At 30.5% G+C, this 139,886-nt stretch overlaps 12 protein-coding genes and 6 long non-coding RNA genes across 23 annotated transcripts in view; 9 read left to right on the top strand and 9 right to left on the bottom strand.

Moving 5' to 3' along the window:
* LOC135144525 (uncharacterized) overlaps positions 1-596 on the bottom strand; it is a 2,674-nt gene extending 2,078 nt beyond the window's left edge. The window contains exons 1-4 of the mRNA XM_064076554.1: positions 529-596; positions 403-471; positions 231-348; positions 1-90 (exon numbers count right to left, since the gene is read on the bottom strand). The exon at positions 1-90 is cut by the window's left edge and continues 50 nt beyond it. Coding sequence (XP_063932624.1) covers positions 1-90; positions 231-348; positions 403-469 — 275 coding nt within the window. The 5' untranslated portion in view covers positions 470-471; positions 529-596. The remainder of the gene's footprint in view (positions 91-230; positions 349-402; positions 472-528) is intronic.
* Positions 597-26,458: 25,862 nt separating this feature from the next.
* Positions 26,459-27,172, top strand: LOC135144510 (uncharacterized). Its single transcript, XR_010283176.1, has 4 exons — positions 26,459-26,499; positions 26,666-26,797; positions 26,900-26,975; positions 27,027-27,172. It is a non-coding gene; the product is annotated as an uncharacterized LOC135144510 (long non-coding RNA).
* Positions 27,173-27,485: 313 nt separating this feature from the next.
* LOC135144524 (RNA polymerase II subunit A C-terminal domain phosphatase-like) lies at positions 27,486-40,725 on the top strand. The gene is made up of 14 exons (XM_064076553.1): positions 27,486-27,554; positions 28,561-28,632; positions 29,854-30,020; positions 31,531-31,610; positions 32,178-32,317; positions 33,022-33,080; positions 33,140-33,259; positions 34,337-34,439; positions 35,243-35,422; positions 35,494-35,559; positions 38,714-38,824; positions 39,913-39,956; positions 40,256-40,311; positions 40,583-40,725. Exons 1-14 carry the CDS (start codon positions 27,510-27,512, stop codon positions 40,723-40,725), a joined length of 1,386 nt encoding a protein of 461 aa, XP_063932623.1. The 5' UTR covers positions 27,486-27,509.
* Positions 40,726-43,624: 2,899 nt separating this feature from the next.
* LOC135144537 (uncharacterized) lies at positions 43,625-44,197 on the bottom strand. Its single transcript, XR_010283191.1, has 3 exons — positions 44,120-44,197; positions 43,967-44,066; positions 43,625-43,908 (listed from the first exon to the last, which is right to left on the bottom strand). It is a non-coding gene; the product is annotated as an uncharacterized LOC135144537 (long non-coding RNA).
* A 7,133-nt stretch (positions 44,198-51,330) lies between these two features.
* On the top strand, positions 51,331-52,548 carry LOC135144520 (dynein heavy chain-like protein 2). 2 transcript variants are annotated; one of them, XM_064076547.1, is made up of 4 exons: positions 51,331-51,370; positions 51,427-52,006; positions 52,072-52,224; positions 52,327-52,548. In XM_064076547.1, the coding sequence occupies exons 2-4, from the start codon at positions 51,433-51,435 to the stop codon at positions 52,461-52,463; spliced, it is 864 nt and encodes a 287-aa protein (XP_063932617.1). In that variant the 5' UTR covers positions 51,331-51,370; positions 51,427-51,432; the 3' UTR covers positions 52,464-52,548. The 2 variants fall into 2 exon arrangements, with proteins under 2 accessions (XP_063932617.1, XP_063932618.1); XM_064076548.1 differs by having other exon boundaries at positions 51,332-51,374.
* Positions 52,549-53,698: 1,150 nt separating this feature from the next.
* On the top strand, positions 53,699-59,452 carry LOC135144529 (uncharacterized). The gene is made up of 14 exons (XM_064076558.1): positions 53,699-53,780; positions 53,884-53,929; positions 53,983-54,032; positions 54,088-54,141; positions 54,969-55,013; positions 55,068-55,118; positions 55,167-55,433; positions 55,855-55,926; positions 56,559-56,599; positions 57,051-57,084; positions 57,425-57,481; positions 57,856-58,008; positions 59,122-59,220; positions 59,400-59,452. The coding sequence occupies exons 1-14, from the start codon at positions 53,747-53,749 to the stop codon at positions 59,417-59,419; spliced, it is 1,023 nt and encodes a 340-aa protein (XP_063932628.1). The 5' UTR covers positions 53,699-53,746; the 3' UTR covers positions 59,420-59,452.
* Positions 59,453-61,014: 1,562 nt separating this feature from the next.
* On the bottom strand, positions 61,015-69,147 carry LOC135144523 (uncharacterized). Its single transcript, XM_064076552.1, has 25 exons — positions 69,077-69,147; positions 68,968-69,008; positions 68,743-68,809; positions 68,590-68,686; positions 68,474-68,529; positions 68,198-68,331; positions 67,101-67,200; positions 66,722-66,768; positions 65,514-65,631; positions 64,937-65,077; positions 64,577-64,654; positions 64,422-64,521; positions 64,037-64,110; positions 63,670-63,790; positions 63,104-63,206; positions 62,893-62,992; positions 62,672-62,813; positions 62,283-62,379; positions 62,129-62,221; positions 62,019-62,064; positions 61,866-61,951; positions 61,706-61,816; positions 61,546-61,653; positions 61,297-61,390; positions 61,015-61,127 (listed from the first exon to the last, which is right to left on the bottom strand). The coding sequence occupies exons 1-25, from the start codon at positions 69,102-69,104 to the stop codon at positions 61,015-61,017; spliced, it is 2,295 nt and encodes a 764-aa protein (XP_063932622.1). The 5' UTR covers positions 69,105-69,147.
* Positions 69,148-69,918: 771 nt separating this feature from the next.
* Positions 69,919-73,560, top strand: LOC135144522 (uncharacterized). Its single transcript, XM_064076550.1, has 7 exons — positions 69,919-69,946; positions 70,187-70,651; positions 70,702-70,769; positions 71,584-71,732; positions 72,923-72,965; positions 73,041-73,199; positions 73,370-73,560. Exons 1-7 carry the CDS (start codon positions 69,930-69,932, stop codon positions 73,558-73,560), a joined length of 1,092 nt encoding a protein of 363 aa, XP_063932620.1. The 5' UTR covers positions 69,919-69,929.
* Positions 73,561-74,571: 1,011 nt separating this feature from the next.
* Positions 74,572-75,266, top strand: LOC135144512 (uncharacterized). Its single transcript, XR_010283178.1, has 3 exons — positions 74,572-74,611; positions 75,040-75,162; positions 75,219-75,266. It is a non-coding gene; the product is annotated as an uncharacterized LOC135144512 (long non-coding RNA).
* A 916-nt stretch (positions 75,267-76,182) lies between these two features.
* On the bottom strand, positions 76,183-78,103 carry LOC135144533 (uncharacterized). The gene is made up of 4 exons (XR_010283188.1): positions 78,032-78,103; positions 77,497-77,685; positions 77,241-77,384; positions 76,183-76,280 (listed from the first exon to the last, which is right to left on the bottom strand). It is a non-coding gene; the product is annotated as an uncharacterized LOC135144533 (long non-coding RNA).
* Positions 78,104-78,105: 2 nt separating this feature from the next.
* LOC135144521 (UPF0652 protein-like) lies at positions 78,106-82,015 on the bottom strand. The gene is made up of 17 exons (XM_064076549.1): positions 81,948-82,015; positions 81,781-81,836; positions 81,659-81,718; positions 81,545-81,605; positions 81,441-81,492; positions 81,278-81,335; positions 80,962-81,022; positions 80,828-80,903; positions 80,345-80,460; positions 80,121-80,257; positions 79,711-79,790; positions 79,485-79,602; positions 79,258-79,372; positions 78,838-78,962; positions 78,696-78,777; positions 78,280-78,387; positions 78,106-78,215 (listed from the first exon to the last, which is right to left on the bottom strand). Exons 1-17 carry the CDS (start codon positions 81,988-81,990, stop codon positions 78,106-78,108), a joined length of 1,458 nt encoding a protein of 485 aa, XP_063932619.1. The 5' UTR covers positions 81,991-82,015.
* A 2,626-nt stretch (positions 82,016-84,641) lies between these two features.
* On the top strand, positions 84,642-94,226 carry LOC135144517 (uncharacterized). The gene is made up of 35 exons (XM_064076545.1): positions 84,642-84,837; positions 84,887-84,948; positions 85,034-85,090; positions 85,135-85,195; positions 85,303-85,361; positions 85,432-85,479; positions 85,535-85,573; positions 85,627-85,715; positions 86,495-86,578; positions 86,639-86,665; positions 86,994-87,107; positions 87,344-87,463; positions 87,537-87,620; positions 87,747-87,882; positions 88,007-88,070; positions 88,797-89,004; positions 89,070-89,146; positions 89,204-89,285; positions 89,385-89,472; positions 89,531-89,638; positions 89,998-90,039; positions 90,458-90,522; positions 90,572-90,842; positions 91,416-91,503; positions 91,693-91,987; positions 92,093-92,353; positions 92,462-92,542; positions 92,602-92,708; positions 92,781-92,863; positions 92,930-93,001; positions 93,122-93,192; positions 93,244-93,312; positions 93,371-93,440; positions 94,003-94,081; positions 94,140-94,226. Exons 1-35 carry the CDS (start codon positions 84,704-84,706, stop codon positions 94,219-94,221), a joined length of 3,477 nt encoding a protein of 1,158 aa, XP_063932615.1. The 5' UTR covers positions 84,642-84,703; the 3' UTR covers positions 94,222-94,226.
* Positions 94,227-107,750: 13,524 nt separating this feature from the next.
* LOC135144539 (uncharacterized) lies at positions 107,751-109,200 on the bottom strand. The gene is made up of 5 exons (XR_010283193.1): positions 109,063-109,200; positions 108,718-108,815; positions 108,591-108,635; positions 108,026-108,103; positions 107,751-107,862 (listed from the first exon to the last, which is right to left on the bottom strand). It is a non-coding gene; the product is annotated as an uncharacterized LOC135144539 (long non-coding RNA).
* A 1,239-nt stretch (positions 109,201-110,439) lies between these two features.
* LOC135144531 (uncharacterized) lies at positions 110,440-113,169 on the bottom strand. Its single transcript, XM_064076559.1, has 16 exons — positions 113,118-113,169; positions 112,960-113,057; positions 112,789-112,878; positions 112,661-112,718; positions 112,497-112,609; positions 112,289-112,392; positions 112,117-112,223; positions 111,739-111,850; positions 111,633-111,686; positions 111,427-111,569; positions 111,286-111,376; positions 111,184-111,235; positions 110,975-111,119; positions 110,786-110,920; positions 110,634-110,727; positions 110,440-110,579 (listed from the first exon to the last, which is right to left on the bottom strand). The coding sequence occupies exons 8-16, from the start codon at positions 111,812-111,814 to the stop codon at positions 110,458-110,460; spliced, it is 912 nt and encodes a 303-aa protein (XP_063932629.1). The 5' UTR covers positions 111,815-111,850; positions 112,117-112,223; positions 112,289-112,392; positions 112,497-112,609; positions 112,661-112,718; positions 112,789-112,878; positions 112,960-113,057; positions 113,118-113,169; the 3' UTR covers positions 110,440-110,457.
* Positions 113,170-116,392: 3,223 nt separating this feature from the next.
* LOC135144516 (solute carrier family 25 member 36-like) lies at positions 116,393-118,185 on the top strand. 3 transcript variants are annotated; one of them, XM_064076543.1, is made up of 11 exons: positions 116,393-116,473; positions 116,564-116,690; positions 116,759-116,875; positions 116,938-117,015; positions 117,107-117,217; positions 117,275-117,349; positions 117,398-117,460; positions 117,508-117,639; positions 117,698-117,762; positions 117,898-118,018; positions 118,073-118,185. In XM_064076543.1, the coding sequence occupies exons 7-11, from the start codon at positions 117,409-117,411 to the stop codon at positions 118,159-118,161; spliced, it is 459 nt and encodes a 152-aa protein (XP_063932613.1). In that variant the 5' UTR covers positions 116,393-116,473; positions 116,564-116,690; positions 116,759-116,875; positions 116,938-117,015; positions 117,107-117,217; positions 117,275-117,349; positions 117,398-117,408; the 3' UTR covers positions 118,162-118,185. The 3 variants fall into 3 exon arrangements, with proteins under 3 accessions (XP_063932613.1, XP_063932612.1, XP_063932611.1); XM_064076542.1 differs by having other exon boundaries at positions 116,429-116,690; positions 117,107-117,214; XM_064076541.1 differs by having other exon boundaries at positions 116,429-116,690.
* A 1-nt stretch (position 118,186) lies between these two features.
* LOC135144514 (uncharacterized) lies at positions 118,187-121,109 on the bottom strand. Of its 3 annotated transcripts, XM_064076539.1 has the most exons (18): positions 120,963-121,109; positions 120,627-120,710; positions 120,451-120,548; positions 120,308-120,398; positions 120,111-120,246; positions 119,954-120,064; positions 119,833-119,905; positions 119,697-119,780; positions 119,574-119,641; positions 119,445-119,518; positions 119,292-119,388; positions 119,100-119,237; positions 118,934-119,040; positions 118,786-118,875; positions 118,692-118,731; positions 118,563-118,636; positions 118,449-118,506; positions 118,272-118,396 (listed from the first exon to the last, which is right to left on the bottom strand). In XM_064076539.1, the coding sequence occupies exons 1-18, from the start codon at positions 121,014-121,016 to the stop codon at positions 118,314-118,316; spliced, it is 1,560 nt and encodes a 519-aa protein (XP_063932609.1). In that variant the 5' UTR covers positions 121,017-121,109; the 3' UTR covers positions 118,272-118,313. The 3 variants fall into 3 exon arrangements, with proteins under 3 accessions (XP_063932610.1, XP_063932609.1, XP_063932608.1); XM_064076538.1 differs by having other exon boundaries at positions 119,833-120,064; XM_064076540.1 differs by lacking the exons at positions 120,627-120,710; positions 120,963-121,109 and having other exon boundaries at positions 118,187-118,396; positions 120,456-120,530.
* Positions 121,110-122,022: 913 nt separating this feature from the next.
* On the top strand, positions 122,023-128,589 carry LOC135144519 (uncharacterized HTH-type transcriptional regulator YisV-like). Its single transcript, XM_064076546.1, has 20 exons — positions 122,023-122,091; positions 122,181-122,250; positions 122,374-122,447; positions 122,528-122,661; positions 122,711-122,768; positions 122,894-123,094; positions 123,141-123,236; positions 123,308-123,399; positions 123,474-123,623; positions 125,560-125,653; positions 125,700-125,859; positions 126,213-126,303; positions 126,418-126,524; positions 127,178-127,295; positions 127,661-127,733; positions 127,853-127,938; positions 128,158-128,191; positions 128,260-128,353; positions 128,436-128,483; positions 128,532-128,589. The coding sequence occupies exons 10-19, from the start codon at positions 125,613-125,615 to the stop codon at positions 128,442-128,444; spliced, it is 813 nt and encodes a 270-aa protein (XP_063932616.1). The 5' UTR covers positions 122,023-122,091; positions 122,181-122,250; positions 122,374-122,447; positions 122,528-122,661; positions 122,711-122,768; positions 122,894-123,094; positions 123,141-123,236; positions 123,308-123,399; positions 123,474-123,623; positions 125,560-125,612; the 3' UTR covers positions 128,445-128,483; positions 128,532-128,589.
* An 8,233-nt stretch (positions 128,590-136,822) lies between these two features.
* LOC135144504 (uncharacterized) lies at positions 136,823-137,407 on the bottom strand. Its single transcript, XR_010283169.1, has 4 exons — positions 137,284-137,407; positions 137,138-137,177; positions 136,997-137,054; positions 136,823-136,923 (listed from the first exon to the last, which is right to left on the bottom strand). It is a non-coding gene; the product is annotated as an uncharacterized LOC135144504 (long non-coding RNA).
* Between the last annotated feature and the right edge of the window lie 2,479 nt (positions 137,408-139,886).

The raw sequence follows: 139,886 nt of genomic DNA, 5'->3' as shown, positions 1-139,886 counted from the left end.
TCAAGTTGCTCCTCAGTTAAAATTTTTTCGTTAGAAGCGGGTAGAGAATGAGTTTCAGTATTTTCAATAGTTTGAAGGTTATGCTTATCACTTATATTTTATGAATATTAAAAATTAACTGTCATCTATGAGATAAAAATAGGGCAAATCATTAAAAAGCTCTTCAAAAATAAGTAAGTAAATTTAGAGTATAACACCAATATTATAATAACTCTAAAAAACAGTGTTACTTATTTAATGCTAACTGTTCCTTATATTTCTCAAGTTCTTCAAACTTTTTCATTATAGAGGAAACACTCTCTCCGTCCTCTACGTAACCGACATAATGCGAACAACTAGGCTGAGATTCTAAAAAACAAAATGAGACACATACTATAAACAACAGAGAATTAAAATAGAAACTTGAAAACTTTATTGCGCGTCTTTTCCTCAAAGAACGGGTAGCCTCAAAATCTTCAGGTGTTTCCATTGCTAAAAAAAATTTTTTTTCTTGGTTAAGGTTGGTTTAAGAGCAGATAAAAAACGAACTTAAAATTAAAAACTTTTTAAGAACGCAAGCTATTTCTTTATTGAGTTTAGCTTGCAAAAAAGGTAAGCATCATCCTCTCCACCGAAAAGGATATAGTTCAGAGATTAAGCCAAGTTAGTATAAGTAAAATAAAATCATGTGGTGGGGCAACATTTTTACCTTAACTATAGTTTTATTTTCTGATTTCTTTATCGCAATAGCAATATGTAGCCAAACTACCTATAGCTTTTTGCTACTTCCTCACCTTATGTATGTACATATGTATAGATTTGGTTTAAACAAGTGTTCCTTAAAGAGGGCTTCATGAGGCTCAGCTCGGTAGTAGATTTCGAGGACGAAGGTTCTTCTAAGTTAGAGTCGAAATTTGTAGCCCTTTCTATTAGAGTTCTGGTATTCACTCTTTTGGCAAAAGTTTCTTAAGTTATTGGTTTATTGTATTTCTTCTCGTAGGAAGCTTTAGATCACAACGTAGCTATATATTTGATATAATTCATGGAGCCTGTTACTATGCGAAGGATCGGAATTTGATAAACCTGCTATCTTGAAAGTAACAGTAACCCCGAAAGAATGGAACAAGTTCTACTTTAGAAGGATCAAACTAACTAACACTATATAATTGTTAATTATCTTGTTCTATTAGATTAGAACAAAAAGAACCTCCCAAGTGGGAGAAAAAAAAGAGACAGTTAACTAATAACCTCACAACTTTGCTTTTTTAATAATATAGTTAAGATGCTTACTATATTCTAGTTTAGTATCTATTACTACTCCAAAGTACCTAATCTCAGAATATCAGGAAATTTCGATATTGCGGATAGGCAACCTTTTGTCCTGTGATTTACGCTTGTTTATAAAGGTGAATGATTTTTAATCCTAGAAACGTTAACCTTAACTTTCTAGGTATTGTACCATTTTTCTATATTTAGACGACAACTCTGTGATAGAAAGTCAACCAATTTAAGTTCTAAGGATGAAAATATTGCTACATCATTTGCATAAGCACGAGTTCAATGGTCTGATGTCAAAAAATCGGACATGTAAGTTGAAAAGAACATAGGGTTTAAACCCTGTGGAACAGTTGAGCACATGCCAACTAAGAATGATAAGGGAATTTCACATTAAAAACCAATATTCCATTTGTTCAAAATATAATATTAAGTTAAGAGTATTTACCTTCTACAATAACTTAAAATGCTTCATTATGTCAAATCTTTCTTAACTTCCACTAGGACTCGAACCTGTTGCGGTAGATGTGCGAGTTTTACCATATTCGTGTTATTCTTGTTGAGCTATATGGCGAGTAGATAATTAATTAATGTAACACTAACTCGCTTTCAAAACGTTTCCTATTAAATATAGGAAACCAGTAGTTCAATAGTTGACTACACATTGTAAAGGTCATGATGTTTTAGGACAAGTTTACCAATAGTAAATTTTCAAAGATTGCGAAATAGTTAATTTCAGAGTAGAAATAACTAAGTTTTTTAAAAAAATGGCTACAGTGCCAAGGTAAACAAGAATATTATTCGAATCTGAAGCCTTTTTAATGTCAAGCTTTATAATTATCATCTCGTTTACAGCATCTACCGTTACCGAGGGAAGACAGGAGGATGGATTCCTTTTCAAATAACTTGTAATCTAAGTGGCCATTCTTATCACAGTTGATTCACTTGGACACATTTCCATTTTAAAATTATAAATTTTTAAAAGATGGTTTTTGTAAAGGTTTCAGATTTTTAAGGATTATGATATAATTAGACTATCTTAGTTTTAAGAGGGCGAGTCCTGTGCGAATGCCCATGCTCTTGCCTTTGATTGGCATGATTTGCTCTAGTTACTTCCCCTAAGGTTGTTATAACACAAGTAAATAAAGACTTGTGAAGAAGACTTTTGTTATGTAGTCTCCTTAGTTAAAAAAAAATTATTTCCGAAGTAATCTTCGTGATAGAGAGTGTTTTGACAATTAATAATTCTCATTCGCAGCATTTACATCTACATTAAAAATATTATATAATCGTGACTTATTTATTTCTGTTAAGATTAATTAAGGTAATTAACCAGGGCAATGAGAAATTTTAGAATTACGGATTATGAGTGGATACCAGAGCGTGCACGTAATAATAGAGTATTCTGAAGATATATTTTAAAAATAAATACATCGAGAACATTAGGAAAACCTTTCAGTAACAGATGGATAGTTTACGAAAATCAATAATGGTATAGCTCTCGAGCAACAGCTGGTCATCAATGCTGGTAGACTTACTAGAAAAATATTTCGCAAAATGATCTTTGGCAGCAAAAAAATTTCGACGTACGAAAAATGGTGTCTTGATCAGCGGTATTTAATTTCATGTTGGGAAGTTTTTAAAATTATCTGTATATCCATTAGAAACCGGATGAATATAGCAACACCAATAATTTAAAGGTTCTTCGTTAAGGAATCAAGCGGGCTTTTCTCAGAGAGCCAGTAATCTACAATAATAACATCGTAATTAATGTTTTTCCTAATACACTTTCTACGATAATAATTGTAATTCCTTGTATTAATCTTGTGATATAACTTGAGGTGAATTTCGCCGGTTAAAGCATTCACGTGTGCAATAGTAGAGGCCACCAGTACGTTAACAAAACAATAAATTTAAAGAGTAGTGATTGTCTTCATTTCAGTTTGTATGGCTTATATATAAATTTAGATAAGATATTTCTAAAAAATATTAGAAATGTTCGGAAATATTCTCTGTTGGTTTTGCATGCTGTACGCCTTCGAGAACTTATATATTATAACCAGAAAAGTAATATTATATTAAGTAATATAAGGTGTAGTGTAGACAGTAAAATGATTTAAAAGTAAGTTGAAGTACTTGAAAAGGCTAAAAATTTATTTGATTATTATAGATCCTCCTGGGGCCCCAAACCCGATTGTACAACAAACAGAGAAAAATAAAACTGCAACCGCAACTGGTGCGCGAGTCAAACTTATGAATTACATATGAACTGCTTTAAACACTTCCCTTACACTATAAACAAATTTATATCTAGGTTATTGGTGGCGTTTAACCTCTATACAATTAAGTCTTTAACAAAGTTGATTTCGAGGTTATGTTTATAACTCGAGAGTAATTTTGTAGGCCTTCCCCGAAAGCTCATCTTTTATGTATAAAGTGATGCGCAATGTCAATATGCCTTACCTTCTTATATGAAGAGACACATATCACCATACCTTTTACTTTTCCGTTATCCCTATAAAACTTCTTGTTAAATTCAAAATATGGTAAAATTTCTAAATACAATTTTCAGAGCTGGTGTATTCGAGACGTCATCCGTTTTCAAAAGAAAACATTAATTTTCTTGTCTTGTCTATAGGTCCAGTGCCCATTGCACTGGAGGGTTGTTAATGTAACACAAGGTAGTTCTACAGTTGTCTAAAAGAATTAGAGCTGCACTCGACTAGCAAACTACTGTCAGGGAGACATTACATTTTATATAGAGTAGAAGTTTTTTTGTTTGATATAGGTAGTTTAGTGTCTAATAGCAACTTTCATATGTTCTTCATTATTGCAGTGGAGAATTTGATTTAGCACAGATGATGCATTTAAGATCCCAAGTCTAGGGCTATCAGAACTTTTCCGTTGAGAGCCAATTATATTATAATACGAATGTTAGTGTCTCCATCAGTGGAAGGTTTAAATTTAGTACAGGCGGGCAAAGATAGTCTTTGGGTGTTATCCATTAAGAGTCTTCCTTGTATACTATGTGTTGCATACTCTCATACTATATACCTTCTTATAAAGCGGAAAGTAATCTTTCCTGAACTCCAACTTTTATGTAGTCATTAATATAATTACCTATGATAGTTTCATGAAAGAGAATATGCGTTATTAATTTAATTTTATTATAGCCTGTTAAATAAGTCTTTGAAAAAAAGGACTAGCTGATTCTATTAAGCTGCACAATAGCAACATAAACTTTAAAAAAACGGTTTCTTTTTTTATTGTTATATCGGAAGGTTTTTTTATAGGCAGTTGTTTATGCTTACAATCAAATTTCTTGTGCTAAATGCATGTAAACTATTTTTTGCAACCTAGTAAGTAAAATCCTAGTTATACTAACGTATAGATTATTTTCTTAATTTTTGACCTTGGTAAGGAGTAGTATGAGAAATGATATAAAAAGGGCAATGTCTTATATGTTTTAAAATTTCTTGCAGTCTCGCTTTAAATTGAGTGTTTAATTTAAATGAAATCCCAGGTAGTTGTGATAGTTTTTTCATTATCTAAGTTATTTGCGTCAACTATTTCAAAGTGCATTTAAGGCTTCAGTTCTTTAATAGCTACACCTTAGTAATGTCTTTGTTCTACGATTGCATAACACATGACAAGTAAAAATTTTTGTGCAATGAGCTTAGTAATCGTTTTTGGTTTTTTATCTTGTATTGAAAATCTTAAAAACCCCTTTATTTATCACGTGTTCTGTTTTTTCTTTAGGAAAAAGGTAAATTGCCAGCTTTATGAGTAATCTGATTTTCATGACAGCCAATATCTTTAGTTTGGTTTCGTCGAAAATAATTCTAATTTTAAAGGAGCGGTTTAATTTTAGGGGTTTCCTCATACTACGAGAAATTTTTTTTTGGTTTTATTGAAGTGCATTAGGTTTAATGTTGTCAGAGTATACTCTATGTTGTGTAATCCCCTGGTTACTTACCATGTTTTAACAATTTTTGGGTTTTAAATTATATCCACAGTTTTTTCTTATTATCATAAAAAAATTTGGGTTATTTTTCTCGTCAGTGTTATGAGCTTAAATATTGTCTTTTTTTGATCTATAAAAATGTGTCATTTTCGATGTGGTATTTTGAAACTGTTTCTGAGGTATGAAGGAGTGTGTACCTATCCGGGTGGTAACGCTCCAGGGTAAACAGCAGTTCCCGCCTAGATTTCTTTGTAACCATCTCATTCAAAGAAAAATAGTGTATCTTTCATAGCAATATAATAGAACGAAACAAAGAAAAAAAGAATAAAAGTTTACTTAATTTTTTTTTTTTTTGGGCGTTGGCATACCACGGCTGGTATCCGGAAAGGGCCTTAAGCTGCTTAATCTAAATTCCCTCTTTTTCAGGAGTTGGCGCACTAGTGCCCGCAAGTTCTTCATAGAGCTATCATGACTGCCCTGAGAGGCTGAAAAAATGGAAATATCGGATACGACCCCCACCATATAAGGTCTAGTGTAGTGGAAATCCGCTAAAAATTACCACCGGGGGCAGCTTTAAACACAAGACTGAGGTTACCTAAAGACACTAAGCCAGCACCACTGCCAGCCAGGTCTCACTGATTGTGCCCTCCTCACCTAGGAAGGAGGAGCTCTTTAGGGGTTGACTTTATTTTAGGTTTGTATCGCTTTTATACATAAACTTTACGAATTTTCATAAAAATTAAAAATGTTCGGGAGTATTCAATTCCATATTAGTCTGAAACTTTGTAGCTTTTAGTCTATTAAAGTTCCATATAATATATTACTTTCCGACAAGCAGTTATCCAAAAATCATGTTTTTGAAATGAGTGGCTTTGGAAATATGTCTGCCAGATTTAGTCTAGAGGGTATATATCCAATGTAAGTACTTTCTTTATGTAGTTCATCCTTATTGTAGTGATAAGCTATGTCAATATGTCTTACCCTTTTTTTCGATGCATCACCTTTAACTATCTCTTTTTACTGTTTCGTTATCAGTATAAAATTTTACTTTTAATCCATAGACTGAAAAAATTTCTAAGTGTATATTGTTTAGGAGCAATATTTTGATATAGTCTTGCTTAAAGCTATGTACTCGGCCTCAAGAAAATTTATTTATTTTTGTTTATCTATATTAGAAGACCACTGCACTAGAGATCCGTTAACTAAAATAATATAATCCCTGGCGGTTTTATAGTCGTAGAAGTCAGCCCAAGAGGATTCACAATAACACTCCATTAAGATATTGTTATCAGAATAGCTATTCCACTTATGAAGAGAAAGATTTCTTGTTTGATATAATTAAGTTTTAAGTGCTAATTTCATATGTTCTTCAATGTTCCAATGGAGGAATTGGCTCAGGATGAATGCCGTGTATGTGGTATCAGGCCTAGTGCTAGCGGCAAATATTACGTAAAGATCCGATTTTAGACTAAAATTTTCAGTATTATTGCTCCCAATAGTGGGGGATTTAATTTTAGTACAGGTGGGTAAAGGTGGTCTACATTTAGATTTATCACCAACAGAGAATTTTGAGATAGGTTTCTCAGCTAAGTCTTTGTGAAAAGACAGTTGACTTTTTTAAACCATACAACGTTCATTCCTAAAGCGCATTTTCTTTTTTTATTATAGTGTTCTCTAAGAAGGTTCATTTCTGACAATTTATTTTGTTTAATATCATGTGTTGGCCACGAAGTATGCCTACAAAGACTGCTTTTTTGTAATTTGGTATGCAAAGGGCTGTAGTTATATTAACTGTGTGAATAGGTTTTGGAAAAATATTAGCTATATTAATAAGTAATCGAAATGATGATTTGGAAAGGAGAGGGGAAAAAACCTCTTTATAGTCGATACAGGCGCTTGTTGATATGCCCTCGCAATCAATCCCGCTTTGCTTAACATGGATCTCACGTAGTTGTAATGGTATTATCATAATTTAAGCTATTTATATCAAAGACATCAAATCCATCATGAGTAAGCATGGTTTAACTCCTATATTAGCTGATTCTCTGTAATTATCTCTCTTTTCCGATTGCAAGGCTTCATTGTACGTTAAATAAAAGTTTTGTGTCAAAAGGTTATCACTGGATTTTTGTTTTTAAGTTCAAGTGTCAAAAAAATTTCTCGGAAGTTCTTTTATTTAATGTACCCTTTATTTCTTTTGTTAAAATGAGCTGATCTTCATCATTGCAATATTTTATTTTGTCAATTTGATTTTTTTTTTGCAGGGTTTATTTGTTTGTAAGTTAAACTTAGTATTTTAATATTAACGGTATCCTTTTTATAAGGGCTATATTTTAAATTCTTATGCTTTAGATAACCTTTGGATTTATTATTTCAAGAGTACATACCTGGTGGGGAAACCTTCTGGTCACTATTTTCCAGAGCTTTTCTTTTCCTTTGATAATATTCCCAGTTGTCTATGTTTAATTGGGGTGAGTATAAAATTGTCTATCGTTTATATTGAAATTCTCACAATTACTGTTAATTATTTCTATTAATATGTTGGTTATCATTATTATTACTATTACTGTTATTATTATTAATACTATGTTATGATTAGCAGTATTATTGTTACTATCACTATTATTATTACTATTATAATTTTATTAAAATCGTTATTATTGTATTTGTTTAATTTGTCGCTCCTAGAGTCGATATTATGAATTGTCTGTTCATTAATGTCTTCTAAAATATTTTTATGGCAAGTTGCTTGTACATGAGCGTTATATCTTCGCTAGCTGAACTGTTTGCTTTATATTGCGTTGTAGTATCAATACTAGCACTGGAAAGTTGTTGTCTTTTATATAAAAAACTTCATCATATGTTAAGAGAGATTGAAGGTGGAATTTAGCAATCACAAAGGGGAAGATGTCTTCAAAACATACTATATAGTAGAATTTATTGGTTTGGAAAGAAGAACGCCACCGAGCCGGACTTGAAATTTTTATTTAATTCCGGGAATCATAAGAAAGGATTAACTACCTAGAGATTCATAGTAACTTGCTCCGATGGATCTTAATCCAAAAATTTCAGTAGGCTACTTCCTTTGGTTCTTTTTTGAAACGTTGTTTAGTATGTGTACCGCGTCACGTAAGCTTCGCTCCAGAAAAGTTTCTGGTAATTCGGATTGTTTTAGTATGCAACGAATCAAGACACAATGTCTGAATGATTCTTTCACTCAGCATGTTTTGAGATGTTTTTTTAGTTACCATTGAAAATTTAACACCTGCATTTTGTTTGTAGTTCTTGCACAAGTTTAATATTAATGAATTTACTACCCTTATCGGTTCTTATTTCTTCAATTACAGCAGCTGTGGTAGTTCCATTTATGTATAAATTTTCTATGTAATTATTGTGTCCTACAATCCAGTAAATAATTAGATTTTTTATTTCGTGTTTAGACTTCGCATAGATTATGGTGACTCGTTTAGACCTAGCGTCCCGTTGCGGCTCCTAACTCTGGGCCCCTAACCTAACCTTAACCCTCATATGACGGTATGTCCATATATAAGGTGTCAATATCCATTAAACGTTTTAAAATACGTTGATTATTAGTTACGCTTATTTTGTTAACTTTTTTATTCTATATCTAACATATTTGGCTTATTTCACATTCTTGAGTTTTAAAAGATGATATACCAGGAGATATTCTTTTTTAGTAAGGATAGCTAATATGCCCATATTTGAAGTGTTCTCTGGAATGATGGACTTAGGTTTCATGGTATGAAATGTCGTAGTCATTGCTGTATTATCGTAGTCATGACGTTTATAAGAAATAAACCATTCTCTTTTTTACCTTGAGCAACAACCTTGTCTTTCTTATTGACAAAAACACTAATAATTTTGATACAGATATCAAATCCTTTGTCATTTAATTTACCTACGTAGCCCAGGTTATGTTTGAAATTTCGTCTAAAATAGCTTTTTCATTATCTATAAAAAAAAATTTTATATAACCGGCTTGTTAAGCCTCAGTACTATCATTTTTTATATCAATAATAACGTCTCTATCGTATCGGATATCAGTCATCCTTGATAAAATGAGGATAGACCCCATTGTCAACAACCCCCTGTAACCCAGGATTCCTATTTATCGGAGAGTTAAGATTTAAGTTGTGCCATGATTTCTAAGAGTCACGCCTCTTCAATGTAGCCAATTTTTTTTACAAAATTGCTTGTTTGCTTAGTGTATATAGATATTGAGGTCTTAAATGTTAGCCTTGGCAGTTATTGCTGGAATGACTATCGACCTTCAAAAAATTTGGAAATCTGTTTTCCCATGTGACTTTGTTGGTTTCATGATGTATTTAGGGATAGAGCATTCGAGTTGTTTTCAATATTATGCCTGTTATCTTCTTGAATTAAGGAATTCAGTTCATAATGGTGATACAAGTTTATTACTGTAATACTGTTCTAGTGATATAACATCATAGTTAAATTCTTCTCCAACTCTGTGGGTGAGGGCTATGATTTTATGTAAGTTCTCAATTTCACCATGAGTTAATAGTTTTGATTGAGCACTGTTCTTCTATTTGACTCGAAATGTGGTCCACGGTTGTATGGACTCATTATCCCTCTTTCTTTTTCACATAGTTCATGTATTTTGCTTCCGAATGTTACGAGTGACTTTTTTACAACCGCATTTTAGACGTTTTGAATCACTTGTTCTGAAGCGGGCATCGTAATTCTTCAATTCTTTCTCAGGATGTTGACTGATCATTAAGATTTGATACCAAAAAAAATCCGCTTTTTAAGTTCTCCAATTTTTTCGTTAAAAATAAATTTGTTCATAGATCCCTTGAACAGTTAATACCAACGCTATGTCTATTAGCCACCGTCTTAATTGTAAAGCATCTCGAAGAATTTGTACACTACGTTGCAGGTGGAAATGAATTGAGTTGGTACATAACTATAAATATATAGTATAGCGTCAGCGAGTAATAAAAAGTTAATTTAGCTGTAAAAATAAAAAAAATAAAAAAAATATTAGAAAATTAATTTAGGAAAAATTATCTATATAAGAAAAAAAGAAAAATTAAAAAGATTTATATGCAAATATAATGTATATATCTATATTCAAAAATTGAAAGAAAAGATTAAAAAAAGATCCTTATGAACGTAACTGAAGACCCTTAACCTTGTGGTGGCTAGGCGCTGATAACGCATTAGAATGAAAGAAAGGAACAAAGACTAGGGGTTGACTGTATTTATTAATTTTTTTATTTATCGATTTGACATACTACAGTCGTTATCTCTGCTATAATTTAAACTGATTAATTTCTAAATTTCCTCATAGCAGAGAGGGATTAAGGCCTCTCGGGTCACCCCTCAACATAAAGACTGCGATATCTGCGCTTTAAGCGTTTAACGCACCCCCCCCCTCCCCCCAAGGAAAGAAAATTTAGAATATTATAATGTAATAAATGTTCTAAAGCCTTTTCAATACTCGGGTTTCTAGATATATCCATATATATTTAGGCCGTTTATATCATAAAAAAATGCGCAAGAGTATAGTTCATGGCGTTATTTATCAAATTGTTGGGGTGTTCTTCATATTGTGTAAGACATTTTATAGTCGTCCGTTTAAGGTGAAGAAAAAGAAGTTCAATATCATATTCATGATGTATTGGGAATTTCGCACGAAGCAGGATTCTTTTAAAGGATCTGAAGTCTGAATTTATATGCAAAGTCGAGCAGTAAGAACATGAGACAGATGCGTAATTAATAATAGGACTGACAATAGTTATATATGAGTTTATTTTTAAGATTCAAATGACTTTTTTTTGCTTCTAAGAGGGTATAAAGTAGAATTTATATTCTTATTTCCTTTAACAAGATAATTAATGTCAAGCTTCCACTTAAGTCTAGAGTCAATAATAACGCCAAGGTATTTTACTTGATTGCACCAAGGGAGAGATGTTTGTGATCCCTTTCTCCTTTTTCTTTAGATGATCATCGCATGGTATTTGTTAGGGTTTGTCGTAATTTTCTACTTTGAAAACCATTTTTCAAGTGTATAAAGAAAAATCTGCTCCTCTTTAATAGCTAATGCAATTGGTCTCGAACTACCATATATGGCAGTGTCGTCAGTGTATAGTGCTGGGGAAAATTTGTTGGTAGGAGAGAGAACATCGAGCTCTTAGGAACACCCAGCTTTAAGGACCTTGGGGGCGGACAAGTCTTCTCCTGTTTTTACAATAAATGACCTGTTGCAAAGAAATGATTACAGCAGTGCACAAGGTTTTCTGGAAACTTGTCTACAATTACTTTTTTAATAGGTTCTTCATGCCAGACTCTATCAAAAGCTTTTTCAATATTTAAGAATACCATAATCGTTGATTTCTTGTAATTATAGGTTTTTTTATTGTTCTCTACGATCCTTACAATTTGCTGTAGTTTGAAATGTTCTCGAAAGCCAAATTGGTTAAGGGAAATAAGTTTTGTAGAATTTGCGAAATTTTTTAATTTGAAGAGTACTATGAATTCAGCAATTTTGCCATCACAGGATAGTAAACTAACTGGCTTATAATCTTTAGCAAAGTTGCTAGTATGGTTACTTTTTGGTATAACATCTGACTGTTTCCATCTTGTAGGAAAATAGCCTGATAAAAAATAGGGTTGATTAGTTTTGAAAGGTACACAACAGCCAATGGAGGAAGATTTTTTAGCATTCGATTTGATATACTTTCAGGGACCCTGCTTTTATTAATTTTATCTTAATTTCAGGTTAAACCTCCCTTTCATTCGTAAACATCTGAGAATCTAAAGGCGATGAGGCTTTGCGGACGTAGATAGTATTCGGTTATCACCAAATATTCATTTGTTATTGAAGATAATGAAAAGCTTGCGCTGAGAGGATAAACATTCTGCGAATATGTCGGCCTTTTCCATATTGGAATGAGCAATCTCTCCTCTATCATTTAAAAGTTGTATATCAATTATTCTTATTTGAGTTTTAAAAGATTTTGTCATTTTTCATATAGAATTATAGAACGAATTTAAAGATCGTAGGGTTGACTTTATTTATTTATTTAGGATATACTACATCCAAGCCATATTAGAAGAGGTCTAAGATACTGCTTAATCTGATTTACAAATTAAAAATGAAGTCCTTTATACCAGGGAGGTCGTTGGGGTGGCTAGAAGGTGTCCTGGCCTCCTATAACGAGAGTAAGCACCCCGTCATAGGTTATGTCTCGAACAAATAAATCTTTGGGATGAGCTAAATATTTATCATAGCTCTCCACAGTAATGCGATGAAGGTATTAAGAAGCGTTTCTAATTTCATGTGCACTGTGCAAGTGAGCACCCCGAATGAACCATGGGGCATTTATAAATATTCGCAACATCGATTTGGAACCGCTTGAAGTCGCTTTAAGTTTAGTTGACTACTATATAACCATGGCTATTTGACCATGCCACGGCTGCATAAGTCAAAGTCGGCCAAACAATTTTCAAATAAAGCTTAAGTTTGTTGCTTATTGAGTAAGAACTATTTTTACACAAGAGGGGATTAAGTTCTTTAATTGTTAACACCGCTTGATCGATGAGGTAGCCAACGTGAGAGCACCAAGAGAATTGCTTGCCGATCCAAACACACAAGCACTTGACTTCCTTGTGCCAGGACAGGACTGGTCGCAAAGCGTTATAATAGATGCCATCGTTTTATGTCTCCTATTTGCTCTTAAGGGGTTAATTGTAATTCGCTACTCATCAAACTATACCTCAAGTGCGGAAACATATCTTTACACGTGTTTTAAAGCTAGAGAGAGAGATGTGATGTGGGCTTAGACAGACGTATCGTCCTCAAATTGTGACAGAAGCGGAGTATTCTCTGGTCTGGATATGCCCGACACATATAAAGCAATAAGATGGGGTTTAGCGGCGAGGCTTGGGGGGCCCCCATAGCCAGTTCGTTTAAAGATGAGCTAGCCTTTCCCACTCTGACATACATGTCCTTTGGTCAGAAAAGACTGGAGAAGCGAAAGAAGATAATCTGTTGCCTTCAGGATAGACAGTTTCATTAAAAGTCCATAGTGCCATACCCTGTCGAATGCTTTTTCGACATCTAGAAGTAAGGCGCATGTCGACTTATTGTTATTAAAACCTTTTGTAACCTCTTCGGAAAAACGCAAAAGCTGCTGCGTAGTAGAATGACCCCTTTGGAAATCCAAACTGAAACTTTGGTATACAACCAGTACTCTCCACAAACTTTTGCAGTCGTCCACGTGTTACAGCTTCATCTATTTTGCCAATACAAGACAAGACTTACAGGATGATAGTCTTTAGGAAATGCAGATGTTCACTTTAATTTAGGGATGCACATGACTGCTGCCATTTTCCATAGTTCAGGAAAGGTACATGACTCAAAAGAATAAGTGAAACTAAAGCCTTATTGCTGTCTCGAGCAAGTGTTTAAGCATGTCGTTGGTTACGCCGGCAGGGCCTGGAGGCACGCAGAAGGTTTATAATTGATCTCACTTCTTTCCTCTCGGTGTATTCGTTAAGTTATTTTGCGAAAATTGTTACAGCAAGTAGCGCTATTTTCGGTCTTAGGAGCTATTTTTTTGTGTGAATAGACAGTGTCTAAAATTATCTTGGCCAGAACACATCCGCCTTAACTTTGTTATCAAAAGTATAATCGCTCTCTGTTTTAAGGGCCGTAGGATGAGGTTTCTTGCGATGTCCTATGGATTTGGCAAAACGCCAGGTAGGATGTAGAGTTTCTCGAATTTTTAAGCTAGGCAAGTTTCGATTCCCCCAAGTTTCATTGAGCAAATTAATGAGTGATTTTTTGACCTTTTTGTCAAGTATGTTAAGAATTCGTTTATCTTCGGGACCTCTGAGTGTTACGTAATTACTTTTTTTCCGCTTTCTTAAGTGGAGAAGATATTAATATTGTCAGGTAAGCGTGCTTTACGCGGAGAGGTCGTTACTATAAGAGAAACTGTTTTATGTGCTTGAATAACTGGTCTCATAGCGGGTTACCAAATCATTGAGGGCAACTGATGTCAACGTAGTTGGATTGGCTTCGTTGTCTTGGGTAATCAACTTTAAATTTATTCCAGTCCGTATACCTTCGTATGTAATTCCAAAGAGCTAAATTCTAGAGGACAATTTCGAAAATCCTGGGGAAGTGATCCGAGGAGAGTCCACTAGCGTGGCTAAGTTTGAGTCAATTCATGTGATTTTTGTATACAGTTTCGCTATGGTAAAAAAATACTGATCAGTCTTTAGGTGACAAGGGCACACCCGGGGACTTACCTAAGAGACGATAACAACGTCCCCTTGCCCGGAAAGATTAAAGATTAATCTTGATAGTCACTGCTTCAATTAATGTTCAGTTGGCAAGCGGTATAAACGAGTGGGCTCCTGCTATCAAGGCAATATCAATTTTCTGACGATTAAGAAAGTATTGAAATTCCTTCTTTTGCAAAAAAGGCCGTCCACGTTCCAAAAAAAAATGTGAACTTATTAAAGCTGACGAAGAGAGGTTATTATAAAGACTAAAGAAGATCGTTTAACATATTGCCACTGCTGAAATGGTCGTTCGTATGTTATTTAAATTATGTTCATGGTCTTTTTATTTTGGCTCCATGTTAGCTGCGGATGCGTAGCTCTTCTTGTTCACTGGCTGAATTACTTTCCTAGAAAGTTCTTCTTTAATTCGAGAGTTCTAGGAGGAGGTGCAATTAATTATCTGTACGTATGGCTCTGTGCGATTTGTTGAAGCCAAATGTTTGCGCTTGTGAAAATATTTCTTAGGTGATAAGGGCAACCTCGTTAGTTAGCGTGTGCTCCCCTTGACAGTTAGCGCATTTCAGCGGGACATCTGGTGTCTTCGTGCATCTGGCAGTTCATAATTGCATCCACATTTGACGCACTTAAAGGCGGAGGTACAGAAGGTAGAATTGTGACCAAAAAGTTGACAGCAGCGAAACTGGCCACGTTTGAATACTTGAGTCCTTCAACCGAAATTGAAAGATGATGAAGTGAAGTTATTTGTATATAGAGACCTCAGGTTTCGGCAAATGTACGAGCACTAAAGGAAGAGCTTTTCATTCTTTTCGATAACTTTTCAACGAACGGCCTTTAGTGGGTTAAAAACCTCGATTGCATAAGTGTTTCCTCCACTGCGCTACAGTCAAGTTCGGGAAATTTCTCTGAGCAGTGGTAGTTCTAATTTTTTAAATTTTTTGTGTATAGATATATATTTTTTTTTCAGCGAATAATTAGACTTCTGATTTCTTGTTTAGACTTCGCGTAAATAAAGGTGACACCGTTTTAATCTTGTGTTAGTAACGGCAATAACATATCTTTATCCCTTGGTATATATCTCTAAAAGATGCCAAGAAATATTCTAAAATTTGTTAATAGTAGTTTCAATTATTGTGTAAACTTCTTTGTCTTTTATATTAAGTATTAAACAATTTTACAATTCTGAATTTTAGTATGAAACCCTTGGAACCTTTTTTCTTTAAGGTTATAGCTACAATGTATTTAAGAAATGAATGCTTATTAAAATAGATGTCGTATAATTATCATTATCATTAATAGTAAACAAGCCATTTTTTATTTAATAACAAAGTTTGTTATATTTATAAAGCGGATGAAAAACTTTTTCTCATTCAAACTACCCACAAAAATTAGGTTAGGCTTAAATTTTTTTACAATAAAATGACTATATCATGGACAAAAAATTTCAAATTGCCAAAATGAATATAACTTATTGCTGCCACTTACTGTGTTCATAACTTTAATCATATGGAACTTAGGTCAATAATTCTTCTCCATTAAAATGAATATAGGTATAAGTTTCAACAACTATATCAATTATAAGGTTTGTAGTTTTTTTAAAGTATGAATTTGGTAGTGTCAGGGTTTTTTGTTAAAAATTCTTACACAGTGTGCCCAATATTGCCCCAAAGTTTCCATGTCCTTCGTGTACGACACTAAGGTCTTAAATGATAACCTGATAGCCTTTACTTGAAAGGAGCCGACCTTTGAGAACTTAGAAGTTTGCTTCCTCCCATTAAACTATTAATTACTAGAAAAATTTTAAAGGATAAAACATTAAGTGCTTACCAGTCGTCATGGCCTGTCGGGGTGTTACTATAATATTGTTCTTATAACAACGTTATTTAAACGGGCTAAAGACTATAATCCCATGTAGCTTGGTAATTTCTAAAGGAGCTTTTTAACCTTGCATTGCCCTTATGGCCCAAACGGTTAGTAAAATGTCAGATTGACTTGCTATCTTCCTTATTGCTATAAATTTCGTGTATTTTACACATATATAATATATGTCATTTTCTTTCTAATGGATTTTTACTATTTTATTTTAATCTCCGTAGTAGTCACTCTTAATTCTACGATTATCTATTTTATTTCAGGGTGGAGACTCTTTATTATGTTATCTTCTAACAAACATTTAATCAATTATTTGGTAGCTTTTCCATATAACAAGGACAAGAATAAACACAACCTCTTGTGTTTTGACAACAAAGGAATCCAAAATTTACTAGTTTGTTAAATTTCGGGCAACCTTATTTGACTGAAATTTTCAGAATGATTGGCTCAGGTTTCTAGGAATTACCCGAAAGAATACTATAAATATAGAGCGAGGAATCCCTGTTAAAAACCTAGAGTTGTTTCAGTTTGCTACAGTGTAATAAAGTTTAGCTCGGTTTTCTGTTCAGATATTATTATATTCCGATTACATTCGCTTATCAGAAAGAGGGGCAATGTTTACTACTGCACTAGCCCCTGTACTGATCCCTGCACATGTTATATATAAAAATGTGCGTTAGAGAAGCAATTGTTAGAAGAGTGGAATTTGTATTACTAGATGGTGGGCTCATCCTCAGATACTTTAAATAATCCGGAATTTCAAAAAAAAAGTCGGAATTTTATAGAAGAGCCTGATGATTTTGTAAAAGATGACGTTGAAATGAGTTCGGAAACCTTTAACTCTTTCTCCTTATGCTTTCAAAATAATTCGGAGGATGGTTCTGCCTCACCTATTGAACTTTCTAATATGGTACAAAAGGATTTACTTTTGCATGAAAGGAGAACTTATTTACAAAATGAAGAAAATAATTTATATAACTTAAGAAGAAGTAAAAAAAAAAGGCATGAAAGACAGGATAACTTGAATTTTCGAAATAAAATGCTACCATTAGATGATAAAATTATAACTGCTTTGGAGAAAGAACCTCTTTTAAATATTTGCCTTGTTGAAAAGTCTACTAATATTTCAAGTACGATCTAAAAAAATTTAGGTTTATGCTACGTTCTTTATTTAAATATTTTCATTTTTATTACTACAGAGAAAAAAGTTAATAAGTCGAAAAAGTATAACTCTAAAGGTCTTTTTGAAGTTATTACCAACGACGAGAGAGATGAAAGCCAGAGAGAGTTAGCTTTGCGCACAAGGGCCTCAATTGTTAACTTTAAGACTCGAATGTTGAATGGTAAAAGCAATTTAAGAGGGCTTCGTGATGAAGGAGCTATTAAAAAAAGAATCCCATCTCGTCCGTTTACCATCTTTAAAACTTAAGCCACAGTTTGCAATAACTTACAGAAGCTTTATAAATTAAAAACTATAAATTATGTATGCAACATATCTTCGCTGTAGTATAGACCTACTCTTAATTATTCGTCACCTCCGGTAGAAAGGCGGCTGCTTCAAAGTTTAGTACTGCTATAAATCGTTTTTAACCTTGTTAACTTTGAAAACATTATTTTTTTTTAAATAATTAATTTTTGATTTGACTAAGAATACGTTACGTTGAATTTTTCTTGCTTATTTAGCCATTATAACGCTTACTTTATTATCGCTTTGCTTTTGAAAAATTAACGTTTTTTACCAATTGCAGTACCTTTATAAGAACAATTCAAAGTTCGGGACTCACCTTTCCAAGTTACTTTTTAAACAACTCACAGCTTTAAAAATAGAATTTCTTCTTTCTATTCAACTTAAATTTTCAACTTTATGTTAACAGAATTATATTGCAGAACCGCCTTTAAGATAAAGTGTTATTTTTACTTATCGTTTTGAGGAATGTTTATCTAGCTTTGTGAAGAGAAAGACTGGTTGCTATTATTTTTTTAAAATTTTTTTATAAAGCTTTCTTTATAAACGCTCGGATTTAAAGCGTATCCGGATTAGTAGTATACAATTTGAAGCTTATACATCTATTGTGTATGCTTAAAAGCGTCTTCAAGCCTTAATAAATATTTTATGTACCCTGCAGTGGTGAAATCAATGAGTTAGCCTACGTGTTATTTATTAGTGTTAACACTGGTTAGCAAGCAACTGAATAAAGTTATAAAAAATATAATATTTTTATTTTCATTATTAGTGCAGATTCTCGGTAAAATCGATCGCGGATAGCTTAGTTTTCTATTAAGATCATGTGAGGAAGTCTTCACTGGCTTTATAAATACGAAAAAAAAATTTCTTAGTAAACCTACGTCACTATTAGCTTGTCATAATTACTTTCACATGACCATAATATATTATATAGCATTTATTATTAGATTAATATTATATCAGATGTTACCACTAATATATTACTATTACTACTATGTAATACTATTATCAGAATTATTGTATCATATTTCAGTAAAAATCTTGCATTTAAAGTTATTAGCGAATAGAGTAAGATGTTTCGGCCGCCTATATTTTTGAGAAAGTAAGGGGATTATTTAGGGAATTCAATAAAAAAAACGTGATTTTTCAAGAAATGCCCCCGAGCAATTTTTTAATTTTTTTTTTTCTCTTTCCGTTAGATTACATATAAACTTTATTTTTTTGCAAGCTACTTCCGCCCTCCGATTTGGCCGCCATCCTTGGGAGTGCCTCTTCTGCTGTTTTGTGGGGGGATCTTAACTGCAAGCGCCCTCCGTGGAACAGCCGAGTGGATGACACGAATAGTTACATCCTGGCAGGCCTATGATGATGAGCACGGTGTGCGCGTGCTAGGCCCCAGCAACCAACACACTTGGCGACTATAGTCACAATGGACGTACCGGATATTGCCATACCTAAAGATATCTCTCTACGGCAACTGCAGCGCTCCACGAGTTGTCCTCCGATCCCCTCCCAGTTATTTTCGATTTAGGGGATGAGAAGGACGCACCAAAGACCATTACCCATATTTTAACCAACTGGGACAACTATGCTGATGTATTAGAAACCACGCTGCCGCCGTGTCCGTCATTACCCTCCATGCTCGTCCTGCTGGATGCTGTTGTTGCCCGTTTCGAAACCTCACCTGAGCATGGAATTTGAAGTAACGTGACCCTCCCCCCTCCCCCGATCGCCTGCCTGACGCGCTAAAGGCGCTTATCTGCCAATGTCGACGTCTTATTCGAATAGCCATCTTGTCGCGTAACGCTGAAGACAAACTTGCGCTTAATCGAATTCACAGGTGCATTAGAGAAAGCTAATGGGTTATTTTAACAATAAATAAGAGTGCAAACTGCATCCTATATCAGGATCAGGTAGTAGAAGCCGCTCCTCCTTTTGTAAATTTGTTAAAAAGATCAAAAATTGGGGACTGGCACCACTACCGCCCCTCCGTGAAGGAAATATAGTGACTGGGAGTAATGGAGATAAAGCTACGCTTTTCGCCAATGTTTTTGCTATCCAAAACACGCCAGCTGCTCACCAAACTGCTAATGCTGATGCGTCCCCTCAGCTGACCCTTCTTCGTTATTACGAACCACTTAATCTAATTAATGTTGGCCCCTCCCTCCCCTGCAAGAACCTCTCCAAAACAAAATATTTTTGGTTATCATGCAAAAAGTTAGTATGTTTGTCTCATTGCGTAAAGGTCCCCAGCATGTTTCGGTGCGGATAAAAACCCATAAAACTGTTAATCCGATATTTGGTCAACATACACATGCAAAACAAAAAAAAAAAAATCTGATTATGTTCTCAAAGCAATACAGTCCTTGCGAAAGTATTTATAATTAAAAAAATTTCATAGCCGTTACTATAATCATTAAGAAGTTTGGTATGCTTATTATAATAAATCTTTATTTTTGAACATTTTTTCATTGCAGTTAAAAATATAAAAATGTCTTTATAACATAATCAAGACCAGCGCTTTGCCTGGAGGATTAACACTGAGTTATACTATCATAATAAGAATTTTTTGCTACCATATTAATTTATAGCATAAATACATTTATTTACGCTTTCAAACCTTTGGAGGAACAGTTTATTTGAAAAAGTATCATAAATATGCACAGAGTAGACTAATAACTAACTCTTTCTTTTTGCTTTTCACATTTTGCCTCTCGTGGTTTGTTTTAATGCACATTAGTTTTGTATTGTACGCACATAATTCAACAGCCACCAATTATCATCAATTACATAGCCTCGACAACTTCTCAGTAGACTCTTTGAATTCTTATTTAATTATATAATAATTAATTCTTGAAGTGTTCTCCCTCAAGTTCAACAGTATATATTGATTTATTTTTGAAGTTAACGAGCTTTAGTCATATTCGCCTCTTTACTGCTTATTTCTTGTTTTATATGTCTTAAGGGTTGGAAAGTAAACCTAAAAAGTAGAAAATTAACGTTTACACTAGTATAGAACACCCATTGGTTACGTTTTATTTAAGTTCTTATTAAAATTATCGTTGATTATAATTACATTTTACTGTTATAAAAGTTATTACTATTATTATCAATATTAAAATTATTATTACCGTTATTATTATAAGTATTCAGTTTGTTATCTAATTAGTTAAGACCAACAGGTGCTAAGGTTTCCTAGTATACCCACGAGGCTGTAGGTTATTATTAGTTGATAGAATTTGCTAGAGAGAATGCTGGCCTGCTCAAAGCATTTTCTGTGTTGTTTTTAATTACTTCTGTAAAATATTCAATCTTACACCCTCGGTGCAGATGTAAGTTTCTTATAAATGAAGGGGCGTTGTTATACGGTCGAAAAAAATGAAGAAGTTCTTAACATGCATTTACAAAAAAGCAGCTATTTCTAAGGTTTAACTTGCTCTTTTTGCACATTAGAGGATATAAGACATTACTACTAGTTTTAAATTTGTTAGTTAAGTAGTCAAATTAAGCGACTCACTCAAACTTGTGATTAAAAACTACACCAAGATAACTTAAGTTGTATACGTAACTTAGCGACCGAGAATATGTGTTGTTACCGTAGCTCAGTGGTTTAGAGTATTGTCGCAGCGACTCAAGGTAACGGGTTCGATTCTCTTCGGTGCCAACTCGCATTTTTCTGGTTTGTTGGCTACGTGTACAATTCTCCTATAAACAAAGTACTAATAAAAGATACTTGAACTGCGAGCGTCAGAGGAGACCATCGCCAAATAGTAGTAAGTTGCTCACCGGACAAGGTGTTTCCTTCTACGTGAGATCGGTAAGGCCTTGCATTTTGTTAGATTAAGTTTAAGATTATAGATGTGAACCAGCTTTCCAGGGTCTACGTAAAATTGCTTATTATCAAAAAGCATATGTTTGAGAGTGTAGAATAGTGTTTTAATCAGCAGAGATTTCCAACAACGTTGTCGCAGAAGTTGAAGGATGAATTGAATGTTCTTTAGCAGGGCAGTATCGAGCACAACGGTTGTATTACTTGCGGCATAATGACTCGGGTCACTGGGTCGACCCCAAGAATTTCTTTTTCTTCTGCAAGTTTTTATAGAACGACCCCGTTCGAGTTTGTGCAAGTGCTATTGTAAAGTGGATGTTTGCAGTTGAAGTTCTCCGCCAGCAAATGCTGAGTTCGAGCCAGAGAATATTGTATCGATATCTCTCCCTTCTAATCTTTATTCGAAACGTTTAGACGCTGAGAAAATTTTCATCCATACCAATTTAATAACTTTTCAATTTAACACCTACAGCCTCAAAATCGTAAAGTTTTTGTTATTTACGATGAAAGTGCAGGATGTGTTTTTTTATAAATAAAGCCACTCGGCTATGTCCAGTACTGTCTTTCTTTTTCTATACATATGTGTCACCCGCTTAAACTGCATTTCCGTGACTTTAAAATTATGCCAATATCTGACCTCACAGTCAGTTCTTGGAGTTGGCGCACCCCAGTGCGAAGACTGCTGGCATTTCAGTCTAAGACTCTTTTGTGTACCCCTAGGTAAATTCATAAAGTATAGTTCGAATTTTTTCATAGTTTATCAATGGATTTTGCGCTGAGCACTAATCCTGTTGGTAATGAGAACACAGAGTTACTCATCATATCACTGACTGGGTTGAAGACTTTTATATTTGCCATAAGGCCCGGTCCTCCTGTATGTAACTAGAACTGCCGACTTTGTGATATTAAATATTTGGTTGGACTTTGTCTTCGTCCCTTTTTTTTGCTTCTTTATGAAGCGGCGCATTATTAGGGTAGAATAGGCGTCCCTTTGTAGTTGACTGTGTGCCCCCCTTAGCAATTTGGGCAGCGTAGTTTAACAGATCTGCCTTTTCCGCAAAGTTTAGAGTCGTAATTATCATATCATTATACACATTAAAAAAAAAATTTAATGTGAAATACTGGGGCCTTTGCTCATATATTTGGCAGCGGAAAACAGGGGCCCATTCAACCACATATTTTCTAAGGGTTCTACTGAAACTGAAATGTATTCTGTTTTTCAGGTTATGGATATTAGTCTCTGTTTTAGGCAATCTTATGGGAACTAAAGATAAGAATTTTTATTTTGGTAAATTTGCATGCAAAATCTCTGCTCATTTCAGTAAAAACACCCCGGAACACACCTTTAAGTTTCTTTTCCTCAAAGAGTTGATAAGTGTAGTATTCAAATCCGTCTCGATCCAAAACAGCAATGAACCCGCGAAAGTCATTTAAAGATGAGAATTGTATACGTATGCCATATCTAACATCTTCAGAATTTAAACTGTGATAAAAAGATTAGTTTCTTTTTATTATTGCAATCATTTTTGTTGTTAAAATTATATTAATTTTTAACACAGATAGCACTGAATTGTTCGTATTATTTTTACTATTGTTAGCGTCGTTAGTCTCGGGGTTTAGAATTTAATCTCCTTACAGAACAAATTAATTATTTGAATTATAAAGGGTAACCATTTATTGTTTGTAAGGTACCTCTTAAATCAATTTCTTCAGTATGTATAGTATATATATAAATATAACAGATAGGAGGTTTTTTCTTCCGCCTGCGTAAGTTCATAATCGGGGAGGTTTGACTAGCGGTGGCGCTGGCCGGTGTCCCCAGGCGACCTCTCCCGGTGGTGGTTTTTAGCGATATTCAACAAGAAAGCAAGTGGAGGGAGCCCCGCCTTATATCTCCTGCTTTTCCCATCCTTCGAGATAGTCATTATAGCTTTATAAATAGCGTACACTGGTGGGTACCCCTGTACCAACCTCTTCAGAAGAAGGTAATTTAATTTAAGCGGCTTAAGGTCTTAAGTAGGCTGACCGGTAGTATGGCCAGTGCTTAAAAAAAAAAGGTGGCCGTGGCCTACCATTTTTTTTCTTTCTGTTCTTTTTTCGGTTTTTACCGCGTCTTCAGTTTAACGTTGGTCTAGAGGACCAGTGACATTATAAAGGTAATAAATTTAGTCTAGCGAGCGAGAACAAAGACTAAACGTCTAAAAGGAGTTTTAGTTGAAGTTAATAAATAGCTTAGTTAGTCTAGAGGACAACTAAGTAAAGACTCAGTTAACTAGTTTTACTAAATATTTTAAACGGATTAAGGAAGCTTTATTTAGACACTCGTATTGATAATATTATTATTGTTATTATAGTTACCAAACTGTGGTCAACGCTTGTATTTCTCTTATCATTAGTGCTATATTTTAGTTACTATGACACCGTTATCATTCATGTCGTTACCGATAGGAATGTAGCCGATATTTACGCCGTCTTGAAGTATTTTATAAAGCTTTTTCGTGAACAGTAAATAACGCAATATAGGTAATGGAGATTTAATAGTTTCTTTTAACCTAAAAGTATCATCAATAGCTAAAAGTTTTTCATAGGAGTCTATCTTCTGATAAACTTAATCTAGTTTTATTTGTGAATTTTGAAGTTGTGCTTTTGGTTCCACGACGTAGGCAATTAGTTTTCAGTAAACTTGGAAGTTTTTATCCTTGTTTAAGTATGTTTTAATTAAGACTGTTATAGAGATGTTATTCTGTTGGTCTAATTTTAGTATTTAAAGCAAATTCGTAGTAAAAAGTAGAGGTGTAATAATACGTAAATAAGTAAAATATTTATGGTCCCCATCCGTCGGTGTCTTTCAGTAATATACTCCATCAAATCGTGAGTTCTCAAATAAAGAGCACGTTAATAACACCGTTGTTTTAATTATAAAAAAAAATAATTATTAGCCAATAGCTATTAAAAATTTAAAATATAAACGAACTTTTGTTATACTTGTTTTAGTAATATTAAAGTTTAAAAGAAAAAAATGTTTTTATTTAATATAGAATAAGTGTTAATGAAACAACCTTAAAAAACATAGGAGAAACAAAAAGCTTTATTGTTGTTTTTAAAGATTTATATATATATTCTTATGTTAATTCTAGTTACCTCCGCTCGCGTAGTCTTAAAGCTAAACTGTAGCGCTTATAACTAGGGCGTTATATAAGAGAGAGAAAAACTGGTTTATTGAATTTCTTTACACCTCACCCGAGAACAGTTTAGAAAGAGTGGAGTTATTTACAAATATATAAACTAACTAAAAACGGTGTCTTGCAATATATAGATAATATTATTGAGTACTTATAAGCTTAAATAGACCCCTTGATTGGCCACTTGACTCATAATTTTAGAAGTGTTTTAACTAACCACTAAACAGGAGAGAACATTAATGGTGACAGAAAGGACATAAATGGTTAACCAGCGTCCAGTAAATACGTTTTCTTTAAAGTAGGGTTTCAGTAAACACTTAATAACAGAAAGTAGAACTGCTTTAAGAAAGGACTGTGATATCTTTTTAGTTACAATATGGGGTCTCAGTACATTTTATAGCTTATATAACTTTACCTTGCTTATTACTCTTTTTTGATCTTATCGTTTTATATAAATCTTTGAAGCCTATATTTTAGCAACCTTTTTCGCTTTCGAATAACAAAGCATAAGAAAAAACACAACTAATTGTGTTTTCACAATTAAACCTTAAGAATTTATTTATTATTGACTAAGAACTGCTTAAAGCTTAAATGCAATTAGACCTGATTTAAAATGTTGATAGACTAAAATCGCTTGATTTATAATATATATATTTAATTAATTCATTAGAAAAAAATTCTAAGCTGATAAGGACCAAATCTTGCAATATGATCTGTAAAAATACTGTATATCTTTAACAGAAAAAATATCTTATTTTATCGCCCAACGTTTCCAGTATCTATTTATTGGCAAAAAGCACTTCAACTCGTCCTATCTGAAACGAAATGTTTTGATATCTTAGAAATGATGTACGACACCTACTTGGGCCCAAATCAAGGCCAAGCGGTCCACAAAATTATTAATAAGAGAAAAATTGTTATTTTTTTATAGTAGTAGCTAAGAAAAAGAAGTTTAAGATTAGCAATTTAAAAATTATTTTTTTTTGGTTTTTTTTTGGTTTTTTATTTTTTAATGTTATACAGGCATTAATAATTATTATGTAATAAAATATAAAAAAATATAAAAAAACATAAAATGTGATTAGCCGTTAGCGTTTTGAACTAATTTATCGCCTAGTGTCAGTGCATTTTCCAATTTTAAAAAAAATTATTACTAAAGAGTAATATAAAAAATATTTTCAGGCCTTAAAATAGCGCGACTGGTTCGAATTAGAAATACAGAATTAATTTGGCAGTTTAAGTAAACTTTGCTTTATACATTTCATTAAGAAAGTTAATATTTTATTAAAATAATTGAGTGGTAGCAAAAAAGCAATTGCACTGGAAAGAAGGTGCATAATAGATGCATAAGGAAAAAGCAAAAAATCTTGGAATATTTAAATTTAAAAGCCGATCCTTAAAGTTATGTATAAAGAAAATGGCATAATAATTTTTCCTTTCTGCTAATTATAAGGCTTACAATCTTTAAAATTATAACATTCTCAATAATATTATAAGCACTGAATAATTTATTAAACAACTAAAACCCGTTGAAAAGCGCAGCATTCTCTCAACTAATAATGCCCATCTCAGAGCGAAAGCTCACTAAGGAGCGCTGTGCCCTTTGGGTTCCACACAATGTGTAATAAGGAAAATGGTATGCGGAAATGCTGTTTAGCTTTTAAAGTAAACTCAAATGCTATTTAAGTTAAAGAACTAAACTTAGATTGCACTGATAACTACTAATTCAATTTAGTTTAAATAAACTTCTATCGCTTTGTTATATAGTTTTACATATGTAAATTTACTAATTTTCTATTAAGTAATTATTTTCATAACTTTCAACTTTGCGGGGAGATCAAGTTGTTATTTTGTTTAAATATGGATCCGGATTGCCACCATCCTACAGTTTTTGGAGGCTTGTGTGCCGAATGTGGCCTTGATATATCGACATGGTACGGAACTTCTTTTTCATGAACTATAAGGATTGTTATTTGAATTATTACATAGTTCTATATATAAACTGCAACACAATTTTCTAATAATTTAGTTACCAGGATTTTAAAAACTGCTGCCGACAAAAAATTAGATTTTATAAGGTTACCAGGGACCGAGCTTCACATAGCAGCCACCGTAAATATTTTTTTTAATTAATGTTTCTAAAATAATATTTTAAATAATAAGGATGCCATAGAAAAAGGGAAGCTAGAAATGGAAAGATTAAAAAATTTAAGGAAATTAGCTTTGATAGTTGATTTAGATCAAACACTAATTCATGCTACTACAGTAGAAGAAGCGCCATATATTAGTCATTGGCTGCGAGATCCAAACTTTACGTTAAAAGAAAGCATTTATTACTTTCTAAACTTTTTCTTTTTTATATTTACTGTATAACTTTACTTACTAATTTCTTACTTTTTCATTTGTTGTAATAATTTTTTATTTACTTCAGTATTTTTTCAGCTAATAATTTTGTGTAGTTTCTGTTAATTACTTATTTTTTTTGGAAATTTTTACATTACCATTTTTTACTTAATAATAACAAGTATGTTTTATATAAAGGAGGAGGTTATGGAGTTTACTCTTGATAATTTACCTCGAATTTATTATGTGAAATTTCGACCTCACTGCTTTCAACTTTTACAAAAGCTTGAAGACAAATATGAAATGACAGTCTATACTATGGGATCTCGTTCTTATGCCAAAAAAATTGTAACTTATTTTTGTGCTAATAAAAATATATATAACATTAGTTTTTAATTACGTAATAACTACAGGTTTAAAGTTTCCTTTCAGTTGTTACTTGAAATCTTAGTTTACTTAGCAGTTTATTTACTTTATTTAGTGACCATACTGATTTTTATCGCCGTCGCTGAAAGTCTTGAAACTAAAATTTGAGCTTAAGAGTTTCTGTTGTGTTATTTTTACAACTGACCAAAAAAAAGAATTAAATTTTTGAAACACATTTTTTAAAGATATTTTATATATAAGAACAGTTGAAGTTTTCTCTTTTCCTTATTTCTATTTAAATTTCTTAAATGCTTTTTGCAATTAAATTATTTCTGGTCTTTTCTTTTTCCGTCGGTGAGTAGAGTTCGTTGATTTGCAAGTTGAAAAAAAATTTAATTTTAACGTAATATGTGGATATTTAAAAAAGGTTAACTGTACACTGAACATATAACATTTTACCATATATGTAAAGCAGAAACAGTTCATGCCAAAATAATTAATTGTACCGCTTAGTATGTCTACATTTATTTCTATATTTGGTATTTTCCTACGAACCACTTTTTTTTGTGTTTTGTGGGAATTTTATGTTTCATATTTTATATTTTTATTTTTACTATATTAACTACTACCTCTAGCTTTTTGTTAAGTTTTATAAATTTAAAAGGATCAATAATTTTTTGTTTACTTTTATTATAGTTACAAACTCATGTTTTTTTTAAGTATAAACTTATGCACAATTTACATCGCTTGAGACTTTATAGTTTGTTATATTAATTATTATAAATAATACTTTTCTATTATTAAATATTTTTTATAACTTTTTGGTTAATGTTTTTTGTTAATAATTATTATTTAACTTTTTTTTATATCCGATATACATGAACGCTTTATAAAAAATTTATAAGATAAAGCTATTGAAAAGTATCGCATTTATTTTTGTTATATTTTTTTTTTTATATGCAAAGTTAATAGTAACTATTTGGTACAGACTGAATTTCTTGATCCCGATAAAAAGTTTTTTGCTAACCGAATATTATCACGCGAGGACGGCTTTGATCAGGTTATAACGTCGCAACTCTAATATGTAGTTAAAAAAATTATGCTCCACTTAAGAAAATAATAAATATTTTTATTGAATTTGCTTAAAGAAAGAAAGTAGAATTATTTTATGAAGTATTGAATTTTATAAAAAGAAGTTTATATAAAATTTGTACGGAATTTTAGGTTTTTACAAATATTATTAATATAAAGTAATTTTTTTATTATTAAGTCAAAAAAGTATTATTTACATAAAAAATTGTAATTTAAAAAAATAATGAAACTGTATCATAGGATTTTTATGTTATTGAAGGTTCTTATATAAATGGTTATAAAAGAACTTTATAAAATTTGTGTATTATAGCTCTAATAAAATTATTAATATAAAAAAATTACTGTATTAAAATAAAATTAAAAAAGAAATGTTATTAATAAAACTGTTAAGTATTAGAACATTATAAACTTTTATTAGAAGTTTTTAATAAATATCATTATTAATATAATACTTAAGAAGGTTGAACATAATATAATATTAAGAATTTGTAAAAAAATAAATAAAAAAGAACTAATAAGTAACAAAATAGAAATTACTAATAAAATATAGAAAACTATAAGGAAACATAAATAAAACTATTATTAATATCGTTTTAAAGTTTGAAAAAATATAAATTTTTTTTATTACACTGCTAACTTTATAAAGCATTTACTAAATGTTAGTATTAATAATAAACTTTGAAGATTTTAAAAATATTGTTTATATAAAAATTTTTATATATTTACAAAGGAAACTATAATATAATTAATATAAGTTTCTAGTTTAAAAAATATTAATTTTATGAAAAAATTATATAATTTTTTTCAAAATATTATAAATCGCCGAATCGAAATTTGTTTAATTAACAAAGTTGCAATAATTTATAAATTTTTATTATTTTTTCTATTATATTTACTATCTAGGAATTTTCATATAACTAGAGGTTATTTCTTTACTATTCCTTTATAGTTTTGCTTATAATAATAAGTATGAAATAAAACTATTTATTTTAGCTTTAATAATACTTTTTTTTCGCAACGTTTTTATTCAATACATTTTTATACAACCAAACATATATTTAAATTATATTACTAATAAATATAAAAAGAATACGCGTTTTTTATTTTTGTAAATAAATTTTTTTTAAATATATTTTGACGAGCAATTATAATTAAACCTTATTGTTTAAAATATATTCATTATTATTAGAATTTCAAGACGCCCGCGCTAAAGTCATTGTTTCCCCATAAAACATCGCAACTTGTTATTATTGATGATCGTGAAGATATTTGGAATAACATTGCAAATTTGATTCCCGTTTCTCGTTATGTTTTTTTTCACGGCGTTACTGATTTGAATGCCACGCAGAGAGATAGGCAAACTTTTTATATTATTATAAAACTTATTTTTGTTTATTATTCAAATAAAGGAATTTTTATTAAATTTTGCTTATTTTATTTCTTATGTTAACAATTACTGTTAGTATATTACTATTACTTATGCTCATATCGTTTATTATATTAATAATTACTGTTGATATAGTATTAACATTACGTATGATAATTTTATTATTAAATTTCGTTTTATGCTAATTATAGTGATATTATATATAATAATTTATTATTATTAATTTTCATTACACTTTTTATTATTTTGGGAACAATTACCATTAATATATACTATTATCTATGCTTGTTTTCTTTATTATGTTTAAAGTTACTGTTGATGTATCATAATTATTTATTATGCTAATCTTGTTTATCATGTAAATAATTATCGTTTCATACCTATAATTATCATCATTAATTGTTTATTTTGTTTTTTACGCTAATAAATATTGCTGGTATTCTTATTTTGTGCTAATAATTGCTATGAAAACATACAATAGTATTAAATTTTTTATTAATAATACATTTTCGTCTACTGTAGTAATATAAACATTAAATTATTATTATGTTTTTCTTTTAAGTTATTCAACTTTTTAAATATTTAGTATAAATTAGTCGTTTTATATAGTATATATAATGTGTTATTACTTTTTTTTTGTTTTTAGTTGTAATATATATCTCCTTTTTCACTTAATTTTTCGTATTTTAGATTATTATTAAGAAATATGATTATTAATTTTATTTACTATTTTTGCTCTAATACTTATTCTTACAAGTTAATATCTATACTTATTAATTTTTATTATAAGTAGTTATTAATTTACTATTACTAATAATTTAAGTTATTATATTCAATATTATAAAAGTAGTTTTAATTTTCTTCCTATTTTTACTTTGAATTATATATTTTTTCGGTTATTACTTTTTATTTTTTTAAATAATTATTTATATATTTTAGATATTTTTTATATTAAATATAATTTCTCATAATTTATATAGTTATTTAGAGTGTTTTATATTAAACATATTACTATTTATTACACATTTTCTTATAATTATGGAAAATTTTTTATATACAATTATTATTATACTTTTAAAACTAATAGTTATATTTTATTATGATTTATTACATCTTATTAATACATTATTAATAATTTATTATATAATATTAAAATAAAATGAGAAATATATTAATAAGTTTTTTTTTCATAATTATATAATGAATTTTTATTTTAATATAAAATTTTATAGGCCTTATTAAAAATAGTTTTATCGTTTTTATGAATATTTCTATAATATTATTTTCAAAAACTTTTTACTGTATAGTTATTTGTAATACATTATAATTATAAGAATGAAGCAAGTTTAATATATTCATTAAGCAAATTATTTTATAAATTTATTAATAAAAATTATTATTTCCGGTAAAAGTTTATTATTATCGTCTTCTATATATCATTATATCTCTCTAATAAATATATTAATAATTTATTATTAGAAAGCACCAAGAAGAAGAAGAAATTCTATTTGAAGATAATAAAAACTATAAAGTCCCAAGTTTATCAGAACTTGATGATCGTAAATACTATTAACAATAATAATAATAATACTCTTTTTCTTACAAGTATATAATGATAATATTTAAATCCTTTTGTTAAAGTATTATTATTCATTGGAAATTTATATATTTTTTTGGTATAAAATAAAGTAAAATTAACATTTTTTTGTTTTGGTTTTATAATATTATTTATATGTTATACTAAACTATTATTATATATATAATAAATAACTTTAAACTATTATTATTTATAAAGAAGTTATATTTGAACAGTTTTAAGTGTAATAATAATACTTAAATCTATATAAAACTATATATATAAATATATAACAAATAAACTTTAACCTTATTAATATTATATCAAAAAAAAAAATTCAATGTTAATATTTATAAAATATGCAGTTTTTAATATTATTATTATTATAATATTAAAATTGCTACACAAAATTGTTTTTATTAATATTATAAATAAACTTAATATTACTGCTATTTTTACAAAACTTATCGTTGCAGTTCAGATATATTAATAACTATAAGTTATAATAATAAAGTAAATATAATTTTTAATATAAAAATACTTTTTACAGCGCCTGAAGAAATAAGCAAAAGCACTGAAGATGCTGCACTGTACACTTTTAGTCAAAAGCAACGTGAAGTGTATCCTCAATTTCCTCAATTGTTTATCGCAAACACGCCCAAGTCTGTATTAAAAAAAGAGTTAACAAAAGTATATTTTATTACTTTTTAATAAGAAAACTTTTTTTATTATATATTATTTTTATAATAAAAAAGTTAAGGTTTAGCGTATTTATTACTTTAAAATTTTTAATAATGGTAAAACTTTTATTGTTTATACTTTATAACATCTAAAAAAAAAAAGTTATTTTTTTCTAGCGCATTTATTATTTTTATACATTTTTTTTAAAAGTTTATTATTATTATATATGTATTATTATATTAAGAAAGATATTATGTTATAATTACTATCGGCATTAGCGATTTTCATTATTTTTATATTTTTTAATTATTATAAAACTCTTATTATATATTTTTTTATTGTGTTAGGAAAGATTTTCTATAATTATTAGTATATTCTTATAATTTTTAATAATAAGAAAACTTCTATTATTAATTTTTTTGGTTATATTAAAGAAGCTTTTTTTGTTATTAACTTATTTTTTTAAAATAAATATTGTTGTTAGCCTAATTTTTACTCTTACTCTTCAATATTTTATATAATAATAAGAAAATTTATTTTTTTTATACTAAAATGTTTACCATTTAACCTTTTTAAGGTTTGTTAAAGTATTCTACACATTTATTAGCTGAATTGTGCGCTTCTTTAGCGTTTAATAGAAAAGTTTGCTTATTTTTTTTCCTTTAAAGTCCCGCGGAGTGCAACTACACTTCATGAATTTTTATTCTCAATAGGCAATAGCCAGTTGCACATTTATGGCGGCCTCCCTCACCGATGAATATAGACTGGCTTGGTTTATTTTTCTAATTGTTATTATTATTATAATCATAATTTTTTTATAACATTTTGAAGGAGAAAAAAGGGAATGAAGCGTATATTATCTGATCTTTCTAAAATCCTCTTCTACAATTTTGATCATGCGGTTGTCCAGTTGAGGGCGTGCCGACTTTCTTTCGGGCCGGACGAGTACAAGTAACTCTTTCATATTTTATTTTAATACTATTTATTTATTAATTACAATAATATTTTTATTACCAATACTATTAATATATTTAATTATTAGGTTTATATATATCATCTTTACTTTTGTTTTATATTTTATTATCTTTTATAACTAAAATGGTATTTTCTATTTTTATTATATTTATCTATTAAGTTTATTAAGTTTATTATAATTATAAACGTTACTATTTTTAAATTTTTATTGTATCTATTATTTTATTCTACAACTATAACGATATTATAGTATTTTTTTGTTATGTATGCTTTTATTATATATTATTTTTTTAATATTATTTATTTATTTACTTCTCGATATTACTATATAAATATTTTTAATTTTTGACTAAATAATACTATTATTATACTTTTTTTTATTAGTTATATATAAATATATAGATACTTTTACTATTTTTATTATTATTTTCTTGTTTACGTAGTGCTATTATTATTTTTAAACAATTATTATATTAACTTATCAACAGTACTAATGCAATATTTTAACTACTGATTATTATTATATTTAAACTTTACTTCTTAATATTATTTACATTAAACTTTTGATATAATTATTGTTTTCCAACATTTTCTATACTGAATTTTTTTTTATATTTACATTATTACTGTTACTTTCTTTACTTTACTTATTAATTCTTTATATTATTATCGTATTTAATAATTATTTAACTTTTTTAATATTATTATTTTATCATATCATTCTTGTTACTTTTTTTCTTTTCTTTATATTTTTAACTTTGTAAATACTATTATTTTTCTATACTATATCAATATCTTTTACATTTAAATTATTATTTTTACTTTTTATATCCTATTGAACAATGATATTTTTACTTTTGAATTCTGTTATTTTTATTATATTATTATATTTAGTTTTGTCATTGTTACCCTCTTCATTCTATTGATTACTGACCTGTTATTTATTTACATTATCATATTTATATTTTTAGATAATTTTTTATTTTAATTTTTTAAAAAACTTGTAATACTATTTTTTTATAGTCTTTAATTGTTTCATATATAATTTTTAAGGACTTTTGGAAGTTCTGAGAAAGATGATTTTCCTATCTTGTGGAATTTATTATTTCCGTCTGCTCCACTTCATGATCCTGATGATGTCTTGTTCAGCTTATATGTAACTTTTTTACATATTATTGAAAAAAGTTATAATTTTTATAGCTACTACCAAAAATTTTTTAACAAGAAAGGTTTCTTTTAAGTTAAAGCTTGTTAATATATTATTTTTGGTATTATTCCTTTAAAACTATTTTTTTCTATGGGAATCAAAAAAGTATATATACATTTTTATAATTTTTTTTTATATTTAGGAATTATAATTATTTATTAACAAAATAAATTATTTTTATAAAAGTCGGAAAAAAGTTAAATATATTTTTATTTTCCTTTTCTCTTAAATTTATTACTTACCAAACTTTCTTATTTTTTTAAGAGAAATGATAAAGTTAAAGTATCTTTATCATACTTTTTATAAGTTGTTTTCCTTATTATTACTTTAAAGTTAACGATTTATTTTTTTTGATATACTTTCTCTGTTATTTATGAATTGTTTATTATTATATATTTATTAAAAACTTTTTTTTATTTTATGCAAGAATTAAAAAAAAAGTTGATATATTTTTATTATACTGTTTTTATTTTTTTGGGTTTTCTTTTTGTTTGCTAGAAAGAAAATTATATTATACAATTTCGTTTCAATTTCTTTGATTTATTTTTATTATTTGCTGAATAATATTTTATATTACACTCTCTTTTTCTTATTATTATATACTTAAAAAATAATTTTTATTATACTTTTTGGTCTTTTTATTTGCTCAAAAGGAAATTATGTTATTACATTTTCGTTTCAATTTTTATATTATTTTTAAAAAAAATTTATTATTATTCTTAAAATATATTCATAATAACTTATATAACCAGACTGTCCTTGAGAATGTTCACTTTCTTTATTATGAAACTTTTTCTCATACTGAAGAGGCTGACTGTGGAAAAATAATACCACAGCTGAAAGGCGATATTTTAGCAGGAATAACCATTTTGTTTTCTGGTGTTTTTCCTAAAGATTCAAGAAATATTACTACTAACGAACTTATGCAGAACGTAAAAATTCTTCTTCTTCTTCTTACTATTATTACTATTATAATTATTTTTAACACAATTGGCACTTTTAGGCAATAAAGTTTGGGGCCAAAATTACTGACGTATTGGATGAAACTGTGACTCACGTTCTTGGGATGGTATGTTTTATCATATTTGCGATAAACTTTTTTTTTATTAAGTTTCTTTATGTTATTATTATATATATATATTCTTTGCAAAATGTTTGTACTCTTATGAATTGTATTATGAACTTTTTTTTGTTAAATTTATTGTTTAATTATAATTTCCAATAAGAAATTTTTTGGGGGGGGGGGGGGGGGGGGGGGGGAAGATAATTTTTTTATTACAAATTGTAGCATTTTCTATACTTTACTTATAAATTATTATAAATATTTATTAATAATTCTTCAAGTAATCATTATATACTATAAAAAATTATTTTCTATAAGCTTACTAATAACATGAAACTTTTGACTTCTATTAATCCTTTATTCCTTTATATTTTATATTATTTTACTTATGAATATAATTTTTTAGTACTTAAAAATATTTATAAAGTTATTTAAAATATTTCTTTAGTAAGGAAATTAACGAATAGAAAAATTTTTTGCCCTTTTTACTATTAATTCAATTAGTCTGAATTGTTCAAAAGATGTAGCTCCGCTTTGTTTTAAGACTTAGACACTGCTTTAAAAATAATGACCAGCTTTGTGAATCCACCAATAAGCATAATTTATGAATTTTATTTACCAACAATTTTTTTTTATTTTTTATTTTATAAACTTTTTTTTACTTTTATTTGTTTCTAATTTTTTGTATTTCGGTTGACTCCACCAATAAGAATAATTATAAATCACATATTATTATTGTTTTTATGTTCTTATATTTATTTAATAAATTTATTATCTTATAAACTTTTATTTAACTTTTATTGTGTTTTTCAAAAATTATTATATAAAATATACAATTTTCATAACAATCGCAATATAATAAATTTTTGTATAAATTTATAATTAATTAAAAACTTTTACTTTTATATTTATATTTATTGTTTTTTTTTGGTATTGTTATATAAAATGAGGAAATAGTTTACCTTTTTTTAAATTATAAAATATACTGAAAGTTATCACAACATAACAGAACCACACATTTTATTTTTTAGTTTAACAAATATAAGCAATATTATTAATAATAACAATTAGACAATATTTTATAATATATATTTTCCTTTATAAATATTATTTAAGTTATGCTTTATTTTTTTTTATAAATTTTAGTTTAAAACTTATCATATGTTTCTTTATTAGTTATGGAATAAAAATTATAATTTATTTTTTTCTTTTTAATTAATAAATTAATAAAGTTTTTCTTATATTGATTCTTCTTTTAAAATTTTATTGTAATAGTTATAATATTTTTTGTATATAATAATATATTTCGTTTCTTTTTACTTGTGAAAATTATCAAAGTTATGCTTATATTTTTTTTTTAAAAAAATTTTGTTAATAATTTTAATATATTTCGTGATATTTTTTTTAATTTTTTGTAATAATTTTAATATTTTTTGTTTATAATAATACTTTCCTTTTCTTTTTAATTATTAAAATAAATAAAGTTATGCTAATTATAATATTTTGTAGTTAATAACATTCTTTTTTCTCTTTTTTTAATTATAAATACTAGTAAATTTATTTTTTTCTGATAATTTTAGTTAAAGAATTATGTTTAAAAATTTTTTAAGGCTCGTTTTTTATTCTTTCAATTATTAAAATAAGATAAAAAATTTTCTTTTTTTATACGCTTTTTATACATTATTAGCAGTTTTATTATATAAATATTAATATTTGTTATTATAATGTATATACTTCTCTTTTTAATTATAAAAGTTATGCTTATATTTTTTTATTTAAAAAATAATTGCAATAATATTATTTTTATATAACAATATCTTTATCTCTTTTTAATATTATTAAAGTTATTCGTTTATATATATATTTTTTTTACTTAACATATATTTTTATTATAATTTTATTTGCAACTTATTTATGACTAAAAATAATTTTTTTTATAGTAAGTGTATCGTAATTTTTACTTCTATTTATTATTATGAAAAGCGATTTATTATAATTATACTATTAATAAAAAAGATGAACTATAAATCTTGTATAAATTGATGTATTTATTATATTTACTTTCAATTATTTTAAGAAAACTTTGCACCATCGTTAACGTATTTTTTATAATAATGTGTTTCATTTTTTTTTATAAGTATTTATCATGTTTTTATTATTTTAAGGCGTATTATAATAATTTGTAAATGAAAATAAACTTTTTCTATTAATGAAAGTTTTTCTTTTAAAAGTTTTTTTATATATACTCTTTTAAGGATTATAATATATTACTATATACTTTTTTCTTTGTTTGCGTTAAGGTTTTTTTTTTCCAATACTTTATATTAATTTATTAAAAAAATTGAAGTATTTATTACTTTTATTATTTTATTTTATTTTATATATATATCTTTTACTTTTATTTTCTTGTAGTAAATTTATGTTTAATCTGCAATACATATAAATAAAATAAGCAATTTTAGGATGTAAAAAATTTTATTTATATTTAAAAAAGGTTATTATATTTTGATAATGTTGAAGAGAATTATTAAATAACTGGAATTTAAAAATTGATAAATCTTTATTTTTGTTTTAACTAATTTTAATGTCAATATATAAAAAGTTTTGACAATATACAAATATGAAAAGTATATATTAAAAGATAAACAACTACTTAAAATAAGCGCTTAATAATAATATAAAAGAATTGGAAATTATTTATATTTTCAAATATTATAAAAATATAAAAAATAGATTTTATTAATTTTTTAACACAAGAAGTAAAATATTATAAGAGTTAATATAAAAAACTGTTTATGCGCAAAAGTTTAAGAAGTTTAAAATTGAATTAGAATTTTTAATATTTATTATTTAAGTCTATAATGCTTATAACAGCTAAAAAGCATAAGCAATTATTAAATAAAAATCTAAAAATATTATAAGTTTTTTATTATTATAAAAGTTCAAAAAGCTTTTAAAAATTGAGGTTTAATATATTTTCTTTTTCTTATTTTTCAAAGAATCGTAATAACTACTTTTAAAGAAGTTTTGAAAAATAGAAAAGTTCTGTTTATATATGAAATATAATTATAAAATGTTTTATTTATTTATATTAATTTACTCATTAGGAGATAATAACTACTGATATTTGAGAAGTTTACATTATTATAATATTTATTAGAGGACTATAACCACCAAAATTCAAGATGCTCGCAGATTGGAGGGAATAAAAATTGTGCATGTCAATTGGTTGCGTGACTGTATTGCTCATTGGAAACTTTTACCTGAAGCTGTGTGAATTCGTTATTTTTATTTTGTTATTTCGTATATAACTTTTATTATTTTTATATTTTATATTTATTGCTATTTTATAAATTTTAGTATATGCTAATATTATTATACATATCGTTTATTAGAAAACATTCAATACTTTTTTTTTATATTCTTCTTTCTTTTTTGTTATTACAATTATATTATACAAATAGATTATTATTATTATTCTAAATTTTATGAATTATATTGTTTATAAGAAGAATAACATTTTTACTATCAACTATAATTTTTTCAATAACACTTTTATTATTATTACTTCGTAATTTTGATTAAAATTTATAATTATTATTTGGTAATCTACATTTTTATAATTAATTTTTACTGCTAACAATATTTTAAATTTAATTTATTGTTACTTAATTATTATTATAATTTAATATAATGAATTATATTATCCTTGTTATTATATTTTTATATTATTCAATACTTTATTATTCTTTAATGTATTTTATTTTTTTATCATAGTATTTAACAGCTTCTTTTGTTATATATATTAATATTTTGAAATTTTTTTAAAAGTCTTAAAATTGTATTTTATTATAAAAAAAATTATATTAATAATATAAAATATTTATTTATTTATTATTAATACATATAATACTTTTTATTTTGTAACAAAATCCTTAAAACTTAATTTATTTATAAATATAAAACTTTTTATAACTTGTATTTTGTAATATCTACTTAATATATAATGTATTTATTCTTCTATAATTTCCATTAATAAAAAATTTATAAACTTTTATTAATTTTTATTAGATAATTTTTATTAGTTAAATTTAAACTTTATGCAAACTTGTTATAAATATATTTACTATTACTTTTGAGATGTAAATGTTGATAGTAATAAGAGCTAAAGATTTATTTATTTTATTATTGATACCCTTATTTAACTTTTTATCAAATATTATTTTTTTTTAAAAATAATAAAGTATTACTTTTATTAGTTATTGTATTTTTATTAATATTTTGTTATAAAAAAAGTTTTTAAAAGTAACAGAAATTTTTTATCGACATTTTTATTTACTTTTTATTTTTTAAATACAGAAATATCAACTGTTTTATGTTCCTGTGGGTAACACAAGCGCGCGGTTAGCCAACTTGCTTATAAGAAACTTTTATATATTAATAATACTTTTAAAGTTACTTATATTATATTATTTATAGTGTTTGATATAAACTTTATAGAATATTCTAAAAGACAAAAGTTTATTGAAAGCAGCGTAGTAGTAATTTTTTTAAAAAAGTTTTGAAAGCACAATGTTATGATAAAGAAGTTTAAAAGTTTAAACTTTTTAAAATACTTGTAAAGCTAACAAATTTCTTAAGGAAAATAAAAATATACATAAAAGAAATATTTCTTATTAATAAATAAAAACAATTTTTAAAGAGAAATTTGCTCAAGTAATGAAATGAAACAAAAAAGTTGTGAACAAATTGAATTTGGTACTTCTTTTTATATGATAAAAAGTTTTTAGTTATTGATAGTTTTTATTTAATTATATGATAAAAAGTTTTCTTTATTGATATATTTATAAATTTTTAGTAAAAAACTAATTTTTATAAAACTTTGATTGTGCTTCTCTATACATTTTTTGAAGATAATAAAACTATAATTATGCTTCCCTATCTTTTAAGAGTAAAAAAAATTTTATTATCAAAAACTACAACGATAATAGTAATATTTATAAGAAAGCTTGAAATATTCAATATTTAGTGAATCCGTCAAAAAAAATTTGCGCTGATGAAGAAGACGAGCATAACAGCAGCGAATCAACTGAAGGCATTCTGTTTAATAGTAGCGTTACGGAAAGTGACGACGGTGATTGGCTGGATATGGGGGATGTATTGGACGAATAATATTTTTTTTATAGGAATTACAGGGGAACTGCTAGAAATAAAGATAATAATATAAAGCAGATCTCCGCAATCTTCTACTTGGTGTATTTTAAACTTCCTTTGTTTAAAAGAAAATATAGTATACTGTGTTAGAAAAGTTAATTAGCTCCTTTTTTTTTTTAATTTATAAAAGGTTGGTTTTCTTTTGGAAATTCTGAAGCAGTTTATTATTTAAAAAATTGTATGTATAATAATAATACCGTTACAAAACTTTTCTCTGGTAACGATGTTAATTTATACATAATTTATATATTACTTTTGAAAAGACTTGCCTTATATTTGATAATAAATTTCTTACATGGATTAGACCGAGTCTACGGTAAAAGTAGTAGTTGATCCCCGTGGTGATGGTTAGTAACCATCTACTATGCGTTGGTCCTTGGGCTTGAGCTGAAACACTTAAGTAATCTTGAAGAATATCTTAATTTCACTTTAAAAGAAAACATTACAAAACAAGGATCTTGATTATGGTTACCTTGCTTCGGATTAAGGCTCTCAGGCGTTCCCTGATTATATAACTTTTTTTAATCAAGTATTATTTTAGCCTTTTAAGGGATATGTAGCTCAAGTTACTGATTTTTGGAGCGAAAATCATGGTAATTTTCTTTTTTTACTGTTCGTTGTTTGGAAAGAGAACTGCTTGTAAACTGAAAAAAATACGTCCTCGTAACATCTGTTATCTTTTAGAATTTTTATTCATAGTTTTTAATAATTTTTTTTGCTAAATAGTTGATTATTTTCTTTTTTTATAACGAATACTGTGTATAAAGAGTTCGCTTTAGTAATTCACCAATGCTTTTTAATTGTTTTAAAATATATTTGTTTCTTAAGAGTTTAAAAAATTCTTTTACGTCCTTTTACTAAACGCCTTGAAGCAGTTTGTAGTTAATAATTACATATCTATGAAGATGGCAGTGAAAGAGTCTAATAAACTTCGAGTTTTTTTTAATTAATTGGTTAAATTGTTTGGACCATTTTATAAAAGAAAATTTCTATTTTAATTCTAATATTACATTGTTAGGTAAATAATTTCTTAAGTTAGTGGCAATTACGTATCTGCTACTCGGGATCGCGTCCTGCCCCCCAAGAAAAATTTGTTTTACTAGATTTGTGGGGTTGTGAGATAATAAAATATGACTGAATATTTTATATTGCAAAAAATGAAATCATTAAATAAAATAAGCCCACCCTATTGGGGGGTGGGGGGATCTTACTTTTGATAAATGCACAAACTTCCTTCTTTTATTCCAGTCCTGACCCTTAACCTACTATCCAAAATAGTGGGCTCGATTAACATTGGCTTCTTAATTTCCTTTTTCTTTTCTTATTTTACTTAAGACGGATTTTACATCTTTTCTTTACAATATTTTTATTATGTTTTTAATTGCCAGTTGAGAACATTATGAAATTCTTTAGTAATTACAACGGCCTTTAAATCCTTTTTTTGCCCTCTCGGTAATAAGTTATTTGATCTTTTACTGTAAATCTTATTATCATAAAGTCTTGTTTCTTGGAGAATTAGGAATGTTAATATTCCTAATAAAAATGGCTTAAAAAATTAAAACCTTTTACTTAACGAGTTTTTTTGGTTCAATCAACTTTATTTAAACATAGATTCGTTTTAAGGGTGCTATAATTTTTTTGGTTCCATTTAATCCCTGCCATTTTTTACAATTATAGTTTCATTAGTGTAATAAGTAATATTTTCAGTCATTTTTTGTTAACACTTAAAGTTAAGGGTTAGGTTCATATCTATAACCGTGAGAGTTGGAAATTATTAATATAATACCATTTGAGACATTTAATTGTATTTAAAATTCATCCCATAAAGCAAAAATTAAAAAAATATATTTATTTATGAGAAAAATCGTTTAAAGGTTTATCGAAACTTGACTTTGAAATTAAGCAATTTGTTCTCTATCCGGCTTACTATAAAGAACGCGTAAAGACCGCATAATATAATAAAAGTAACGCGTACTATACAAGGAGTTACTTAGAAATTTAGACGGTACATTAATTTACAGAACCTTTGACTTGGAGTAAAATACTTGTTTGAAAAATGCATTTAGGTGAGTATAGTTTTGTACTAAACTTCACAAGATATATTTTACTTATAAAAAAAATAAGATATATATTTGACTATGTTATAGTATAAAATATCATTATATTAAAACAGCCAATTTATGATGCATTTAAATTCACGAAATTTAAATATCCGCTTTATTTCAACGAACTGCTTTCAATAACAGAAAACTATTATTTGGGAGTAAACAAAAATAAAGCGAACTTCTGAACTTAAACAAGCGAGAGAGGAGCGTGTAAAATTTTTCTCAAGTAATTGATTTCGTATAACATAATACACATAAAATTTTGCCGCTATTAAAAATTGTCAATTTTTATTAAATTTTCGAACTTGATCCCTACAAAAACCTAGAGTGACCACGCTGACTTAAAAAAAAGTTTGGAGAAAAATTTGTTATAACTTATTTTAAGCGGTAAAAGATAAAATCGTAGTGAACTTTAAATTTCATTCTGTAAATCGGTTAAAAGGCTGCTTTGCCACTAACACAATTTTTTCCGCTTTACGAATCTTAAAGTGTCAAGCTTATCAAAGTAAACTTGGTAAATAGCTTTGCATACAACTGTTAAATAAGTTAACTGACAGTACGCAGAGTCCGGAAGTAATAAAAAGACTAAGCAAAACAATTTATTAATTATATTTTATTAAATTGAAAACTATTTCGGTTGATACTACTATTATTAACGTTAACTTGGATGTACTTCTTTTAAAACAAATGAAAAGAGCATTACTCATAATTAGTAAAGGTCACGAGTGCGAATAAAGAGTAGAACAGTCATCCTCACTCAGAAAAGTTTATTTAATCATACGAACTTAAATTATCAGGGACAAAAAAGATAAAAGACATAAAATCTGTTCTATTTTTTCTTCCAGGGTTGAGCAATCAAAAGAATAATTAATACTATTAATAGTATTACACCTACAATAGCCATGGTCCACCAAACATTTTTCCACCAAAGTCTACGCTTCACTTGGGTCGAAGTTTTCTGGAATCTATTAGCGCCAGAAACTAAAGCTTCACTTTTGTCATCTATATTTGTAAGTTTTTCATCTCTTTCAATTACCTGTTAAAAAAGAATCTAAAATTAAAGAATAAATTTTCAAAAAATTTTCTAAATTTACCTGGCTAACATTCTGTCTCATTATATCGACAACTTCATCGACTTGTCTTTGGGTGTCCTGAATCCTTTGATCAGACATTTTAAAACTTGCTAAAAGCAAACTGTTTTTAAAAGGAATAATAAAAAATCACAAACGTCTTGTAAAGTCGCAAACCTTGAAAATGCAAACAGTCAAGGAAGAGCAAAAAACTGGACCCAAAGTGTCTGGAAGCAAAAGGCTACTTATTAATTCTCCTGCCTAATATGGTTGACTAACAGTGAAATTGGTTTATTTAAGAGAAAAAAAGATACTATTTTAGGGAAACACTAAAATTACTCTTATTCAAGTACAGCCAATTATAATGTTAAATAGGGAAAACGGGTTCGTAATAACCAATCACTAATCCAAAAAAGTATATTTCTCACAATTGATGAACAAAAAAAATTTTGTGTAACAAATTAAAGCTAATTACTATTTAATCTTATTATCGGCTAAATGACGCTTTAAAAATATCTAAAATATGATTTTCTTGGGCAATGGAAATGGGGATAGCTTTAATTGGAACGGTAAAAGATATTGTGGCACAACTCTAGTTTTTTAAATTATAGTGAATGAAATTTTGTGTTGTGCTCTTTTATACTATGAAGTACCTTTATTGTTACGCCATTTGACATTTCTCAGTAGTTAATAAATGACTGTAAATTTATTATATTATGTACTCTTGTTCACACTTACATCGTCGCTTAACGTTTTGGAACTTCCATTAAAGCCCTTAAGGGCTAAAAAAAATTTTCTTAATATAATCAAAGTAAGTCCTTATATAAATGAGGCCGAATTTTTCTAAAACAAAAGTTTAAAAAAGTGTTTATAGAAAATTTCCCTATTGCAAATGGTTCTCCTAGCTCAAGCTAAAATGAACCAGGCAAGCTTCATGATATATTTAAAACGTTTACAAAGGAATTCAGTTGGTAAAAAGTTGTCATTAAGTACATTAATAGATTTTTTTTGGTTTTCATCGCAAGCAAGCAATAAGGTTATTAATATTTGTGTTGCTACATTTTTATTAGTTTCAGGTTTATAAAAACGTATAATTGCCCGGTCCAAGTTTAGGGGTGGGTGTGAAACATTTTAATAAACTTAATTATCTCTCTACATTACCTTGGCGCCGCAGTATAATGATGAGACTGCTTACAGTAATGCTACAGTCGACAGGATACGTCCTTTTTTATGCTTTAAGGATCAAGGAAGTAGATTCTCCAGATACAAGGGAAGTTAAGTTTTATTGTTATCGAATTACATAAAGCACACTTACATTTTACTATCTACTTATACGTATATAAAAAGTTAACTTTTTGAGACTTTATATGTAAATACTTACCATTACCTACTAGGGAGCTGGGTAAACAGAAAAACAAAAATATATCATACGTCTAAATAACATTCAAAAAGAATATTGGATATGCTTACCTTTACCTACTAGAAATCGTAAACATAAAAAACTTAGAATTAACTCAAAAATATTAATATAATTTTTTATAGGTCAATATTTTATTTCTAACAAAGAATATTAAATGCTATTGTCATAATTACATCCAGAGACAGGTATTAGATACCCAAAGTCAAATGACAATAAAATTAAAGATGCCCTTGACCTCGTTAAGCTAAACCTAGTATTAACCCTTTAACAGGCAAAACTCGGGCTAAGGTAGATTTGTTTTACGTTCACTGGCAACTCAAATTTACTACTTTTTAATGTTTAGTTGGTTGCTGCCTAATCCGTTAGAACATGGTACTCAAACTTACCAAAGACTGTTTCAGAGACCGAGCCTGTGGTTTAAGGTAAATACTGGACCTAGGCGACAAGTGGTAAAAATAGTAACCAGTAACCTATAAAGATTTAAGCGGTAATGGAGTTTAGTTAACTTACCTTACCTTCCCCCTTATGTATGCCCATTCACTTTTAAAAAGTATATTCGGTTTAATTTTAAAATGCATCTATGTAATATAAATAAAAACTAACATTACGCCGGTTGTCCTAACGTAAAAATCATTTTTTTAAGAAACTTCTTTCCTGCTTTACAGTTCAAGTTTAACAAATTAATACTTAAAAATAATTCAACTCTAAACCAAGAAATATTTAACAATACCAATAATAATTAAATACACCTTTCCCCTTTTTTAAAAGTCAAACAAAGTTATAATATAAATAATAATAATAAAATTTGTTTATTGAAAATAAACTAGTCTACAGCGTTTAAATGTTCTGCAAAACAAATAGATTATGAAATCAAGTATGGAAGTATAACGGTTTCTATTTGCTTAAAAAAGGCACCACAAAATAGTATAAAGCGAAATTCATAGCTTTAAATATGTTTAGTATTCAAACTAATATATCTAATTGTAAAACTGAGAGAGGATGACTCCCTTATTAGATAATACTATCAAAATTTAGTTCAAAAAGTTAGTCTTCAAAGAAGCAGCTTGTTTAAATTAAAATAAGTAATTGACAATATAATATCACAAATTTTATGATATAAAATTATAAAGCCACTAATCAATATTTAAAAAAAACTATAAATCCCTTAAAACTTAAAAATATTAAAAAAAAGTTATCCTCACCACCTTCAGAGGTAAAGGTTCTACATATTACTAAAATAGAAAATAAGAATTAAAGCGTTTAAGTTTCGCCCAATTTCTCGTCATTAGATGGTAAAACGAGGATAACAATAAATTATAAAAACAAATAATTATGTATAAAAAATATTAAAAAAGTTAAAAAAATAAATAAATTAAAGGTAAATTACTAAGCAGAACAAAAATTAAAAAAAAAGTTGTCATAGTTGTCATATCTCTGTTCAGACCTCCTCATATAAAAGTAGTCTTAACAAGAGTTTTTAGGTCGCTTATATGTTTTGTCACACAACTAAAGGACAACCACACGCCGAATAAGAAATATAAGCACAGCGAAATGGATTTAAAAAAATTCTCACGCAACGTTAAAAATTCGCTCAACATTCTGTTTAGCCAAGTGTAATAATACCAAATTAGTAAATTTCTGAGCCAAACATTAACCACGTGCATGACATAAAAAATTGGTAATGCGTAAAAGAACTGAAAAGGTCGATAACTTTCTAGAGTTTTAGCCCCTAACTTGAGGGAGTGCACCTTATATCTATTATTGGGTTATTAAGGCTAATTTTCTCAGCATATGTTAGAAGAATTTAAAAGATAATCAAAATTTAATAAAATTAGTATTGATGTATAGAATTTTTGGGTGGCCTCAAACCCCTTGGCTTATCAAATAAATATAACCACCAAACTTTTTTTAAATATAAATACACTTTTAAAAGCCTTTGTATAATACAATTGTGCCAGTACTCTATTTTTAGATTTTCCTACTCCTCGCTTCTTAGGATTTCGTTGAGATTAACAAATGTAATGGGTATGGGTACTTTTAAAAATTGTGAGAACAGAGAGGACATACATTTCTTTTAAGAAAAATAATATAAAAGAATAACAAAATCACGCTAAACTTTAGTTAAGCGAGTGCTGGAAGAATTATTTATAATTAGTTAGCAGGGGCAGATGTTCTTTGAACTGCGAACTGAGGATTAATAAGTAAGAGTCAAAATGTGGGATGTTTAAAATTTAAGTTTCTTACGGATTTGCGACTCAACAAGGCGAGTATTAGCTAATTAATGTCAATGGTAGTTGTAAAGTTAATAGCACCAAGTATATAAAGTATATAAATTTATTTTATTATAAAACCTGTTGTCTGGGGCTCCTCCCTTCTAGGTGAAGAGCTCATAGTCGGGCAGGCCTGGCTGGGCGGTGCTAGCTTGTGTCTCCAGGTGGCCTCGGGTCTTGGGCCTTAGGCTGTCTCTCCCGGTGGTGGTTTTAGCGGTTTTTCCGTCACACCAAATGAGAGTCCGGGCCGGCTAACTTTCGCTCCTCCAACCCTTAGGCAATCATTACAGCTCTACAAAGGAGCTTACTCTGGTTAGCACACATGCCCCAATTCCTATAGAAGAACGGATTTTAAACTAAGCGGTATAAGGTCTTAAGGAGACCGCCTAAGTTTACCAGTACCTAAAAAAAAATTTGACTTCTTCATTTCCGCTCCGCCTTTTTTTTCTTTCTCTCTTAACGTTTGCCAGAACCTTGCGCCTTTATTATCGTAGTTTAACGTTGGTCTAGTGGTCCGCAATTTTGTTTGAAGATAGTTTTTGTCTAGAGGGCTAATACAGTATAATGCCTAAACGTCTAGAGAGACTTTTAGACAAAGTTAACAAGAAATTCGTTAGTACAAAGAATCACTGTGTTAATTGTTATTAGTGATATTAAAGAGTTTAAGACAGATTTAGACTTTTTTTCAAATACCAAACAAACTAACTTGTACGATGACAAGAGTGACTAATTTACGTAATATGAGCACGTTGTAAAACTTATCCTTCTCGGCTCTTGCTACGTAGATATACTTAGAAAATGCAAATCTAGTTTTAATACTTTTAAACACCTTTGCCCCGAATTTTCAGAGCTGATCAGTTCCTGCGTTGGGTTAACTATACATATAATTTCATCTTTAACAAGCTTTTTTTTTGGGCCGAGAAAACTTTTGATCTTGTCTGAACCGAAAATCTTTGTACAAGTTGCATACATCGGCATACCTTACGCACTTTGTAAGATCCTTTCTTAGATGTCCTGTTCCGCGATACGCTGCCTCTCTCCCTTATTTTGAGAGCACGAGAAATATGGCACCTTCAGTCGAAATACTTGGAGAACATTATCTACAATAATTGTGGATAAAACAGCGCGCAACTTCGTGGTAAAGGTCAAGGCGTCTTCCAATATTTTTAAAAAAAATATTCATTATATGTGTATGGCCATTGTAGCCTACTCTTCTCCTGGTGGGCATTCGATGCATTGTCAACCATGGTAGTATCGTAAGGACAACAAAAACAAGAAATCGCAACTAAAGACTGGCGCATGGAATTATTTTTTCAGCGACGTCCTTTACAACAATTTACGTAGGCATATTCGGAGCACAGACGGCTCTGCTTATGAACGTGTCCTGGCACATTCAAAACACCACTTGGTACGAGCACTTACAATCGATTCCTAGAAAGACGTGCGTAACCCTAGCTTCTGTAGTGTGCTACAAGCATCTTTTTACATTTGAAGACGCGATGAACACGAAAAATATTAACCTAAAAGCACGATAAAATTAGTTAATATAGATTAAGCAGACTAGCTCGAGAAAGTCGGGTGTTTTAATTTGAATGAGAGTTTCCTTTAGTAGGTAGTTTCAATTAATTTCCGCTTATTCTTTATGATACTAACTGTTGCTTTAACATATTACACTTTCATAATTATGGACAAAGATTGTAAGTAACAATATATTTAGCGCTTAATTTGGTTTGGCTAGGGGATATTATTCGAAGTTGCCCAAAGAAATCGGTTCATGGTGAAGCAAAAATAATTATAAATATTATTATTTACAATTAATTTACTTATAACTAACAACTATAAACAAAATACACATTTTACACTTACTATAAAATATTATGTATAAAAAATAAAAGTATGTTTGTGTTTAAATCGTGTGGCATTGCACAACTTTAAAAAAATTTCCTTCGTTAACAATCAAGACTTAGTAAAAAACCTTATGTCGTCATCGGTTTAAGTTTTTCTAATCTACCTCTGGCGAAAGTACAAACTTGGCTCCTAAAAACTTAATGTGCATTTTTTATATATAATCTTAAGAAAGGCATAATTACTGTTTAATTCATTACCAATACAGTGAGATTTCACTAAAAAAAAGTAAAATTGAGAAATTTATTATGTATCCAGTCTACCCTATTACACACTAAAGCTAGTCATTAGGGGTTCAGGGTAATCATGTTTGGCTATGTTGCGAGCTAAACGAGCTATTAGTCAATCACTGTCCATAATTCAATAGGGCGTATTTGCTATACTTTTTTGATAATTCAGAATCAGTGCTAAATACGCAAAGCCCTGAGCGCTTATTAGTTAAGTTCAACAAAAACATAAGGTAATCAAAAGTAAAATAACTAAACATTTTAAATTTTATTAAATTACAATAGTTATATATAATATATATACATTTATTATTAATAAACTTTTAAAAATTTTTCCAGTGAACTAATATGAGGAAGTAAGGTTTTGTGTTACCTATAAAAATGTTCTACGATTTAAAAGTAAATTGATTATTTCTAAACTTTATACAAACGTGACTGGTTGAGTTTAAAGTTCAAAAGTTAACTTCGTTGAGGTGGAAGAATTTTAAGTATTATACACAAGGCTACCCTTAGAAGTGCTATTGTCTCTTGCTTTCTTAGTGACTGCTATTAGGACAAGGGAATATGCTTTTAATGAGTTTTACGGTAGTTGGCAAATTTTCCTAGCGCTTCAGGTAATGTAGGCATTCAAATTGTGGTTGATAAAATAAGTGTGGCGCTGTATTAATTAAAAACCGTCTTTTAAGAGCTTACGATTGATTACTATCCTATTTACTTGTTTCATACTTAAAGTTCATATTAAGCGAGAGGCGAATATGCAGGTGAGGGAAGGTCTTCTCTCACCCAAAAGCTTTTTTTCTAAGCTATGAGTGAAAAAGAATCTTAAAAGATAGAAATTTCAAAAGTTAGGAGGGGCTTAAACCTAAATATAGTAAGAGTGTAGTAATACTATACAATAAATATTCTTTCTAAGCTGTAATAACTTGATATTAAGACTAACTTTATTTGAGGAAGCAAATTCACACCACTGAACGGTCAACCGGTCTAGTATATCTATATAAGCACCATTTAAAACAGAAGTGTTCTTTAATTACTCTGTACACTATTGCAAATTTTCCTTACAATGTATGTAACTTTTCCATCACAGGGCTATTATAGAATTATTTTTCTGACTATTATTTACTACCATTAATATTTTAATATTAACTTCGCTGATATTACTATAACCATTATTTTATACATATTTAACTTAAACTCAACCTTACTCAAATTTACAAAATTTGTTTGTAAACTTTACTAGGGTTATTTTTAATCGAAACATTAAATATATCATAATAACCAGAGTTACCAAATATAATAGGTTCTAAAAAAAATTACAATCTTCCTCTTATTTAGCAATATTTCATCCAACAAACCGAGAACCATTTAAGGCTAAAGAATCAAAAAAAAGAGCGCGCTGCTCTGTAATTCACTAGCCCATAACGTATTGAAATTCTAAAAAAGAACAATGGTTCACCACACGTGACTTAAAAATTTATCCACGTGGCATAACAGGCTGAAGTTGGAGATCATGTGACGGGAAATTTGTATATAAAATTTTTTTACACTGCGCCCTGTATTGCTTCCCGTCACTCTTTCCAGGACTTAGCTTCCCCCTTTTTGCCTTGTGGGTGTTTATATATTTTAAATTATACGATTTTTGGTTTACTTTACTTTACATAGTGAGATATGACTGTCGTGCCTAAAAAGAAGAGTGCAACCTCTGCTGAGCTTACCCCTGCGAAAAAATTAAAGGTAAGTAAGAAAAGCAATAAGTCCAACCTGAAAAATAAGAAAGCGGAGGCTTTAAATCAACATGCAAAAAACTCCGAAAAGCAAATTGCGGCGGCTAAGAATAGTAAAAAGGTTAAAAAAGTTAAAAAAACTAAAGGAATGGACACCTCCATAGAGGATTCAAAGTTGTTGGTTGATGAATCCGAGGAAGCTGTTCCTGAAGTAGTTAATAATAACAAAGCGACAAAGAAAAAACTTCAAAAGAAAAAAAAAGAGAAAGCTCAGCCGAGTGAGGAAGAAGAAAAGGCTATTGAAGAAGTAGATACCGGTGAAAGCGGTGACGAAGAACCCATGGACGTTGAGGAGGCGGAGCCGGAGTCCAGTGAAGATGAAAGCAAGGAAAATAATTTCAAGATTCAGGATAAGTATAAGGGAAACGGTTCTTTAGAGCCTAAAACAATTACTTGTAAAGATTGTTCCAAAAATTTCGAGTTCTCCGTGGGTGACCAGGAATTTTATGCCGAGAAAGGTAAGTAAATTTATTTAGTGTTATTTTTTTTCGTTTTTTAAGATAATCTTTTTGTATTATAATAGGTCTAGTTGAACCTCTTCGTTGCAAAGAGTGCAAACGACTTAAAAAGCAAAAGTTTAATGACTTAAAGGGCAAACGTGGTCGCGGACGTGGTGGACGTGGTGGGCGCGGTGGGCGCGGTGGCAGTCGCAATTTTGCTGGGGGTGATAATAAAGGTTTATTATCATTATTATGATATTTCTTTTTGCTCATTAATTTTTTTTGTCGTTGGCGTTTTATTCTTTATAATTCTTGTACTGTGCATCCAATCCTTTTAGGTAATTCCTCGGGTTGTTTTAACTGTGGTTCTGAAGATCATAAGTCTCGTGAGTGTACCGTTCCTAGAAAATGTTATGCTTTTCAAAAGGGTGACTGCTCATATGGCGATTCTTGCAAATTTTTGCACTCCAATTAGGAACACTTGCTACTGATACTGTTTGTACCTAAAGAATTGTACATGTTTAATTTTATGGTTAAATAAAAGAAGAGTAATACCTTTTTGTTTGCCTTTATATATCATAAAGTTAGTGTCAACAGACAATTTAAAAAGTTTTTGACCTAAATTATTATGCGTTTAATGACGTATATCCGCTGTGAACACACAATAAACACCTTGCAATGTTATATGTTTATATCCGTTACTTGATACTTAACCACTAATTTCGTGCCCCCTTAAGATAGGCGCCAACTTTTTGGCGTGGTGGGAAATTTAACATATTTGATCGTCGATTCTCTTGAGTTTTTTCTGTTTAACTCTTGCTGTAGTCGTATCACGTCAGACTGGACTTACACTACATAAAGCTTGATTTTCTTTGACTTAGTAAGATCTATTTTTTACTTTAAAGGAGATGCTTAATTTATGTTTGCACGCATTTTAGCACCCACACCAGTACTAAAAGGTATTTAATGCTTTAAGAAAGTCTTTAAGGGTATAAGTTCGAGTGGAGGAGCGTATTTGTTTATACAACATTACTTAGTGATCATAGTAAGAGGGTGACTTTCAAAGGCAGTGCGCTTGTGATTACATAAGTTTGCTTCGCGCATCCGCTGCAGTTTTTTTTCCTTTTTCTCTAATAGTTATGCAGTTGGATTTGATGCGCTTGAGAGTCATAATAATCTAATAAACTTAATGTTTTCTAGTACTTCGATTTTTTTATATTGAATCACTTTACTATTTATAATATACTTTAAATTATCTATTATATTACTTTTCTGCCTGTAATATACATGTTTTCGTAGGCTTATAGCCTGTGAAATCAACAATAGTAAAAATTAAACTTTAAAAACAATTTTTATATAACTAGCTAGTTACTTTGTAATTCGGTCATTATTATTGTTGACACTAATAATATAAAAATTAGTATAGGGCATTTTTCAGTCTATTTCCTCTACGCTAGTATAAACTGTTTAAAGCTTGTTATCATTAAGTTTTTTTACTAGCGCTACAAGGGATGTAAACTGCACTCGACAGCAGCTATGTCCTTTTAAACGTACAATAACTTCAATGTGAGTTAACCCTCCCTTTTCTATGACTACAAAAATATCCCAAAAATTGTGCCAACTCCTTTCGAGCACAAGCGAAAAGTACACGAAAGGGGGTGGGTAAGGGAGTCTACAAGTAGCGTTGCTTCTGTGCTGTTTAAACGAATTAACTTTGGCTATCTTTTTCTTAGCTGCAGTTGTGCTTGTCTTCTCATTATGGTCGAGCGAAATAGAGATTATATTAGAGCTGGTTTGTTGTTCTAGCTTATATATTATTATAGAATCGAAGTTTACTGTAAAATGCTTTCTTTTAAAAAATGTCTTTTTTATTTTTTAAAAAATATTATAAAAAGCTTCTGCGGCCAGTATTGACCAGCCAGTTAATCCCCCTTTTGAGAAGTAAATACTAATATATTTTTACTCTATTCAACTTAGTGATTTTATTTCCGTAGACTTAATTATGAATCTACTGTTAACAACAACGAGCTGAGACCTACTTTTGGTAACTATTATTTTTATTTTTGTTCACATATACCATAAAGTGATCTTATTATAAGCAGATAATTCTTTCCTCAATTCAAAACCAGTTTCCTTTTTTGGAAGCAGTCAAAGTAAGTTAATAATAATTTAGTTATAAATTCGTCCTTATTTACTCATTTCTCCTTCAAAAGGTAACCTGAGTAATTTTTTTGCGCTTTTTTTTTTGAATTTTTAATGCCGTTTTAATATTTGTTATGTTTTTAAAAGAGATTTGGAGGATTTATACAATTTTAAAGGATATTAATCTTGAGTTTTTACTTTCTCTCTATTTTTCTTTCGCCTTATATAGCTATGCACTTTTTGGAAGTTTTTCACTTTATTGTTATGTTTGGTCACCTTTTGTAATACTAGTTTTTTATTCACAGTTTAATATTTTATGTCCTTTTTTTCTTGAGGTACGAGTTTATTTTATAAAAAGGGGAATAAATTTTTTTATAAATTTTACGTTATAGCAATTTCGTCGACCAAGCTTTTATCAACTTTTCTCACTGGCTTGCTAGAGATTCATATTTTTATGAACTTTATTAAAATACTAGCTCGCATCTTTTTAAAGGAGGGGACAACTTACCTAAATTTCGTATTCGCTTCTAATAGACAAAAGGTTGCAGCGTGTTGCACGTGAGTGCCAGATTGGCCACTAATTCATTCTCTATTTAATTCTTTCTAATTGCAATGTACGCTTTTTTTTGCCTCCATCTTCACATTTACGGTTCCTTTGTAACAGCTTTCGGTAATTAGTGTAAAACTGTTCGGCTAAAAAGTTTCTTTAATTATATATTATACATAATTTTATCTAATGTTTTTTTGTTATTATCTTTCCATCTTATAAAAATTTTTTATTTCTTAAATGATTAGTTTCTCTAATATAACTTATTTGTCTAATTTTGCTTAATTGGAGATATCTCTAGTTTTTGCGAAAACACCAACATGACGGATACTAAAAGTATTTTATATAGATGCTAACTTTTAATTATGTTTTTATGTTTTTTCGTTTAAGAAAATATAGTTTCCACTGTACCCGAAAGCTTAAAGCCTACGGATTCTGCCAGTAAATATAAATATTTCATTTTTTGTAATTTAAAGAAAATTCTTCTAGAATTATTGTTTCCATCTACTGTAAATGCCACTCCTTTTTCGAACATTAATCCGAAGCCGTCGTTTCCTGTTTTTGGTTTTCCAAGTAAAAAGGATGAAGATCTATTGAAGTCTAAATTCTACTCTCTCAATTCTGCAATCTCTAACATTTTTAAAAAATACCACGAAACTGGCAAGATATATGACTTTACAAAGTCTTTTGAAGATTACATTCAACATGCAAAAGTTATTCGGGCCGAGAAAATTTCCTCTACTGATTCGTTGACAAGTATAATTTCAGAATTTATAAGTTGGAATTTTTATTTAATTTATAAAGTATGTGAGTACAATTTATTCTAAATTAGTATATTAAATTTAATCGCAAGGTATTTTAAAACTGTTCGGTAAATTTTTTGGGGACTCACCGATCTATAAGGCTGCCTGCTATTGTTTTGATCTATATAAGAAAAATATAAAAAAAATACTTTATTTAAACGTTAAATGCTCTTTCTATTAAATATTATATACACAAGAACTATTTTTTGAAAGAGTGGAAGTTTGCCTATTTTTATACTTCACTAGTAGAATTTTCGAGTTTTGTGAATCCTCTACTTGCTTTGACCTTTACCTTTTCCCTTTTATTTACTGTATATGTCGAATTTTATATTTTTTCAACTCTATGATTTATTTACTTGTATTTTCCCATGAAGCGAATCCAAAAAACTCTTTTTCCGTCGACTCCAGCTTGTTTGGTTCTTCTGCCTCAACCGCTTTCTCTTTTAGTATATTTATATATTTCTCATACGCCATATGCCTTTTTGGGTTTTTTAAGTTATTGATACTTTTTTTAATAATATTATATTTTATATTACTAAACAATTGTAATTCATTCTATTGTATATTTATTATAACATAATATGTATTTTTTACGATATATATTACATATGTCAAGTTAGCAGGCTTTAATGAACGCACTAATCTCGTGGCTTTTATACTTTGAATTATCATACTTATTATATAAAAAGTTTTTTATGTTATAAATTTATTTTTATTTGTATATTTTAGGGTTACAAAACAGTTTAAAGTAAAGTACTTTTTTTTACTATCAAAAATATAGAACATATACAATAGTTTTGTTTTTATTAAATAAATTATATACATTTACTCTTAAAAAATTTCAATACTTGTTTTTTTTTTAAATAAAAACTTTTCTATAACTTCAGTAAGTAAATAACTATACGATATGGATATTTTTAAATTAATTTTATAACCTTCTATTGACCTCAATAACTTCTTAATATATTTTATACTTCTTTAAATTTTTATTAACTTTTTATTATTAATTTTCTGTATCTGATATTACTCTAATTTTTTTTAGAATTATAATGTATTTAAATACTTTTTAAAATAAAAGGTAACCCAAGCAGTGCTACTTTTGGCTCACTTTCTTCCAGCGTACCCCTTATATAATTTTATATATTTTTTAATAAAGCTTTTTTTACACGTATTATTTTTATTCTGATCTAATAAATTCAAAAACAGTATGCGCTGCTAATAGTAACTTTATGACTTTTTATAAAATCTGTTTTTTATTAAAAATATATTTTTTATTATTCATTATTAAAACTTGTAATTCTATATATTTTAAAAAAAAAAATTTATATTATATAATAATTTATATCTGCATCTTATTTATATATTTTCTTATTGTTAAAATAAAATTAACTAAAAATAACTTTTATATTATGATTGATCATTAATGAGAAGTTGTTATATACATATCAGTTATTAGTTATGCTTTTATATAATGCAAAGATATTATTTTTTTTAGCTTATATTCATTTATTTTATAATATTTTATAATGAAAGTTTTCTCATATATTTATTACTATTCGTATTTATAAAGGACCCTAAAACTTTTGGAAATGTATTATCTTCAGGTTATTACTCATTTATATCTAAAATAAAAGACTTTTGGGGTTTTTATAATCTTTTTATAATATTTTTCATTAAGCGTTTTAAATAATTACATCATTATAAGCAATTTATTAAATAATTGTGATGCAGTAATTAGATAGTAATACTTATATACGCTAAAGTAATAATTATGAAAATATATTTACAGTCATTAAAACTGAATGTACTTAATTACAATCAAACTTTTTATTAACGATAATATTTTTTTTTATGAAAAGTATATTTTTTGCTTATTACATGAAATTTTGAACTCATTTTTAATTATATTATTATACTTTTTTATATTTTTTTAACATATTAAAGTGCCTGAAGAGGAGCCCATTGAAAATCCCGAACAGTTGAAGCCGGTGATTAGTGAAGGCAGTGATTTTATATTTTTCCCGTTTTCTTTATAACTTTAATATATTTATTTCCATATTTTTTTAAAAAAAAAAGTATTCCGCTAATAACTTTGTTTATTTTGAGTTTTTACTTCACTTTTTAGTATATTTAATTTTAAATCTTTATTTGTATATTTAAACTTTACTGTCATTTATTCTCTTTTTATCGCAAATTTAACGTTGACTCTTTTATTTTTATGAACGTTAATTTTTTTAGTTGTATTTTTAATTATTGGTATTTACTTTTTTATTTCAGTGTATTGTAGATAATATTTTTATTTTTATTTTTGCTTATTCTATGATATTTTATCTTTTGAAATATTGATTAATGCACATTTTCTTTATTATTGGTAGAGCTAATAATAAAAGGAGAAGAAAATGAAAAGAATTTATTTACAGCGAAGTGCAAACTTTTTGTGCTGTTAATAGAAGCGGGCAAGGCACGCTGGGAGGAAATTGGGCTTGGAAATTTGCGTTTCAATGAATTCATTGGTGGCCCATACAAAGGTTTACTGACTTTTTACTTATAGAAACTTTTTTATCTTTTTTTTTATTGATACAATTCATTGAACTGAAAGTTTATTATTATTATTTTCATTGTTTTATAATAGTTTGGTTTTTTTTTTCCGCCGTTGAGCTTAACCTCTAGAACAGTGGCATGATAAAAACATGCTTTTGTTTATCTTGTAACCAATAACGCGCCGGTATAATCAAGGCGTTTTTAATGATTACCTTTTTGTGGTTTTTTATTAGTGGAAATGAAATAATCATTATATATGTGGTGTTTACGTTCCTTAAACTGTGCCACAACCTCCTTTCTTACGCCCTGATACGCGTTCATTAAAAAGAGCACGTGCTTTTACTGCGAGAACTCTTTAGTACTGTAAGTTTCTACTGGTCGACGTTTTGGTTGCATATCAAATTATGAACTATTTCTTATTAATCATATAGAATTTGTATTTTTTAACTTATATGTTTATGATAATCCTTTTTTTTCTATTCTTTTATTTAATTATTTTGCCTTTTCATAGTTTTAAGACAAATTTGGTTTATGGGCGTATATCTTTACGTCCTTGCATTTCTCTTAAATCTCTATTCTCTTTCATTTGCTTACAAAAATTATATTTGTATTTACTTAAAAATTATTACTTATACTTTGATTATTTTTCTAATTTATTTATTTCATATATTTATTATTATATTATACAAATTAGCAAGTTTATTAATTTTGTTTTACGAAATATTTATTACACAATATTATATAAACCTGATATCAAAGTTTTGTTACTACAAGATAGACAAAAGCAGCTTTCTTTTGTTTTTTTTTTTTAATACAAAAGTTCTCTGAACCTTTTATCATAACATTTGCAATTGCTATTAAAAACTTTTTTATAAATACTTTGATGAGTGTTTACTTTAAAATCTTCACATATTGCAAGCAATTTATATAATTATCATATATATCCTTTTTTATATATATACTATTCATATATTATAGTTATTCGTCGGCTGTTTTTATTTATTCTATCGCATTTAATGTGTACGATTATAGAAGAACATGTTTATTTGCTTATATATTGCAAGTAATATAAATAATACTCATGATATTTACTTCAATAGATAAAAGAAGAATCTACTTTCGCACTTTTACGATGCAAAAAGTTATCTTTAGCTCGTTTATTACGCAAACTTTAGACCCGAAAAAGGAGAAGTCTAAAAGTATATCTTTTAATATTGCTCAAGAAGAAAACTGCAAAGTTGTTATAAAGTAGACTTCGTGTTTTTGTTATTGCAAATATTACTATATAAATCGTTTATTTTAATTATTTTATAAATAATTATAATAATGTTTGTTTAGTTAAACTAAATGTAAACTAATTGTAATTATATTTACGAAGGCGTTACTTGTGCACTATGAAAACTGAATCCGAGGCTTCTGACTTTTTTAATTTGGCAAAATTTTCCATTGGGATAGTCGAGTCTAGCAGTTTTATAGAAAAAGTATAGAAACTTTAATTAATGAAAATTATGTAAATAGTAAAGTTTATAATATAACTTCTTACTTTTTTATTTACTTTTAGACATTTTATTAGTTCTTAACATATTACTTTTTCGTTAAAAATAAACTACTTTTACAACCCAAAAAAATTCTATTTATCATCTTTAAAGCCGCAATACTTTCATATAAAGTAAAGGAAGAATACCTTTTAAAGCTCGATATTTCATAAAATATGAAATGCAAGAATAAAAAAATTTTATGAGTTAGTAGTTTGTTAATATAAGTCTTTGGTAGTAATTTGCCATCTTAAGTCTTGTCATCTTTTTTGTTAGTTCTTGTAGTAATCAATATAAAGTAATATAAGATGAAGCTTAAGCTTTACTTACTAAAGTGTCTGCCGGACTATGAATATTATATTTGAGATAAAACTCTGGGCTTTTTCAAAAAACTTTCAAAGAATTTTTTTCATCTTTACCTTCCTATCTAGAAGATTAACTTAGAACAGGAACAAAGCTTATTTTCAAAATTATTGAAAATTGCATAGTATTTGGCTTCACTGGTGCTTTAAAAAGTAAATCCGGTGAACTTTTTTATTGCTTATAAGACCCATGTAATATATTTGTTCGTACCGAAGAGTTTATGTAGACTTACGAGCAGTTAACTCGGCATTAGTTAATTACTGTGTTTAAGTTATATTATCTATAAGTTATGGTCCACTTAGAAAGTAAAGGTTTATTGGAAATCAATAAAGCGTTAGTCACGTAAAAATACAAGAACTCTCCTAAAGAAACTATAAAGGAGATCAAAGCAACGTTCTTCTCAGTACTTAAACGTTTAAGGTCCAGAGAATTGGGCTTTGAATTTTGTCTGCCTCAGTGGTATCGTCTATGTCATCCAAGCGAACTTTAGTAGAATCTGGATTTGTGAGTTATCGTGAACTGTTTAATAAATAACGAACTTTAAGCCTTATTTTATACTAAGAAATTAAGGCCTGCTCTAATAATTGAAGTACCTCGAGGCTTTTTCTTAAAGTAAATTAAAGATAAGTTAACATGGCCGGTTATCAAAGTGATTATAACAATTTTTTTATATAGGTTGAACTTTTGATGCTAAAGCATTGTTAACTTGTGTTTTAGACTTGGTTAATCTTAACTATATATATGATAAATTGTTTTCTATGTCTCAAGCGAAAAAAGCGAAACAGCCCAATGCAGGAGATAATCTTCACTCGCTTTATACTTTAGAATTTTATAACCAATTTGTCTTCTAACAGTAAGCTCTGGACGGTGGAACTGCGTAGGCAGGGGGTCGTTTTACGAATAAGATGAATTAAATAAAAATATTAAAGAGATTTGTGCGCACTTTTCTCTATAAATTTTAGACTACAAATATAGTTTAACGGTTCCAAGCGTTGTTTAATAGAATCTTTATAAACCCTTCGGTTAACCTTTTACAATTGCCTATACTTAATAGTCAAGTGTTTGTACAATTAAGTTTTAAAACTTTTATTGCTATCAATGTGATGAAGTTTTAAGTGAGGAAAGTATAAGCTTTTTGCTGCGCGTCCAATCCGCTCTACACTTCAGTAAAAAAGTAATATTTTCCTTGTTCAGGCGGCTAAGGGATCCTTAAATATAATATTAAACAAAAAATATATAATGATTCGCTATAACGTTCGTTTTTTTGACAATAACACTTTCTTTATATTTCAACCGAAAAAATTTCAAACACAAAGACAAGAACTATAAACAAGACAATACAAAGCACGCTAAAGAGATTGTTTAGTAAATATATACCTTTCATTATTCCACCGACGACGTTATTTGCTTGTAATGTCAACACGCTACAGAGTTCGCGGAGAAGAGAGAAGATAGTAGCGGCCGACGCAATCTTCGCAACGGTAAAAAGTGGTGAGAATAAAACTATTCTCAAGCGTGATATACAAATCTTTTTATAGGTTATTGTAAATCTAAAAACTCGCGTTTATATAAAAATATTTCAAGTTACATTCATTATAATAATTAAAAAAAAACAATATAAATTACTTGGAACTTTTTTATGCTCTGAATGACCATATCCACGTCGCGAAGAAGAAGTAAAGCGCCCAGCTCGTTTACGGTTAGCCGGTTGGAGATGTTTTGTAGAATAATGTTCTTTATGAAATTCATTACTACTATTATAATTGAGTTTTACAAAGTAGAGTACTTGTAAATTCATTGCCATGTTCATAACAAAGTTTGTCTTGTTTCGGCCATCTAATCCGTTTTCAACAATTTCAACTTGCTTCTCAAGGAAACTACATATCATAATGAAAGTCTGTAATAACAGTAATAACAATGACGATATTAATAATAATTATTGTTACCGGTGTGCAGTCATGTTCAAAGACAACCACATTGTAAATATCCTTTTTTTGATACGAAAGACAACGCGAAATATAACTACTGGTAGCTGAATAATAATAATAATAGTAATAATAATATTAATAATTATAATAATAACAATAATAATCAACAACCTTTCAAGAGTAGACGAAGCCCTTGTTCCACTTTACTCTGGAGCTTCTACCATTTTTATAATGTCATTAATTGTTTTAATTATTTACTATTTAAACAATAAAGTTTTTACCTCAACATAAACCTGAAGTGTTTCACGTGATTTTTTTTGTACATAAAAAGATGATATCAACATTGCGTAGACGTGTTTATCGAAAAAATTGTTCTGCATGCAACAAAAAAAAGCAGATAACCAACATGAAAGAAAGATAAAGTAAACTACTCACTAAAAATGCAACACTTTGTGTTATGCAAAAAACCAATTGCAGAAAGTTAAAATCAGGCTCTTCTTTAGTGTCAAAATGTTCAATTGCTGCATTCCCGCTACTCCAAAGTTATTAGTAGTCATAATAATAATCGTAATATCATATTAATCATTGCGGTTAATGGTCGCGCGACTGCTAATAGGCGTTATTGGAATATCCACATTTATCAACCCTCGAATGACAGCAAAGTATTGGGTGGCATCTGCCTGTCAGTCGAGGAAGCAAGAAATTCTATAGCGACCCTTTTAATTATTATATGCCTACAAGGCCAAAAATGTTTATAACTGGCTACACAATGTCACTATAAAGCGGTGTATGCCAAGCAAGGAAGCCTAATAATCCTCACGTACGCGTCCAATGCGGGCTCAAGAAATTCAGTAACCATGTGATCCAGCAGATTTTCAAATATGGACTGACAGTTAGCAGCCACTTGGTCGTGAGCGGACAATTTTTGGCATCGTTCTAAGGCTTCTCGATGGTATTGAATGAAGCCTGAATTAATAATTTTTAAATATAATGGGTATGATAGTAATACTCATAAGAAGCAACATTAACAATAATAACACATTACTCAAGCAAACATCCAAATTGGCCATTTTCCAACACAACTGCTTATCAACATCTTTAGTGACTTGAAAAAATTTCTTTTCATATTCTTCTTTTCTGTAGCCCTTTAATATATATTTATAACATTTATTATATTAAAATATAATAAATGGCGAATATTATAATATTATTATCTGTAATAACTTCAATCATTTTATATATAAAATGGGTGCTACGATTTTTTGGTAGTGTTGACTGATGGCCTTAGAACTCAAGTTTTTTAGTGAATAAAGCTCCGTTTGAATGTAATTTCCATCCGATTTATACATTAAAAATAAACTACAAAATATAGAAGATAAATAAAGTTAGAAGTTGGAGAAACCAAGAATACAATGATTTCAGAGTAAAGAAGAAAATAAGAAATATTGAAATACGCCTAAACACAACACGCAAAATCGAAAAATAGAGGGTACAACATAAAAGTATCAATATACCCTAAAGAATAGGAAAGAGCAGGGAAGAAAAATAAGAGGTGCAACGATAATAATATTGTAATACAACAATATTGTAATACAACAAGTTATTATTATAAAGCAGGAGTACAAAAAAGTATATAAACGTTACAAAGGAAATAAAATCAAAATAACTTTCATAAGAATATTGTGAATATAATTGTGAACAGTAAATAATACTAAAAAAAAATAAAATAGAATAATTCATTTAATAAAAGTATTTTATAAAACCGTTGAGTTACATAATTAATAAAATAACAAAGTATATATATATGAATATAAGTGGGAACCTCTCAGTAAGTCTTTCAAGGAAATTGGTGTCATTGAAGACGTCTAGTTTCTGTAGAAGATCTTTCAGATCTTCTGCTTCCTGGTGAAACTTTGTTAGTTTGTTCAGATAGCAAAGGACCCCTACTCAGAAAAAAATATTAAAAAAAAAAAATTAAAACTTAACAAGTAATAAAGCAGAGAGCATGCAAATATGAGTGTGAGACTGGTACAAAGTTTTTGCTTTCCCACCGTGCTTTATATAAAAATTTATAATAGATAGCACTAGGAAGCAAACTTTACTCCCATGTTATATAATAATGTATAATAAATATATATAAAATATAAAAAGAGGTATATATTTTTAAATGTAACGTAAAGCAGTCCAACCTTTATCCCCGGCAGCTTTCAGTGATTCGTCCACAAATTGTGAAAGTTTCTGTTCAAAAATTCTTTGAAGAAACCTTTAAAGTTTAAATTATTGGAGTTCGTTACGTATTATTAAACACAGCTAACGATAATAAACTTGAATAGTAATAAAAAAAGAAACAGTATCACGTGGTTACAAAAACAAACCCACGGTACTTCGGCCTTTTCTCTAAAGCCTAAGTAAAAATAATATGCAGAATGCTCTATTTTGATTTAATGAAATTTTTTTTAATGTACCAAAAGTATTATTAGTTAAAAGTTTGCTAAAGAGGGCGCGAATGGCTAGACAGAGCGCAAATTGGCCCAATATTAAAAAGGGGGTCAGTAAACTGACAAGATTTCTAACCTTGCCATGACCACTTCTGGTCTTCTGAACACGTGCTGGATGGTATCGACCACTTCGGTGCAGAGATTGGCGGTTCGCAGAAACAAATCTTCTTCTTTTTCTTGATATCATAACAAATGTTGAATACTAAAAAGGAAATGAAATATTCTACTAACCAGAATTCATTAGCTTTTCCTTAGAAAAAAAGAAGGGGTGCTGATTAATGTAATCGTTTATGCAAAGATTAAGACCATCTGAATAAAGCAAATATAAACTTTATGTATTAAATATTATAGAAAAATTCATTAAAAAAATCACTAAAGTAAAAGTAATTATAGAAAAATATATTTTTATAAAATAAATAAAATTGGTAAAACCGCTTTATGAACAAAATATTGTGAAAAAAAAAACTTACAGATAACTTATTAAGAAGAACCAATAAAAAATGTTTACTATAAAAACTTATAATAATCGGTAGTAAAAAAATAAATTAAGAAAACTAGAATAAGAAAAAAAAAGAGCAGATACTTAAATACCATCAAAGTTAAGAAGGGCGGTGGCGCAATTTTTCATTACTTCCAAATTATTTTCAGCGCAGGAATTAGAAAAATCTTTTAAAAGTTTGGTTTTGATCTTCTCAGAAGTTTCGAGTATTTGACTTCTCTCCTGATCGAAGCCTTTTTATAAATATTTGTAGTTTTAAAAATTATTAATGAAACTATAAACGCATTGAGTCTTATAGTATTGCGTTATTATGTAGGAAAAGTTCACGGCAGAAAAAGTAGCCAGTAAATTTTTACTTAATTTTCCTCTCTTACTAATTATTATTCTCGCACAAAAGTGGCGCATTCCTTGGTTCAAACTAAGCAGGATGTTATTTTATATCTTATTTTCACCAATAAAAATACTCATTTAAAGCCTTTAGACATAATTAATAAAAAGCAGTGAAATAGTATAAAAAGCCGATGAGCATAATAACCGAGAATTGTGAAAGAGGAGGCTATCATTATTGGTAGAAAGATATCTGCTTACCGAATAAGAAGGCAGTTGGATCTTTACTACTTTTACTACCAATAATAAACGCTAATAGAGTAAATAATCGTTATATTATACCAGGCAAGTTATGAACCGTCAACTTTAATTTGTGGATCATTTCTGCTGCTTCATAAATATTTTCCATTTTCATATAAAAATTAGAAAAATTCTCAAATAATTCAATAAGTTCAGCAGCCTTTAAGTTGATGGTTGTGAGTAGAAATGATACTAATAATACAAGTTTTACTTTCACTCAGCTGAAAATGTTATATAATTAACGTTTTCCCTCAAAATATTGTAAAAATAATTATAATAAACAATTTTATAAGAGTCACAAACATCGCTATAAATTTAACAAATTAATAAAAGAGTAGTGAATATTACAAGTCCTATATTTATTAATAATTATGAAAAAGAATAGTTATTCCTACGTAAGAAGTAAAGAACATAATTTTGCTATAATAAAAAATAAAAATATACGTTAAATATTAAATTAAATATTATCTAATAACTTTTAAGAAAGGCGAGATTTTTTACTTAAACGTAATATAATAAAAACTTTATTAGATGATTTTCTTAACTTTCACTATAAAGTAAAAAAGTAACACCCTATTTAAAATTTGACTAATATAATAAAAAAAAAATTTAAGTTATTAGTATAGAAGGAAATAGAATGTTTCATATAAAATTTTTAAATCAAAATATAATTATAATAAAAAGAAGGAGTGACCCCTCTTTACTTCGCAAGAAGAAGCCAACACAAATCTTTTACTATTTTTTACTCTTAAAAAAAAGAAAAAATGAAGGGAAGTTCAGAGACGGAATGTTTGCTGACTGTACTTAATTGCTTTGTTCAGGCATAATATAAGCAAAGTGGCGCGTTCAAATAATCAACAATGGGCTCGGTACTCTCGTTTATTTCTGCAATCATTAGTTCTGAAAAAAAACGCGAACAGGTCGGAAGAGCATGGCACGAGGGTAAAGAAACTTATAAAAAGGAGGGAAATCACGCCAGTATTATTTTTGTAGCCTAAACTAAATCTGTTCAGCTTACTTCCTCTGAAAAAACTTAAATTTAATTCTAAATTAACTTATTCAAGCTATATAATTCTCTAACATATAACTAATAAACTTCCGTAAATTCAAATTTCTGATAATAATTATATTCTTGAACGTATAAACTTCGCAGTATTTGTAAAAAGCAAAATCATTATTTAAAAAAAAGATTCACCTTTAATTTAAATAAAATCCATATATAAATAGTTATGAAAAGATAAAAAACTTACTTTCCTGGCTCTGTCGACTTTCGAATTTATTGATTCCAAGCGATCTCCTAGTATTTAGCAAATGTATAGCACAAAGTACTATAAAAAAAACTGTGGAACGCATAAAGATTCCAAACTTATTAAATGCGCGTCCAACTACATACCTTTTTGTTGTGCAACTTTGCGATTAATAAATTAAATTATTTCACTTTTTTAACAAAAAATATATTTTTAAAAAATTACTATTCTCCTACAAAAAAGCAGATGTATAGATAAAAACTTTTATTTTTACTTACTATGGAGTCAAATTATTAAAAATCTAAAAAAATCTTATAATATTGCTTGAATATATTTTAACTATTTTAATGCTTTTATTAAAGGAAGACTATAAAAAAATTACCGACATAAACAGTTTTTCCAGCAATATTCTTTACCCGATTTACCAAAGTCTCAAAATTATTGATACAAATTTCCAGTTGTTGGAAAACATTAGTTAGATCCTTCAAGAAATTCATAAGGGAAGTTGTATATATTATATAGTAATCAGAGATAAAACTAATAAAATCATTTAGTTAACTCTAATGGCTCTTGGAAATTTATTTATTTTGAAATCTTACAAATTAACTTCAGTATATAAAAAAAAGTTAAAATTTTAAATTTTAAATTAAAAATTAACAATGAGTAGGTGCTTTTGAAATACGTGGTAAACCACAACATTGTATAAGTGCCTTTATAGATCAAAAATAGAGGGCTAATAAAAAGCTTTAAGACCATAACTACGCAGAAGTGCAAAAATCAAGAAGGGCCTCCCGTTAATAAGCACATGCACTAGAAATTTAATATGAATTCGCTTATATTTGATGCTTTGTTATAATATAAATAGTGACTTTTAGAATTATAAGTTTTATAAAAAAGATTTTAGGATTAAGGCTTAATACGAAGTGCTTTAGCTATTTAGATTTTTTCAAATAAAAAGGGATGTTTATATTCTATAGAATAAAGTTACTGGCTCACAGAATCTGCAATAAAAGTAAAGCTTTCCTCTACTTGTAAAGTAAACCACGCTTTTAATAAAGAGATCAAAATCTTTACAAAACTCGAACAATTAGCAAACAAATTTATCGTCAATCATTTTATAAATAAATAAAAAGTACTGAGTTTCTGAACTTTTAAGTTATGTTTATTAATTACTTACTAAAGTATTTATTATTAACTCTTAATACTATTTCAAGTGAATTTTAATTTTTTATAAATCTAATAAATTGTCCTTCAAAGATGAGATATAACGGGCGATTTTGTGGTGTGCATTACACCAAATTAGCATTTAATCCTATTTTTAATTAAATCTTTAAAATTAAATAATTGTGGTAATATTTTGGTTATACTCAATAGTATTAAACAAAATCAAGAGTTAAAGTAATATTCTCTGTTATCAAGTTTTATAGTAAATTTAGTATAAGAAAAGCTGGCTTATAAAGATATAAAAACTTGTTTTACTTGTTTATAAAACCCCTCACATTCTATAACTTCGGATTCTCCTTCTTTTATTACTTGCTCAACCTCTGTGCTTAAATCAAATAATGCTCCCATTGAACTTTCAATAATATCTATGAAAGAATCCGGAAGGAATGCTAGAAAAGATAAGATATTTTATTTAAATAGATTGTTAAAAAGTATAGAGTATAAAAAGTGACTATTAACAACCCCTTTTATAAAATTAAAAAATTATTTTTTAAGAAATATTATAAACCATACTACACACTAAAAAAATACCCTGAAAAGTTTCTTTATCCAAATTTTTAGCTTTGTCAATTTCGTTAAAAAAAATTCTGTTACAAATTAGAGTTCTATAAAAAGTATATTTACAGGAATTAAGTGTATGAAAAAACCTATCAATAAAGTCTTTAGTAGTAAAGGGAGCTGTAAAAAGCGATTTATTTACTCTTTCAACTGTAAAAGAAGTTGCCTTTTTAGTGACTTGTTTAACTATTAGGAAGTAAAGTAATTTTTAATGTTTTTAATAAAGCTTATTAAATTAGTGCCTCTTCGCTTTCCAGAAGCAAGCGAGGTACTTCTTGACTGTGCAGGGTTTGTGCTGACTGGGGCATCCTACAATGCAAATAGAACAATATTAAATTATGATAAAGCAGAATAAAAAACAATAACTTTTTAAAAAAACCATAAAAAACATCTCTTAGTATTGGTAACAATCTCTAACTTTTTTTAAAAAAAGTAAACGCCACTTTGTACAAGTATAGAGCTGAGACCTGAAAAAGTTTTTTTGAGCTTCCCGTTTCTACTGGGTTACCTTGAGCAGAAGTAATAAATAAAAAAATTTATGTATAATGAGCGGCCGCTGCGTTGTTTAAAGAGAACCTGCTCTTCCCTGGGGATCTTTATCCATAAAGGAATTGTTCTCCTTCAAAAAAAAATAACCGTAAGTAGAAGGAGTCTATCTAACTAACCTTGTCGCGGATTGGACACCTAGAGGGTTAATATTTTGCTTTAAACTCCAGTTACTATTCGAGAGAGCAAAAGGTTAATGAACTCATTCTATCAGAACAAAAATTTTTATGGGCAAGCCTTGAACTTTAAATAAAGCAGGACAAACATTAAATCAGTTAACTTTTCTAAATTTACTAAAAATAAGTACAATCTTAATGTTTGTGTTTACTCGATCTAACATATGACAAGCTATTTAGATAAAAAAAACAAAAAAAACGCAACTGCGAAAGTGCAAGTTTTGAATAAAATTTTTTTATAAATAGTCATATTGTAAAAATAAAAAGAATTAAAAATTTTTTTTAAAATCAAAATCTCAAAACTTTGGGTATGAATATTAGTATAGTTTGAATAATTGGTTTACTAACTACACTTTGGTTATAAGAGGGATGTTACCAGCTTAACCACCAATGAAAGGGGTTGTGTGCGCTTGCCACTCACGGGGATGGACTATAGATATATCTCTCAGGTGTGGTTTAATTTTACATCACAAAAATCATTACTTTTTAAATGAAGGCATATGCAAGTTATTTAAATAAAATATATATTTACTGTACTAATGATAAGAACGATATTTAAATGTTTTTTACAGGTTTTTATAAATTTATTATATTGATTAGTAAGGTAATAAAACTATTTTTTTAAAATAGAAAAGGACTTTGAATATATTAAAAAAAGTTAATTATATTAAGAGTTAAGTTGAGAAGAAAGGAAAATGTCAATAACTATGTGTCATACTCCATCGTACGCGTCTTATACAGTATTTATTACGTACACACAATATTTCTTATTTGAGTTTGTAGAGTTAAATAAGACTAACATTATTATATCTAATATTTTTATTCCTGTTAAAGTTATAGCCGTAAGAAAAGCGTTATTAGAAATAAGAACATCAATTGTTAGCCTATTTAATTTTTTTTAACATGGAATTACTTTTACAATTACAACTTAAAGTTTCTAAAATTCTCGTATTTTATTTTTTAGTACACTACAAGACTCTCAAGCTAAAAATGAAGTGAACGTGATTGAAAATAAGAGATTACTTCAACTTAAAGCTGCTACAAGTCCTTCTCCTGTAGCATCTAAAAAAAAACTTGAAAGGGATGGTGACAATCTTAGCGTTATAAACTTCTACAGTACTACATGTAAAAGGGAGAGTAACACTGTAAAAGTTCAAAGAGAAAATAATCATTTAATTATCGAAAAAACCGCATCTATTAAAACTAAAAAAGCTAAGGAGAGTAGAAATTGCAAACATATAAATATTCAGTTACGTAATAATTCTAAAATTTTGGTACAAGACATTAAAAGCACATATGATAGTAACACTATCAACTCAGATAATACGAGTATCCAGAATAATAATGTAAAAGATAAAAAGAAAAACTTTACTAAAGAAAGAAATAAAGGTGAAAAGCCTAAAGTCAAGTTTGGAAAAGTAGAAGAAAGGTAAGAACTGACTTTTTCCTTAAAAAGTTAAATAAATTTTACTTAACAAGACAATATGAGAGACAATTTGGTGGGTCTTGCGGTGTTCCCGATGAGGGAAATTATCCTCTGGGATTAGGTAGTTATCTTATATATATATTTTTTCATGCTCTTCTTCAGCCTTCGTTTGAAATATTATTTTGGGTGTAAAAGCAGAGATATTGCTAATATATTTAATTTAGTAAACTTTGTCATAAGTCTTTTTTTGGTAATTTTATCTGCACAATTTATTAGGTTTAAAGTATATTCAAGTTCTTGGTTTTATGTCTTTTATTTCTTATTTACTACTTACGTATGTATATGCTTTAAGCTTATTAAATTACTATATCAACTTTACTATACATTATTAAACTTGCTATTTATTAATATAGTGTGCCTTTAATAACTTAGAAAAATTAAATTATAACAGTTGATATAGCAATATATCAAGTTTACTAATATAACTATGTTGTGATCATACTTGGTCCCTTTGCTGAACATTTTTCTAGTTCTTTGGTGATGTATATTATAATATTCAAATGAAATTTTTTTTCTATAACTTTTTCTTTTTACTTTTATTTTAGATCTCTATACAGCTATTTAAGGTAAATTTTAACAAAATATAACTCTACTAACAATCATAAAAACATTTACTGAATTTTTTAGTAACAGTTTTATCCAATCACATTATGTTTCCGGGTGGCACTTTTAATTTTCCTTTTTTGTTTAAATATATTTATTTTCATCATTTTTTAATTTAATTTTTATACTTTAATTTATTACTATAAATATTTTTTAATAAATAAAACATTTGAGAAATAGATTTTAAAATCATTTTAAGTATCGTGGTAAAAATTTAAAAATTTTAATAACGAGTGTGCACTTTAAATAAACAAGATTATTTTTTATAAAAGGATGGAATTTTGTGTGTACCACTTCTTCTCCGTTTTCTTCTTGTGACTACGATCGAAACGAGGAAAAAAAGACTTTGAAAAAAAATGTACAGTTTCGCTGTTTCTCTTTGACTGAAAGGGAAAGAAGGAACCTTCTATTATACGGATCGGTTTTGTTTTTTTATTAATAATTATTAGTTTTTTATATATCAAGGTTTTAAAAGGATAAAATTTTAATAAATTTATTAAATCTTTCCAATAAATGAAAGATTCTATAACCTATTATAAATTTTTTAATAATTTAGCTAATACTTTTTAAATTAATACCAAATTTAAGTGTACTCTTTCTGTATGCACCGCACAAGTTAGAAAAAATTTTATAATTTCTTAAAGTTTTGTTATAATATTCAAAAAATACTCATATGTGGCTATTAAATTTTTTTTATATTAATACTGGTGCCAAGAAGTCTTTTATACTACAACACCCGACCTCTCAGGCGTGGCTAGGATCTTTTTTAGCTATATATATCAAAAATATAATAAAATTCGTTAGCAAATTAGTTGTTTGCAGTTTTAAAAAAGTTAAAGCTTGTGTTGTTAAGAAACTTTTTAGTTTACCAGGAAATAAGTTACAGTCCCTCGACGAAAATTTTGTAAAGTTTTTATAGTTAAAAGGGTCATGCTGCTATTGATGTTCGGCGCTTACTTGATATGGCGAGCGAGTAACGCTTTTATAAACGGGTCTCCGAGAATTTTTAAAATATTTGAGATTACCAAAAATACTCAACTTTAAGAGAGCTTTTAAAGTGAAGTTGATAAGTTATGATGTAATATTTAATTTAATGAAACGAAATACTTTTGAAAGAGTATTCATTTTTCAAGATTTTTGACTATAAATTTTAAGATCAGTACTGCATAACGGCTTGAGCTTCCTCCCTTATATGTACGGGTTACCCACTGGCACTTTTTTTTAAACTTAAAATAAATTAATGAATTGTTTTTAATGAAACAGTTTTTTGCTTAAAACTGCATCAGCTTTTGCTGTATTACTAAATTTTTGGATTAAATTCACTTTATACCGTTAAAGTTGCTTTAGAATTTTCACTGTTATACCCTTTTAAATACATTTTTTTAATTATCTGATATTGGAAGTTAAAAAAATAAACTTTATCAAAGTTAGTCATAGATTCTACATTTCATATTTCTAAAAACTTATACTTAGCAATTAGCTTGAGTATATAAAGAATTTTTATTATTATTATAAATCTTAGAAGTCAAACTTATTATCTAAAATCTTTGGATTATAATTATTCCTAGACATTTCATACTTTATTTATTTTTTTTTCACTTTTTTGTGTAGAAAGAGTCACCTCGACGGATTTATACACGCAGATCCAAAAGAAGTAAGTTATAAATTCTATAAATTCAATTAGTTTATCTTGTATTTTACTATATTGGCTTAATAATAACAAAAGCAGCTAAAAAATCTTTAAAAATGTCGGAAAGTGAGAAGAATTACGACGAAACGAATCGGTTAAAACAAATTTTAAATAAAGAATGTAAAAGAGAAGCTGCTGAGCTAAAAGTGATCCGCTTTTCAAGATTAAAAACGGGCTGCTCTTGCACTTCTTCAAAAGGTACTTTTCGTAATTTATTTATGTAAAACACTAACTAAAAAGTATATTATTTTTTAAAGCTTAAATTTATCCCTAAAAAAACGGTTTTTTTTGGCATTTGTTAAATCCTTCTGTGCTTTGTATACAATATTAACACTTTTCTTCTTTTTGATTGATTTTATCCACTACAGCGTGTACCACCAGTAATTGCAGCTGTTTTAAAAACTCCCTAAAGTGCCACGAAGCTGGATGTCATTGCAGTTATAGAATTTGCGGGAATCCTTTAGGAACTTATACTTTTAACGAAGAAGAACAGAAAAGACATAGGAAGAAAGTTTTAAGCTGTTTTAAAAAACAAACCTTAAATAATAATAAAAAATAGTTATACTAAATATATGAAAACTGTTAAGAAAATAAATGTAAATATCGCTATGCCTTATTCATCACTTTTTTTTTTAAAAAAAAAAGAGAAGTCTCTTTTGGAAGAACTTTTATAACTAACTTAGTCACTTTACTTTAAAATTGCAAATGGTTAGTAACTTTGCAGGAACGAATATTAAATGTTGAAAAAAAAAATCGAGATTCACAAAGTCTCTTATAATATTTTAAAAAGAGATTTTAGAAAACTACTTTGTAAACTTTATTTACTAGTCTTCTCTCTGTATTAACCCTAAAAAAGTTAATAAAAATCAATTCTTTTAACCTTATTATAAAGTTATACTTAATAGCTCTATTTTGGTAATAAAATAAATAAGGGAAAATATTCTTCAAGCGTAGATAAAAAAAAATTTGTATAAGGAGTTTACTATTAGAGGTTATGTAAAATAAACAAATAAAATTCCATCAGGCAACTAAAGGGATGCAGGAACGAAGGAACCAGCGAGAGTATTCTACTGCCCAATAGAGGGAAAGCGAGTAGTTAAAAGTTAAAGCGGAAGTTGCCTTTTGGCTGTTAAGTCGTAAACTTTTTTCAAGTTCAAAATCAAATTAGCTCACTGGTCTGTAATCGGATATACAGCTTATCTATAAACTTACTTTTAATATATTATATTATATAATATCAGCTTATCTTCGAATATCTTTTAAAAGTATTCGTAAGTCCGATTAGAAAATGACCGCGACCTCAACGCCTATTCAAACCAAAGAACTTTTAAATAGGCGTTTAGATGACAACATAAAAATCATGTTTGACACTTTTGATAATATTATCCGATCTTATAGGGTATAGTCCTAATTTTAAACAATTTGGGGAAATAACTTATTCTAATGTTCTATAAACTTTTATTTCTCCGCATTTATAAAAAAATAGATATCGAAAATCCCTTATTAACAACACTATTCAGATAGACATTAGCGATGGTGGAAACACTCTCCCCACGGCAACTTTATGTGCTCGAGAAAAGTTTGAAATTACAGTTAGAACACATAATCTTGTATGTCGTTCATTGTCGTAATTTTGTTGTTCCTTTACTCGTGGGTATAAAATTAACTCTTACCCCTATGATATTCCTGCATTGCATAACTTAATAAACAATCAAGTTCCTAGTTGCAGTAAATTATCTTTAGTTTTAAGAATTTTGAAGCTATTTCATAAGTTCAAACAGCAACTACTTCCACTTCCCTGTAAAATAATAGTATGTAAGCCTGCAATTTATTTCGTGCGCGCTTGCATAAATTCTACTCTACGATTTTACAACTTTGTTAAATTTTGTTAACTTTTAAGCCCATAGCTATGCCTTTCTATAGAGAACTTATGCCTACTCGCGATTTTATAACATTACTTCGTATAATTCTTATTTTCTTATTAGTTTTTGAAAGTAGCATAGTTGTATTTTTTCCAAAATTCTTTTAAATATTATAGGTAAAGGGAGCGGAGTCTTTACTTCAACTTATAACTGAAATTAAAAATATGATTACTTTTCAAAATTTTCAAGAATTAAACATGTTAGTCAATGAGAGGCAGAAAAAGTTAGTAGAAGCAAAGGTAGCCTCTTTAAAAATACTGTACAATAATTCAATTAACTTATTTGTAAATCACAGAAGACCACGGAGGTAGTTTTACAGCAGATGCTTGAGGACATGAGCTCGCATTTATATGAAATGGAAGAAAACTTTATCGCGACGCCCATCGAAGATTACTGGGAAACTAAATAGTCTATGTCGTTTTATTCATATAAAGAATTATATTCAACTGATAGCCCAATATTGTAAATTCAAGTTTAATAGTAATTTACTCTAACAGTCGACCTATTATTATACGTACAACGATATGTATTTTCATTTGCTTCCAATACTTTAAAAATCCGATCTCTTGTATCGCTCTACAATACTTTAAAAATATCTGAATTTTAGATTATTATTTTTTTACTAGTTCTATGCGTTAACTGATGGTTGAATATAGTTTATTTATGTACTCTATAAAGCACTTATAAAAAACTATAAACTAACATTAACTAAAGAATATTCCTAGAAATCGTATAAATGAATCACGCAGTTTACATATTTCTATCTTTGTATGTCTATTTTGCTTAATTAATGAAATTGAACAATAGTCATTTTTATTGGAGGTATTAATATAGTAAATTAAGCCATGTGCATGCATAGATCTTTAAGATCTTGTGCCTTGTTCTTAGTAGACACCGTTGGTCGGTTTTTAAGGTCTGCACCCCAAAATATACTTTTAACTTGTTAAATATTTATGCTATGTGATATATAAAACGCTTTTTCTTAAGGAAACAAAAAAAATAAATTCTTACTAAATAAATATAGTAATATTCTAAAAAATAGAAATTCACAAATAAAAAATGTAAATAACATTTTTTTAATTATAATATATTTAAAAACCCTACTTCAAAGAGATTCAACTAATTTTTAAAAACTTTATTAAAGGAGTCTTCACAAATTTGGCTTGTACAGTTTATTTAAAATCTACTTATTAAACTTGTGTTATTTATTTCTATAAGAAACTAATTTATTAAAGCCCAAATTAAGTGAATTCTCCATCGAAGCCAATAAACCCCGTAAGAAGAAAAATATAGTAAAAAGGTTTGGATTTCAGTTGGGAACACCAGTTCCAAGCAGAAGTCAAGCGACCATCTATACCTGTTTTATATACAGAATTTTTCATTATAAAAACTTAAAAAAAAAATTATTTAACTCATTACGCAGTACATTTACTTTGGAAGCCGATCAATAATTTAAATTTCACGCTTACATATCAGCTTTCAATATAAATGATTTTAACTTTTTGAGTTTTAATAATTCATAATATATGAGAGGATAACTTTCTATACTTTACAAACTACCACTCTTTTTCAGCTTTTTTAAAACCAAATATATAAATCATCAAGTAAAATTTGTTTTTGGAAAACAATTTATTAAACTTAAATTTAGTGTTTATTTTAGACTTAAAACATACTCCAGTCAACAGGGCAGTAAGAAAAAATTACTTGTACGCATAACTTGGTGCTCTAATAGAATCTTTTTTGACCCGTAGTAATACTTGAAAATAATATAAATTAAAAAGTGTCCAATAACGTAAAAAGAGGATAACCAAAAATTATAAGATAAGTTAGTTAAAAGGCAGTGGATAATCATCCCCCCACTTCCCCACAAAGGTATGATATAGTAATAAAGGTTGTAAGTAAATATGTGGAAAGCACCATTTCTGATTAGTTTGAAAAATAAATAAGTAAAAAAATTTTATTTATCAACTTTATATATTGCGCAAACGATAGTGATGAAGTACTTGGCATTGGATGTATTTAAAGTGCAGTAAAGCTCAGTAGGAAACTTAATACTTTTGGTAATATATAGTACTTTATAAGGAAGATTTTGATGTTCCATGCATTTTATAAAGATATGTTTGCATAAAAAACTGCTTATCTCTACTCATGAAACGCTTAAAAAGCAGAGTATCAGTGCGTATAACGCATAAAGTAACAAAACTAAATAGCTAAGACCAACAGAAACCGAATATTTACTTAACACTGAATCATTTTCTTTAAGTAAACATAAAATTAAATTTTCTGATAATGAAAAGTAATATATAAAAAGGTGTACAGGAGCCAGCGTCATAAAAATTATCAGCGCCACTTCCATCAAATGCTCGACAGAAAAAATCTTTAAGAATTGTTTTGGTTAACAATTCAATTCCACCAAATTCATCTTTGATATATTCAGCGATATATTTGTTTTCGCTAATTCCTATAAAAAGTTTACAATAAAGTTTAGTTATATATACATAAAAGATACAACAAATTTAAAATAAATAAAAACAAGAAAACTTTGAGATAAAAAAATTATATTAATAAATGACCTTTTATGTTTTGCAAACAGGAGCATATCGGCGTGAGAATTTGCGATATTTGCGTGTACTATATTTAATTAAATATTGGAAATTTTCATAATATTAATAGAATAAAAAAGCCTTCGAAATAAAAGTTAATGCATTCGGAACATTGTGGTCGCCCAAATGAAATACTGCGCTGCCTATCCATTGGTCAACCTAAAAGTATTTAAAAGAAGGTCAGAAGTTTTATTGAAACAGCGTAAATAATTTTAAAAAGTTTTTTACAAAAATTTTCAATTGTTCAAATGAAATAACCCACAAAAGTTATACTATAAAGTAGTTTTATATAATAAATATTATCAATAAAGTTAAAATACATATAAGCATTTCATATGCATAATTATATGTGAAAAATGAATATAATATTATATTAACAATCATTTGAAATATCAATAATTAGAAAAGATATAAAGTTTGAGAAGTAAAAATAATTACGAATGGCTATATTTAACTTTAGATAAGTTGTACTTAAATAAATATAATAATTGTGAAATAGTCATGCCTCGCGTTGGGCATTTAAAAATATTTCTTGCATTAAGCGAAAAGTTTCTGGACAATCGTGAAGCCGATTCAGGCCTAAAAAAATAGTTTATTAAAAAAAAGTTTATAATTTTTATTTATGTTAAATCTGCCTTGTCCAGTATCTTTTAATTCATAAGAATTCGAATTGCTCAACAAATCCTTCTCTGGAAACAAATACCAACAAAGGACCATTTAAATAATATAAAAATACCAATTAGTATAATTTACCTGTGCAAAACCAAAGTTGATAAAAATTATGTAATATTTCCCGCCAAAGCGTTAAAGACTGTAAACAGTAATAGTACTGACGTGTATGGGAATGTGAAAGTCGTGCGCCTTTTTTAATAAGTTTAGGACAAGCAATACCAATATTTAAGGAACAGTTATAACATATAAACAAACACTACACCACAATTTTCAAAAGGGAAGAGGCGATACAAATTATTATATAAGATATAAATTAAGCAAATAATTATAATTATATCAATACAACTTTACTAAAAAATTGATCTACTTTAGTAATTATTTGAAAGCCGGCTTAAAGAAATAGCCGTTACTCAAAAAATAAACAGATATAACAATTAAAATAAGTGGATAACCACGTGAGGCAACAATATGAATTATTAATAATAAAATAAATTAACCATCCGCTCCCGCTGTAATTACTAGCGAATAGCCAGGTTCGAACGAATCGGGTTTGAAATACTTTTTCAGGTAACCAATCATCTATTATGTAACAAGCCTGTAAATATGCAGAGTTCAAATAATCCAATAAGGAATACAGACTTTTTCACAAGGATCCCGATTGGCGTAAAGAAATGTATTGTTGTCGTTAATAGAGTGAAGACAGCGTTCAATTTCTTCTTTTGATAGCGAACTAGAAGAATAGGTGCGCGCTAAGTAGGCCACAGCTATCAAGATATACAATCGCAGCCAATCAAAAAAAGTAATTATGACAAATTCAAGTAACAAAAGTAACAAATTATTATAAAGCGCAAAAACCAAAACAAAACTAATGCAATCACTACGGTTGTTGCTAGTAAGCAAGCGAATAACCCACAAAAAAAAAGCATTAAAGTATTTCAAAAAAACTTGAGGGCCACACAATATATAATATTCTAAAATATTGATTGCACTAATGTTACGATTGGCAAAAAAATTATTAAAGTTTAATAAAAAAAAATAAAATAAAATAAATAAATATACCGGCATTTTTCTTTTTGATATCTCGCTGAACCTCGGAGCGAGACTTCCCAGCAGAAGTGATGACTTTGGTGGCGGTTTCAACAGTTGAATCTTTTAATAATGCCAGTTTTCCCCTCTTTTATGTAAATATTACAAATTTTTCTTTAATTGCGGTTAATATAATGACTTTATTAAATAGGAAATTCATGAATATTGTAAAGCTAATATCTTATATACAATAATAATACTTCGGCCAACAGAGAATATACTGTCCTCATTGGCCGAATGCAGTTAAGTTGTAATAAGTTTTGAATCTCCGAAACGCATGTATCTTGTAAAAAGTACATTAGCTTTCCATAAGAGGACCTTCGTTCATAGAAATGTTACAAATAAACAAAAAAAAAAGCTTTGCTTTATCTATATATATTCCACACACAAATGAGTTTATTAAACGTAAAGTAAAAAAGTTTTTACCTCATTCTCTCGGGATTCAATATTTTATACCGCCGTGGAATTTCAAAGAGTTCTTGATATATTTTTTCATATTTACAAAACTTTATACAAAAAAGTAAATATAAATATATAATAACATTTTTTGTTCCAAAATATTAAAAATAATAAAAAATTGCTCGAAGTATAAATGAAGTAAACAAGCTTCATATGTTTCATTTTTATAAATAATCCCCCCCCAAAGCCAAAATAAAAGTAATCAAAGAAAAATATATAGAGTAGTAAAGGTGCAATAATATCAAAATATAAATAATGTTCAAAAGAGAAAAAGCAGAAAAACATGTTAACAAAGCTCTTATAATGTATCAATAATATGAGAGAATCCACAATAGTTATTGAGCATAAGAAAAGTTTTTATTAGTTTAATAAATAACTTCTCTGTTATCCATCAAAAGCTGTCCTTCTTCATAGTCCAATGAAATAAGAACCCCCGTCAGAATAGCGCATATCTCGCGAAGTTGTTGTAAAGTTCTATTCTTTTTATCAATAAACTTAGCGACGTCCATACGATCTGCAAATAATAATAATGAAATAGTAATACTAATGATAATATTAATTATATCGATAATAATAATGATAATAATAGTAATAATATTACCGGTGTACTCGGAAACATGAAGCGTAGCCTCGACAAGTCTCATTTTCTTACGTTCTAGAAGAGTGAGCCTCAAAGGAATATACTTCGATCGCTGAATAAGCAGGTCGGAACATTCACTTTATAATAAATATACTTATTATACAGAAAAGTGATCAAATTCATAATATTTTATATATACAAATAAAAAATATAGTCGAAGGCAATAACTTCAAATAGTATTAAGTTCCATCCAAAAGTAAGAGTATTACACTTTGCATGAATTTTAGTTTAAAATAATTCTTTAATATATATATTTATTTTCAACGACTCTTTAAAAAATATATGATCCACTTAAAAATATTGCAATGGAAGCTAAACAGGAGTCGCAGGAAAAAAAATTAAATTTTCTTTTTAAATAACTGTGATTTATAAAGTTAAACAGAAAAATAATTTATAAGCTAGAAAGCAAAGAAGATTATAAGAAATATAAAAATAAAAATAAACTTTTTAGAGCTTATAGCGTTAACTGAAGGAGGTAGAGAAGAGCAGAAATTACCAGGTACAGTCGAAGTTGACAAGTCTAATATAACAAATTATAAATAAAATAATACAAATTATTATATATAAAAATAATGAGCCTCCATCGTTGTCCATCGACTCTGTTTTATGAAATTGCCGATTTCCAGAGCGATGTATCATCTTTGTAAGAAATATAACTAGTCAAAATTTAAAATTACAAGTAGACTTTAATATAAATATGAATTATGATAAGAATGGAGCAGGTTAACTCGTACTTCTTTGTCTTTTTTTAATAAATATATTTTCAAGTAATATTAATATACTCGATTAAATATTTTAAAACCATATAACTTGTAGTAAATAACAAAACATATGGTAAAGTTTATAATTAACGATAAAACATAACCGAAGATGCGAAATAAAAAATTAAAGCACCTTAAAACAAGTAAAACAAAAGGCATCCTGACATTCAACACAGCGAAGTATTGCCGGCCTTAAATTTAATAAAAATAAAAAAATTAGAATGCATGCAGTAAAATGCTTCAAGCAAGTAAAAAATCAATTAGTTGTGTAGACAAACACCAATTATATATATTACCCAGTTAAACACTCGCTACATAAATGAGGGTCGAGATCGCCATCTTGATCGACTTGGTGTAAGATGCTTATTATTAAAACTGTTACTTAATACATATTAAAAACCTAAGTTAGATTCTTTTATATTAAAAACTCGATGTTCAACGGACTCCAAGTTTTCTATCTCCTAATAATAAGAAATGAACAAAAAATAATTATTCATGTTTGAGTAATATCCACCTTATCGTCGAGAAGCTTAGTAATAACTTCTCGTGACTCTGAGTCTAACACATTGTTCTCCTGATTTTTTATAAAAAAAAAAAAATTTAACTTTGAACTCGTATAGTTACAAAAATCTATACTTCGGTTTGTTCTTCGAGACTTTGTGAAGAATCACTAGAAATTTCACTCTCTGTTTCTATAACAAAATGTTATAAAATGAAAAAAATTTCTGCAAAAAAAATAAAATATTATTGTGGCTTAAGCTTTATTATGGTTACATGATAATTATAAGTAAAACTAAAAGTACCAGTGGTAGAATCCGACTTTCTTCGGAAATGAGTAAATAACATCTTTAAATTCTAAAATTATAGCTATATCCTTTATTATATTATTATCCGCGTAATAGTGAATATAATAACTTTTTATACAAAAAAAAATTAAAGTAAGGTTATATTAACGGAGACGCATTAATGGGTTTTCTACAATAAATTACGAGTACCTTAAGTTATAAATATACAATGGTACGCCTTTATTTTTCTTAGAAAAAGTTTACACGTTTTTCTGTCCAATCATATATATATTACAACAACCACATATTATTTCTATGGCTATTGAAGTTCGGTACGCTTGCTGGTCCTGCTCGGATTATGAGACTTATAGGAAGCGTGAAATTCTCTCGGTCTTATACGAATTGGAGCAAGAGTTCTCTGAATTGGGTTCGCATAGGCCTTCTTGAAGTTACCTTACACAACTGAAAACTCCAGGTTTACTGAACAATGCTGTTGCCGATCACGAGAGTGCGATGACAGAAGTTCACAGATATGTAACGACAACACGAAGTTATGGACGGCCCTAATCGCTTTCCCAAGGGCTAAAGATGCAAATATGCTAGTATGGATTTTAAAATTAACCGCAACTCCAAAAGAGAGCACCCCACAACGGGGGCGATAAATCGGTTATAATGGAATATGTTCGATACTCCCCCCTCAATCTTAGATTGAGTAAGTTGTTCAGGTCCCTCTTTGTTCACTGAACTAGGACAGCCCAGAGGTCCAAGGGCGTGCCCTTTTTCTTTCTCTGAAGCCCTCTTTTGATCCGTAATCCTCTGGGAACTGGCCCCCAAGCCAGTTCAGAGGTTTCGGAGTCTATCTTTTTTCTAAAACCCTCTTTAATCTCAGAAATCCCGTGAACTTTTCTACCTTATGAAATGGAAACCTGTACTTTCACAGTGCATTGAACTTTTGATCTGTCGGAATTAACCGTAACACTAAAAGGGGACACACCACAATTAGTCGCGATAAAACCGTCTGATACGGGTACACTTTCGATAGTAGACTATCTCATGCAAATGGTTATGTAACTTCCGCATTGAAGACAAAGCGGTTCTTACGCGCGTTCACCGACATATTGGAAGAAAGCTGCTGGCGCATCTAAACAGCCAGTGGGATAGAAAATTGCGTGAAGTACTTGAGGCTGTTGCCAATGGTTGTGCCCTATTTCGGAAATTCGTCAAGCGAGTTAGAAATTGCGGTATATACCTCGGTCATCACTTCGCAACGGCGACAAATATGAACAATGAAAGACAATTAATATTAATACTAGTAGAAAAAATTTGTAATAAACAAAGAAAAAATACATAATAATATTTCTAAAACGATAATATAATCAAAATTAAAAAAAATTTTTAATAATAGTATTATAATATATATTTTTTATAGTTTTTATAGTATTATAATATATATTTTTTAAATGCATAAAAAGTTGTGAGGAAAAAGTTATTCACGCAAGGCAACCCATTAAAAACCGAAAATGAGAATCGCGTTCATGGAACTTGGACCCACAACCTTGAGCATGCGCATCAATTATCTTAACCTCTGAGCTACGACGGAAACTCAATATTCTATATAAAAAAATTTACCTATCTAAAGCGAAACTTTTTGTTGATCATCTTGTTACCCAGTGCTCGCTACCTACCTCCTTAATCATCAATAATGCGCCCCTTGAGTCAAGTTTTATCTCGGCTGATACAACCGTCGACAATTAATGAGAACAAATCAATCGCAAAAAAGCCTCGTCCTGACGGCCTTACAGGCTTAATGTCAAAATATATGCCAAGGTCATCTGTGCAGCCTTGCCAACTCGGTGATCATCGGCTTGCTCCTGTGGAATGGCAAAATAGATGTAGTCATGATGTTAACAAAGGCACCGCAACTGCATCTGAGCCTTCCAAGTAAGTACCGACCTATCAGCCTTTTATTAAATGAAGCAGTCATTTCAAAGCGTGTGAAGGCGGTTGTGAACGCCCTCAAAATCTTCCTACAGTTTCAGTTTGGGTTTCATAAAAATATGACTGGGTAAGACTGGAGCCCTTCATTTCAAGAAAGTCACTGGCGCTGTCTCCTCCACGTTGAGAAGGCGTTTGACCGAGTATAGCGAGGCTTGTTACGCAAGCTACTGCAATTGGTTGATCATGACCTTTGCACTGCTGACTGGGCCTGCGAACTATCAGCAATAGCGTCTCCGCTCAAGTGCGACCAAATAAACTGCTGCTTTATATGTCAAACGCGCCGTAATTAGCGCGATGACACCCTTCACTGCGATCTACAGATTGATCCGCTGGACACACTTTAAAAGCAACGCCCTCTCCTTTTAAAGGCGATAGCTAAACATGCCAATCGTCTTTTAGCGGAAGAATTCTCTTATGAGTTACAATTCCGCCCTCCGTGTGGCGTGGAGGAAACACAAGTTAGTAACCTAGCTTGTACCAGTGGGAAACTATATTAATTTATGAAGGCGAGGTTAAATACGAACCCTCAAAGGCCTAGAGAGAGCTGCCTCGGTGGGAATGGAACCTACGACCTTGAGTATGCGCGTCAAAGCTCTTAACCGCTGAGCTACGGCCACAACCGTCGATCCCGGTGTGATGGCTTTTTGTATTTTACCCGTTAGACCAGACGTGTTTTGTTTGAGAGCTCGAGAAATCGAAGTTGTTAACCCGATCGAGCATTAGAAAAAGCCATAATTGTAAAGTTTGCACAAAAAAAATTCTTTTACCTAACGTGAATGAGTAGCAAAGAAAGAGAATCCTCTTCCCCTAGTTTTGTAGAAATTCCTGTCGTTACAATAACTTATAAAGAACTTGAGGCCAAAGCAGAAGAAATAAAAAACAAAAGAAGACTTCGAGAAAGAGAAAAAGGGTATTTATTTTAAACCTTCTTTACTACTATTACTTATTGTCATCTTAAGTCGTAGCAGTAATTCCAAGCACGAGGCTGTGGCAAGAAAACTGTTACTAAAAAGCCTAAATGGTTACTATTATTTTAACTTTATATTAGTTTTTTAAAATATATGAAAATAAAAATTTTTATGTTTATTGGAATTATATTCTGTAAGGAGAGTCATTGAAAACCACCAAGGCTATAGAAGTTGCCGCTAGAAGAGCTGCTGAAGGTTTTTTATTTATAGACTTATTATTAAAAATTATTATTTTTTAGACCGTAGTTTTGGTCTTGATAAAAGCTTTGATAATAAAAAGAATTCTACCAAGAATAGAGGGTATATATTTTAAACAATTAATTGGGGTTATAATTTTTTAAATATTTAGACAATTTATGTATTTTTATAAATTTAATGATTTATTATCAAAAATACAACTATTATAGTTTTAAGGTTGAAGAGGAATGTAACGTTTACGATCGGAATATTCCTTACACCATATCTGGTCGTGCTTCTTTAACTTTAGTCCTCACACATTTATTACGATTAACCTTTTTAAATTTTATTAACTTTAGATAACAGCGAGAGCGCTCTCGAAAAGGATAAAAAAGAATCGCGTAGAAGTTCTGTTTAGATATTACCGTTTCTTATATAGTTATGGTTACTTTATCCAAGTAGGTAGAAGATATAAACCTGTCGGGCAAGAATTTGATTCTCGTAATTTTAATAGGTTACCGTTATTATATATAAACTTTAATTTGTTATTAAAGAGGGAAGATTTACTGGAAAATATCAACTTAAGAATTTTAGTATTGACCAAAAGAAAAGAGTTTCTTCTTGCGGCTCTTTAAACGTGAAGGTTAGGGACTACCAAGGACAAATCATCTTTTTATTAATTTAGATAACTCTTAAAATTTTATTTTAATGTTTTTAATTTCATAACTAAACCTTTTTAGTTTCGGGATAGATATCTTTAGCTTTCATAAGATTTATATTGTGTTTTTTAGTTTTATCAATAAATTATTATAACCTTTTTATAAAATATTAGAGTTAGAATACCTATTTGAATAATTATTTGAGAATGCTTAAAGAAAACTTAAGTTTTCTGTTTAAGTTAAGATTTTTAGAGATTAACTAAACAGCAACTATTTCTATTATATTAATGTTACAATTTTATAATTTCAGATTGATTCGTTTTTCTTAATTGTTAATCTCTTTTATTAAAGGGTATATTAAATTTATATAATTAATCATTATATCTTTTTCTAATAGTCGTGACAAATATTTATTTTAAAGTAATTTTTTTATTATTAACTTATAAATGTTATTTATCACACTCGACACATATTTACATATAAATTGTTGAAATGCTTTTTTTGGCTCAAAAGAAATTTTAATAAACTTTTTGATTGAACACATTTTTGCCTTTTAAGAATTCTACTTTACTTTTACTTACACTTTTTGTCTTCGTTTATACAATTTTTCTTTTTACATTAATATTTTTTGGAACTATATTGATAATATATAAAGTTTCCATTTCTTGTTTCTTTTTCAATAATATTTTACTTAGAATACTTTTAGTTAAAAAAAGGTTTCTTTATTTTTCTTTCAAAACTGCTTTTATGTTATATAATTTAGAGAAGAAAAGAACTAACTTTATTATGGAAAGACGCATTGGCGTTTGTCTCCAAAATTTCTGTGCTAATCTCAAATATGAAAGTGGTCACAGATTTTATTTTTAGATAATATTATTACTTATTGTATATTTATAAACATCAACAGGACTTATCACTTTTGGAAGAATTAAAAGTTATCGTATATCTACTTATTTTATTCATGTTCAGTAATAAACAATTTTTTTTTCAATTTGCGCTTTTCAGTATTTATCTTATTGGTACGAATATCAAGTATTACATCTTTTCATATTAAGAGAATTTGCGAATGTTCAAGTTCTTTTTTACTTGCTAAAAAGCTGTCACCGTTTTTACATTTTTTGAAAAAATTGCTTCTTAATTTTAATTTTGCATATTTATCGAATAATTTTTTAAAAAAGTTTTCATACTTTTCTTTTTACTTGACTTTTACTTTTTAAATAATTTTTTTTGTACTTATTATGCGTTTACCCCAAACATACCAGGCTGAAGAACGAAAGTTGCAAATGGCATTAACTGCATGCAATTTTTTGCAGCAAATTTGTATTAAAATAGTTTCTTCGGATCTTTCTTTTGCGCACTCTTGCGACCTCGAAACCGTACTATTATTGTTATTGTTCTTACTGCTATTTACTATTTTGAAAGTTTTTATTATAAGTCATTTTTTATACTTTGTTACTTTTATTACAATAATTGCTTAATTGACATATAAAATATATTAAAAACTCCTTTTACTACTTAATCCAAAGCACCACGTGGCTTTTATTGTCTTTTTTGGCTCACCTTATTTTGTTTGTGCTGCATTATTTTAGCGTCTCATTGTTATTGCTTGCAGGTTTTGTGGAGGAGCGCTTATTACAAGTTAGTTGTTTGGTTCAGAACTCAAATTGCTGACGTGAACGAAGCTATAGTGAGACACAGAGAAACGCGCGATAACACTTCTCTTTCTCCCGAGGTAGTTTGTTTTTATTAAAATAAATTTTCTTTTGTTTAGAAATGTTTATTATTCTTTTTTTTTCTGCTTTTAGACCCGTAAAAGTGCAGAGGAAACTTTGATAACTGCAACATATCATCTCTCCAAAATTTATGAAACATTTATTACTTTTTTAAAAGTATTATAAATAACGTGTTTAGATTGATACATTAATATATGTTTTCTTAAAAGTACTAATTATTTTTACCTTTTTTTAGTAAACTTTAGTAGATTATCTATTATGAATTTATTTATTTATTTTTAGGAAGGGGTTGAGGGGTATCGAAGCATCATTGATACTCTCCAGCAGAACTATAAGTTTACTTTGAATGTTCACATTATCAATGACTTGAAGGGGAGTCTAGATCAAACATATATTGAACTTCTGCCCCTTCAGGAAGGTAGAACCAGTTGCGAGTATTTTTAACGCTTCAAAATTTTAGGGTTTGCTTTTCATAATAACCTAATTTATTGTACTTAAGAATCGTATAAATATATAAGAATTTTTATTTTTATATTTTTTAGAAGTAGAAGAAAGTTTACAAAGTTTTAAGAACTCTAAAGTTATTAAACAGTCGATACTAACATGGTACTCAATTTTTTTTCTTTTCAAATAATGAAGCTGAAAAGTGTATTATAAAAAGAATTTGTACAAACAAAAGTTATAAGAGAATTTCTTATTTTTAAAAAATCGTTGATGTATTATAAATAATTTACTTGATTATTTGATAACAATACTTACGTCATAATATTGAGGGATTATTATATGGTTTTTTTGTGAATTTACTGTTTTATACTTTTTATAATTTCTTTGTGATGTGTGAATATCTGACACCCACAAATATTATTAATTACTTTGTTGTATATAAAATTTTTCATAAAACATTCATCTAAAAGTTATTTAATTTTTTTTTTACAGTTTATTAATATTACTTTTATTATTAAATGTTATTATATGATATAGCAGTTTCTTCTCTAAATATTACTTAGAAGTTTATATATTACCTTAATATATGCCATGAAATGCGTGGCATATTAGCTAAGAAAATTCAATATAAAAGTTTGTAATTTTTTGATACATAAAAGTTTTTGTTATTCTAGAAAGTTAGTTGGTATATTATTAGCGGTCCAAAGGTTTTGTAATGATTGTTAAAGTTATATTTATTAAAAGTTATTATGGATGATCCGCGATTGGTTGAATAGTATAATTACACTTCAACTTAAAAATTAACTTTTCTATGTGTTAAATATCAATACTAAACAACTTTTGCTAAGCAGAGAGTGTCGTTAACTTAGCTTCTATTTCGTCTAATAGTCATCGCTCGTTTATTTGCGCGGGTGATCTCGAGCGTTATATGCAACAGTACGCGTCATCTGCCTCACTCCTGGACCTGCCCGCCTCCTCCACTACCCCTCTGCTCCACGGCTACCGCTTAGCCGCCTCTTATTACTGCTGCGCACGAGGGCTCATATACAGAAATTCCAAGCCTTACAACCAATTGGCTGTCGTCTCCTTACACGAGGTTTCTTTCTTTCTACTGCTGTTCAGAGTGCTTTTTCTTGTCTTTGCATCTATGCTGCTCTGTAGGGCGATTATTTTTCCGCTGTCTACTTTTATATTCGTAGTTTGCTTGTGATGAAACCGATCCTCACCGCGAGAGATAGGTTTTCGGCCTCACTGATATTTTACTTGATAAATATAGTAACAACCTTATTCTTTAGTTTAACTCAAGTATTTGAATCAGTCAAAACTAAAAATAATGATTTGCTGGAATCTGTGGACCGATTGGTGATTGAACTCTCGGTTAATTATTTATACGATATTTTTATATACAGTGAACCGTTTTAAGCAAATGATATAAACTTACTGAACATAAAACGTTTTTATTTTTTATTTTTTAAGAACATTCACATAAAAGAAAAGTATAAAAGAAAATCTTTTTTAAAAGAAGTCTGGATTATCGATAACGTTTGCAAGTTTGATTCTGATGGTATTTTTATTAAATATATATTATTTGTATTACCAACTTTTGATAATATTTTTTTTAGAACGCCACAAAGAAAAAAAAGAACGTAAAAACTTTCAGTTTTCTTTTGTAGATTTTGATAAATACAAAGAAAAATGTGCAGTTAACTGCGCTGAAGAAGAGGCTGCAGGTGTTATTATTAATGCTGCAGAATACTATTTGCTTTCCTATTGGCTGTTGTCATTATCAATTATTTAAACTTTTTTATCGACGTTGATATTGACTTTTTATTATCTTTTTAAAATTTTACTGGGCTTCTCGTTATAATTAAAGCTTAAATATTTATTTATTCACTGTGTATAGAGTTCATAAACCTTCAACACTTTAGTACTTCGTTTCTTTTCTTCATAACTTTATCTATTTTAACTACTGAGAAAACGTTTATTTAGTATTAATAAAAATACATATTAAATATTAAATTTTTTTTTTGCTTAGCTTTATTTTTTCGAAGCAAACACTCTTTATTTATCTATTTTTTTTTTGGTTTAGATTTTCTTCTTTTGTATCACGGAGCCTTATTTTCTCGGACTGGTTTTTTATTTGTTAATATGCACGTAACTACACTGACTAATCTCTTCTAATTATTAACAATAACGTGTTTACCTTTTATAATTATCTTTATATTTTTTATTACAAAGAAAAAGAAAACCTTTCGTTAATAAAAAACACCAATATAAGTTTATGCAGTAACTGGATTATAATAATAAACAGTAAACGGTCATTGTAATTTACTGCGGTTAAGGGACTTTTGAGTAAACTTTATTTTCTAACAAGTTTGCTTTGATTTGTAGTACTTTCCTTTAGCGAGTATTAAATTCGTGAGTTTTAACATTACTCACAACAGAAACAATATTTTTAATTATAATTTTACACTGTTTTCCTTATTAATTAAAATTATATTACTTCTGTTATGCCAAGTCGTTCTGTTTTCTACTTTATTATATTAAAGGCGTGGAACGTCTTTTTTCTTTCCAACACAATTTTCTCAATCGTGTACTTTTCGCCCAGAAAACGGTTATTTCTTTTTAAGCTCATGTTTATTATTATTTTTATTATTTGAAAGGGAACGAGTTTCTCTACATCATTTCTTCTCCGTGGTGCTGTTATTTGCATTTTCAGTTGCGAAGAACGAATGGATATTCCCGTCAAAGTCTCCGGAACGCCCTTATTGAATGCCGATGAGTTTCCTGCACTCACTGGTGGAAGCAAAACTGGCAAAGATGATACTTTTAATGCGTTTTTGAAAAACCAAGAAAACGTTTTGTGGAAGTTTTCATTTTCATTTCTTATTGAATATCTTCTTGTGTTAATCCAATTGGTCCTCGCTAATACTGGTATGTTTTTTTTGTGATTTTGACACGATATATTTACTATTTATGAGGACTTCTACTTTTTGCTTACCAAGTATTGTTATAATTTTGGTAGCATGTACAAGGCGCATTTTACTACTATATTGTAGGGAGCTTTCGCTCTCTTGCGATTGTTGACCCTCCTTACTTAAACGGGCATAGCTTTGCGCTTTATAAATAAATACTGTATCGTTTTTCTGTAGATACTGATACTGCTACTCAAGTAATCTTAAGTAATTTTTTTATTCCCTTTGAAAATATATATTATATTAATAAGCTATGCTCGCTTTCTGGTACACTTTATTATCTTTTAATAATAGGTACGTTTAGTTTCTGTTATTCACGTGTAATAATTACATCATTAATCCATATGCTAATATATATATTATATGAGAATTGAAATATATAATATTTATAGCCTTTTCACTGTTATCATATATATTATATATGTGCTGTAATATTATAGTATTATACCTGTATTCAATATTAAATGTTTATATATATATACTGTTTACATTATCTTTTACTCAAAAGTTATATCTCTTATTTTATAAAAAGAATTGGTTAAAACTGTTTTTCCGTGCATAAAAATTATATTTCTTTGGTTTGTTTCGCGGAAGGATCTTGTGCTTCCCTTTTTGACAAGGTAAAGTAACCCTCTCATTGGTTGGATATTAATCCACGTGTTACCTTCATGCTGCTTCTTATTTAATTGTTCATCAAATATTAGCGAGCATCAGAGACGTAACAATAATAATAATAACTATAAATAAGTATATATATTTATACTGATAACTGGTTCTATGTCAATTTATTTTTTGTGTATAAAATTTAGTGTAATGTTTAGCCCCGATAACGCAAGTTTTATCAAAAAAGCTTTTGAATTTTATCCCGAACTTTTTCCGAAGTCTTATAAAAATAAAATGGAAGATGACGATTTCTATATTTTATATTTTTGGAAACTTTTTTCAGATTTATTAAACTTTTGTGATAATAATAACAATAACAATAAAAATACTGATAATAAATTTTTGTGGGAAGACCTAATGGTGTTGGGAATAAAGCCACTTAGCGATGCCTATGAAGTTTTTTTTGGTAAAGAAGTTTATGACAACATCGATATCAGATTGGTAAATTTCACTTTTTTTTTGGTAACTGCTTTATTATTTGTTCTCTGTATATATACTGATTTCGCGCGCTATTGTTAAAGATGTGCTTGTTTATTTGCCAACTAGATAAATGATTCATTTGCAAGTGAAATAACACGCAGAATCACAATCTTAGGCATCGGCACTTATATTGTTTCAGAACTTCTTCCGATCTATGAATACGATTATTATAATTGTTGTGTTCAGAATTGCGGTTTTTTTAGTCAACCTACAACAAGAGAAAGCAATAGAAATACTGTTTTAAGTAAAGTCCCAACCACTTTTGTAACAAGCACTCCTTCGCCAGTCGACACCCAACACCCGACTATAATAAAGGAATTCACAACGGTTTTTTATACTCTTCTTAACTTTTTTTTTTAAGCACTAACTTATTATAGTGACGTGAAAAAATACTATATAAACTTTTTAACTTTTTTTTTGTTATATATGAAATAGGGGGATACTGAATGCCAAGAGTCATCCTTTACACATTTGAAAGAAAAACAACAACAACTTATTGGCGCTATAAAAACTAAAGTACTTTTAAAATGTCGTTTAGTACATGACAATATCTCTTTACTTACTATTAAACTCAGCAAACTTACGAGAGTCTATTATCGGAAAAAAGGAATGAAGAAAGCATTGCTGTCGTTATCCACGTGGCACCAGTGAACCTTGTTTTCGATACAAATTGCTTTATAAGGTACACTTCTATTATTAGGTACCAAGAAACACTTAAAGATGTTTTATTATTCCTCATGAAAAAACTTGAAAGTTATTTGCCCATCATACAAAAACTATTGAACGCCCAAAAGTTTACTATTATCTGTCCACTTGTGGTATTCAACGAAATTACAGGTCAGCTCTTTTTTTGGTATAACCATTTTATGAAATGCACAAAGTAGTGTTGTTTTATTTCAAAAGGGCTCACGAAAGGAGAGGATGAAGGGAGCGCAACAGAACTTGTTAATAGAGATCGTGTAAACTTTTTAAAAGGTTTTATTATATAAAGCTTCTTCATAAACATATTTTCAGCGATTGTTAATTTTAAGCTTAATTATAAAAATATCTTATTTCAACTAAGAAGTTCCCTTTATTTGTAAATATTTTACGCAGAAAAGTCAAGAGAAGCGCTGATTTTCCTTAAAAAAGAGTTTGCACTGAAGAATCCTTTTATCAAAATGATGGTTCTCTTGTTTATAATAATCGAGTCATGGACACGTGTTTAGTAGTCATAGACTTTTAGCGGAAACGTTTTGAATACTCTTAAGTTCAGAAATGAACAGCAGATTTATTCGCCTCAACACGTGGGTTTTTGGTAGATTGGTTGCTCTATAGAAGTTTAGTTAGTATATCTAATTGAAGATCCTCGGTAACGACGACTTAATTCTGCACGCAACAACAGAACTTTCGAAGCGGTCTTCTATTAAAAAAGGTCTTTTTATAATTATATGATAATTTTAATAAGACTTATAATGATAATAAGTTGTACTACCCCTTCTCCTCCCGCTGCCCTTTTTCATTGATAAACTTTACACTATAAAGAATGCGGTCTTTAACAGATTTTAAAACATTTTTAGTAGTGCAAACCGTTTCAATATCCTTATAGCCTCTTTTGCGTTTCACTTTCATCTGTGATTGGTTAAGCTCATCATATTGTTGAGTATGCCCAGTTGCTAAGCAGTATTCCCAGTTGATGGTTTTTCCTGGTTGGTATTTCCATCGTTTACTAACGAAATATCTATAAACTAATATCTTTATTTTTTTGGTGTAAACTGGAAGGCTATGTAATATTTAAAGCATTTTTTCTCATATAATTATTTGTGCAAAGAATATTGGCTGAAAAGATAATTATTTATATACGTTTCAGTATATTTAGTCATACGATGCACAGCAGTAGCAACTTTAACAGTAGACTATATGGGGGGGGAAGGGACTAGTAATGATAATGATAATTATAATAATAATTGATAGCAAAACATAATTAAAATTACAAGACACAGCCACGGATCTATTTCGGAACGTAGTTCTTGTGACCAATGACATCAATTTAAAAACACGTGCTCATTCGGAAAGGTTTTCTTACTGCCTTGTCAGGCTGTTTTCCTTTGTATCATATAAGCACTACTTAAAGACTGCCCGTTCACGATATGAAAAGTCTTAAAAAAATTTTATCCGAATACTTATCAAATGAAAACGAAAGCCTTTTATTATAATAAATAATCGTTAGTTTTATTAAGAGGGTAAATGGTCAAAGTATAATATAAAATAAACTTACTTTTATACACAGAAGTATATTACTTCCGGTTTTTTTCTTGCTTTAAAAAAGATTTATTTTTTACCAGAATGACAGATAGCTATATTTTAGAAAAGCGTACCACAAGGAGCAAGATTTATATATAAATTATTTTTTTCCTAGTATTTAGAAAAAAAATATTTTTACTTAAAAATTAAAATCAATGCAGTATGGTTTGGTCTCTCTATTAGGCTTCCAAATAACTATTTTGGTTTACTGCCAACTTTTTGGAGATAATGAAAAACGTCGAACTTAATGTATATATGGCAATTTTAATTTAATTTCTTCGGAACGCCCTTGACCTAAATTAGGAGCATTCAAGTTTTTATTACATTGCTTTTTGTCTTTTGATATATTTTTATATTTTTATTCATTTATAAACTAGTATCATAATTATTTAGAAAAATCCCACCACCCTATTTTTCGGTTTATTTAAAGAATAAGAAGGCCTACAAAACCTTTAAAGTTAGAATCGGCAACCAAATAATCTCTTTTTAAAGGTTTTTACTTACCACAACATTATATTATTAGGCAAGTAATAATTATCGAGAATATGTCGAACACTTTACCAATTACAAACAGGGAAAAGCAAACAATTCATTCATATTTTCTTACTTTATATTGCCATTAACAACTTGCTTTTTACCCAGATTATAAGAGACTATTCAATAATAATTTATGTAACTTAAAGCGATATTTATGTTCTTAGAAGGTTTATGATAGGTAAGTAGTTGGAAGATTTTAAAGAATTTAGACGGGAAAATTTTTTTCTATTTGTGTTAAGTTTTCTCTAATGCAGTAATTTAATTGTGGCTTTAATACTTTATAAGAACGCGTGACAACTTTATGATTTCTATCTTTACAATCTCCTGCACAATTACATAACAGACGTATGAAGACCACATTATGCTAACATAACTAGCGTACCACACTCTTTTACTTTTTATATATATTGTAAGTATAACGCAAGAATAGAGCGACGAGGAGTACTTTTGTTATTTTAAATTTATTGTCACCTTCCCTTCTTAGTTCTAAATATATTTGAAGCATAAAAAATTATTAAAAAGTTAGGTTGAAGATAGCACTGTTAACTCCAGCCGTTGCTCTATAACACATAAACGATTCTTTTTTTTAAAAAAGAGGTTATTTAATGTTTACCAGGAATAAACTGCCATGGCAGCACACTACTCCCCTGAGATGGTGGCCAAGTTATTAACTACCTTTGAAGAACTATTAACAAAACTAGATTTTGCAAATGAAAAGGTTTTCGGATTTGAAAGCAAAGTAAACAACTTCGGTTTTAGTGCTTCGAAAAAATGGAAAGGCGACTCTTTAGCTTGGAAAATCCCAATTCTATAAGTTTCAGCGCTCATGCCCGTAGATGAAGTCGAAGTTGCTATCATTAATATTAAGATTGATACCACTACTAATAGTGATAACTATTGTCAAAGAAGTGGCTGTAATAACAAATATTGTAACAGTAACTATAGTATTAAATATAATACTAATAACCATAATGGTGAGAACCATAGTAATAATAACAATTATACCCCTACTAAGAGCAGTAACAGTAGTGGTAACACTTCCCAAAAAAAAAATTAATATCAAAGCGGCCACCAGCGACAATATTAGTAACACATCCCCAAAAATAAATATTTATTTCTCCCATAGTTATACGTGAAAAGCATAAATGGCCGGAAGTAGTTTCCCTTTTATCAGACAGTAACCTCAACAACTTCACCTCAAGGGATACCCGAAATAACATTAAAGTTTTCCTCTCAAGTTTTGACGACTTTCGAAAAGCCACAAAGCTTCTCACTGAAAGAAATTATGAATTTTACTCCAATCACTACCTGAAGAGCGAACATTTAACGTAGTTTTAATCCAGAATTGGATTTCAAAGAGATCAAAGATCTACGACAACAAGGATTACACCCATTAAAAGTTGCTGGAAAGTAAAGCTTTAGAGACGATAAGAAACCGCTTCCACTTGTTCTTGTGCATCTAACGAGATCTGAAGTATCAATTTATAAAGTTATTTCTGTTTTTCATCACAATCTCTGTGGAAAGAAAGCCTGAAGAACAGCACCTGGTCAATGTCATCGCTGCCAGCTTTTCGTTCCATAACACAAATCACTGCACCTCAGCCCACAAATGCGTCAAATGTGGTGAAAATCACGAAACTATACGGTTCACTAAACCACCGAGACTCCATCAAGATGTGCTAACTGTTAGGGCGACCACACTGCAATCTATAGGGGGTACACATTTTATTCGAAAAACATAAGAAAAAGGTGGCCTTCACCCACCACTGCTGTACCTGAACTTGGGCGCCCCTTAAAAAATTTATTTCTACCTCCTCAACGAAAGAGAGGGTTTGCATTGAAGGCAATATTAAGGATAACCAATTAAATTTAAGAAATACACTTTTTACTATGGCCAAATTGCTTATGAGCTTCTTAAATCTTTATGATAGCCCTGCCAAACGCATTGAAGTACATTCGATCCTATTCAGGAACGCCGATGGCCTGCATTGCGAAAGAGAGGAATTGGAAGAGAGTATAAGAGAAAAAATCGATTTCGTTCTTGTGAGCGAAACACACCTAAAAGCTGGAAATATCTTTAAATTGCCCCTACATAGTATACCGTAAAAACAGATCTAAAATCACATCTGCCGACAGAGTTTGAAGTTCTTCAATCCAGAAAACAGCAAAAGAGGACGTTTGCATTAACTCAGTCCCCTGAAAATAAACGAACACCGAACAACCTTGACAAAAAGGTCAAAAAAAATCTTCTCACGCTGCCCAACCGAGAATGGGAGAGTAAGCTTTCTAACCTAGGAAATAACAACAACCCTCTTATTGGCAATTCATTAAATCGGTGAAGAACCGCCATAAACAGCACAACCTCCCTATTAAAGTCGAAAATCGGGACTGTTTACGACGAACATTGACAAAGCGGAAGTCAATGCTTAGTGTCTCCTGTCCCAATGCCTACCCTTAACAATTTTTTTAGATAGGACAACTGCCCTCAAGAAAACTCTGAACCTCCTCTATTAAGCAAGCACCGCTAAAGAATCACACAACCTTCGACGAGGTACAATTGAATATTAACACCTTCTCAACTAATAAGTCACCAGGACCTGATGGCATAACAAACCTCATGCTAAAAAACTTATCTGAGTCGGTCATAAAAACCCTCACTCTTATAATTAATGCCACTCTTAGTTTTGCACTATTTCCAGTTCTATGGATAGTGGCTACTGTTATTTTCCTTACTAAATTAAAAATCTCTCTTCCTTAAACACCGCGGGCTGTCGCCCGAAAACTCTATTATCATGTGCCGGCAAAGTAGCAGAGGCAGTTATACTCAGGCAATTACACAAATATGTTAAACAAAAAAACTATTTCCTCCTCGAAAACCATTTTAGGTCCAGAAGGGGCCATTCAATTAAACAGCAACTCTTGAAGTTCACCGAGCACAAGACGAAGGGACTTAACAACAACGAGTCCAAATGTGCTGTTCTCTCAGATATTGAAAAGGCTTTTGATAGGGTTTGGCATACGTGTCTCATAACTAAAATGATCAGCCTAAGAATACCTAATTATCTCCTCTCTCTTATTTAATCATTTCTGCACCGTAGAAAGGTTTTTACAATAATAGAAATGGCCTGCTCAAGTTTAACGGATCTCAAAGAAGGCGTACTACAAGGTTCCTTACTTTCACTCATCCTCTTTTTGATTTACATGGCAGACATACCCATAAGTGAACATCATTTAAACAGCAAGGAAAATAACGACGAAAAATTAAACATATTACCATCAACATGAAAACTCGATCAAAACTTAATAAAAGTTAATAGCCTCCAACGAATTTATAGGCATTGCTTTGTAACATGTGCCTTAATGTGGGTGTTAGTAACTTATTGCAAATGCTCTACAAGACAGCTTTTGTGTGCGCCTGAGTTGTGTGAGGGTAGAATTAATTGTAGATTTAGTGCCCTTTGTATATGTCTGGCGACAACGCGATTGTTGGGTAAAGACTGCAAGATAAGCGTAGGCGAGTTATTAGTATCACCTCGATGTAAACACACTTTGATTAATTTAAATTTATTTTATAAAAATTTTTCTTTTTCAGATTTTATATATATAATATAATAGCTAATGTAAACTAATTTCATAGAAAACCTTAATAACAGCAACAAGACATAAAGTTAAAAGAAAGTAGCACCATAAATAATTACGTAGTTAATAGCCTGAACAATACAATTAAAACTTTGAACTTAAAAAATTTAAAAAAGTAAACAGTCAAAAAGTAATAAGGAATAAAAACATACAACAGAAAAAGCATAAACTATTTTATACAAAAAAATATAAATATATTTTCAATCTCAGGATTAGAAAAACTAAAGTTATTGAGATTTATTTGACTCATTGTAATAAATGAGCGGCTGCAGCTAGGTGGCTTACCCTCTCTACTAACAACAGTTAAATTAATATCCCTCCAATAAAGAGAGAAAGTACAAGAAAGTAAATAGTAATACTACATAAAAAAGTTTATATGATTTTTTATTCAACTAATAAAATATTTGAAAATTTTGAAACTTTAATAATACTTTAATATTGTATATATATAGAAATAAAAGCAGTAGCATAGAAAATGAAAAGTAATAACGAAGGAGAAAGAGTTATATAATTATTTAATTTATTTAATAATTTAGCTCTTTACTGTTGAATAATAATAGTCAAAATTCATTGCTAATACAAAAAGGCCTATCACAAGTTCACGATATATTGTGAACTTCTCCTGCAGTGTGAAAGACCGTAATACAAAATTGTAAATATTTATTAAATCCCTTCTTCGAAGGCGCATTCTTCGCTCTTCATCGGCTCTCTATCAAAAAAGTCTAATATTGTTTCTTCAACTGAGCAATTTTTAAGTAAATTTTGTTTACACATATTTACATACATTCTTTTTATTTTTATAACTTAAAAACAAAAATTTATAATTTTGTAACAAATTTGTGTTTAAAAGTATCTTTGGACTAACAAATAACTTTAGTGCAACGGTTGGTAAAAAAAAAGTTTACTACAAAGTGATGTTGAAGCAGACTCTCTGCTACTAAGTTATACTCTATATATATTATTTACTCTCCATATCATTAAGTATAAAAAGTTCATTAATGTTTTACTTAATAAATTATAATTTTTAAGACTTACGTCATTAAATAAATGTGAACTGGTACCACTGTCAATTATGACAGTCCCACGTTAATTAAACCGTAATTTTTTTTTTAAAGAAGGCTATTTATCGCAGGTAACGTGGTACTTAAATATAAGAACAAGAATAAGAATATTATAGTTATTATTACTGGTACAACCCCTAATATAATTCAAATATTAAAGGCAGTGTTCGGAGTAAGCATGATCCTCTTAATATATTTTACATTTAGGGCAAATACATCCACGAAAGGGTTTTCTGACATGTAGAAGTCTGTCGGTTTCTTTTAAACAAGACTTGTTGTAATCGTCACGATGGCCCTAATCACCATACTATTAGTGGACGTTTTCAAATTTAATTCAGTATAGCTGACAACAGTCGATTGGAAAGTAGGAGCCGACGTAACTATATAATGTCAATGACATTGCTATCTATTCTGCTAAAAGCCCTTTCACGTTAATGTAATCATCAACTGTAAGTAATATTTTTGAAACGATCTGTTAGTGAGCTCTGATAAACCACGTGTTGATACCAAGTGGTAATTTACATTACCGTGTCATCGCACGTATTTATATGTTTGTCACAAATTGTATTACTTGTCTGAAGGTATAAATATCATCCCCCCACGTGACAGTAGTGGTTGCACCTCCTCTTTTTCTTCGTCAACCCCTTAAAAGTTATTAATTAGAGAGCCCAAGAAACAAGGTCACTACGTAAGTAAACCCAATCGTTACCCAGTTTAAAAAACCCAGGCCAAAAATCTAGTTTCTAGACCTAAAAATTTTTATCATTAGAATTAAGAAAGCCTTTATTGGGCATTTTAGATTATAATAAAAAAAAAGATTAATATGTATACATATAAAATTATAAAAAGGGTGTATGTTTATGCTAAGAAAAAATTAAATATATTATAAAAAGAAGTAGCGTATCGGACCCTAAATCTATTGAAATATAAGAATAATAAAACTATGCACTAAAACAGGTCACGAAGGTACAACGCGTAGTGTCTAACTATAGCGCCTATAAAAGTTGCAAAGGTTAACACTCGCCAGATATATAATAAACGGACACGGCAATGAATCAACTACCTCACCGAAAACTAGCCCTCGCGCAATCCTTAACGCACACCAGAAAACCTCTTGCGTGTCCTTCGCAAAAGCTATATACACCCTTAAGTTAAGGCACATGCCAAGGTTCATTATAAACGTTCGTTAAGTTCCGGGGACCTTCTGTTAACATACACAAAAAAATTAGGTTGATGCGATATATAAATTTAGTAGCAAGAGATTATTATATGGCAGTTATATTGAACACCCTCCTCAAGAAAATTAGGCTATAATACCCACCAGTCTATGCTCCCAAAGTATACTGACTATAAGGCCTGGAGAACAACGGAGAAATATCAGGCCCTTACTCCCGTTATTTGGCCTAATATAGTGGAAAACCGCTAAAAACCAACACCAGGAGGCGGTCCTAAGCATCGAAACCCATGGCCTTTTGGAAAAGCTAGTCAGCATCACCGCCAGCCAAGCTCCCCAGATTAGCCTTAAAGTCTATATTTTATTTATAACGATTTGTGCAGTTGCTGGGTAAAATTAAGCGCAGAACGCTCAATAAGCTAATAACTTAAATCATTTTGCGTAGTTCATAGTCAGTTTTCGCGAATCTTATTATTGTATATATACATATATTTATGTGTAGTGGTGCACAAACAATAAGTGTGCACTTAACCAGGGTTCCTTTCTAAGTGAGGGTTAACGTTTTATTTTATTTTTTTTATATTTATCACCGGCTTAATACGCCCAGTCCCCTAGGGGCATTTAGCGCTTAGTTAGTATCCTCCACTAGAGGGTTTTGGACACAAGCCCTCCCATCTCTTGAAGGAGTATTATGGCTGTGCCGAAGAAGAGGGCAGCGGAAGCGTATCTGGCCCGTACGCCCATTATTTGGTCTAGAGTAGTGAAATCCGCTAAACAACACCAGAAAATATTCGGGTAACTAAAACCGAGACTTCCCGAAGACACTGGAGCACCACTGCCCTCAGCCAGGCCTCCTGACATTTAGCTCCCCAACTAAGGCAGGGTGGCAACAAAATAAATTTTGATATAAACAAACCAATATTTAGCCACTGTTTAGATTTTATAGCGAACAAAAAATAATTTACTTTTAAGATGGTGCAAATAGGATATAATGTTAAAAGAAAGTCAGACGAACTTCGAATTTAAATCTGCCTGTAAAAAATTATTAATGTCATTAAACTAATAGCACAGAAGCGTTATGAAAATATGATTTTAATAACTGTTAATTAGTAAATATAGTAGATTTTTTAAAGTCAAGGTGTAAGTAAACCGTTTTTTTAAGTGCACTTTAAAAATGAAAAAAAAATTAAATCTAATTATTTAACGACGACTTTTCAAAAAACAATTATAAAAAGACATTTTCTGCAATGATAGAAATTTTAGGACAATGACCTGAGTTTTTAATTTAAGGCTTTCTCGACTTTTCAAAAAAGGATTATAAAAAGACTTTTCTGCAGTGATATCAATTTTAAAAAATAACCTAAGTTTTTAATTTTAAGGCCTTCTGCTATAGAAAAAAACAAATTTACATATATAATAACATATTTATAATTAATGGGGGATATTACGGCACTAAATGAATTTTTTTTTTTAAAAGCGGTACCCCCAGGCGGGCTTAAAATAATTAAATACTAACGTAAATTTTAACCAATTTAGTTAAAAAAATACAAGTTTATCCTATCACCTAAAATTTTTATAAGAATTTATTTTTTCATATGTGAAGTAGGAAAGATGCTAATACAAGTTTATTATTAGATTGCTTTACGCCTACACTCGTAGACAAAACCGAAGTAAGGAATGGCATACTTGCAAATATTTACTAACTCAAAAACCATTTGAGATGCATAGCGTCCATTGAAAATACTTCACGTGCGCCTACTTACTACATGATAGAAAAATCATAACTTACCTTCCCCCAGTGCTATTGGTTGCTCGATGATGAAAGGCGTGCGCTCTTGTGTCTACAAGCAAAGTATCTCAAAAAGTTCCACCTTTTTTTTTCGTTGTTTGTTGCGTGAAAGTAATTTATTATGTGTAGTGATATAGAAGGCAAAGATAAAGTATTTATTTTGTTGTCTATTTTTATTAAAATCTCCCACCTGCTTTTTAGAACATATCCACTCTACAAGAGTCGAGATGTGCGGAACCATTTGGTAGTCTTAACGATTACTTAACTCAAAAGGTTATTGTGCATATACTATCTGCAATATTTAACAATTTTTTAAGCGGGGTAAGTACGTCCTTAGGATGCTATAAGCCTAGAATTTGTGGTTCACCATTTGCAAAAAGAGGATGAGGGTATTATTCAGAGGTTACTTCATCAGCTATTTTGGAGAGAAAAAATTGACACAAGGGGTTGGGCAATAACAATACTATCCCAGAGAAATTACATTGGGAGTTCTATTAAAGTTGAAGGTATACTTACCTTCTATTACTTTCTTTGTTGAAACTGTAAAGTTATTATATATGTGCTATTAGGTTCGGAAGACTGTATCGGTTTTATTTCTGTCATCGATATTCATAGAAATGAAAATAAAAAATTTATTCTTGAATTTAAGCAGTATCTTTTAAAAAATTGCTGTGATAATATTATAAAAAAAATAATACACCGATTATTTGGGAACAAGAATAAAGGTATTATCCTAATACTGAGATGCATTTTCGCAACTTTTAACGTTATGTTTAAGGACTTGGCCTTATTTTAAACGAGCGTGTTCTTAACTCTCCCCCTCAGATAGCACCTCATCTACTTTCTATTTTGCATGAGGAGATTAGTAGCCTGGAAAAAAAGGTTTTTTTGTCTCATGCAGCGTTTTATAAAGATTTTTCGAAATTTTATAGGGTTCTGGATATAACTTTGCCAACTATTTTTATATTTGCAAAGCTTACGTTGAACTCTCTCCAGAAGAAATTACATACGACAAAACCGACGAGGTGCAGATATTCAACAAGAGGAGGAGACTCAGTGTCGAGCCAGTGTGTACACCTGTAACCCAGCAACATGAGCACGAACTTTGTGCAGCCCCTCGTTTGCAGTACGTCCACGAGGAGGATCAATTGCTTGCAGAGGAGGCTTCATGGGCGTTTGACTTTAGCGTGTGCCACTCTGAGAAATTTCCGTACAAGGCTATTATAGGGAGTGATAAATTTGTGGAAGTGCGAAGGCAGCTCCTCTTAATACCACAGTATAAAATTAAGAAAATCCTTCAGCTATTGAAAAAAAAATTTTCGTAATATTCTCTGACAATTATTGGAAGAAAAGGAAGGTTTAAGTTATTATAAAAATAGTAGTATACTCGCAATTCCTCTGGATTTGCAGAAAACTAATAATTTTTAATATGTTAACTAATCCCTAATAAAACTATTTTATGCAAAAAATTATTAACATGTTTGTAAAATAAGCGGCCTAATAAGCTTTTTTTACCAAAAGTAACCGGTGTTCCTCTCAGGCTTTCTTAGAAGCCTCGCTGTGGTTTAATGTTGTTATTTTACAAACTGCATAATATCATTTAAATTACTTGAAGAGCAGCGGGAAAAGTTTACACTAAAACAAAAAATTTGAAAAGAAAGCCCATGGAATACTGATACATGAAATAATTTGTTATATGGTTCGAGGGTTTCCTTGAGGCCCACACCACAATTATTTAGCTCTTTCTTATGCCGCTTACTGGAGCAGTAACGTTAAGGGCAGCATCGATCTTATCCCATATCTATTTACGGTTTGATGCAGGGGACTAATAGGTAAGCATGTATGAAATACCAAAATGTGTTTATAATACGGTACTTGTTGTTTGGCAAATTAAGTGACCAGGATGGAGTTTTTAGCTAACACGAACAGAGCGCGTAAGAGCACTCCAACTCACCCAGATTCCGCCTCTTAACAGAGGATGGGGCAATAGAAAAGAAAGCAAAGAAGAGCAAGAGTAGTTGTATTAACATACATTCCGAAACAAAGATTAATAATTTTTGTCACTTTTTGGTGTAAAATTGTAGCAAATTGATGTGTCAAGTATTGTTACAATCATTGGTATAATATTTTTTAAAATAGTATCAAGTTTCAGTCCGTATTAAGCTTTAATAGTAGGTTTCGTAAATATATCAGCTATGTTCTTTTTTTGCGAATATAAGCTCTATAAAATAGTTAGGCCATAAAAGTTCTGAAGCGATATAAATGGTGGTGGTAATGTCTGCGTCTGGGTCTCTTATTGAAAGCATGTTGTCCATAATATCTATATTTTTTATTGATTATTGCTTCCTATATGTTATATTCAGTTTTAAAGATGTTACGGCCTTATAGGTAGAGAAATTGTCGTTGTGGATGTCTGTGTCTGTAGGCGCTATTCAGGAAACACTAATAATAATAATTATGTCTACGTGTAAAAATTTACTATTAAAAATGAGTTTGAAGGTATTAATATGGGGAGTTAAACAAATATGTTTACGTACACAAACAGGTATATTAAAGGAAGTTAATAAAACAGAGGTTAAAAAAATAGTTAATAATACTGAGCTGATAATGCAACAAAGGAAAATTAAGGAGAAAAAAACATATAAGCGAGAGAGGGGGTAGATGTGATAGCAATTGTATTTCGAAAAATTCATGAAAGGAATTACCACGTATTTTTGTAATTTTAGATTGTAGTAGTTAAAAGGGATTGATTTGATCCAGCAAGAGCACGCGGTGCCCTCGCTATATCACTGCCTTGACTTTCGCCGCGGTATAGTTTCCGTGCGCCCGCCACAAGAGCTTATTGTCAATAATGATCTTTGCGTACTTAGCCTAGGTTCACCAAAAAATTACCTTACCTTCGAAAGTTAGTGACGGTAAAGATGTATTGAGCCTCTTCGTTATAGAAAGGGCTTTGCTCTTTGCTGCATTAATAGTAATTTGCCCAAGAGGACATTAGATGGCATGCGTCCCTAGGTAGTACTGCAGATGCTGGTGCGATAAAGTAGGTTGACTTTGACGAAGGGTAAATTGCCGTATCTTCCGCATATAAGACAATTCGTGTGTGAGGGTTGCCAGGCATTGGCACGTCGCGCACATAATGTGCAGAGTAGGGGCGATAAAAGAAATCCCTGTGGGTCTCCGGCTGTTAGGAGTCTTAAAAGTTAGCCCACATTGCCCACAAGCCTATTAAAGACGTCTTCCTTAAGGTAAGATTTAATCACGTTAAAAAAAACAGTAGGATGGGCTAAAGGGCGCAATTTGTGAAGCAAGCCCTTGCGCCAATCGATCAAACGCTTTTTTGACATCAAGGAAGACGGCGCCTGTTGCTATTCTCAAATAAAAGCTAGGACCGTCCACTCTGTCTGGCGAAGGGTTGTCGAGCCGTGTTGTGTCTTTGTAGAAATCTAAATTGGAAATCTGGCAGGGCGTGGCTTGCTTCGGCAAAAGCTTTCAAGCTGCTCAGTATGGCCGCTTCAGCTACTTTGTCAATGGCTAAGAGGCGTTAGGCCTGTATCCCTTCACGCAGATGCTGATCTGGTGTCTTCGGTAGCAGTACCACAGTTGCAGTCTTCCAGCTCAATGGGTAGGTGGCGAGAGCCTCCATAGAGTTGATGAGATTTGCTTTAACACGAGTTTAAAGCTAATGTGTACGCTATTACCTTTTGGAGCTCGTAAATTTCGGTGTTTTCTTTTACGACCCGATCGAGCACCAGGAAATAACATTAGTAAAAAAAAAATTTATTTGTAATTAAGGGGCTACTCCTTTGACGGGTGCTCTTTTAGTCAAAAAGATTTGGCTGGCGCATTTTGCTGGCTGGTTTTTAGGTGGCCTCGGTTCTTGCACTAAAAGGTTAACCTCTCCTTGGGGTGGTTTTTAGCGGTTTCTACCATTCTAGGTTGGTTGACGGGAGTCAGGGCCAGACGTACCTCCGCTACCCTCAGTCCTTCAATACAGTCATGGTCTCCTTCAATAGAATGCATTGCAGGGCTTTCGTGCTCTAAACCCCTTGGAAAAGGGAAAATTTAGATTGAGGGACTGACCGTAGTATGCCAGAGTTAAAAAATTTATATTTATGCATTTATAAGCAACTATTTTAAAAACGTCTCTCCAAAAAAATAACTGGAGTAGAATGATTATATAATTATAATTATTGTGGATTAGATTAACTTAATACTACTTAAACCAAATTTTTTTGTTTCTATCTCTCTGGTGTGGTACTAGCAAAGCACACTTGTACAAGTGTTTTTACCTAGTAAGTATTGTGTAATTGCACGAATACCCTACTTCGTTAATGGATATACTTGGCTCTAACGTATTCGCACAATGCTCACAGCAAATAGGTACATTACTGAGTGCCTTACACGGTTGCCATAGCTAGTCTTCAAATGCTGATGAAAAAGCTAACATCACGAGGTTTCAGCTTAAGCCGGGGATGCCAAGCATGTCCGCATAAAGAAAAAGATACTGAATGCAAGCGCAGATTCGGCTTCGAAAAAGAGCATTTCTTTAAAGGGTTGTGATGCATGAGACTGTACAACCAGCTTTTTATATACTATTTCCTAAAATATTCTGAATAGATCAGGTTTGGGCTTCCGCATCTATAAAAAAAGTACCAAAGATATATCATACATAGAGAAATCCAACACGTGCAGACTGGTACATGAAAGAAATTTAGTTCACAGTATGTATATATTTTCATTAACTATCCCTGGTTTTCTACTCGCCACAGTAAGACCTCGAAAACCGTATAAAGAGCACAAAAAAGAGGGAGAGAAAAAAAAGAATACAGCTTCATTAAGTGCCTTATATATGTTCTTGCTATTAAATAGCTCTTATTAGCCTTAATTCTTCGTTGCTTACATATATACTAAGTCGTTTTTTCTTAAGGCGCCTATGCGCAACGCCCTTAAAGCTTGAAAGAGAAGGCGGCGTGGCAAGGTAACTTAAATTTCCTAGCACCTCAAACTGTGAGAATGTTAAAGGTCGCAGTAGATCTAAGACCCATATACATAAATGTCATAAACACTAATTATTTCAATTTGCCTTATCAAACAGTTGTCCTTTAAATACCTAAAAGCTCAGTAGAGATAGTAATAAAAAGAGTCGCTTTTTGTGAACTTTCAAAAATTATAAATAACTCAAAATAATTGAAATAAAGCTTTAAAAAATAATTATGAACTCGTTAAAGCATAAGTAATCAAACAAGTTGGTTTTCTCCAGGTGAGCTACTTTGCAATAATTTAGCTTCGGCCAGATCTGCAACAATATTATATTGGTTTTCTTTTTCTTTCAAAGTTTCCCACAACTTTTCTATGAGAAGTAAAGAGTAATAGTTAATATTCGTATCTACTTTTGAATAACAGCTCTTTCTAAATAATTTTGACCAATAAAAAAAAATAAACCTTCTTGAACACAATGATGGAAACGATCATAAAAAACATTTTAAAACTAAAAAAATTCCAAAAAGAATTACGTATATTCGTGCGCAAAAAATTCATCCGTCGTGTAAAATATAACTTTGCTTGCTCAAGATTTTTTTCCACGTAATAACCTCGATAAATAATGCTCAGCATAGTGGTAGCAACACATACTACTATACTAAACAAGGAACGTATAGAGCCTGTATAACTTTATATAAATATAATCAAAGAGATAAAACATTGTAGTAACTTAGAAATAGTTCGCATAAACTAATGAAAGGATACAAGGAGAGAGGGTGTAATAAGGAATCACTTATTTGACTTGACGATTTTTTTCCCTTATAAACAAACTGTTTCTTGATTATTATTAAACGCTTTTAACCCTTAAAAGTTTACAGACTGCTCAATAAATATAAATTTAGGTAGAAATTCAATTTTTTTAAATAATAACAGTAAAAATTTAATACTCATAATTCCGCAAAATATAGATTTAATAATAATATATGATAATAGAAAATCTTAATATTACTAGGATAGCTTAATATTAATAAAGAAAATGAGAGAACTACAATAGGTAAGTTGATATAAACTAAAAAAAAATTTAAGAGCTATTAATACCAGTACCAATGTCCACGAGAACTTTACTAGTATTTCTTAATGTGCCTAGTTTAAAAGAGAAGGTAAGCACAAAAACCAAAGTTGAAGTTATAACTAATACTAAAACTTTAAAATTGAAGTTTTCAACCTTTAACATACAAAGAAGAACTTAGAGGTATAAAAGACTGTTCAGTTTCTTTTTCTAAGTTAAAAACTTCCAGAGTGTCGTCAAAACTTTTTTTAAATCTATTGTAAATCCGCAAATATTTATTAAAATTAAACCTTGGTTTTAAGTAATTTACTTGCTATTCTCTCTACCTTTTTAAAGTACATAAAATAATAAAAACTAACACCCCCTTTCCCAAAATTCTTAAATGACATTAAACGTATACAGTAAACCCTAAGTGTTTATATCAATCTTTTAAATATATTTTAAAAAAAATAATAATTTTTTATAGGTTACGCCAGATATTAGTAGATAAAGAAACGATACCTCGATAAGGCAATTTCTAGCTGGTTCAATGATTGCCTACAGTAGGCCGCCTCCTCCTTTAAGGAGTGTTTTATCGTCAGAAGTTGGGAATAAGTTATATTTTTAATAAAAAGATCTTGCTGTGCCATCACACCGTTAGAATTGCTGACCACTGATCTTAGTAACCTTACAAATTATGCATGTCAACAAAAGCATATCGGCACGAGGGTTTCGGGTCGTTTGTTAACGGAAGTTTTTGTTCTTATCAAGTTTCTTATGAAAACTGTTTTTAATTTTAACAATATTACATTCTGTCATAGACTCGATTTTATGTAGAATGGAGTGTGAGAAGTTTTAAACGAAACTCTAAGGAAAAGTTAGAAAATGTGGCTTTGCATATACACACAGGTTGTTTTATAAACTTTCTCAGTTTATTGATTTTATGATTGTCCTCAGGTATATAAATAGTTATTTTTGTCAAAATTTAGTTTGAAGTTATGCATAAAGTAAGGTATTGGTAATAACCATTATTTAAATAAAGGACGCTTTACTAGGACGGTAAAAAAAAGTTGCCCTTTGGATAGCGTACAAGTTCTGCAAAAACTCTAATACGGTAGTACACTTCGCTTAACACAAAACCTTACTGACGTTATAATCACGCGCTTAGAACCTCTCAAATAGCGCACATGACTGCGAGGATAAAGGTTAAACTCTTAGCTCATTTTTGCTTAGATAAGAGCTGCGAATTGATATGTCCTCACTTTAGAAAGTATTAATTTTATACAAAGACGTGTCAGAGTAATAGAAAACGAAACAGTGTCCAAACATGGTAAATTTTTTAAGGATAATGAAGTGTGTGCTATCCGCCGTTAGTCCTTTCTTCTAACACAGCTCTAGTGTAGGTGCCGGTTTTTAAAGCCAGTTATCAACAAGGAATCTACTGTCACCAAAAAGATATAGATATTGCATATATGCTAAAGCAGCGCTAAGTTCTTTCGGAGGCAACTACTGCAACTTATTTGATATAAATAAATATTTTTAAAAGGACTTTTTCGACAGCTTTAATCGTTAAGCAGGATGCATATAAAGCTTTAAACTTATAAATATATTGAGCCAAAGTTAAAAAAAAATGCTCCGTACCTAATAAATAATATACTTAAAAACGCTCTGTAGTAAATAGAAAATTAGATGTGTTATACGGAATTGTGGATGTTTTTAAACTTTGAAAGGCTTAAAGAAATACTGCTGTAAAGGGGGGGGAGGGAAGTTTTTGTTTTGTCCAGTAAAGAGCAGAGGAAAACAAAGGCATGGCTACTAAGAAATAAGCTTTCATTAGCAATACAAATAGCATAGTTGTTGACGTAAGTGATTCTAAAGGGAGCTCCCATCTTATCTAAAGGAAGGGAAAGCAGACTTTTAATTAGATATTTTCCAAACACTAACATCCAATCTTTCCAAGTACTTAGCGGTGGGTCGGACGAAAAGTAGGTACAATAGAGATCCGCATATAATACATATCAGAGAAACATAGTAAAACCCTTAAAAAATAAAAGTATAAAACCACAGAACCATAGTAAAATAGGTACACAGACCTTCCTGTATTATAAGGCATACTCCCGGCGTCTGGTCGGAAGCAAAACTGTTCCGACAGGCAGCCTTTCCGAGTTCAGTTACACAATCCTGTCCCTAACATGGGCCGTGTGAGGTTTAGTAATTACAGTGAGATATGAAGAAGGCAACTTACTGTAGTGGAGCACTTCGCAATAGTGAAGTGGTCAACAAGTTTTAGCACGAAATACTTGGGCCATGTGCCACCAAAATTAGAGCAGGTGGCCAGCAGGGTTTGGTAGGAACCGCCAACTTTAGAGTCACTTATTCTCTGGAAAGCAAAAATAAATAAATGTACTTACAAATTAACGAAGAAATTAAACACCGCAAAAAAAGCTCCCTGGGAGACAAACATGGCCGTGGTGCCAAACGACGTTAGTAATGTTGCAGCAGTCACAAGAAGGAAGTAAGCCGGCGTAACTCGACCGTCAGGCGGGAATATGTAAACCACATACATGCAAACACCCCCCCTAAAAGTTGGAAAAAGGGGGTGGGATAGTGCAGTTGAACAATAATATGAACTGCATCAACTACATTATCAGTCGGAGAACAAGGGCGTACATCCAAGGCCGCGTAGGCCGGGTGCCTGTTGAACAATTCAGCCCGGTTTTATAATTAACAGAAGGTTGGGCTGACCTGTAGACCATTTGGCCACCAAATATCCTAAAACGAGCTGGCATGGAAAGTCGAGTAAGACGGTCAGCGCCATATCTTCTCGTTTAAAGCCCTTTATAAAGAATTAAGAAGGCTTACAGCTTTATATATTAATTAGACAACTTTTTCGATAAGCAAAAGAGGTGTTACAGCATCGTTTGCCATAAAGCCGATTTTTTGAACTAACAGAACAACCAGCAGAGCTAACATATGCTTCATTTTAATAACATCAAATAGAGTTTTGTAGGTATCCCAAATGGATAAGTCTTATGATACAACAACCAACGTGGATGTTTTAGGCGGGGAATAGCAAAAAAATAAAGTTTAACTTTCGGTAGCTTCATTTTTCTGGTATTCGTTCATAGAAGTTTCATTTACTGAAACTAGAACAAGAAATCATTTTAGTTGCTCACGTAAAGGAGAATAAACTAATACGTGTATAACTGTCCTCTCGCACAAATATTACAAGCCACAGACTAAATAAAAGGTAAGTTACTCCCCAGAACTTCATATAGCCGCCAAGTGTTAGTAGTTCTTTAGTTGCTGTCTGAACAAGTAGTAAGTTTAAATAAAATAGTCGGTGTACGGGTAGTTTTTAACAAAGTTGATAATTAGCAGAGATTAGTACAAATTAAAAATAAAGAAAAAAGCTGTAGAAATTGTGCGCGACTCCTATAACAAGTCTTCCTAAAAAGCTAACTAAAGACGCGTAAAAATACTAGAGAACTACTACTTAAAGGCTCATTGTTACACCATCAGTTAGTCTACTGCAATAAGAAATAATGTTGAGTCGCCGCTGTTAATATAAATTACGCTGCCCCAGAAGTACTGAACTACAGACGGTAGATAACGAGAGCAGAACTCAGAGGAATTGAGAGCAAGAAAGACGGTGAAGGAGAGAAAATATCCTACATTGATGCCTTAAATATATGGCAAAATAAATATTATACAAGCAAAAGAAGGTGAGCATATGTAGTAGATATACCGATTGTCTGGCAAGTCGAGGCAAGTTCGCAACGATCGGCTGGAAGTAGTTCAAGAGCCCAGCCGTCTACGGCAATATCTTGAGTGGCCGCACAAAAAATCAATCTCAAAGAATACATAAAAGGTAATAATAACTATCCGAAATGGGTCTGCTGATACCTTAACAATATAAATTATGAAGTAAAGAACAAAAAAGGAATTTCACCTACAAGAAAAAATAAAAGGTAAGTTGCTTTACATCAATATACTCAACTTTTAATAATTGGTTTATCTGAGTGCCAATAAAATAGAATAATAGACCGGAAAGTACTTGCGAAGGGACCTAAAAAGAAACCAGCTAAGCAAGAAAAAAATCTCTAACTCTTTAAAATACAATCCAAGTTTTTCTTCTTCCAAATCTTTTTGAATACCAAGAGTCAACAATAGGAGACCTTAAAAAACACAATACAATTTATATAAACCTATCTCCCTTAGCTTCAAGGATATAATACAATAGCTTACCAAAATAATTTTAGGCTGTAGGGATAAGAAGAAATTGAAAAATAACCAAGGTCAGTGTAGCTTAATTTTCTTTTTAGTAAAAAAGGAACACTATTGTGTTATTAAAATTAACTAACTAAATAGTAGCCGTAAGGAATATACATGTTTATATTAAATAAAACTTCAATTTACCTCCCGAACGACAATCCAACAGGAACTCCTTGTAAGCAATACAGAATAACTAAAACAAGACATTTTACTTTAACGTTTATACACAGCGGGTCCTTTTTCTTACTCAAAAAATTATGCGATCTTTGTTTACTAATACTAAGAAAATCTCCACTAAATACCTCCTTATAAGTTCCTATTTGTTCGGCAGCACAAATAGAAGCTCTACGAAACATCTACCCTTCACCACCAAAAGAAAGTGAGCAGAGCGCGTGGTCGATCAAGGCTTTTAAAGCTTCGTTGGCGCAAAATTTTATATCCGCCCAGTAAGGGTTTAACAAAATTGTTAACTGCCAGTGTGAGCCATGTTATCTTTTATTTTAAATAGCTTGTAGATCTCTACTATCTATTATAGAATGTTTTACTAAAGCTTTTTAGCTTTTCCTTTATATTAAAGGGTTCCAGATGTTTAACTTTAATTAGTTCTGCTGCCTAACAAAAAAGTTGGTAAGTGACTGAAAGTAAACATAATTAAGGGAGTGCTTATTCCGTATCCAAAATTTATTGAAATAAATATAGAGGGATGAGCAACATAATAATCGTATTAAAACCTTTTTAAATATATTATATTATTATATTATATAAGCTATCCACTCCTCGCTGTGTTAAGACGTGATACCTTTATTACAGGATTGAGGCTATCAGTTTAAGTAAAAAAAATAAAATTATGACCTATGAAATTAATGCTAAACCGCTCATGACTCATATACCTTTTGAGACCCAAAGGGCAATGCTTTAAAGGAATTTTCAAAAAAAAAGTCTTAACCGATTTTAAAGTTTTCGTAGTATGTCCCTACTGCCTTCCCGTGCAAAAGTTTTATTTAAGTAACTCACAAGCGTTATTGTGAAACCAGCAAGCTTTGGCGATCTCTCAACGAGATACAACATGTTCTGTAATAACTACGTGGAGGCGTTGTAATGAAAACATATGTGCAAATAGCAATATAAAGTCTAGTAGTTCACAGGTGTTCATAATCTGATTCTAAGTACATAATTTTTCAAATAATTTGCTTTATTTTGAAAAAAATGGTTATTAGAATAATAAATTCTATGAACGAGATATCATACGTTTGATAAAACTTTCTGAGAACATACCAAGTAACGATAAGATCGAGAATTTTCAAGAGTAAGATTCTAACGTGAAAGACGGTTTTAATTGCGGGGAAGTTTGATTAAGTAACCATTTAACCGACACTGATAAAGTATTTTTTATCTCGACTAAGCCCATCTCCTTCAAGGTTAACAGGTATTAGCTTGAACCAGTCGCTCTTGAAAACTCTTTTCTAAATAGTGTCTTTCTCATTGTTTTAATTCAAATCTCTATAGTACCCCTAATCTGTACAGGTAGTATTACCCTTCTTGTTTCAACCTAGGGCGGTCATACAAAATGCTATTAGCAAGGATGTATACTGCTTAGTGTTAACAGACTAGATGTATTATCTAACCTCTGGCCCTGGTACTTACTACTTCCGTGACTTAAGTGATGATAATGTTCCAGATCAACAGGAGGAATCGGATCAAAGTCTTTATTTCAACAAGGACTTGACGCAATGGCGCAAATTTGTCACTTCGCGTAATATTAGAATGCGGTATAAAATACCTTTTCGACTTCTTCCCTAGTACAATCCGAGAAGACAAAAACGGGTGTGCTCCCAGACTTTTAGAATCTTTTGTTAAAGATTATTAGAGATTTAATTATACTATATACAAATTTGTGCATAGAGAAGATTTTTATAGTTATAATGGCAAAGGCAATGCCCGACCTACTTCTAACAAAAAAATAAAAGCTTTTTAGGCCTTCGTTCTACGCAGGAACAGAAAAGGGTTTAATAAAAAAGAATATCAAACTTATGGGTCAATTGGCATGGGTATTAAATCTTTTTTAGCAATCGCGACAAAAAGGAGGTTTAGATTTTCTTTGAAAACCATCACATTTGACAATATCGATACAAGGGCAAAGAAAAGGTGAAGATAAACTAGCGGCTACCCTAAAGGTTTCTAAATTTTGATTAGAATGGTAAACTTCATTACTTTATAGGAGAACACATGAAGCTATGGGTTTCGAATTATATATACATAAATCCGACAGATATGGGGTAAGTATTTTTTCTGTTGCCAATACTAGCCAAATAAAAGAGGACTTCCTAATATTTTAAAACAAGTAAAAGGGTTTGTGGTAGCCACAAGACAGCTTTGTCACAGTTGCCTAAAAAAAATTATGGTACCTTCTTTTCATCAGAAGTAAAGGTCAAATTGATGAATCTACAGGAGCCCCATAAAAGCCTCTAATTATCTTGCGTAGCCCAGGCGTGTAATATTTTAAAATAAACTAGAAAAGGATAGAACAGATAAGAAATGAACAACGAATGATGGATAATACCCAACCATAAAGAGCATAAAAAACAAACTCAGGACCCTTCTGACTTTCAAGGGCAACGTACAAATTATTTAGCGTTCTTAAGTGCGTAAAAAGGTAGCGAGTACCTTTTTGTACCTAACCTTTATGTCCTAGTTTGGAGGCCATAGTTAAATTATATTAAGCGAGAGAGACATAAAAGATATATACATAAATACATTGTATAAATATTTTAGTTATAAAAAAAAGTAATAAAAACTATTGAAGCCAACTTCAACTTAAAAATAACACCCACCTACAATTCCCCTTAAAGGTAAAAGGGTGCGCATACTCGCAGAAGCCAGATAGAAATGAATAGATAGGCACGTGCTCTGGTTTACGTTCTAAAAAGGATCATAAAAATAGGAAAGCTATTTAACGTTACGGATTAGTTATGGCCAAGTTTTTTAATCTCTTATTTCTGTCAAAATGAAATTCTTAAACAGTTTATTTTTAACCCTAACTCGTGAAACGGCTCCTTACTACTCTAGATAAGAGGTTAACTTTGACAGTGGCAAGAGAATAAGACCAAAATGGTTGGCCACTCGCTTTTTATCTTTTTCTAATGGCTTCTGCTCACCAACTCGATCGCAAAAGGCTTAGTTGTGTTTTGGATGGCAATGGGCGGTACAGACCGGTGATGGTTTAAGGAAGCGTAACAGTTCTTATCTTGATTTTATTGGCGGAAACTACTTAAGTTCCAGTAGCCGCATTGATCTGTAAATACTTAACTAAGGTCATTACAAAAATAAAGAAGGAAAAAGCGGGTAAAAATATGCCTTTACTTTTTATACTAGCAAATATGTAAGTAACTCGATAGCCAGGAATTAAAGTTGTCACCTGTAACCCGGTATCAGAGGCATTAATAATACAAGGCACACGGACAATGCCATCACGTGCTCCAAACAGCGTGCACGTTACGTGCAGTAAGCACCTAAAATAAAGTTTTTGCGTTTAAATATATAAGCAGGGGAGGCTCTCCTTCCGTGTAGATGTTGCGGTAATTATTTAAGAGTTCTTTGTATCAACCTATTCGGTGGTATCTTTTTACCTTGGCAAAGTTACAATTTTGAGTTGTCTAATGTACTTTAGTTGGTCTTTTTTTACAATAATAGTGTTAGTTTTATAGGAAAAGCATATTTTTTTTTAGAGATTTATAGGTTTTTTATCAAGGCTAAAAGAGTGTAGATTATTTAATGGAAACCTTTAAAGTCACTGGTTCGCGAATATTAGACACAACCCCGTTTGAAACAGTTGAACATAGAAAATTGCCTGCTTTTTTACATCTTCTCGCAGGAGGGTTAGTAAAGCTTGAAATTTTATTAATTTTTTATGTGATGTTATTACGCTATTTTATATAATTAAAAGCACTGGAGGTATGCTCGGAGCTATTTGCACGTCCCCCATCGAGGTAGTGAAGGTCAGACTGCAATCCAATCGTTTGGGCCCCTCTATGCGACACAGAGACCTATTTTCTATATTGAAGTAAAAACAATTGTAACCCACTTAAATATTTTTTACAGTAAGATTTATTTTTTATTGTCCAGGTCAATTTATGAGAAAGAAGGGGTGACTGCCTTATGGAAAGGGACTATGACAACACTTGTGGGAGTGATACCTTCTAAGTAACATTTGCTTTTCTTTGATCGTTCTTTCTTGCTAGTACGCCTAAAGTTTACTATTTTCGAAAATTGGTAGTAACTCCTTGTTTTTTAGAGCTATCTATTTTTTTGTATATCACGAGGGGAAAGAGTACTTAAAGCAATACAACTTTGGGAAGGAGTCTTCTTTAATTCACGTTACCTCCGCTTTTTTTTCGGGAAAGTAGTTCAATATTTTTTAAAAGTTACAGTTTACTGTTAAATTTACATTTTTTTTATATAGCCTCAGCAACAGCAACAATTACTAATCCGTTGTGGGTAATTAAAACTAAAATTCAGCTGAACGACTCCGTCGTGGGTAACTCGTGGTTTCCCTTTTATCGATTAAGATTAAAATTTATTAAAGGGAGTCATACAATGACGTGGCCCTCAGTGTCTAGAAACATTTACAAAGAGCGTGGCTTAAAGGGTTCGCCATTATAGTTTTTCTAACACTATTTGTTGATCCCTGTGAAGGCTTCTTCAGTGGTCTCTCGGCATCTTATTACGGTGCCTCCGAGACAGCCACACATTTTATAATTTATGAAAAACTAAAGCAGGAACTTAAAGGAACATGTACATATACCCTTGGCGCCATGAGCTTTCTAGGTACTTTAAGAAACTTTTTTGATCTTAAAAAGTCATATGACGCCTAATCTTTTGCCAGCGGAGAGTTTCCTCTCGGCGACTTTAGCCAAAGTAGTAGCTTGCTCCATCGCCTACCCGCACGAAGTAAGTTCTCTTTATTGGGCACGTTTTTATGTGTTTTCCTCCTTCACTGTGCAAAATGTACGGTTTAGTATTATTACGACCTATCTCTTGTCGAAAGGGGAGGAATTTAAAATTTTAACTGCTCCCCACTTACAGGTTATCAGGACCCGAATGCGAGAAACACCTTGTAGTTCGCATAGTCTTATTAGCTATCAGTCTTTCTGGCCTTCCTACTTCAGCATACTTAAGTACGAGGGGGTAACTGGCCTGTATCGAGGTGGTCAAGATGTTTTATCTTCTTGCTTTGTGCTACCTTACTGTATTTTGTTAGGTTATGCAGCCCACTTAGCGCGGGTCTTACCGAATTCCGCTGTCGTCTTTATAACGTATGAAGCGATTGTCCATTGCTTTAATAGTTGAACGCGCCGGTGTATTTATTAGTGATACTAAGCAATAATGGAAGATGGATAGCACAACGGCTCGTGCAATCATGTGTTTAAGCCGGTTGACTATATTAAAGTAGCCTATTAACACGATAAAAGGCCTATAATAATAGAGGCTGCAGTTTTAAGTTAACGTTCAACGTAATTCGCCAATGGATCTTCAGATCTCTTCTTTGAAAGTAAATACGCCTCCTTTTCGGCTTCTGTGGGTTCTATGAAAAAATGGGCGGCGGAAACCCACAGAACAGGGGGGTTAATAGTTACCAGATAAGTGAGTCCACGAAGAAAATTCCCCACGGTCCACTTCTTCTTTCGCATTTTCCTTAAAAAACGTAACTAAAGAGATAAGTCTAACTTGCTGCACATCAAATTGCAAACCTTCCTCGATTTTTTTAAAACATTCTTGACTTCCCTGCTAAAATCTTCGTTGAAAGTTTTTTCACGTTTATTAGCTACGAAAAATAGATTTTCAGGCCAAAAGCTGCCTTAATGTAGTCAGTTCCGAACCTTTTTTGCTTTTAGTAAATTCCATTTTTTCACGGTGTTCCTACAATAATATATTGTTATTTCGTTAAGAGTGTAGACTAGATAATTTGCTTACCTCTAAAAGAGACTTTTTAGCCTGAGCATTTTTGGCCTCCAGCTCGCTTTTTTTAAAATTAACTTCATTCGACTTGGACCGAATGCCAATCTGTCTTATTACAATATTTGCGGGGCCCCCATGAGAAGTCCTGCAAAGCGTAAGGGACCTGTCCGAGGCAGTACGAGTTGTACACCGTCGAATGGCAGCACGCGTATCCCCAGCACCCTTCCTCCCAATATGATCCCCATATTTCCCGGTGATTTTTATGATGAACTAGAAGGCAGGGAAACAAGGTAAGTCAAGTGCCAGAGATGGAGGAGGGTCCGCCGTACTGTCTTCAGGGTAGTGCGATTTCGGAACAACCTTCTCAACACCTTTTATGACTCGACCAGAGCGGTCGTATTCAACGTACTGCTCCGTTTGGCCCAGCAGTAACTCCATTGGGGGCGTCTCCAGATGCTCCTGCCCACCTATAGCAGCTGTAGTATTGTGCACGTGAAACACTAGAAAGAAGGAGCTCAAACCGTATCGCGCAAGAATGTCTTCTTTAGTCGCGGAAGACTGTATTTCTGCTTCTTTTAAATATGCTTTACGCATAATTTCCGTTTTAGTTGGGTTCGCCTAATTATAAAAACGGAAAATCTAAAAGTTGAAAGCAAACAAGTGGTAAGCCCAACTTGGAGAGACAAATGCTCAGATTCCTTAGCATTCCAAGCATAAACTTGAGTCTGCAAGACTTCAAGGGATTCACCTGGTGCAAAAATACAGTGAATAGACCAGCGAGTCGAGCAAAAAAGGAGGCGCACCAGTCGTCCTCATAAAGTTTTCGGTAACATAATTAGGGTCGCCTCCTTCCTTACCAGCAAACGGGTTCCTAAAATGAAAATGAAATTCAAAGAAACGAGAAAGCGGCTAAAACGACCACTTACCCGCGCATAGAGCGGGTCTTCGGATCATAATAAGCAGAGTTTACGTCATGATTTAGTAAAAACTTGGCTGTGTGTTCGCGGATACTTTAATAACAGTAGTGCCAAAAAGTAGTATATAAATAATGAGAAAGGCTACCGTAAATTTCGAACGGTAATACGTTTTTTAGCGTCAAACTGCTGTCCTGGCATGGGTGCACTCTCCGCATAACCTGAATGTACTAGTAATATAGCGCGGAAATAGGTACTACTAAAACAACCTTTTAGTTCATCTTCCCGTTCATTAGTCATTTCACTTTTAACTTTTTCCTCTTTCATTTTCAAACGTAATTCTTCCAATTTTTCAAACTCCTTTAAAACCTTTTGGTAATCTTGAAAAAAATTAATAAAAAAACGGTTGAGGTTTTTACAAAAAACCTGACGCATCATATCCATTCCAAGCATCCCTCTTCGCTGCGTAGTTTAAGTTTTTTAAATCTATAACGACTTCGTCTTCTTGCAAATCCTCATTGGTCCATTTTGCTCCCAACTTGCGGGGGCGCTCGGTGCATTCCTTTTAAACTTAAAAAGTTAAAAGCCAACACAGTCTCTTTAAAATCGATGAACAAAATAACTTTTTTATTATGAGTCATAGCCCCACAGTTCTCACAAGCACCTTTCCGAAATCTGACGGGAGGCGGCCCTGTTTTTACGCCTCGTTCGTACCTTAAAGAAATTATTTGATAGAGACAGTAAAAAGATCTGTTTGAAAACATACCATACGTTCAAATCCAAAGAAGGTTTCTCCTTTTTAAATTTTTGGTGCTGCAAGCCTGGGTGGCCCTGATTAAGGTACCAGGGCGCCTGAGCAATGTACTACAGACATAATAATAATAAAAATTAAAGTCAATATACACGTTACTAAAACCAAAAAATAAGTTTAGCTTGTAGTACCTGTGGTATATGTGGATTGATCATGTTACCCTCAATATCTAGGGCAGGAGCCGCAGTACCAGCTTTCCTAGCATTTTCAAGTTCCTTTCGTAAAACAATGTTAATAGTAATCTATTCAATCTGAAACTAACAACAATGAATTTGCATAAATAAACTTGTGTTAACACCTGAATTCAAGTAAAAGTTTAAGTTTTTACAACTTCTTTTAGAAAATAAAAAATTTAACTACCGAGTTAAGTAGATTAAATACATATCGATTAATATTGTCAAAAAAAAATTACGAGTTATAAAACAAAAAAAACCTTCCCTAGTATAAAAAGAATAATATAAACAAACCTGTCTCCTCTTATATTCTTCCCTGGATAACTTGGCTCCTGTTGACGAGGCCATGCTAAAAAAATCTAAATATTAACGTTTACTACTCTAGTGGGTCACTGTTCTAAATCCCGCTACTTATAAGAAATGTGTTTTTTCAGCGAGAGTAGCTACCACCTCACTTTTCTACAAAATAAAACCGATTTAATAAAATTTGCCTAAAAGCAATAAATAGGTATCTTTTTGGCAATGAATGAAACACGTGGAGAGCCTTTTTAACTTCCCACTATTATTTGCCTTTCAATCCTCATTGTTGTTTTGGTGCAGCAAAATGTATACCGATTGTCAATGCCTCACTAGGAGACCGAGAAATACTCAATAACCAACTGAGCAATCTCACCTGCTTACACGGAAAAAATTGTATTATAACAATTAGCCATAGACACGTAGGCGCTGAATTCTACGTAGTCTAAGGACGAAAGTCCAAGGATATTAGAACGGGCAATACGCTAGTATTTTAACAAGAACGGTAGCCGATTACGCCCAGATAGGCCACTCCTCACAAAAAGATTCTTTTAAAAAATGTAAGACCTTCCTGAGTAAAGCCAGCGTTGTAAGTTGCTTTGTAGAATTCAAAGGGACAGGTTTGGCATTTATATCGAAAATCACTTTTATAAGTTTATTTTTTTTTTTTCATTTTATTATAATAGAACAAGATAGCTAGTTAGCACTTCTAGGTTGTCATTTAGTCAGCTTTTTTTACTAAAATAAACTCTTTATGTTTTTACGTCTAAATTTTCTTTAACTTCAAAGGATTTTTCCGGGGTTGGTGCTAAAATAGTACCCTCTTTTAATACAATAAAAGCGGAGAAAGCGAGTTGTAGTTCTACTCATTTCGTTTTGAGCAACGCTCTCTTTGGACCCAAATATACCATGCTATTCTTAAAAAGCGCACTTTCGATCGTCCTTCAGTTTCAGAGACGTCCAGATTTATTTTCAATACTCTTCTACTTCTCAGCTTATATTACAAAAACTTGTAAGCCCTCTCTTGCAATAAGAAAGCGTATATATTTAAAAAAATCTGCCAAGCACACTTTCTCTTGCAAATACTTACATATCACCTTCCACAGTCTTTGTCCTTGTTTAAAAGGTACTCCCTAAACTCTTGTTGCTAATTATTTACAACTGTTGAGAGGTCTTTATTGCTGACTGACTTAAAAAAATTAATAATTTGACCAGAAATCGACGTTGGTCTCCTACTTTACTCCAGGGTGTGCAAGCAGAGTTTGAATGTTGATTCTTGTCCCTAGTACGTGTAATTTGATAACTATAGCACCTACACCAATCTAAGCACATACCCGAAGATGCGTTGAACAAGCAAATATATACTAACTTCGAAAGTATTAAATTGTACAATATGATTTTTAAATAGCCGAATATCCATAAATACCTGAGACGAATACACTAATTTAAAACCCTGGTAAAATACCAGAGAGTCGTTCTAAGGTTAAAAATAGTGGTTACTATACATAATAAAATACATTGTCTTTTCTTTTATCCGCCCTAATCTTTTTCTACTTAAAAAGTTCTTATAAGGATGACACGTAACCGGCCTTCTGGTGGGCTTGTCAATTTATTAGAATTTTTATTTTTTAACTAAAGATAAAGAAAATAGCAGCCAATCCTGATACTAGACCATGACGGAAGTTCAGCGGCAAGTGTAATAAGATTACGAGTTTTGTGTAATCTTTTGAGATTTTCTTTGTTAGTTTTCCAAATGGGAATGCATCTTTAATAAAACTGACCGAATCTTGTGGGAATCACTGTGTAACAGTTTTTATTAATTTTTCCTATGGAGAGCGTGTTGTGTGCAAATTTAGAGCAAAATATTGTTTTCGTGCTAATTTGGTTTCTTAGAGCGAAAGTTTGTGTAGTAATATTTTGTTGTTTAGGTGGTGGGGATGAGCAGCTGCGTCAAATACCAATTAAATTAATTCCCTGCCGTTTTCATTTATAAGGATTTTCATGGAAATTGCAAGTCGAGAGCTCTGGGCGTTCTTTTTTACTGTACAGCTCCTTTCCACGTGTATATACGTGGAAGCATTCATCCTAATACAGCCCCTTTTCGTGCTTGCTTTTATTCTAGTATATAGGTGAGGTCTGTGTCAATTGTTATGGTTATAGCTGATATCATTTTAGGTTGTCCTGTGCGTTCTGTTGCTTACCGTTTTAAGTTGATTATGTACATAGTAGGGGGCAATTGATTTTGAAGAGTTGACTTCTGTTTATTAATAAGTATTCCTAAGATAATCTCGTTCAGTGTATTTAAAATTAATATTTCTGTTTATAAATTTTTGTTGTTTAAGAAAGCACTTTGTATAGCCATGTTAAAGGTAGCAGGGTGGAGTCTTTCGTGGCTATAACATGATAACCCCAACAACGAAAAAGGAAAAAAAGAGTATGAAAGTTACTTTTTATTATTATATCTTTTTAATTATTGACTTTTGCTGTTGCCCCATTTAACATCTCTAGAAAAAGTATCATGAATCTTCTGGTTTTCTAGGGGGAGTACTTGGCTAGCCTTTGGTCACCCATAGTAGTACTAACCAGGTTCCTGGAAATTTAACTTTTCAGGGCGGAGGAACTGAAGAGCTTTTTGCCAGTGCACTCCCCACTTATTTTGTAATTTATTTATTTATTTATCGTTTTTTCACATACTATAGTCGTCATGCTGTTATAACTTAAACTGATTAATCTAAATACCCTCATTTCGGAGAGGGTTGAGGAAGGTAACCTCCTTTGCAAATTAAAGCCTCTCGGGTTTACCTCCCATAACATAAAGATAGCGACTTCTTTGCGATTTAAGCGTTTAACACATTTCTCCCCATCTCCCAAAATTAAGAATATTTCAACACTCGGTTTTTTTCTAAGCTAGATTTAAAAAATGTTTAGGTCGTTTATGTATTGTAAAATATACCAGAGTATAGGTTCAAGGCGTTAGTTTTTAAATTGTTGGGATGTTCTTCATATTGTATAAAACACTTTAAAGTCGTCCATTTAAGGTAAAGCAAAAGAGGTTCTATTTCACTTTTGTGTTGTAATTGGGGTTTCGCACAAACCTAGGTGCTCCTGTATACATTCTAAGGAGATTGTTTTGGGGAGTTGTTTTGAAATTTGAAGTCTGTTTATAAGCAAATTCCAGCAGTAAGGCCTGAAACAATTGCGTAACTCATGATAAATCTAATAATAGCTTTATATATTTGGAGTTTATTTTACTGATTCAAAGGACTTTTGCATGAGGTGATATAAAGCAAAAGTTATTAATTTTTTTAACACGATAATCAATGAGGCTTCTAGCTAAGTCTAGATTCAATAATAACGCTTAAGTGTTTACTCAAATGCACCAAGGAAGAGAGCTTGCGATAGTTAGGGCTTTGATGTTCTCAATTTTTCTTTTTCATGAGATGATCAACACATGGCATTTGGTGTTTATCGTAATTTTCCTCTTTGCAAACCATTTTTCAAGGGTATAAAGGAAAGCCTGCACATAGTTAATAGCTAATTTACTTCATTTTAGGCTACCAAGCCGTTTATTACCTTTACAAGAGGTTAAGCATCTTCACTTAGGCATATTTGTTTAGATTACATTAGAATAAACATTTTTGATACGGGGCCGTTTAGTATGTTTGTCCGGGTCATAATTGCCGCGTAACCCCCTGCCAAAATGTTAAATATCGCGTTTTTATTGAAAATATTAGCTTAGGGACGTTTCTTAATTGTTTTATCTTTTACTTATAGTTTTTATGTGGTTTACTTTTTTTTAGTGTATTTGAAGGTGGTTTACATAGATATTTCACGATAAACTCCCTAGGTGAAGGGTAACAGGTCTAACAGTTGTCAAGGTTTTGCCCGGCCCTAGATGCTAGTCGCTACGGGTTTAATCTAAAGTTGTAAATAGTTCAATGTACGACCATTAAATGGTTCTTATGTTAACTGTGCACTTAGGTCACGATTAAAAGAGTTAAGAAGACCAATTGATCTCCCTTAAAAACGGTAAAATCTGATTTTTTTTACGATTCGAAATAGTATTCATTGTACGCAGCCTACGTACACAGAATTAACCTTTTTGTATATGCAATTATCTACTACCGAAAATAAGTTAACGGAAAACAGTTATCTACTTTACCTTGGTTTTAAACTGATCGAGAATAAAGCAAAAGTTCTAGTTCAAAACTATTATAAAGAAGATAATGGGACTATTTTTGTGACTTTGACTTTACTTTGATAAGTTAAAAAAAAAGAAAACAATTTTAATGTCACAATAAATCTACGTATCCCTATCTGTTACTCATTACACGGCTCCATTAAAAATTAAACAACACTAACATGTACATAGACAACATACACTTCGACAAAAGTAACCACCTAGAAATAATTAAAAAAAAGATAAACCAATTAAAAATCTCATAAACTAATATTTTTAAGAAACGCAATTATAAACATTTTGGCAGGGAGTAAATATTATAAATATTTATTAGATGCATATATGGTATTTATTGATTAACGCATTTTAAAACGGAACCTTCTTTACTATTACCATAATAACCAAATGTTTTAGGCTTCCAGTGTGCCGCTGACCTTTCAGGCTGTCGAATTTAAGTTTTTTTTTTAATGCCCTATACATCTGCGTGGAGGAGAGCAGAATCTAGCAAGTTTGTATAAATCATTTTAAGGTTTTAGTATTTAACAAGGTAATAGAAAAATAGATTACGCTGTGGGCCAACCAAGTAAAGAATTACTAAAAAACTCACTTACACTTGTGGAAAGTGCCTTCAAAAATCTTTGTAATGAAGTTGCTCTCGGAAAATACGATTATAGATACATCTTGCAATACGGGGACAACGCTGGCAATCAGGACGTAATATTTTTATTGTTAATCTAAGTAGTAGATATTTAACTTTTTAAAACCCTTTTCCTTTATAATTCAAAAAATCATTATTTAGTAAAAATGATAGCTATATTCAAAATAATTAACTTACTTTTTCTTTAAGCTACAACTCAACCTTTTCTGGTATTAAACATTTCTTTAACTATCAACTTGTTTATAATTATAAACTCGCATTGAGAAATAGAAATGACATTTAACTTTTACTAAACTTCTGTACTATACTCCATGACATAAAACTAAGCACTTGACTATGAAAGTAATAACTGTTAAGCTACTCTTAGTAACTTAGTCGATCCTCTTATTAATACTTATACTTATAAAAGTTCCTTGAAGAGCTCGCTAAATTTTTAAGTTTTGAGTACTCTTTAAGAGTTAGCCCCGAGCATTTATTCGTTACAAACGGCTCGTCTTCAGGTTAGCCTTTCGTTTTTTTTTAAACTCTTGGTTTAGTTAGTTTCTCTTTAGTTATTAAAGCATGTTCATAATATGTTTTGTTAAAAACAAAAATCTCTCTTCATATACGTTTAGGTCTAGAACTCTGCTGTAATATATTACTCGGAAGTAATAAGTTGGTTTTTGTTGAGGACCCCACATATTTCTTGGCTATGAACACTTTTAAAGACCACAATGCTACGGTTTAAAGCATACATAATATCTAGTACCTTTAGAGCTACCTATGTCTATTCAACTCAATATTAAATTTATTTAAAGAATTAAAAAACTATAGTTTCGCAGACACCTTTACACAAAAATCTTAAATCTTTTTTATAAAGGAAATAGTACAAAGAGTAAAAAAACTTTGTACTAACAGCTAGTACTATTAAACTTAAAACATAGCTTTTGTACGTGCGGTTAAATAGTTAATATCTAATTCTAATATGAGCGAAACCCATAGCATTTTTCGTGCCAAGCATATGTGGAATTATTTTTGTTTATAATGCCATGAACTACATAAGTGTTTAAATTTGAGCATATCGAGAGGTGAACTGACTAGTCAACTGAGCTGTAGGCAGCTAACGACTGTTCAGGCCTCAGAAAAATGACACACCGTTATACCAATTTGGATAGAAGGAATATAATCTTAATATAGAAATTGTAGTATAAAATTTTAAAAATTACTAATAACGTAGTTGTGATCACAGTTATTTTATTCATTTATTACTAAAGTTAACTTTTTAGTGAAGTTTAAATATTGATAATTAGTTACGTTTAAAGCTTTTTATTCTCTTTTACCAATATATTTATAGTACATAATGTGCATTACTTTCCCTATTATTTCTATGCTCAGCTCGTTAAGGTGGACACCGATGAAAACGGTTTAATGATCGACAATTTGATATTAAAGATTACTAAATATGGAAAACCTGCCTTCCTTTACGTCATTCCAACTTTTAGTAATCCTACGGGTATGAGTAACCGAAGACACATACACAACGCTATAAGGAATACACCAAATAAGAGATTTATAATAAAAATATTTGTGGTAACAAATTTAGTTTTTTAGGTTTTAAATAGTTTAATATTGATTAATAATACGAGAAAGTAAAAAATTAAGAAATTTCTTATTCTAAAGAATAATCCGAAATAGCAACGAGATGAGCAGTTTTGCATAAACAGAATGACATGTCATCTAATAATGCTACTTTTTATTTTCTTGTAAAAACTTTTAAGTATGAAAGCTTACTGCTACTTTGGTCGGTTTCTTTCTCAGTTTTTATCTCCATATTTACCGCCCAATCATTTTCTCACTTTAATTTTACGTTTTTATAAGGCGCTACGCTCTCAGACTCGCGTAGGCGGGAACTTCTGGCCATTTGTTCTAAAAATGACATAATAATAGTTAGGTAATAATTTTTTTCGGCCTATAATTCAATTTTATAGAACTGGCTACCGTCGATTGGAAAGTAAATATATAAGAACGATAAATTTCTAAATAATTTGTTTATTTTCTATCATACAACAGCGACGATGTTTACCAGCTTCTATGGTTTGAGGAAAAGCCTCCTCTTCCTTTAGTTTTATATTCAAATCGTCACGTGGTTTCCTTGGGTCTCAACCTTTCCGTTATTTTTTCATTATAGCCCTTATCGGCTTTTACATTATTTAGGCTATTACTTTTTACTACATGTTCTTTGCGCCATGGTTTTCAGATTATTCTTATTCTTTTAATAATAAATTTTTTTATCTAACCTATTAGTTGGTATTCTATTACTTTTCAAATTTTATGTACTTTATTTTTAAGTTCATTATTAAACCTAATTTACGTAGGATCTTTCAGTAAAATTCTAGCGCCAGGACTAAGGTACGGCGCCTCGTTAGAGCAGCTAATTCTAACGCTAATTAACACCGTTGTGATTGCTGTGACTTAAGATTGGGATGGATTCAGTCTCATCCAAGCATTATTAAGAAACTCTGCGAGAGAGGATTTATACAAAGCCAAGGAAAATCTTTTTTTATTATTAAAGTTACTTATTTCTTTATTGCATACATTTCTATGAATAAATCTACAGGCAAAATTATTGGCTATATATCATGTCATCTAACAGGTTGTATGAATCCATTCGCTTCTTCTGTCGTTCTTCAACTTTTAAAAAGTAATCGCCTTTCTTCACATCTCGTTCGCTTAAGAACTTCTTTGAAAGAAAGAAAGGTTCCTCTTACTATTGTCATATATGAATGCAAGGACAACTATACGAATAGTGCACTTGAAGTTTGTTAGCCTTTCTATGTTTGCGCCGCATTCCTTGTGAAAAATATATAAACAAAAATATTATATCAGTAGTAAACCGTTTTAGAAAAAGAATTTTGTTTTTTTTAAGTTCTTACTTTAGCAAATGTGCCTTAAAAATAAAAGAAATAATGCAGAATAGTATGGAATAACAATATACCAGGTAGACTATTTTTGTGCAAACCGAACAGTGTACTTCTCTTATTGTAGATAAGTAGCGTTTTCATATTTTTTTTGCTACCAATTAACTCTGTTAATCTCGATATTACACGTTTTTCTACTTAAGACCCCTTTTCCTTTAAATATAGTTTGCGCATATACTTATCATATGTGATAAATTTAAGGTAGCACTGTGCAGATCTATACGAGAGAACTTGGCCGATTATTGCGACTTTGTTGAGCCCTATGGAGGCTACTTTTTGTGGGTCACGGTGGATAAAAAATTTCTTCCAAGTACGTAACTCTTTGAATTTTGGATTTAAAAGGGCCCTTAAAATGCTATTTGTCTTTAATTTTGTACAGTTTTTGACAATATTCAAGATATTGTCGTTCTTCGCGGGGCTAAGTGTTCTGTTGACGGCACAAGCCATTCTTGTAAACTTCGATTTTGTTTTGCATTTTATGAAACAGATATACTTATAAATGGCATCGAAAGACTTAAAGAAACATTTCTTGATAGAGAAATAGGTTACACCAATAAAGCTTAAGTTTTTATGTCGTATATAAGCTTTCAGTTTTTTAAGTTTTTATCACAAAGTTCGTTGTAAACTGACTTTAAAAGACTTCAAATGTAATAACAACTTACCTGTAAAGTAGTTCTCCATTTATAATACTCTTTTAGCCATCGTGCATAATAAATCGACTCGAACTTTTGTATTTTGTAAAAACAACATATATATCGCTCGGTTTAACAGTAAAAATTCTAATAATTACAGCTCTTTAAGTAGTAACACTTTTTTAATAGGCTTACCTACACTTTTATTATACCTCCTTAATATATTAATACCAACCTACAAAAAGCTTTTATACCGTTTTTATATCGTTATGCTTGCAGGTTAATAAGTGTATCTGGCGCATTATCTTTTACTTATGATATGGCTCTAAGAGCAATTATTATTAAGAATAAAATGCTAGCACTAACTAAAAGTGGGGTTATAAAAGGTGGAATAACTATTATTCTGGCAATAATATGCGAAACTATCCCGCGGGTACCCTATAAGGTAGAGTCCATACCATTCTCAGTTGTTACCAACCAGCAAGTACGCTTAAAAACTTGACATACCTTCCAATAATTATCGAGATATTAATATTCTTGTGGCGTTACCTTTGTTATTTCATTAAAAAAAACGAATTTTAGTGTTTATTAAGTACTGTTTTATGAGGTAAAAATTACCGTTTAAAAAGTCTTACAAGGACTTTACGCCGTCGGGAACAACGGTTTGTAGATGGTTTGCTGAGTTTAAACGGGGCCGTACTAACATAAATGATGCTGAACGCTCTGGACGCCCAAACGAGGCGGCTACTTCAAAAAACGTCCATTAAGTACACAAAATTGTCGTTGATCAACCTAAAGCAACGGAACGTGTAAGCTGTCATTTTACACGAACATTTGGGCACGAGAAAACCTCGCTCGGTATGAGTACTGCTTTTGCCCGTACTGTACCAAAAACAACGTGTTAATGATTCGGAACGCTGTTTGAAGCTGTTTAAGAGGATATTTTTAATGCGATATGTAACAATGGATGAGTCCTGGGTCTATCACTACATTTTAAAAAAAGTCAAATGAGTAGTCGGCCGAAAGCAAAGGGTGGAAGCCTCTAAAAGCGACCAAAGACGCAATAGTCTGCCGAAATGATTATGGTTCTCTATTTTGGATGACCTAGGTAATTCATTGGCTACCTTTCAAAAAAAATCATGAATAGAGAATATCATATAGCTTTCGTGGTTCAATAAAGGAAACAACTACAAAATTTTCGACCTCAAATGGCGAAGAAAAAATGCTTTTTCCTCAAGACTATGCACCGTGTCACGAGTCGATGGTTAGCAGTAACAGTAATAGTGGATATAAAGGTAGAAGTAATAATATTACGGTAAAAATAGCCCCTATTACCACGCGTAACAAGTCCTTTTAAATAAAAATAACTTTTACAGTTATGAGGCTAATAAACAAGTATAATTTTTGGAAATTAAGTCCTAAGGAGATAAATGGCCTTAACGAGATGTATTTGTTGAAGTGATGTTAAAATATTAGCGAAATTCAAGTATATCCTTCTGATATCACCTGACCGCGCCATAAAGTGATGTTAGAGCTTCACTACCCTTAGTCTCCGTTCAAATTATCAACCATCTGGTAAAAATATTAAGAACCCGAAATGCTAAATTCGTTAGTTAATTTACCTCTTCTACCTAAAAATATAATAAATGCAGTAAAACTCATAACAGTAGGTGATGTTATAATTATTTGTCAAAGAAAAATGCGTACTTGGAAGTGACAATGGCAAAGCAACTAAGTCTATTAAATAAGAAAGCATGCTATTTACTTATAGTCGTCCTTGGGATTTTTATAACGCCAATTTGGCCATTTCCCTTGGAGTGTGAGTGTGATGCATTTTAATAAATTAATTTAAGTACCCCCCCTCCTATCGGCTTTAATATAATCGCTTCGGCTAATGATACGAGTAGCGCGGTTGAGTCATTGACATGCAATATAAAGCTAATGCACAGATGCACATGTACTTAAAAGAAAGCTTCTAAATAAAAGGTTGTAACATAGTTTCGCGCACATGCCTAGTAAACAGTAAAGATCAGTACTGTAAGATTCGGTAATCTATCTAACTTTATTACTTAAGGCCATAATTTGACGGAAAAAAAGTGGTAACTCCAACACACGATCAGGCAACTTCAAACATGAATACCTACATGTTTCGGTAAATTAAGCAATCTGACATGTAAGTCTCCTTTTCGGGTGGGTAATTGAAATTGGAGAGGTGTGTCTAACGTTGATGCCTGCCGGGGTGTCCAAGAGGTCTTGGTCTATTGATGGGGCCGCCCCTCCAGTTAGGTGATTTTCGCTTTTTCCCCCCACTAGACCAAGTAGCAGGAGTCGGGTCCAAACCTTCCCCACTGTATCCCAGTTCTAACGAAGACTACACCGGGTATTCGTGCCGTGACATCTTAGGAGAAATCCTAATTAAGCAGTTTTAGATTTTTAAAAAATCCGTTCATAGTAGGTCAGTGCTTCAAAGATAGGTCATTCAATTTTTTTGCTGTTAACATTTAATTCGCTCTACAAGACTAAATAAAGAGTAAATCGGTTGTATAAGGAGCAATTAAGAGAAAGTTTGCTTAAGTCTAAAGACTCAGCAGAGAAATTAAAAGGAAAGCATCGAAGGTTAAGTACGTAACACAAATCATTTGATGGTACCCTAGGAAACCTTTACTTCCGCTGAAGACGTCTCAATAATTTATTGTTTTTAGATCCCCAGACAATTGGAAGGTTATTAATTAGTATTAAAATTCCGGATCTTGCTCGTAGATCGAGTGCTGACCCATAACTTTCCTAGGAATAAATATCAACCATGAGTTTTCCCCTCTTTATCGCGTTAAAGCGGAAAATTTTTCTCGAAGTTAAATATTTTAATAATAAATTTGCTGCCTTTCAACGCTTCTTACCACAGGTATTCATGTGCATTGAGAGCTTGTTGGTATATATCGGGTCTCGTACAGCACGCTAGAAACTAAAGGGGCCCTACTACTTCCTGATAAGAGCAGTTAAAGGTAACGTCCTCCTGTAGGTCAAGTTGTTAGTCGTTTAGTGGATATTTAATGGGTTTGCAATCTTCCACCTCGTAGTAAATTAAAATTCTTGCAATATAATACATTTGGTTTATTCGTAAACCACTAGCAGAGTATTTGAAATTTATCCCAGTAAACGAGCTTGTGGAAACTTCTTTTGAGTCAATAATCAGTTTTTCTATCAGACTTCGAGCCCTCTGTATAAAGCTAGTATAAACCTTAAAATCCTCAACATAAATAAGCATAAATATTTAAAATTTCCGCTTACGTTTAAAAATACATAGGGTTCCGACTTTAATTGCATAATCCAATCCTTTAACTTTGGATAAAAAATATATTTAAACCAAAGAAATCCTGCTTGTTTTGTACCGTAGAGTGCCTTTTGCAATTGTAGGCAGTATCTCTCGCCATCAACATTTGGTTCCATCAGGTTTTTTTTTTCCGTAGGGCATGAAATATACATTTTATAGTCCATATCTGTATGAACGTAAGAGTTCCTAATTTCAAACGAGGGAGGTCTCAGACTGCTATTTAGAGAGGTCCAACTAACCTTACCGTTTCCTTTAAAACCTTGGCCTTTAGTGATCCATCTGTCACTAATATACTTTCAGATGGTTGGAGATAGGGTTTAATATACTTCTATTCTTAAAAAAGCGGCAGCTGGCCCAGAGTTAAATCGATCATTGGACGACATTGGGGGTTCAGGTTTGGTCTACATCCCATTTTCCTGGTAATGATATGAAGCGATACCACATTTATAAGTACTTGCGAACCCTTATTTTTTTCTTTGTAAACATTTCCTAGAGTTATGACCATTTCTTTTACAATAGCTGCGGAACTTTTCATAAATATATTGTAACACTGGGCCCTACGACGATTGGGTTTACCGCAGCGCTTACATGAATCAGTCCTCATTTGATTCATGTGAAGCCTAATTTTTTTTTTTCGGCCTAATGGAAAACCTATTCATCTTTAGTGCTACCTCGATTGTATTTGCGTGGGATCGATTCACTGTCACCTCCCGAATGAAAGCAGCTTCAACTACGTCAATTAGCATTAGTTTGTCAGTTAAACAATTTCTGTTTAAGATAACCTGCTTAAAGTTGGTCCACATATCATCAAAAGGGAAAGCACCATCGGTCACTTATTTTTCCTCGCGATCTTGGTGCTTTATTCGTGCGCACAACAAATTGATTCTCTCTACTAAAGATCTAATAACTTCATTCTCGCCTTCTCTAATATTGGTCAATTCTTCTTATGAAAGAAGTATTGAAGTATTCCTTCTGTTATTCACATTCAACTTACTATATAAGGCAGTGCACAGTGCACTCGGGTTCAACTTAGCTCCAATTAAACCATTCCCACCGCTTTTCTGACTATTTTCATCAAAGCAGGACAGTGGTGGAGATAATTACTTGCCATGCAGAGTTAAGCTTCTTCCATAACTGCACTTTCAATGCTAATTAAGTACACATCCATAAAATACTCCAGTCGGGTCAGGCAACCCCAACCTTTAGAGGTTTAATATGTGAAGTAGATAGTGATATCCTCAGTCGAGAGCTTGGCTGTTACCCTGTTAAAGTATATGGCTTGTAGAGAAATAAAAGTATATATTTTATTAATAACCGTTAGATATAAAGATATATGTGTAAAGATCAGGATAGAAAATAGTCCACTCGGTCAATCGACTAGCAGATAGGTGCAGACACACTAAGGAATCCTATGAATAGCAAGAACTTTTGATTCCAAATTGTAAACTGGCTTTTATAATTCTTGATTAGGATTAGCCATTTCCAGAAAATGGAACCTTTTTCCGGGAAATAATTACTATCTTTAACTTATATTAGGTCAATATGCCAAGTATTACATCCCATTTCCATATATGGTAACCATTATGCTGTGTCAGGTAAATTAGTTATAAACTGGGTTATTTTCAAAATTACAACCCACTGGAACAAATTTTCTCACACATACAACCGTTCACTCTCCAACATTGCGAAATATACATTAAAAGTAAAATGAATAAAAATTACAAGTAAACACAGCCAATTCAACTCCAATCGAAACCCAAGATAATTTATATACGTAGACCACCTAAATGGGCATAGTCTGTTTGAATATCTTATTCTTAGTTAGAAAACAAGCAGCCCCTCCAAGCAAACAAAGTTAGCGCGCACCAGGAACTGGTAAGAAGAAAAAAGTGTTGTTATTTTTTTTTTGGCACTGGCATACTACGACCGGTCTTCTAAAGATCTTAAGCCGCTTCCCCTCTTCTGAAGGGGTTGAGGCACTAGTGCTCACAGTGTACGCTCTTTAGAGAGCTATAATGACTGTCCCGAAGGACTGAAAAAGCGGAATCTAAAAAATGTATCATAGCATCCTACCAACGTTTTAAGTATCCAAAAATGGCTACCGAGGAATCTTCAAAACACTCTGCGAGACCGTATTCCTAAGGATAAAGATACGTAATAGTCGGAACAGATGCTCGCTCTAAACATGACAATTAATTTATATATATAAAAACGAAGAAAAACTCTTTAACTAAATTAGGTACCACAACAAATATACGAAAAGCTTAATACTTAATAGTATTAAAAAAAAAAGCATTTATGAGAGGTTCGAACGATAAAGGAATGAATTTAAAGTGAATTTACTAATGAGTTCAAAAACAAAATTTAAAAACCTGGTACTCCTTAGATCAATTTCCCAAGGACGTACCTCAAGATGTACCTCAATACATGCTGATGAAAGAATTATACAAACTTTTGTAAACATGAGATGTCCATCAGAATACTGGGGTGAGACCATGTGGGCTCTAGAATTTTTGGAAACAACCCCCCTAAAGCTCATAACAGCTTAACTCTAAACGAAATATAAAGTTTAAGGTATCCAAAACTGTAATCATAAAAAACTCTCGGCTGCAAAGGCTTTGGTATACGACTATAAATATAAACTTAAGTCGAACGATCGAGCATTAGAAGGCATTTTACTCTCGAAACTACTGATTCCTTTGAGGACGAGTATTCTATACAAAATAATCATACTAACCAAATTATCAAATTCGACTTTCTTTAAAAACATCTTTTCATACAACACAACGACAACCCGAATTCAGTACATGGTAACCACCAATACATCATTACATTGACAAGTTAGACATCCGATAATACAAACTAATGAGGTCGCCTCAGACACTCGGGACCTGAACACAAAACGTATATCTTGAGTAATGAAAGAAAACAGATAAAACTAACACTATAAACAAACCAATAAAAGAAGCTAGTTTTTTCCTGTTGTCAAAGACGAGACGGTTGCACTCAAAGCCGAACGAGAATAAAACTGATATTCGAACCTATAAACACACTTCCTCTTCTCAAAACCAAAAAGCGATCGAATTCAAAGCTAAACGAGAATGAAACTGAAACGATAAGTTCAAAATATGTGTACATGTATATGAAAAAAGTATATTAAAGCAAGGATTAGTTAAGTATAAGTATTGTAAGTGTATAATTAAATAGAATAATGTAGTATAAAATAAATATATAGATTCAAATTAAAGAAGTAAAACGAGAGCAAGGAAGGCATTTATTGACCAGTTTTCGGGTTGTATTTATACCTTTACAGAAGGTAGATATATGCTTCCCTATATGTACAATAACTTAAATCCCTTACTTACAGACAACAACTATGAGTATTAGTCTAATTGTATCCTTATAAAATTTATTGCTGATCAGTAGGCTAGATAGCTAATGCGCGGCGTCCTTGCTAAGTCGACCCCTTTACTACCACGCCAAACCACCTATATTAAACAAGAAACCTAGTACTACGTATAATGTAATGTCTATTCTGTTAACAGTTTGTTATTTAAGTGCTTGAAGCTACAATAAGCTAAAAGTTACCAAAAACCGGAAAAATTTTATATTAAAAAATAAATTCAAACATTCCTAAGTCTTTGAAGTATCTATTATAATTTATATATGTAAGCTTTCAAAACCAGAAATAGTGGCAACCCCTTTCTTTTATTTTCCAAGTTGTTTATTACACTTTAAACCAAGAATTAAAAGTATCGCCACGACGCGTTTTATTGGGTTTAGCCGAAACACTATAGGATAATAAGTTTGGCTTTTAAAATATATTTAATTTTTCAACTTAGCTACGAACAGAGATACCGAAATTCTCTAGCAGAGCCGAAGTATTCAAAAAAAAATACTATTCTAAGTTTAAGTAATTGTAATATACACAGTAAGTCTATGTTATAGTTGTATAACAAAATAAACTTATAAGGAGTTGAAAACTTACAAATAATATTGTTAAAATGGTTTTTTCTTAAGGGGACAAAGTTATTGTTATAAGTAAAACAGTTTTATAGCTTTAATTTACTGTTTTCAACTCTAAGTGTAACAAGCAAGATATATCACTCTAGTAAAATTTCACATAAATTCCTTTCTCTTTCTAAAGCTTTAATTTTATCGTTAAAAAGAGGAAGTATTTTAACCTTTACTTGTATAAGTCTACAAAAGGTGAATAATAAATAAAGTTTATAAGGACACAAGTTCAAATAAGCAAGAAATATAATAAATATACCGTTCCACGTTTTCTAATAAAGTTTTAAATTTTTCCTCTGCTCGTAATTGTTTTGAAACTTTTAGAGATTATTTTATTTTTATATATATAGTTTAAACAATATATATATAATATCTGTATAAGAGCTTTTAATTAAATAACCTGTGACTTCCCCGTCAGAAGAGAAAGATTCAAGTTGAGTCTTTAAAAAATAAATAAAAATAAAATGTAAAAAAAAATTGTAAGTGTTGAATAATAAAGATAACGGCTAAAGTTTCTGTAAAAATTATTATCTAGTCGCATAATACGCATGGATCATAGTTAAGCAAGTTGTCTGTAGAGAAAACTTTAGAAAGATCAACGTGCATTTGGTATTCAGTTAAAGATAAGTCCAAGTCCATAACTAATAGACACGAACTACAAAAATCAAACAAAAACTTTGAGAGCTTAAGAATTTCGAGAGGCGTGGGGAAACCTAACAAAATACCTCATTTTATTGGAAATCCCGTGTGAACTGCTACCATTTTTATCACAAGTGCCATAAAGTAAATGCTATACACAGCTCAATATTCTAAAAAAATTTTTAATACATACTATTTGTAGCATAGCAATTTTTTTATGTAATAAAGGATTTTTTTTTATAATTCAATCTAACGGGGACCTATTCTATTCCGTATCAATGTTACAGTTTCTGTATATAGGCCTACCATACCTTTCTCCTCACCAATAATTTAAAACTACCGCCCTTGTTGCTAACTTTTTTTTAGTATCTATTCTTTAAGTTTTATATTCAGAAAACCTCCATTTGTTAACTATCTTTGTTATAGAATGGTAGGCAGTTATATAGTTTAAAAAGTAGGGAAAAGTTGGGCCTAGGTCATTTAGTATTAGTTTTCATTAAAGTCGATTCTGATAATTTTAAGGTTTTTCATTACATTTAGCTTATATTTCAACCAATTTAAAGTTAGTCAACCAACGCTGAATATTATAACGAGCAATTTACCATTTATAAGTCCATATATAAACTTTTTCTGAGGGGTGTGATAACAAACTAATCTTGTCACAGTACCCGATTAAAACTGAAAATTTTTACGAATTCATAGGGACAGCAACATAAATATATGTGTGTCAGGTTGCCTTTCCGACTAAGATGAGTATGAAATTTTCAATTTAGTTTTGAACGGTAGCTTTCAGTATACAGGAATAGGAGAAGGTATAACTTGATTGTCTAGAGCACAAAAAAAGAAAAGCGTACACATTATATAGGTGGCTATACATTGGACTGATACTAAGCGTCTAAAGAACAGATGAATAAAAGTAAGTCTAGCTTCTTAAGGAACACAGTAAAAAGTAAGGATTTAGATTATATTTTTAACGATGTAAAAGGTTATTTTTTACTTAAATCAGGTTGAGCTCACTTTGACATAGTTTCTATATTAACACAAGGATTAATGCTGCTCCACCCTTACGTATTTTATAATAACCATATATTTTTCATTTTCTTAATTAGTTTTTTTTTCATTTAATGGAGCTATCAGACTATGTGCAAATGCGTTTTTTTCTTTTTACAGAGCACGCATAGAGATTTTACACGTGAGGTTTGTTCCAGAAGTTTCTCGAGACAATAAAATTTTACTCTGCGGAGAAAGCATAAGCATCCTTTTTATAGTAGACCATAAAGATGATCGTGTCGTTTGTGTATTAAAGCCGATGGAAAGTTTTTCGGCAACGTAATAAAGAAGACCACATTTATAATTATAACTCGTTAGCCCGTAACTAAGGTCTTCTGCCAATAATTAATGGTGTACTAAGTAAGCCATCCGTAGGTGGTTGAGTTAAAAATCAGTAGCCAGGTGCCCAAGGGGAGGTCTTAATGTGAAGGAGTCGTTTTTAACCACGGTCCGCCCGTCATTTGTCGTAGCAGCTTATTATGTCTCCTTTGAAGCGAAGAGACTATTTCTGGTGAGTTGTAGGCCCAGACCACAGATACGTATGTTATGATTGACCGGGTATACAACACACACAAGCGTCACTTGCTGTGTTACGAAACTTGCTTCCTGCACAAAGTAAAAGATAGAAAAGTTTGCATCGCTGCCTTGTGACCTTCGCTGGAAAGTTACATGGTTACTACGAGAGCTTATTGCCAATGAGGGCTGCTTGAGGACACCAAAGGTTTATCTTGTCTTCAAAGGGCAGTGACAGTGGTGGTGCAGAGCGCTTCTTGGCGATGAAATGGACTTTTCTTTCTTTTTGACTTTAAGTAAGATGTTTCTTGTTGCTTTCTAAAAATTAAAGTCGCAGATCGTTCATTCCATCAGGCGGAGGAGCACTTGCCTCGTTGAATGCTTAATGCAATCTAAATTATAACAGTGGTAGGGTTATAACGGTTTAACTTACTTCCCAACTGCTGATACAGGCTGATAGACCGGTAATTCTTTAAACCATCGCCTAAGCGCATATCCTTATGGGAACTACAACAGTAACCATCTTCATCGCAACGTAAAAGAGCCGAGGGCAAGCGTTCTAGTTGTTGAGGCGGCATGGAGGATCCAGCGGCACTATTGACATTTGCTCAACATTACGTTAATACTGTCGGTACCTGGTGCCTCCCGCTTTGGTAGGGCTATTATAATCTTAATTTCAACTGTGGAGATTGATCAGCTTCTCCTTGTCATCGAAAAAGTTTGACTTACAAAGCATTTCTTTTTCAATTAAAGGAGGTGACACACACTGAGAAGACAGATGAATTAGAAGAAGGTGTATATTTGTCTCCTCGTCTTCCGCCATCAAAGACGCCGTCCCGTAAGGGGGGTAGAGGTAAATGCGCCCACTATATTTTAGTAATGACAGAAAGAGACAAACGCGTTATCGCCAGCTTCAGAGATATGGCTCAACTTGATCGCCTACGGTG

Source organism: Zophobas morio, unplaced genomic scaffold, assembly GCF_036711695.1.
Source record: "Zophobas morio isolate AGI-343-1 ecotype UQ-CSIRO unplaced genomic scaffold, CSIRO_AGI_Zmor_V1 ptg000106l, whole genome shotgun sequence".
NCBI lineage: Eukaryota > Metazoa > Arthropoda > Insecta > Coleoptera > Tenebrionidae > Zophobas > Zophobas morio.
Note: the sequence above shows the minus strand (reverse complement) of the source record. Positions and strands in the feature narration are given on the sequence as shown.

What these genes read in the sequence shown, in the direction of transcription:
- LOC135144514 (XM_064076538.1), bottom strand. Translation starts at nt 121,016, where the DNA reads ATGGCCTCGTCAACAGGAGCCAAGTTATCCAGGGAAGAATATAAGAGG. An exon ending in TCAATCCACATATACCACAG is followed by an intron (nt 120,549 to 120,626) that starts GTACTACAAGCT and finishes TTATGTCTGTAG; the next exon opens with TACATTGCTCAGGCGCCCTG. An exon ending in TTTTAAAAAAATCGAGGAAG is followed by an intron (nt 118,507 to 118,562) that starts GTTTGCAATTTG and finishes ACGTTTTTTAAG; the next exon opens with GAAAATGCGAAAGAAGAAGT.
- LOC135144521 (XM_064076549.1), bottom strand. Translation starts at nt 81,990, where the DNA reads ATGTTATTTACTCATTTCCGAAGAAAGTCGGATTCTACCACTG. An exon ending in TTTGTTTTACTTGTTTTAAG is followed by an intron (nt 81,023 to 81,277) that starts GTGCTTTAATTT and finishes TTTCTTACAAAG; the next exon opens with ATGATACATCGCTCTGGAAA. An exon ending in AACGCTATAAGCTCTAAAAA is followed by an intron (nt 80,461 to 80,827) that starts GTTTATTTTTAT and finishes TTTATTATAAAG; the next exon opens with TGAATGTTCCGACCTGCTTA.
- LOC135144516 (XM_064076543.1), top strand. Translation starts at nt 117,409, where the DNA reads ATGACGTGGCCCTCAGTGTCTAGAAACATTTACAAAGAGCGTGGCTTA. An exon ending in CCATCGCCTACCCGCACGAA is followed by an intron (nt 117,763 to 117,897) that starts GTAAGTTCTCTT and finishes CCCCACTTACAG; the next exon opens with GTTATCAGGACCCGAATGCG. An exon ending in GGTAACTGGCCTGTATCGAG is followed by an intron (nt 118,019 to 118,072) that starts GTGGTCAAGATG and finishes GTATTTTGTTAG; the next exon opens with GTTATGCAGCCCACTTAGCG.
- LOC135144529 (XM_064076558.1), top strand. Translation starts at nt 53,747, where the DNA reads ATGGTCGAGCGAAATAGAGATTATATTAGAGCTG. An exon ending in GTTAATCCCCCTTTTGAGAA is followed by an intron (nt 53,930 to 53,982) that starts GTAAATACTAAT and finishes TTATTTCCGTAG; the next exon opens with ACTTAATTATGAATCTACTG. An exon ending in GAAGCCGGTGATTAGTGAAG is followed by an intron (nt 57,482 to 57,855) that starts GCAGTGATTTTA and finishes TATTATTGGTAG; the next exon opens with AGCTAATAATAAAAGGAGAA.
- LOC135144531 (XM_064076559.1), bottom strand. Translation starts at nt 111,814, where the DNA reads ATGAAGTTCTGGGGAGTAACTTACCTTTTATTTAGTCTGTGGCTTGTA. An exon ending in GCGAGAGGACAGTTATACAC is followed by an intron (nt 111,687 to 111,738) that starts GTATTAGTTTAT and finishes TTCTTGTTCTAG; the next exon opens with TTTCAGTAAATGAAACTTCT. An exon ending in GGTGGCCAAATGGTCTACAG is followed by an intron (nt 111,236 to 111,285) that starts GTCAGCCCAACC and finishes ATTGTTCAACAG; the next exon opens with GCACCCGGCCTACGCGGCCT.
- LOC135144522 (XM_064076550.1), top strand. An exon ending in AAATTATCCTCTGGGATTAG is followed by an intron (nt 70,770 to 71,583) that starts GTAGTTATCTTA and finishes TTTTTATAAAAG; the next exon opens with GATGGAATTTTGTGTGTACC. An exon ending in CTCTTGCACTTCTTCAAAAG is followed by an intron (nt 73,200 to 73,369) that starts GTACTTTTCGTA and finishes TATCCACTACAG; the next exon opens with CGTGTACCACCAGTAATTGC.
- LOC135144520 (XM_064076547.1), top strand. Translation starts at nt 51,433, where the DNA reads ATGACTGTCGTGCCTAAAAAGAAGAGTGCAACCTCTGCTGAGCTTACC. An exon ending in GGAATTTTATGCCGAGAAAG is followed by an intron (nt 52,007 to 52,071) that starts GTAAGTAAATTT and finishes GTATTATAATAG; the next exon opens with GTCTAGTTGAACCTCTTCGT. An exon ending in TGCTGGGGGTGATAATAAAG is followed by an intron (nt 52,225 to 52,326) that starts GTTTATTATCAT and finishes CAATCCTTTTAG; the next exon opens with GTAATTCCTCGGGTTGTTTT.
- LOC135144517 (XM_064076545.1), top strand. Translation starts at nt 84,704, where the DNA reads ATGAGTAGCAAAGAAAGAGAATCCTCTTCCCCTAGTTTTGTAGAAATT. An exon ending in TAATCTCAAATATGAAAGTG is followed by an intron (nt 86,579 to 86,638) that starts GTCACAGATTTT and finishes AAACATCAACAG; the next exon opens with GACTTATCACTTTTGGAAGA. An exon ending in AGATTTATTCGCCTCAACAC is followed by an intron (nt 93,313 to 93,370) that starts GTGGGTTTTTGG and finishes ATCTAATTGAAG; the next exon opens with ATCCTCGGTAACGACGACTT.
- LOC135144523 (XM_064076552.1), bottom strand. Translation starts at nt 69,104, where the DNA reads ATGGATAAAGATCCCCAGGGAAGAGCAG. An exon ending in GGATAAAGAAACTTTTCAGG is followed by an intron (nt 68,332 to 68,473) that starts GTATTTTTTTAG and finishes TATCTTTTCTAG; the next exon opens with CATTCCTTCCGGATTCTTTC. An exon ending in AGAGCATAAAAAAGTTCCAA is followed by an intron (nt 61,391 to 61,545) that starts GTAATTTATATT and finishes ACCGTTGCGAAG; the next exon opens with ATTGCGTCGGCCGCTACTAT.
- LOC135144519 (XM_064076546.1), top strand. Translation starts at nt 125,613, where the DNA reads ATGCCCTATACATCTGCGTGGAGGAGAGCAGAATCTAGCAA. An exon ending in TTAAAGACCACAATGCTACG is followed by an intron (nt 126,525 to 127,177) that starts GTTTAAAGCATA and finishes TTCTATGCTCAG; the next exon opens with CTCGTTAAGGTGGACACCGA. An exon ending in ATTCTAGCGCCAGGACTAAG is followed by an intron (nt 128,192 to 128,259) that starts GTACGGCGCCTC and finishes CTGTGACTTAAG; the next exon opens with ATTGGGATGGATTCAGTCTC.
- LOC135144524 (XM_064076553.1), top strand. Translation starts at nt 27,510, where the DNA reads ATGACAGTCTATACTATGGGATCTCGTTCTTATGCCAAAAAAATT. An exon ending in TTCGGGCCGGACGAGTACAA is followed by an intron (nt 33,260 to 34,336) that starts GTAACTCTTTCA and finishes ATAATTTTTAAG; the next exon opens with GACTTTTGGAAGTTCTGAGA. An exon ending in TGACTCACGTTCTTGGGATG is followed by an intron (nt 35,560 to 38,713) that starts GTATGTTTTATC and finishes AATATTTATTAG; the next exon opens with AGGACTATAACCACCAAAAT.